Source organism: Tenebrio molitor, chromosome 7 (assembly GCF_963966145.1).
Source record: "Tenebrio molitor chromosome 7, icTenMoli1.1, whole genome shotgun sequence".
NCBI classification, from domain to species: domain Eukaryota; kingdom Metazoa; phylum Arthropoda; class Insecta; order Coleoptera; family Tenebrionidae; genus Tenebrio; species Tenebrio molitor.
This window is the reverse complement of record NC_091052.1, coordinates 9,173,214-9,289,232: the sequence shown is the minus strand read 5'-3', so window position 1 is coordinate 9,289,232 and position 116,019 is coordinate 9,173,214. Positions and strand designations below refer to the sequence as shown.

Here is a 116,019-nt window from a genome sequence, read left to right as displayed (position 1 = left end):
GGATAATAGATGGCGGTAAACGCCGTGTGTCCACATAGATATAACGTGCCTTCAAATAAATTTATATTTAGAGCAACCTATGGAAGTTCAATTGTTTGCAACATTTTTACAGCGTAGAAAATGACACAAGAATCGTCTGGTCTGACATTTAACGAAATAAAATTAGGTTAGAAAATATTTTTAATTTTTGTAGTGCATTCATCTCAGATTATTGAAATTCACATTAATAAATAATCCAAACATAAGTCCAATCACAAATTATTTGCTAACTAATGGCTTTTCGCCAATATACGGAAGATGATGTTTCAGCTTTCGAAATCTTTGAGGCATTGCTGCAAATTTTAGTTAATCTTCGGGAGAAAAATACCCCAAGTTCGAATAAGATCGCAAAATTTCAAAAGCACCAAAGTCAAGTAACTGTTAACATAAAGAGAACAAGTAAATGGGATGTTACACGGTTAGTTCATATTCTCCATTCGATTTCAGTAGGTATTTATATTGAATGAAAACTGAAACTGAACATGAAACTAAACAGACAGTCTGAAAGTACCCACCTTAAGCAAATTGACAAATAGTCGTATCAATTCATTTATTTCTTTAAACCATAAAAGAGAACATAACATTAACATTGCTGTGAACACTAATAAGAATTGTAAATTAAGTATTGCACATAACCTCACACAATAGGAGATAACAATATTATACATAATTTAGAGTAAGTGTTGAAAATGTGCACCCTGTTCTTGTAAACACAACCTAGTCCTTCGTCTAATTGCATTAGTTACATTTTCTAAAACAATAGGATTATTGTTAATTTCATTAATTTTCTGTGTTATCCTATTTCGTAGTTCTGCCAAATCATTTATGGGTGTTGTGTAAATTGAATTTTTGATGTGTGGCCACAAGAAGAAATCACAAGGAGTGAGATCGCATGATCTAGGGGGCCAGTTGTTTGGTGTATTACGGCTTATAATTCTGTTGTCGTAAAATTCGGCCAAAAAATCTATTGTAGCCCTTGTGGTATGAGCTGTAGCACCATCCTGCTGAAAGTAGCCATAAACTAACTCATCATCATGTAGCTGATTTAAAAATGGAGTCAAAATTTCATTTCTGTATCTTGCAGCATTGATATTTCCTAAAAAACATTGATTCATTATTTAATTATTAAAACATTATTACAATTGTTACCTTCAAAAAAGATTGGACCAATAATTCTGCGTTGGCTAATAGCAGCCCAAACGCCTACTTTCTGGGGGTACTGGGGTGTTTCAATGAAAAAATGTGGATTTTCTGAACTCCACATTCTTGTATTTTGAGAGTTGACATATCTACTAAGATGAAAGTAGGCTACATCAGTGTAAAAGGTTTTATCAAGGTGAACATCTAAAGTATTCAGAAACCATTGACAATATTCTAATCTTTGGGGGAGGTCAGCTGGATGTAATTCTTGCACAGATGTGAGACGGTAGGGAAATAGGTGAAGATCTTTTTTCACAATTGAATGACAGGTACCAACAGACACACCAAGTTGTTGTGACAAATGTTCAATTGAAGTGCCTGGGGCTTCTTCCATTGCTTGTCTCGCCTCTTCAATCACTTCTGGAGTTCTTTTTTTTGGCCTGCCGCTTCCAGGTTTTCGTCCCACAGATCCATTTTCTTGGAAATTCTTTAAGCATATGTTTAAAGTTTGTCGAAACTGCGTATATTCCACTGCAATGTCTGGGAATTCTTCTCCAAACTCTTCCATACATAACGCAAGGGAATACTGCCAAACTCCATCGATTTTCACACCGTTTCGAAAGTATGACATTACCATGAAGACTTTATGTTGTTCAGTGAAAGCCATTGTTCACAAAAATGTCGGAAAACAGTAAAACACTGACGCAGATTTCGTTTTAGTTCTGACACGAACTGATTTTTTGTACGCAAGACGAGGAATAAAACGAATAAATTCACAAACACAACTCAATCTCAAAACGGGAAAGAGAACGAATGTCAAATGTCAAAATTTTAATATGAAATTGGGACAAAACTTATTATGCAACCTGTGTAACTCCAGAGAATAATTGGTTGCCTACGAAATTATCTACACTGTTAACAGAATTAAAACGTTGTCAACGCCTACTCTAAATATAGTTATTTTTGAAGGCACGTTATAAGGGGAAGATACAGCCATTCCAAATAAAACCGAGCACCGTGGATGCGTAGATAAGCGCGTCCGGTTCAAATTCGGGAGGTTCGGGGTTCAAATCCCTGGCCGGCTGTAGTTGGATGAGGCTTTTTTTCAGAGGTTTTCCCTTATCTAGACCTGTGGACTCATACACAGGTAGCGAATGCTACTACAGTGACCGCTTCCTCTGAAAGCACTCGACTTTGACAGTGTCCCACCGGCGGGAGACTTCTCATAACGAGGGGTCTCTACCGACGGTCGGACCGGGGTTATATGGGCGCGACGATAAAGGTCATTCAAGTCCGAAAAGCTCTCAAGTCATAACTGAGTCCAGTGTTTTTTTTTTAGTGTTTTTTCCAAATAAACGTATTTCGTTGCTTGGGAAAACATATCAACGATTTCGGTACTATCCTCCATTTTTTTCTAGCACAGAATGTAATGTATTCTTGTCTTGTTTTGTTGAGAAAGGCAATTAAAGTAGGTTTATATTGTGTTTTGTTTTAGTCTCTAAGGTTTCTATGTACAACAAAAATAACAATTAATTAAAAATAAAACCTTTTCAAGAGTTCACACTCACAACAGGTTATGGGCCCAGTGAGCGCAGTTCGCGACGAGTAATAAGAGTCATAAGTAAATTAACGAACTTAAAAATACGCGTAATTTGTTCTAACAACGTTCGATGGCCGACGACAAGAATAAGGTCCCTCTCTTCGACGGATCGAATTTTTCGAATTGGAAATTCCGCATGGAGACTCTGCTTGATGAACTCGACCTCCTGGACATCCTGGAAACACCGATGAATGCATCAGTGGAAGCCGTTGATGCCTCAGATATCACGGCACAAGATAAAGTAAAAAAGAAGGAGCAACTAAAGAAAAGGGATAAGAAGTGCAAGTCCCAGATTGTCCAACGAGTGGCCGACAGTCACTTGGAATATGTAAAGGACAAGGAAACTGCATTTGAAATTTGGACGGAACTGACAAATACATTTGAACGTCAAGGTTTGGCAGGTCAGTTACTACTACGAAAAGAGCTTCTGTTGATGAAATATAGCCCCGCGAAGGAAACGTTGGAGGCTCATTTTCTCAAATTTGATCGAGTCATGCGTGATCTACGATCGACTGGTGCCAAGATGGAGGAACAAGACATCGTGTGCCATTTGCTCTTAACGATGCCTGGTGAATACGACTCCGTCGTCACGGCCCTGGAGACGCTCAGTTCAGAAAAACTCACCATGAGCTTTGTGAGGACTCGTCTGCGCGACGAGGACATGAAACGGGAAGGCAAGCAGCGGAAAAGCAAGAATGAAACGCAGCCACCTTTGGCTTTTGCCACACCGGAAGGAACGAAACAGAAATGGAAAAATGAACGAAGATGTCACAATTGTGGAAAATATGGTCATTATCGTTCAGAATGTAGACTAAATAAATCAAGAAGTGAACATCAACAAAAACAATTCAAAAGTAGGAATGCTAACGTAGCTACAAACAGTGCGTCAGATGAAGGCGAAAGTGAATTCTCAAATGAACACAGTTTCTCGGCTTACCTGAGTGGAAATGTGAAAAGCACGGTTTGGTGCCTTGACTCGGGAGCGTCCGAACATCTGGTAAAAAATGGCAACCATGTCAGTAATATACAGAAACTGGATCATCCTGTGTGCATTAAAATTGCCAAATCAGGTGTCACACTCAAAGCGGAAACATTTGGAGAATTTCGAGGCAAATCTGTTGTTGGAAATAAAGTCTACAATATTTATATTTCAAAAGTCCTTATCGTTCCAGGATTAGAAATCAATCTGTTATCAGTGCGGAAACTTGAGATGCAAGGACTTGCTGTTGTCTTTAAGCAAGGTTGCGGACGGATTCTCAAGGGAGACAAAATTATTGGTGTCGCACAATGCAAGAACAAACTGTACGAGCTCAAACTTCAGGAAAATGTTGAGGTGGCAAATCTCAGCAAGACTGACGGAAGTGGGAAACTTTGGCACCACAGGCTCGGGCATATAGGAAACAGCAAACTGCAAAAACTGTCACAGATTGTGGACGGGGTGACGATCTCTGCGAAGAATGCTGAAACTTCACCGTGTGACGTATGTGTAGGTGGAAAACAAACGAAACTCCCGCACAAGGAAAAACGACCACGAACAAATAGACCACTGGAACTTGTACACAGTGATCTACTTGGACCTGTCACTCCAGAATCCCACGACAAAAAGAAATACATCTTAACCTTCATTGATGACTTTACACATTTCACTGTCGCCTATCCCATAAGTTCAAAAACTGAAATCCCTCGTTTTTTTAGAAAATATGAAGCCATGGCCACAGCTCATTTCAACCTTAAAATATCACGCTTCAGGTCTGATAATGGTCGTGAGTACATGACGAACGCACTCATGGAGCACTTCGAAAAACAGGGTATCCAGATGGAATGCACGGTTCCTTACACACCGGAACAAAATGGGGTCGCAGAGAGGCTGAACAGGACTATAGTGGAGAAGGCGAGATGTATGCTGCTGTCCAGCAACTTGCCAAAATCGTTTTGGACGGAAGCAGTCACCACAGCGGCTTTTCTGATAAATCGCTCTCCAACTGTAGCACTCGAGAACTGCACTCCGGCGGAAAAATGGTTTGGCTTTAAACCTAACCTTAAAAAGGTACGAATTTTCGGCTGCTTGGTATACCAACATATTCCAAAACAGTTAAACCCGAGGAAATTTGACACTCGAACACGGAAATGCATTCTCCTAGGCTACGCACCAAACGGCTACAGGCTCTGGCTGTTGGAAGAACGAAAAGTCGTAGTCGGGCATGACGTCATCTTCGATGAGGCTACGTTTCCATCACCCTATGGTAACGCTAATACGGCGGATCGGGAGGAGGATACGGAAGAAGAAGATGCGGAAGAAGAGGACACCGAAGAAAAGAAACTCGAAAATGAAGAACCCGATGAAGATGAAGAGGAAAATTGGAATGATGCGACGGAGACTCCGGGAGCGAAGACTCAAAAATTCACACCGACGCAGACAAGCTTACCAAGACGCTCTAGTCGAACTAAAAGGAAGCCCGAGTACTTCGACGAGTACACTGTCATAGCCTTGAACGCCGAGGCCTATGTGGACGAGGCACCCCTGGACTATGAGGATATCAAGAACCTAGAAGACAGAAAAAAATGGTACCAAGCTGTGTTGGAGGAATTGCGCGCATTGGATATTAACGAAACGTGGACTTACACGAAATTGCCACCTGGAAAAACGGCTATCAACAACAAGTGGGTGTTTCGACTGAAAAAGGACGCCAACGGAGAACCACAAAGGTACAAGGCGAGGTTGGTGATAAAAGGTTGTTCACAAAAAAGGGGGATAGACTACGACGAAGTATACGCTCCTGTGGCAAGGTTGACAACCATAAGAACACTTCTCTCAGTAATCCACGAAAACAACCTACATGCGATGCAAATGGACGTGAAGAATGCCTTTCTTCACGGAAAACTGAAAGAAACAATCTACATGAAAGTTCCTGATGGAATCAACGGAAAAGACGGACTCGTGTGCAAGTTAAATCGCTCACTATATGGTCTTAAACAAGCACCTCGTGTTTGGAATGAACGGTTTGATACATTTGTTAAAGGGATTCACTTCAAACAATCCCCACATGACCGTTGCCTGTATATAAAGATACAAAACGGCACAAAAATCTACCTCCTGCTGTATGTAGATGACATAATTTTGGCTGGAGACGACAAAACGACGCTAGACCAGGTTACAGCCGCTCTCAAAAGAGAATTCTCCATGTCCGACCTCGGAGAATTGCGGAACTTTCTTGGAATAAGTATCACCCGGAACGACAACGAGATGGGACTCTCTCAATTCGGATATATTAAGAAATTGCTGACTCGATTTGGCATGCAAGATTGCAAGGGTGCAAAAACTCCGATGGATGCAAAAATTCAACCCGAGCAAGTTGAACCTGCAGATTGCATCGTTGATACAAAACCATATCGCGAATTAATAGGGTGTCTGATTCGCTTTCAAGCAAACGCAACCGACAAGCAGTGGGTTGAGGCGAAGCGTATGCTCCGATACCTGAAGGATACTCAACATTTTGGGCTGATTTACCGCAGGCAGACAGCTCCAGTCCTCGCAGCTTACGCAGACTCAGACTGGGCAGGATCCTTAGACAGAAAATTCACTACGGGATTTTTACTGCAAGTCCATGGAAACGTCGTCTGCTGGTCGACGAAGAAACAGAACACGGTGGCTCTCTCATCCACGGAAGCGGAGTATGTCACCTTGGCATGCGCTGCTGCTGAGCTTGTATGGCTTAGAAATCTCCTCCGGGACATGCACGTCACCTACGAGGATTCCACCATCATGTTCGAAGACAACCAATCCTACATACACTTGCTGAGCAAGTACGAGCACCGAAGGATGAAACACCTAGACGTCAAGTACCACTTTGTCCGGGATTTGGCAATGAGCAAAATCATCGATGTCAAGTATATACCATCGAATGAGCAGAGGGCGGATATCTTGACAAAAGGATTACCACGAACTTCTTTCGAAAAATTAAGATTGCTTATTGGAGTAAAAGAAACTCAAACTTAGATACATCCATAAGTTTCTTTTTTAAGGGTAAAATTACTTTTGTTTTCGCCACTCAACATTTTTTGTTGCTATTGTCGAAATGACCCATTGTAGGTAATTGTTGTAATATTAACGTAGAGATTATTTGCATTATATAGAGCTTTAATTGTGGGGGAGTGTTGAGAAAGGCAATTAAAGTAGGTTTATATTGTGTTTTGTTTTAGTCTCTAAGGTTTCTATGTACAACAAAAATAACAATTAATTAAAAATAAAACCTTTTCAAGAGTTCACACTCACAACATGTTTCCATACATCTGCACTTGAATAGGGAAGTACCTCGTATTCATCTAGTTGACTGATAATTGAGAAACGTCATCCTGACAAATTAATTGTGAATTATTTTTTGCTTTAAAGATGAAGACCTGTATTGTATGTTCCACTCCTTACAATTCTTCAAATAAAGAAATATCCTTTCATGGATATACAATATACCTAACTCATGGAAAACGCTAGGAATAATATATTTGTTAATTACATGCGTGCGACTGGAATACAAACAAAAGGTACGTCTTGTCCCCAGTACTTCACCTATTGCTGTATCTTCTCCTTATATATCTATGTGTGTCCAAAACATGAATAGGGAGCCCTCAGGGAGTTTGCGTTCTATATGTTTTACTTTATCTATGGAAGCGCCCGTTTTGTGGCGCCCTCATTGGCGTAAAACGGCTTTTTCTCGGAAATATTTTCATAATGCATTTTTAATGGAATGAATAGGCCAATTATAATACAACAGGTCGTGATTTGATTAATTTATTCTTCTAAATAAAAATATCTGTAACATTCGTTGATAGATCGGTTACTCGTCGATAGATGGCGCTCATAAATTCTTACGTGCATAGACAACACAGTAAACCTAGGTTTATTGTGTTGTCTATGCTTACGTGATTTGCCAAATCGTTGACAATCAGTTGCGCCAACCCAACGAAACAATATTTTGTTTTGCAAGTAATCATGGCATCTGAGCGGTATAGTTTTTCTTTGACCACCTTCAGGTAATTACAATTTTTCTTTTATTCAAACTAAAACCGTACTATTCTGAATCTCTAATTTAAATTTCGCAAATCGTACGTCAATTTTCGACTCTTATTGGCCTGTTTAACCTCACTTTTAGCCCCTCTGGGAAACTAGTGCAAATTGAATATGCCTTAGCGGCTGTAGCTGCAGGAGCCCCGTCAGTGGGTATCAAAGGTATCAAGTAACATAAACTACTAGGTGAGTTGTCTTAATTCTCTGTTTTGTAGCCTCCAATGGTGTTGTCATTGCAACTGAAAATAAACACAAGTCCATTCTGTATGATGAACACAGTGTACATAAAGTTGAAATGATAACCAAGCACATTGGTATGATATACTCAGGGATGGGTCCTGACTACAGATTGTTAGTCAAGCAAGCACGCAAAATGGCCCAGAAATATTTCCTGACCTACCGTGAACCTATTCCCACAGTCCAACTTGTGCAACGTGTGGCTGCTGTTATGCAAGAGTACACACAGTCAGGAGGTGTGCGCCCCTTTGGTGTCTCTCTACTGATCTGTGGATGGGACAGTGGAAGACCTTACTTATTCCAATGTGACCCATCAGGTGCATATTTTGCCTGGAAGGCCACAGCAATGGGTAAAAATTACATAAATGGCAAGACTTTCCTTGAAAAAAGGTACAAAACCACACATCTATGAATTTTTACCTATTTGAGAATGTTCACAGGTACAGTGAAGATTTAGAGCTAGATGATGCAGTACACACTGCAATCTTAACACTAAAAGAAAGTTTTGAGGGACAAATGACAGCAGATAATATTGAGGTTGGTATTTGTGATGAGTCAGGATTTAGAAGATTGGAGCCTTCACATGTTAAAGATTATTTAGCTAATATACCATAGATCTTCATTTTTGTACACATAAGTATTCTAACAAGAAAGATTTTTTAAAAGTGTTTGAAATTCACACCCATCTTGGCTTTTGCATAAATAAATACTTGAAAAACGTAATTTTGAGGTGTTTTTAAATTTTGCATTGTAACCTATTATTTTGACACTTTGACAGCATAAGTTGCATGTTGGCAACAATGTTATGAAACAAGTAAGCAGAGCAAGTAAGTGATTAAAGTGGCTCCTGAACGTAATTTCTTTTCTAAATTCTCAACAATTTTGTTTTCTTTACATCATGTAATTTTCTATAAGTTCATGTAAGTATTATGTTATTATTACAGCATAATTATACAACAGAGCGAACGGTTTAATTCTCAGGAACATATTTTTGCAAACATTAATCCAATTGAAACAATTCAGATTTATGGAGTTAAAAACATAAAGAATGTCGTAGGTAGTTGAGTCTTCCATGATTCGACAGCACAAATAAAACAATAACAATTTATCTATTCAAATCTCTCAACTCAAATTCCTCCTGACACTTACAGATTCTTGTTAGGCCGTATATTCCACTGGATAAGTGTATAACTAAAGTCACTAGAAACTATTGTATAACCACAAGAGGGTGCCCTCAATTTTTTATAAGTGCAGCAAATTTAATTTTTTAAATAAAATTATGCTTCTTCATAATAGATCCCAATCAACGCTCTTATTGGTTCCCGGGCAGCGCTCCGTATTAGTTCCTGGACACGTCTAGAGGGAGCTGAATTTACGTGTGAACCAATAATAACTGGAGTTTAAATTCCGCGAAATTTGAATGTCGTGTAAGGCGTGAAATTAATTAAAACCCGATGGTATATACGTTTACCAGACTATCTTTTTTAGACTAAGAATATTGTGCAATTTAAAAACTTCTTTTTAATTGGCATTTTCATTATGTATTTGATAGGTTTTTTTTAATATTCTGTGCTAACATACCAAAAAACTTTTTTTTGCTGCATTCGGTTGTCATAATCTTTATGTGAGTTGTTTTTGAAGGGAGGGGATAGTAAAAGAAACAGTGGTAATTTTATAATACATATTTATTTCCCATCTTTTGGACCCTATACAATTTATAGCTAAGTACGTTGTCAGGTAATACAATCTTTGTATGGAATGCTTCATCTGAAAAAGAGGGGCAAGATGGTGGGGTGGGTTATACAAATATCTGACTAGTATCAACAACAACTGACCGGAACGGTCAGTACCCATTATGTTGCTCGGTTGTACTTATATTTCTAGACCAACAATTTCAACACATGTTTACATTAAACTAAGTTTACGACGCCTACTTGATTCAATATTACAATAAAGATATGCATTCCCCGGTCGATTGACAGGACTACTAAGGCTAGGTACGGGGACTGTTGCGTCCCCACCGATTGCTTGCTGGGTACAATGTACATGCTACACAGCAGCAGCTGCTTTTACAGACTTAAAAACTACACCGATGGTTGTCATTCTTATAATGTAGTGTAGATCAGCTGTTAAAAGAATCATATTTTTTTTCTTCCTTATATAATATTACTTTGTAAATTCATTTGTTAAATATTATCAAATCTTTTTTATTACATTATTAATTGCTAAAAATTTAAGATGTCACTTGACAAGGGGCACAGATCATGATATGTTTAAGAAGTGGTGTTTATTAACCTATGACCTAAAGCAGAGAAGGCGATTGTGGCTAGTTTATATTACCGTTGATAAGTTTTATCACAAAATTCGGTTCCCTCCCACCGGCGGCGGTTCCGTCTGCGGGGAGCGGCCGCTGGTCGCGCGGAACTGACTAAACTCCACAATTTCAAGAACATATAATTTAAACACAGAACTCTGCAGTTAAAAAACACAGTTACAAGACGACATTTAAAGGTCGGATTGCATATAACAGGTATTATAATTTTATCAATTAATTAAGCTGATATGTTTTCTATAGTCCCAAAGATAGCTGGCTGCCCAGCCTGATCACCCTGATCCGCACCCACCCTACCGACGCTCATTGAGCTGCGACATGTCTTGCGACATGCATTGGACGGAAACAATACGCAGAACGGCGCTCCGCGATCCTCGATCCGGACTCGGGCCGAGCATCCGGAAACTACCGCTTCTATCTGCATTTCGCATCCAAGATGGCGGATCATCCGGACACGCGTCTCTTATATAATTGACTCACTATATTCCTCACCGGTTTTCGTTTCGTGATGATGCCGCATCTTGGACGCCCCTAACTGCCGGGGGCGACGCCCGGCCTAAATACACTTATAATGATAGTAATAGATATATCACATAAACGTCACACAAAAAGCACTACGACACTATATGAATATAATCTAGATAATAGAGAATTACCAATGTTTTCAACATTATACATTTCGACTGTTATCTCAGTGATTAGTAAGGTTGTACAAAACTATAAAATTATATAAAAATAATACATTACAACACTAGTAAAACAATATCTTATATAAACTACAACTTGTCTTAAATAAATACATTATTATGATAAGGGCCACCTAAACTAAACTTTGGTTAAACCAACAATCATGTACCCATATTAACACTTGTACGCTGCTATTTATTAATTCATTCGCAGATAATTTTTAGGTTAGAATTTCGCAATAATTGACTGGATCGACGTGATTGTGCAGATTTTTTTTTTTAATTCGACTGGTTCTGTTAAACAAATTCATACGAATGTTGTGCTCACGACGGTAATATAGGTACATCATGTTACACTCGAAGGTACAATAAAAACCAATGCTAAACTTAAATTCTACACAGTACATGTCGTACTTAAAAACTATAAAATTTGCTATTCCTGTATAACTGCATGCATTCTTTGATTGCAAGATAACAAATGCATCAATACTCTATTATTTCTATAATTTAAGCAAAAGCTCATCTATAATATAAAGTTGTTAAAAGTAATATTCTGAAAAAACAACAGAGCTCGCTACGACTCTCTGATAAATACCGTTAAGTATTAAAAATTGGGCAAATTGTATCGAATAAAAGATTATTTAATTATAGGACATAATTTATATAACTGTTGCTCACTTTCATGAGTGGTGTGGCAAAGCTTGTTCGCTGATATGTTTTATGTAATTTAATTAAATTTTTTTTTGGGATAATGTTTTTTGTAGCGTTACACACCAAACATGCAAAGTGCGCGTATTTCGTCATTGGTTTATTGCTATAACAAACGAAAAAAATATATTAAATAAATTTTCACCATAAGACTCTATAAATAGTATGTATATCAATACCACTATGTAATTATCTAAAGAAAGCTCGACAAAACAATACTGTTAGTGCGCACGCGCAGCACCTACGACGAGGTACACATCGCGACGACGCACTCTAATAATTTAATAATAAATCTAAAACTTAACTTTTAGGGCACCTTTGGTTTAGCTTATCTTCATATTATTTTTTATCATTCTCAATGAAATGAAGTTATTAAGCAATCTGATCAAACGACTTGATGCAGTTTACCTGTACTTATCACGTAAATACTGTCCTGCAATTCTAACAGTACAACTACAACAGTTAACAGAGATAGGTAAGCTTTGCTTTGAACAGCGATTTTACTTTGGCCAAGACCACTCTAGCAGTGTCCAGCCACGACCATCGCTCTCTGTCAAGTACTCAGCGGCATGTACGAATTAAGATTGTCCATTTTCTTCTCCTTTTGTTCCCTGCGAACACAGAAGAGACTGTCAGCGATGACGACCGGTGCGACGTCACACTTTCGCGGACCGAAGCAAGCCCGAGAGGCGAGGTCCCGCAAGGTGAACGTTCCGGACCTCCACCATTCCATTCGGTTTGTTTCGGTCCGCGGTACAGCAAGAGATTAGTAGAGTGCTAATGAAGTCTAAATCAGACGCGAGTAACGATTGTAATCTAAAGGCAAAGGCAAGTAAACCGACCTCTGCAGCCATTTTGCTTTTGGCGTATTCGATACGTATGGGGCCGCGATCGGAGGACAGTAGGAAGGAACCTTGCAGTGCTGCCATGACCTGTGCGGCGCAACGCACATCCTGGTATTCCATGAAGGCCACCGGGGATCCACCCTTGTTGTGCATGCGCAGGCGACAGAAGCCAGGGAAGCTGTGCAACAAGAACACCACAAGTGCTGCTCAGTGTCGGGGCACTACTGCTAACTACAGGATGTGCGAGGGTAGTACACATTCAGAGTGTGCGTTAGATAATAGAGCAGACCCTCACCACGTTAGTAAAAAAAGAAAATCAACAGAACATTTATTACACATGCGGCACCAAAAATCGGGGGAGGTGGAGACGGAGGTGCTCGCGTCGCGATCTCTCACATTACTATAGATCAATCAATTCTACTGCTGAGAAATACTCAGATGACATTTAATGAACGGGGACAAGATTACAGTGCAAGGTATAGTGAAAAAGAACAACATCCACGCTGCTAGTACTCATCATCGTCACCATTGGCGCTCAATCTATACTTACACAGTGGGCAACTGTACGATTTCCGCGCCAACAGCTCCTCCGCTACTGATTTGCGGTATTTGAATATGACAGTCCACTTAACAGATAATTCAACGTTATTACACTCACTATAACTTGCACTATGTTAATATGGTTGCTCTCTTTTAATTTATGATGGCATCAAATCTTGTTATTGACCTATCTCTTAATCATGTTAGTATGTTTGGTGTTTTTACAAACCTGGCGAATATTTCCTTTAATTCATGTTCGGACACAAACTGGCCCAGATTTGCGACGAAGAGTGTAGAGCAAGGCGGATTGCTTACTCCCAAACCAGGTTGTGAGGATGATGACCCCACGGGAGAAGCCAAGGCAGGACTTGGTAGAAAATGTGGCAAAGATGCTGCATGTACTGAAGTCAGAGCAGTAGGATGCGGCAAAGACATTGGAGGCTAGAAACAAAAAACAAAAAACACAATCAAAATCTTGACCAACACCTCGACCCTGGTTCAGAGACCGAATTCCAGACTATCAGAATTCACATCACAGTCACGCAAAACATACAATAACAAAAAGACAGATTCACAAAAACTGTTAGAGCAGTCGACAAGCATTATTCCGCAAAAATCTAACGAAAGCAAAGAAATCCAATTCGACTGGTCGCATCACTACTCCGACCGCTCTGTATCTATTTGGGGGATTTCTTTGCCGCATTAGATGAATCTGCTTTGTATCGGAAAAAATGTAGAATAAAACTAACGTGGTGATGGACTGGGGCGCCAGCTTGTTGCAGCTGAGAGTCCAGAGTTTTGTCTGTAGATAGTCAAAGATAGGAACGTACGGGGACCTGTGGGTGCAGTGCGGGATGAACGAGTGTTGCGTGTTGCAAAGCAGCCCCCGGCAATTCTGCAGCTGCCGAATAAGCCAACGGATGATGCCACAATTCTGGACCACCCGGGAAGAAGGGGGTTCCCAGATCTGAAAAATACACTAGTAAGAAAACAGAAATGATTAATAACCAAACAAAAAATTCACATCGAGGTGGCGAACTTCTGCGCGGGGCGCACCATCCCTCATCCAAAACGGACGACATCTCAACCCTGTGCGAAATTCGCCGTCTCGATTAAAAATAAAACTAGTTTAGTACACTCGAGTTTTAGTTCGTTTGTTGTTGAGTAAATGACAGTCGCACTTACTTACACAAGTATCTGGTACTTATTGTAATTGGATGTTATGACTTGTCGGGGTGTACGGTTTAATCAAGTTTTAAAATTAGTGTGGAGTTTAGTCGGCATTAGTACAGTGTGGAATAAAATGATTTATATCTAGTTACCTTTGCATTACCCTTGTAAAAATACGAAATGCCGCTCTACAAAAAAAAAAGACAGCATAACCTCAAAATATATATCCAAATTCCAAATGTGATTTATTGCGAAGGGATGATATGAATGCAAAGTTGAGATTGAAATTAAAAAGGAGCTAACAAAAGCAAGTCACAGCTAGTGTTGAAAGTGGCCACCAACGCTTGTTAATTGAATTTAGTAAGTTGTAACAATTCGTCGACCGCACCGCAAAACCACGTAACTAACAAAAATTTGAAAATAGGATTTTAGCGGCAAACGATTTGTTAAAACTGTTTGTGCATGTATGCAAAACCCTTTAATCAACTATTGTACAGTGTCAAGAAACCTAAAATTCAATAATGACAAACGAATAATATTTATTAAGACATTATTTCAGAAAATATACCTAAGGTTTTTTCCCTCTCGTGAAGGTTTTGCAAATACTTGGTTTTGCGGTGTCGGCGACGAATTGTCAATTCGATTGATGACATTTATTGACAGAACTCGGCACTTCGAAAAAAAAAGTCGAGCGGTGCAGGAAAATTTACATGTTCAAAAATTCCAAAGGTAACTAGATGTAAATCATTTTATTCCACACTGTATTTAGTCTGTGTGAAAAGTGACGCTAGGGGAGGGTAACTGTGAAACAATCGAATGTACTAAAACTAACTAACAGTTGAGGGGATGTGTTGTGGAAGCCGGCAAAGAAAACTAAATAACTAATTTATTATTTTCGAGTAGAGGAGGGCCAAGTTCTTATACTACAATAATAGCACAAATCAAATTTGGTACGTTTCGGTTTCGTGTGTGAAAAATCAAGACGATTAGTATCGTCCAAAATAAAACGAAAACGTGATTTCGTGTAAAATGAAAATATGTAAAGATGTGAGGTTGGATCGACGTGCACGAAGCTTCTGTTGTGTATTAATTTGTCAAAGCTGTGGACACATTCCGAACCGAATCGATATTTTCCCGTGGAAATGTTTATCCGGAAAATGTGCGAATTTCCGAAACGTACGAAACTCAATTAGGTAGAAGGAGTCGGACAGTTTGTACAACGTTTCCCTTTTGTACTTGTCAAGTTTTATCTACAAAAACCATAAATACGAGTTGCGTCGTCCACATCATACTCTTTGTGTATTTTTTCGTGGCTCGACCGGTGCCAGCCAACAACAAGACTTTCGCATTATTATCAGGATTGACAGGTTTAGCAAATTCCGTTTTGGATTATCGCCGTACACGCGTTTCCACTAGACCGGCATATTTACATATCATTGCGGAGGCCTTGCCATGGCCCGGTACTGTGTAAATTGTGTAAAATCAAAGATTAAACATGGTTACGCTGGCTGATAAATATTTACAAGCACGGAAGAGCATTGTTTATTAGTCACATCTCGTATTTATTTAGTAGACTACTGGGGTGAAGCCACGTGGAGGGAGGTGAGGAAGGGTGTGCGGTCGGGTAGCGCCGTCCCGCGTCTTCGGGGGCGGCCGGTGTACTTACGTCCGGTGAGGGGGTGCATCAAAGTTGGGTGCGTGTTGGCGGCGTTAGCAGCTTGCTGTTTGGGCTTGCTAACCTTCGTGTTACTTTTAGCAAACTCCAGTCGGATCGTCTGAGGCATGTCGGGGTCAAACCTTACGCCCTGCTGCAAAATTGCCCACAAAATGTGTGACCGTGATGTCAATATGCCGTTAATTGCTAGATGATGGCGGGGCCGCATCCCGGAACGAGGCCGGGATGCGCCCCCGCGCGCTACACAACAGTAAGTGCTATGCCCTAAATGCATTACTAAGATCGTCGACTACTGGAAAACGTTTTGCAAAATTAAGACCTGCATTATTTACGTGATAAGAGGACGAGTCGGCTGTTGAATATTTGAGGCGCACTCCTCCGAGACGATTTATCAATACTGCTGAGAATGAGAACCGAAAAACAAACGGAGGAATGTGCTAAAGGATATCATTAATTTATGAAATTAGAAACTCTTCTGCCAAATGAGATTGGATCTTGTTTATTGAGGTCTCTATTCTTGTCTCTAATCGATCGGAAACGGAGATATACCGACCATTCTGGTTCTTTCAATTTTTAAAAAGCAAATGTTAGAATAGAAGAGTGTTGTGTGGAGGTTATTGAAACCAAGCAACAAGTTGACTCTTTTTAATCGAAAATTTAACCAAAAACATCTGCTCCAGATTGAAAATCTTACTTTTGTTGTCAACGAACATTGATGAAAATTGTCACAAAACTGCCGTCTCATCACTCGAACACTAACAAAAAGTATAAAAACAAACTAAAGTCCATTCAAAAATCAAAAAACCACCACCTATTGCTTTAGACTGGTAAAATTTAAAAAACCCTAGGTAGATATTTTTTCATACTATGTTGGTAACTATAAATTATGACATTGAAGTTCGTTCATATTGTTTTATTAGCAGCACATTTCATTTATTTATTGATTCTTATTATTTTTACTTAAACATGCCCAGAAAAACAAAACATTTAATAAACACTTAACCTCAAAATTACAATTCTCACCAAATTTTACACTAAACAGCGTTGCCGATAGTAATTATCGAGGAAACTGCGACGTTGGTGTTTTTTTTTGTATGGACTTTGATTTAAATTTCAAAATGGTTGTCGAAGCATTAGTAATTAAGTTGGCAGTACGGCCATTTATAGTAATTTTAGAGTTTTTTAGTTTTCGTTTCAACTGTCAAAAAAAAACGTCAAGATCAAGAACATTTTAACTAATTCCTTATGATTTTCTCTTTTTATGTAGAAAAAACGTCTGGCAACATCAGAGAATTTGGTAATTCTTATCAACAATATTGTTATTTCTCCCCATGTCATTTAGATTTCCATAAACCAAACTAAAATATATTCACTTTTATACGTTGTCAAAATGTTTAGTTCCTTTTTTGCAACTAAATTTAAACAGATATATCTGCAGGGTTTACCAAGAACCTCACACCATAGATAAAATAAAATAATAATAATAATATCTAGTATTTTTATAATAAAATAATAATAATAGTATTTTTATTTTCTCTATGCCTCACACCAAATGAAAAAATTTCTATTCATCGATTTAGCAAAAATATTACTACTGCCGTTATCCCTTTGTCTAAAAATGACTGATACCAGTCATCACGTGACTTCCGGTAAACATACTGCAAATTTGACATTTAAGAAATTCCAAAAATGGGGTTTACGTTGAACATATCGAAAAAAGTTACAGGAAAAACTTGATTCCCATGAGACTTTATGCCCATGTGCAAATTTTCAGAACAAAATTTTTAAAAAATTGCGCCGAAGTGACCTTTTTAAATGCGATACACATTTCGAAAATTGGTTTAAATTTTTTTTACCATAACAACAAGGAGTTTCGGAGGTTTAAAACTTAAATTTGCTGAGTTTTGGAAACGCTACTTTACAATAAATCAAACGTCATGAATTTTACACGTTGGAATTGTAATTGTGCATTTTATTATTATGTATTATTAGATTATGGAGGAAATTTATAAAATAAACAAGAGCAACATTTTACATTCGTAAAGGAATGGGTAATTTACCAGCTTTATTGCCAAACGCGACGCCACTGGTGAGCGGATTTTTTGGTGAAATGGCAAAGAAACGTCAACGATGTGCTGTTGTTAACCTAGAAAACAACTTTTCTATTTCCGTAAAGTTTACAGATATTTACTGTAATTGTAACCAACAATTATTCCAAAATAAGTGGTAACAGGGTTTTACCATTGAAAAGAAACCTTTTTTATTGGAATGTTACTTTAGAAACGGGGTGAATAGGCAACCACTCAAACGACCGAACAAGTATAATTATCCGTACGAATCAAACCAAGACAAACGTTTCGATAAAACAAAAGATGCGGTAGCATTTGTGATTTGTTTTCACCTTGTACAATCTCCTTAGAACCAACCTTTTGCCGAAGTCTTTTCCATTTTTCGATATCACTCAACACAAATTCCATTTTTTGAATAAATAAAAAAAATGTTAAATTTGGTCACACCGTAGTCTTTAGACGATTGCCATGGTAAAATTTTTGCTAAATTAACGAACAAAAACTGTTTCTATATTATGGCGCAAACTTTTTGGTAAATACTGCATAACATTCTGTACCTTCAAGCTCTTCCTCAAAATGTTTACTTTTACTGATTTCATCGTGCATTTCCTTTTTTCCTAATATTGTGGATGTCATATTCAGCTTAATGCATTTATTCAAACGCGATTGAAGGAAAACTAATATCAATAAAAAGCGACTGAAATCTTTTATTGTATAAGGCTTCCAACTGGGAGCACAATCGACCTCCTCTCTACTCAATTTAGAAAATACGAATTCTCCTCTCCATCCGATACATTTAACTTTTAAATAACCGAATTTCGCACTGTTGCCAAATTGTTGTCGCTGACAACATTTGTCTATTTGCAAATTGGGTTGTGCGTCAAAGTCGCGGCGAAAAACTCGTAAAACCTTCCATTTTTTCGAGATGCAACCGCGGGGGTGTGATTTTTCATGATTTACCCACCGCGGCTAGGTCTATATCTCTGCAAAAAAAAAATGATTCGGGGAGTACGTAATCATTTAGCCTCGATATCAAGCAGGCGGCGAAACCGGCAATCAATTTTCGTTATTAACTTGATTCCCGGTAGTACACAACGGGAAGTAAGACTTTTTCTAATATGAACGAATGTAGTAAATAATTTAGGTCAGCACTTGCCGGGGAAACACATATATGTGGGATGAAGGTCCTCTCTGATAATGTTATGTTTGGGAATAGGATGAGTTGAGCGAGAGAGACAGTCGAGAGAAAGGAGTCAGATCTAACGCCGTGAAGCAGGTATATAATCTGCTGCGGGTGACACACGGTGCGGGTGCATGCGGCAAAAAGGGAGTATGTTACAGGGGAACGAACTTAACTGTTAAAACACAAATACATTTGTATAGAGAGACCCACCTGCAAGTCTTGCTTAGCTGCCTCCGCTCCTGCCCGAGTGTTAAAAGTCACAAATCCCACAGGCTGGAAACAGGACGGTTTATACACGAAATTATTAACACAGGACCCCATCTATTTTAATTACAGTTGTTGGGGCCACAGCGTACATACATCAACGTACTACGTGGACGCCGAGATTTTTTCAAACAAGCAACATTTCATATATAAATGAATGTGGAATCCTAGTAGGCGTTGAAAGTTTGCCGGCTCAGAACAAATTGGTTTTACTGGTTGCCTATTGCCTAGCTTATTTAATAAATATAAACGGGGTGGCAAATTTCAGAGCCATCTGCGATCCCACATTTTTTTATAGACAATTCTGTACTGGATGTGGGGGGTAAAGAATTGAAACAAGTGCCTGGAGAGCATAATTTTTGTGAAGCCGCTTCCGATAACACTATTTGAACAATAAATGAAAAATTAAAATTTCAACGGTAATAAAAATAGATGGTTCTCCTTATATCTCCTTGGACACTTACCGAAGCGGTTTTTCCATTTTTGCTTGTAACTTTCAGTAATGATCCCTCGTAACCCTAGGGAAGAGAAAAAGAGCAATTGAGTAAACGAAGCGCAATGTTTGCCATAAATGTGTTTAAATTGGTGTCGCTAAATTGGATTTTCTATCGGATAAATTAAATTCTGTCCTAATTAAAAATAATTGGACCAGAATGGATTACATAAACTACCTGTAACGGTGACTAAGTGAAACGGTCTATAAAATGAAATAAATTTACCTCATAAGCCCTGAATAATAAATACAACTCCCGAGGCTTGGCATCCATAGGTAGTCCGCTTACGAATAATGTCCGCACCTGGAAAAAAAAAACATTATTAACGACGGGAAGTCGAGAAAATTAATAAAAGCACCGTTGGTCGTCCAACAACCAAACTAATGTCTTCAAATTACCAGAAGGTGATTTATGTCGGGTGGATTTATCGGTAAAGAATTCTGAAATAATTTTGTACAGAGTTGGCTGTCGGGTTAAATGATGGGAAAAGTTGCGTCCGGTAAAAGACGAATCAAATTCCAGCTTGGTGAACAATAAATGTGATTAGTAAAAGAAAGCTGACGTTCCGTTGTTGTGTCGTCGACTTGTCTTATTTTGACTGTTAATGGTGTATTAATATTCCGGAGGTGTATTGTTTGAAGATGCAATTTAAATAATTAAGCGAGCTTTCCGTTGCAGTGGCCGACTGTTTTATAGACGTGCTCTGGCAGCGGAGCTTTCGAGTAGTCGTTGAGCTTTAGAAATGAGGATGAAAGAGAAACCTGTGTCACGTGAAACCAGGCGTTCTCTTGCAAAAGCTAAGGATGAACATTTCGAGTAAACAAATATCCTGTCTTTGTGATACTTGCGCCTACGCCCTTTTGTATACCCACTTGAACGTTTATTGGGGATGTTGCGTCACGTCAAACGTGATTCATATGTGTTAGATTACGCGACAGAGTCAACAGCTTGAAAAATTCAATAACCGGTATATTAGGGCTGGGAGATGAGCCCGTCCGGGCACTCTTATTAATTTGCTTATTCCTTCGGAAGGTATATGCGAGATTCCAGTTTATTGCTCCATTACGTCTTCGATCCGAATTAAATCCGTTCGGAGTAGGGAAATATCGACGTCTATTCTTTTCTCGAGTTGCTCTTATGATTTATCCTTTTCACGTTCGGTCTCCGAAGACTCTTTCTACGGCGAAAGTTCCGAAAACTATTACTCGAAAAATCTTTTTACATCCTCCGAGATCTTGTCGCGTCTAAACGATAGCGTCGAACCCGCTGAAGGGAATATTATACATCATTTAAGGGTTGATGTGTTTACTATCTGCTGTTTTCCCAACTTAATCAATTCTTTAATGTCGCTCGTAAAAAACGGAAAACCGCACCTTGTACAACAAATTACCTTCGCACAACGAGGGTACGTTTTCGGATCCTGATAATTTGACGTACAATCAGAAATACCTTGCTATAATTACTAGGCAGCTCCGTTGGGAATCTACTCCTAATTATTGTTTTGATCTCCAGTTTTAGAATATTACAGCTACCCACGTAGGAATCGTTGCAAAATGTGTAATCTGACAGGATGACTGTTCCTCTTTAGCAGACACAACAAATCCCTTTTCCCACACAACGAATGAAAGACAACTTGTCAAGCAATTGTTTCAGCGGAATTTTTTTCCAATTTTATAATAGGTACTTCACAAGTCATTAATCTTCCACATCTTCCCGTTTTTGTTTGTCTTTAATTCACTGTATTTACTATGAAAATTAAATTAGACTTGTTTTACTCTTTGTACATCTTTTTTCGATAAATCTCAGCTCCGAAAAATTCACTGTTTATTTTAAAATAAGGATTGTCCTTACTCTACTCTAAAGATAATTTACCACAATTAATAACAATGGATTTTCTTTACGTACTTCTTCACATACATATCTTAATTACGAAGATTTAACGCCTTCAATCACATTCGAAGCTATCAGATATTTTTGTAAATTTTTCTTTTAAACACATCTATTTTTCGTTGAAAAGTCTTCTCGACTGGGGCAATTTGGATCAACGAGAGCTTTGTGTGTCTTCAGATTCTTCCGATGTTTGATTTTTTGGAGACATGAAGTCTCTAGTTCTAGGATTGCGTTTAAGAAGTTCAAAACAGACCAGTTTTCATCTTTATCTCCATAGATTTTTGACATTTTTGCGACTTTTTCTTTTTTGCTTAAGACTTTCCTTCTCTGCAAGGATTTGAGGATTTGGAACAACAAGTGTCTTTAGATTCTTCCGCTTTTTTATTTTTAGGAGACATAAAGTATTTAGTTCTAGGACTGTGTTTAAAAAGTTCAAAATAGACCAGTTTTCATCTTTTCTTTTCCATCAATGTTTGATATTTTTGCAACTTTTTCTTTTAAAAACATATATTTTTCTCTGAAGTTTCTTCTTTGTAAAGATTTGGAACGACTAAAGAATGTCTTTAAATTCTTCCGGTTTTTGATTTTTGAGAGCTTTTCTAGTTCTGGTATTGTATTTAAGAAGTTCAAAACAGACCAGTTTTCATCATTTTTTACCATAGATTTTTGATATGTTTGTGACTTCTTCTTTTGAAAACATTTCTTTTTCGCTCAAATCTCTTCTCTGCGAAGATTTGCAACAACTGGACCCTCGAATGTCTTTAGATTCTTCCTCTTTTGAATTTTTAAAGACATGAAGTCTCTGGTTCTAGGATTGCCTTTAATAAGGAGTTTAAGAAGACCAGTTTTCATCTTTATTTCCACAGATTTCTGATGTTTTTGTGACTTTTTCTGGAACTTTGAATGTCTTTATATTCTTCCGCTTTTTGACTTTTTGAAGACATCATGTCTCTAGCTCTAGGACTGTGTTTAAGAATAAGAAGTCCAAATCAGTCCAGTTTTCATCTTTATCTCCATAGATTTTTGATATTTTTGCAACTTTTTCTTGTGAAAACATCGCTTATTGCTTAAGTCCTTTCTTCTCTATGACCATTTGGAACAACTAGAGATTTGAATGTCTTTTAGATTCTTCCGCTTTTTCTTCTAGGACTGTGTTTAAAAAGTTCAAAACAGACCAGTTTTCATGTTTTCTGTTCCATAAATGTTTGATAGTTTTGCAACTTTTTCTTTTAAAAACATCCTTTTTTTTTTCTCTGAAGTTTCTTCTTCTCTGCAAAGATTTGGAACGACTGAAAAATGTCTTTAGATTATTACGTTTTTTTTTAATTTTTGGGAGTTTTTCTAGTTCTGGTATTATGTTTAAGAAGTTCAAAACAGACCAGTTTTGATCTTTTTTTTTTCATAGATTTTCTATATTTTTGCGACTTTTTCTTTTGAAAACATCTCTTCTTCTCTAAAGTGTCTTCTTCTCTGCGAAAATTTGGAGCAACTAGACCTTAGAATGTCTTTAGATTCTTCCGCTTTTTAATTTTTAAAGGCATCAAGTCCCTTATTCTAGGATTGCCTTTAAGAAGTTTAAGAAGACTAGTGTTCATCTTTATTTCCATAGATTTCCGATACTTTTTTGACTTTTTCTTGTGAAAATATTGCTTTTTTACTTAAGTGTCTATTCTTCTCTGCAAAGATTTAGAATAACTGGAACTTTTAATGTCTTTAGATTTTTCCGTTTTGATTTTTTTGGAGACGTATCTCTAGCTCTAGGACCGTGTTTAAAAATTCAAAACAAACCAGTTATTCTTTTTTATCCAAAGATTTTATATATAGGTATTTGCAACTTTTTTTTTTAAATATCTTTTTCGCTACGTTTCTTCTCTGTGAAGATTTGGAACAACTGGAGCTTTGAATGTCTCTAGATTCATCCGATTTTTAATTTTTACAGGGAGAAAGTCTCTAGTTACAAGATTGTGTTTAAGAAGTTGAAGAAGACCAGATCTATAGAAAAGAGATTGCCGATGTTTTTTCGACTTTTTCTGGTGAAAAATATTGATTTTTTGCTTAAGTCTCTTCTTTGCAAAGATTTGAAACAACTGGAACTTCGAATGTCTTTAGATGCTTCCGCTTTTTAATTTTTAAAGGCATGAATCCTCTAATTCTAGGATTGACTTTAAGAAGTTTAAGAAGACTAGTGTTCATCTTTATTTCCATAGATTTCCGATGTGTTTTCGTGTTTTTCTTGTGAAAAATGCTTTGGAATTTTTATGTCTTTAGATTCTCCCGGTTTTTGGATTTTTTGGAGACAGCTCTAGGACCGTGTTTAAAAGTTCAAAACAAACCAGTTATCCTCTTTTTTCCAAGGATTTTTGATATAGGTATTTACAACATTTTTTTTAAATATCTTTTTCGCTACGTCTCTTCTTCTCTGTGAAGATTTGGAACAACTGGAGCTTTGAATATCTTTAGATCCTTCCGTTTTCAAATTTTTAAAGACATGAAGTCTCCAGGACTGCGTTCAAGAAGTTCAAAACAGACCAGTTTCCATCTTTCCACAGATTTTCATTTGATTACTTTTGATATTAACGTTTTTCCATTTTGTCTTGCGTGACAACAAAAAGAAAGTGCCAGCAGCGCTAGACTCGTTCCTTTGCCAGTTTTATTCTCAGCAACGGAATTAAAAAAATAGTCACAACAAAAACCGACCAATTCTTTTTATACCCGAGCGATCCCCATCAATGTTGCAAGTATTAAAGGAGTCGAACTGGAAGGATCACTTGAGTTGAAGACATCTCGTGACTGTCACGGTAATTTTTCTTTGAGGCATTTTTTTCGTCTTCTTTAAAATAAGCCATTTTTGTTGAGAAGCCTCTTAAGCAGTCCCGACGTATTCTGTTTACAAGAAAATCCCCATATTGCTGCACAGCGTTCATCTCCCCTTTTCCTCGAATTTAATCGCGGCGTGTTATTATGTTTGCTCCATGAACCGTGCGTAATGCACCTCGTCTAATGGAAAACTAAATAATAAAGTCAGGTTTGCCCAAACAGAGCAAATACAAAAGTTTGCCGCTTTTCCCATTAAAGATAACAGATTTGGACGGCTTACACAGTGCCACTAATTATCAATTGTGAGTAGCCTTACGTTCGCCGACTGGCACAAGACTTTACCAATTATTATAACTCGATATATATGCAAATCTGGAGTGTTATAGTCGGAATATGGATGCCGCTTACAAAAGCTCCGTTGACTAACATCCGGCTTAAATTAATTCCGCCGTATCATATCGATCAGGTGCATTTAGCCCACGATTTATTACCGATGGGCATTATCTTGACCGCGGGGGCGTTCCAGTCCCCCGACAAGTCTCCACTTTTATAAAAACATCAATTCACCGGAGGAAAATATGTCAGGCTACGTTCCGATACCGAGAGGACAGTGTGCACGCATGTCGTGCGAAACGCCACGTTCTGTCAAACGGTACCAACTGGGAGACGCCATGACGAAGGTAGAATTGGCGTGAAATGTTGGCAGACATTTATATTTAATGCTACCAGGCCCCTCAAGTCGATGGATAAATATTTAAGCAGCAGCAGCAGCAAGAAATGGGTCTCTTCTGACAGCCTCTATATTACGCTACCTTTACCTTATGCACTTGGAGCGCGTGCTCCAACTTCACGTAAAGGTTACCGGAGAATATTAGTAAATATTTAAAGATCCGTTTGGCAACCATCGACAATGAAACTTCGGATGGGAGTTCTCGTTGAACACGTCGTCGAGTCAAACTAATATTAACGTGACGTAGATCGCGCATCTGCTTTGTTACATTGCTGTAATTACGCTTTGGAGCTGTCGGGATCTGTGACATAATTTGCTACTCCGGACGGTTCTTCAACAACCTGAAACCGCATTCGGAGCTTCCGAGACGTGCCGTCATCCTCGTTCAATTATTTATCGCAAACATCAACTATTTTATTTAATTAACGTCGTCGAGCTCGTACTAATATTTTGCAAACAGCTTAACTCTCCTCGAGGGTTCATTAAGAATATTGCGGAGTACTTTGACCCCTTCACCACATCGCGAAACTCCGGAACTCCTGGCCTTTGACTAAATCCAACTTTTCGCCAAAGACAACATTTGCGTCTAGAACATCCTCAACATCACACCTAAGTGCTGAATATTAACTGATTCCTATTAAGGGAGTGTTTTCCATCGACTACTTTTATATTTTGCAGCTTTCATTTCAAATTTGTTCAGAACGTAAAAAAATCTACTTTTCTTCTTCTTCTTCTAACTTCTAAGTTCCTGAAGAAACTGAAGTTGTATAAATAATAATTATAAATATCTGAGTGTGGACCTTCTCCCACAAAAGCTCCGGCGCCATCGCAAGTTGTCTTTCTATTTTAATTTGAAAGCTCTCTCCTGAACCGTGGTACGTTTTCATAATTTCCAACTTTCTCAGCCAGGTCCGGCTTACAAAAGTTGCCACCAAAAAACGATTTATATTCTAGTGAGGTGACTGTGTGAAAGCTGGAGGAAGCAGCGCGTACATAGACACGTAAGGAGCTTATTTAGAATGACTCAAAACTGAGGCTTTATTACCAGTGAATACCTTCATTAATATAAAGGACTTGGATGAACTTGCGGTTGCGTTCCGGCTATACACGGTGGTCGGCCGGTGCCCCTTGAGTCTCTCCTTTACATTATGAGATATAACATTTGAAATATGCATGGCGGCGCTTTGCGATGTGAAAGCCCCCACGAATGCGGCGGCGGAATGGAGGGGCAGGAACGTTTACTCTGGAACGCTTAAAGTAATTATTGACTCCGGTGCGATATAAATTGATAATCAATTAACCGGAGTCATTAATTGCCTCACACGATTATCTGTACAGTCAGTCGAAGCACTAACGTCGTCTGGTGCAGTGCACCACAAACACATGTTTATTGGGCTTTTTTATTGCGGGTGCTTAAGCTGTCATGCCATATCCATCACTTTTCTAATATTATTTATACATGAGCTACTTCATTCAAGTGATGGTATTAAATTGCCTACAAAGCACTCATCTTGATTAATGCGATGCTCCAGTTTTGTGGTTATGTTGTCGTTATGGTGCTCCAGACGTTTTTAAAATACGCGATTTTTCCCTCAGACCGACGCCGAAACATCTCCGATTCTATTTCGGCACAAGACGGAGGAGGCTTTTATATAAAGGATCGCGATTAGGAAAAGTGTATAATATCGGAAATAAACGTTATTATTTTCGTATAAATTTCGTTCGGGGCTGAAGTGAATGTAAGACCGAGACTGAGGCAACCAATACAAATGGCGTATTCGGAATGGTAAATGACTAGCTCGGAGCTTTCTTAAAATATTGGTGGAATGAAGGAATACAGATAAGCAAATAATAAGTCCTCGTCGTGGATCACACGAGTTACACAAATATGCAGATGTGGCTGTGGCTCAAAAAGTAAAAGGAAGTCATCTGTCCAGGCGAAGAATGAAAAAGGGAGACAAGTTGAAAAAAATCGGCGTTACGACTAAAAGACTTTTTTGAGAAAAATATTTAATTGTAAATTAAACTTTCATGAAAATCAGCCTAGTAGCTCTGGAGATATTAACGTTTAGATGCGAAAAAATGTACTCTCTTTATTTATTAGTTTTTGCACTTTCTGTCCAGCACGATGATAAGATAGCGTGACGTTATATATCTTGTGTCACTTTTAGATAAATGAGTTATCCACCAGCGAAAGTCTCGTCGAAATCGGTTCAGGATTTAAGGCTACGGAGATGGACAAACATACGAAGAAACAGACATTCGCTTATTAAAAAAAATATTTTTAACGTTGTTAATATACATAGAGGAGGGCAAGTACTCTTGGGTTATTCACATTTAGTGAGAATAATGTGGGGTCCAAATGAGACCCATGTGGGATTCCGGACGTTTATACGAAATTGTCTCAAGAAAATCTGAAATTGATTTGTCGTGAAAAAAACAATTTATGATGCTGTTGGATTTATGTAATTTATGACGATTTTGGGTGAAGCTGTCAAGTTTACTAAAATCTGTACGAAGAGTGTGAAGCACCTGTTAGAAATAATTATCATAAATAATTCCAATATCATTGTTGGCTGTGATTTATATTTGTAACTATCGACGTGCCGCCTCTTCTAGATTTCTGCTAGAATATAAGTTTGACATTTGACGTTTCGCACTTGTCACTTCGCAGTTTTCATTATCATTTTTCGAAGTGTTATTTATGATATTATGAGTTAGTTAAAGGAGGGAACGGGTATTTTTCAAGACTATCTCGTCTAGGGTATTCGTTAGTCCAGTAAGAAGTGAAAACTTTGTACACACACTCTAGCTAAAAATTATTTATTCTCTGAAACAGGCTCTACTTACTGATATGTCTTATTTTCAAAATGGAACATTGAACAACGGTAAATGAAGTTACTCAATGTCAGATTGTAAAAATGCCTTAAAAAATATCCTAACGGTCAAATCCACGATATGTCTTTGGTTTCCACATTGCAGACATAATCAATAAATTTGTTCAAATTGGAAGTGTAAATAAATGAAAATGAATTAGAAAACCTCCAGTTTCTGATGAAGCTGTTGAGGATTTAAGGGAATGTTACAGCACAATCCACAAAATGTTTGCAATATGTGAAATTCGCAATATTAAGTGAAACGACAATTTAATGACATGAATTTAATTAAATTACACGTTACTGTTGTAATATTAACCGTGCAATGTCCCAGAACATTTTTGAAAATAAGCGAAGAAGAGTAATCAAGTATCTGGGGCGTGACACTGAACATTTTCAGTCTTTTCTTCTAGAACAATACAAAATGTTGTTATGCTTTTGTTGTTATTCAATAAAATTGGAATCAATTGAACAGACGAATTTTGTTACTGGTGGTTTACTTTTAATTATTTTTGAAGCCCCTTGTTTCTAGGCAACCAAGTAATCATATCAAGTTACCTTTAATAATGTAGGCAGAACAGAAACATTTATAACGAGTCTTTTTACAAATGAGCGTACACAAAATCGGCTTTGCGGTAATTAGTCCACGGGAAAATGTTTCGCGCTGGATCAAAATCGACCGAAATCTGTTGAATTTTTTGCTAAACGGTGACATTTTGGGCAAACCTTGCAGACGGATCGATCTGCGGCGCGCCATAAATTTTCAACTGGTCCGGAATTAATTTGGGCGTGGGGGGTGTGCACGGGCGCGTTATTTTCGCCGATGTTTTAGGGTCGTATTAATGATTACAAAGCGTCGATACGTCCACAACTGGGTCATGAAACAATGGATGGCGCAGGGAGGATGCATGAATTATGATCGCGGGGGGCAATAAGAGTACACAATTTTCGTGAGCAAATAAGCGAACAATCACACATTGTAACAGAGGGAAATGATTAGTCGGCGTTTCCATTCTCCACACACAATCAAAGCAGATGGTAAAACAATAGAGAGACGGCAATTGCAGTAACCGCACCACGGCGTGTGTTATCTCAGATCAGAAACCCCGTCTAGGCTATTACGTAGCCGAACCGCCACCCCAAACGCTCTGTGTACACTGCAATCGCGACGTACGTCGTGTTTGACTTGGCTGAAGTGCCCCTCCGCAAGAAAAATTAATCTTCCGGCCGGGAAAACCCGATCCGGCTTAGCGCCGCTTGCACCTGCGAAGGACAAAAATCGTCCTGTAAATTTCGCAACGACCGCTCCATTTTTATTACGGCGTCGAGAACGGCCGCCTTCCACCTCTGATCTACTCCGGACCATTAAAAAACTTTGAAGGGGCCTTCCGGACGACTCGAGAAATCTCATTTTGTCGGCACAACGAAATCATTTTCGAACGAGGGGAAAAAACAACAACCACCCGACCAGTTCCGCTGCAAACTGAGCACCATCATCGACGATTCACGACGTAGACGCCTCCTGATTGGTGATCCTGATTACGTACGTGCGAATAGATCCTGGCCTGATTAAAACATGTCTCTGATTATGTGATTTATGCAAGAGATGTAGTCGAGAGAAAACAGAAGCCGACTCTCGCCTCCGAGCTAACTAAATTAATAGTTCCGCTGAAGATATCCTTGATTTTGTTCGGCGGTAATTAATGCTAGTTAGCTCCACCAAGAACCGACGATTAATTCTTCCACAACATTTTTTCGAAATTGATTCGCGTCGATTCTTCCTGTTGGGGCACATTTTAATTTCATGGTCTCTCCGCTTGTAAACTCGTTGTTTATTGTCGTCTTCAGACACTTGTGTAAAATTGAACATTACGTGGAAATATAACCTGTTACGAGTATCGCTCTTTGCCAAGTTGTTTATTTTATTTAGAGGCGGCATTACCGCTTGCAATAGGGGTGGTATATCTGAAGAAAACCGGATCCTGACACCCCCAGGGGCAACGTTCCACAAATCCAATAAACCGAGTAAACTATTAAAACACCTTGAGACTTCAAGTGGCATTTCATAAATGATTTACCAATTGGTCGACGTTTTAATTGAATCTTCCAAATTCGGTCGAGAGAAAAACGTTATCGGAGAATGCGGACCAGAACAATGGGAACAAATCCTCGCACGGCTTCTCCCATTATTCCCGGTAATTAGTGATAGAGGAAAAGGAAACTTCCGGACAAACAAAGAGGACATCTGGATAAATTTCTAAAGAGATCCCGGCCGAATTCCGATCTTTTCAGGAAGCGCCAGTTCGGCTTTTATCTTCGGCTAGCAGTTTCCATTAGAGTTGTGCGCGTCGTGATCGTCACTCTGCTACAACTGAGCTTCCAAACCTCTGCGGGATTGTCTGATATTGCGGTTTGACTCTGAACCAAGTCGAGCGCGAGGACGATAGGATACGCCAAATTGAGGAGGCTCCCAGATACGCGGTTTACACTTTGTTTAATGCCGCAACTCCACCTGCAACAAGAACAAAACTCGACAACCTATCATAAACCGACACGCCGATCTTTATTAATAGAAAGATTTCGAAAATATTTACGTTCTGCAGGCCCGATTGCACACGTCAACGGTACTATCACGCTTTAATAAATCTATTTCGGTACTGACAGTATCTCCCCCCATCAAGAACGATAATCCCTAAATGCCCTAACAATTCTCTTATATTTACTAGTCCGACGAACTTTTCCTGGCTGGCGAAAATTCTAATTAATATGAAAATAATATTCCCGAGACGCTCCAAGATAGCCCATTAAATCCCCAAGAGATCCCCGGACTTAAGACAGTGAGGAGAGCCTCCCGGACCGGTTTTGAAACGCACTCAATTTTTCTTCATTAACTGCTGAAAATTCGCAGGTTCGACTCCTCCGGACTAGATCATTAATTACGTCAATTCAAATCGACAAGCTAACAAACACATAAAAAGTAGATTACCGACAATTGCCGCCGTGCCTACGCAATCCGGCGCCCATTAACTTAAATTGCCCAATTTGTTATGTTATTGATTTTATTGGTATTGTTTTTACAACCATCCAACTACATCCAACTTCTATTTGTCATGTACTAAGTTGGCCATCACATTTCGGATGAATTATGGGCCAGGTCGTGCCCACATTAATGAACTACAGCTTCCTTTCAGCCACCATAATTTATACGGTCGATTTGTGGTGGATCCCTCAAACGCAGTGTACATTTGCCGGAGTGGCAAGTACACATTATCATAAATAAAATAATAGGGTGGTCTACCCTTCGAATACACCATCTCGTCCGACTAATTAAAATCTAGCGGGAAAATTTGTTTTCGAGTTTCTCTCAACAATAATTCTTGCAACAAAAAATATCAAACAAATCGGCCTCCATAAGGGAGAGATAGTCTGCTTAGGGGAGGGTCTAAGACCCACGTTCGGGAAACTTCCCTTCCGGACCCTAAAATTCGTCTTAAGGATTTCAAGGGATAGTCCTGATAGTCAGTTTCGTGTTGATTAATTTTTTATCAACGAAATTCAAAGTTATGTTTAATATTTATGCAACCAACTTTACACCGGGATATTACCGGTTTGCTTTGACTTGACAAGGTTTCTCTCATTAATCGAGTTAGGTTGGAATTAAGGGTCCACGTCTCTCGAGTATTCCCCTTAATGATAAAAACTTATCCCCGTATTCAAATACTTGCCGTTGTCGCACTTAACGAAGAACAAACCTGAATGGAAACGTTTAAATGAGAGTTGGTCCGTATAATATAATTTTTTGCACAGATCTTCCCTTTTAATTTAATTCTAACAAGGCTCTTGGGGTTTCCTCCATTCAGAGCCTGTAATAGACACTGTTCCGTTTCCGAGTCGAGGTATAATGAGTTGGCGAAGACTGTTTATTCTTGGTGTCCAGTCGTCGAGACGCACGATTCGGTCCGCCTCCCTTATCCGTAATCTCCTTGGGCGTATTTTTCAAAATTCGGTCTTGGCTTAATTTCCGGTTCCATTCCAGGAGCGTGCCAATTTGTCCGTGTGGTGTGAGTGTTTGGCGGCGTAATTAACAATCACGCGAGGATTCTGCTTTTTCCGATAAAATATAAAATTCGATTGGTTCCGTGGGGTCGCCGGGTACGTTTAGATTCGTTGCATATGTGAACCGGAATATTGGGAAATGTCTGTTAGCATAATTGAGTTACGTGTTCTGTCGGGCATAGAATCATATGCCTGGCATAGAACGAATATTACTTGGCATTTTTCAATTTTACGGACGAATTTCAATTTCCAAAAAAAGTCATACCGCCGGATGCAAAAATTTAATTGACTGCAAGAACTCCAGGCCATTCCGGAATGAAGAGAAGTACAGGTACGAAACAATTACCTGGATATTCGCTCTCTTGTAATCTCCACAATAGAACGTGTTGATGAACTTTATTGCACGGCGATCACGTTTTGTGCTGTCGGAAACTCGCCCCGCCAACTTTCCAAAATAAGTGGATAGTGTTTCCCGCAATTTGTAAGCTTTTGTGATCTAAGCGACCTCTCGGACACGGTGCCAACACCGGACGGATTCCGACAAAATTTAGAATATCGCCTGGGAAGAGCCAGGAGAAGGTCGTTTGGTCCTTCGAGCAGTTGCGACCTCGACTCCGTCTCGGTCTTCAACCACTGTGCTTAGCACAAAAAGACTCACTTCTACTCTTAATGATACAGGGTGTCTCAAAATTCGTGAATTTCAAATTCAGAGCGTTGTAGGAGATTACTTCAGTAGTCCAAATTTGTAAATAAAAAAAAAATTGGGACTCCCGCCACAAAGATACATTGGTCTGAAGGTGCACTCTTTGAAGTGCGTTATCTTCAAATACAGGCTGAAAAGTTCAGTGTTTATTGTTATTTATGGTATAGATGATTGTGGAAAATAATAACGTAAAACAATTTTTTGAAAAATAGCTTTACTTTGGAGTAAAAAAATCTCAAATTTTTGAAATTTTTCTTAAAAATGGAACGGCAACGTAGCTAGAATAGTATTTTGTCACTGTGGATATGAAGGCTGCTATGTATTGACAAAATTAAAGTGCTTATATTTTCTTCAGGAAGAGATTTTTTTTTTGGTGTGAAAATAAAAAATCAAGTTCTGTAATCAAGACTTTTATTATTGCCAAAAAATATTCAGTAACAGTTCTAAATGCTGTCCATGCTTCTTCTTCAGTCAGATTACACTTATGAATGTCAACCCCAACAAAAATACCGTCCTTAGATGTATTTGTAAATTTAGAAATTTATTACAAAGATACAGCAAAAAGCACATAAACTGTTTATAACGAGTGTTCATTTAAATTTATCCTCAAAGCTGGTATTGAAGTCGATTGTGAACGCTCCACGGATTACAGATTACGGATCAGCCGTTTAAATCTAACCTCACTTTTTGCATTTTTTGTGTTTTTACTCAGCAGACGGACGAGTGGTACGTTCACAATCGACTCTTCAACGCCAACTTTGAGGATAAATTTAAATAAACACCCGTAATTGTAATTTCTTTCATGAAACCATATTTTAACGCTCAAATGAGATCAGTTCATGACATTCTTATTTATCAACCAGGTGTTCTACTGTTTTAACTTATTTCAAAAACATATCTATTTCTTCATTTATATTTTTAATAATTCTTTTAAAACTGATATCAGTTCATTTATGCCAAAGCAGTAGGTACGTGATAGACAAAAAATATTTACATACTAAACAATGATATTTGAAGGTCTTCAGATAACAGCTATAGTGAATCACATTGTACGTTTATGTCGGCCTATGTTATCTTTAACCACCTAGTTGGACCTTTTAGACCCAAATATTAACGTGGAGGTTTTATGTATTAGGATTTGACAGAGGATCATGGTCGAAAGATAGCTCTTTCATTTGAATTTGAACCGAGATTTTTTATTATTATGCTACTAAGAAAATCTTATTGTTGTTATATTTTTATCAATTTCATTTTCTTTTCCAACTCTTGACCACTATGAATCTACAAATTGATTCAGCAGCGCGGCCAAGTTTCCGCGCTTGGAATCCTGAGGAGCTTTCGGGCGGCGCTCGAAGCTCCGATCGGCGAGTAAGCCGTCAGAGCGATTCGGCGGGACGTCGGGATGCGACGTCCGCGCCTGCAGCTCGTTCGTGAAGGACCACGAGACGTCTCTTACAAATGAAGCTGCAAAATAGCGGTCGCGTTCGTCTTGAGATTTGCTATTCCAGTCACGGGACGGCGTTCCGTAAAGTGGCGCAACCATCCCTCTAGCTGTCGCCGTACAAGATCATAGTTTGTTTTCGGCGAATAACCAAACACGTTCCGTAATATGTCAGTCGACAGAATGCCAGACGGCCGTTGCGAGGACGACTCTCTTTTATTGCATATTTTTCAGTGAGTGTGCTCCACGCGTTGACAATAAAACCCCTCCGAATTCCAGGTGAGGAAGAACGCGTCTCCCGACAAGATTTATGGGGTCGGTGATCTCGCCGGAATTATGTCCGGACAACGCACTAAATCATTTTTTTACGTCTTAGGTGCGCGATCCCCCCTTTAATATTACGCGCGCGTGCGAGCTTTCAATTTCGTTATTCGTTGTTGTTCGTTTTGTTAAAGTTTTAATCGGCCAGCAGGAAAGTAAGCAATCTTGGCGGAGATACGCGACGGCCAATCGCTGCTGCGAGCTTAAGTTTATGCCCCCGATACGTGCCGAGCATTTCGCCGGAGTGATGAAACAAATGCGGCGCTCAACAGCGATCTAAAAGCTTTCAGTTAACCTAGTTACATCGGCGGCTTAAGATGTAGAAACGCTCTCATAATTGGGGACTCTTCGGAAGTGACAGCTTTCCCGACGGGAAAAATCCACCGGTTTTATTCTATTAGCGCCTGAACTCCGCCACCCAGAAAAGCCATTGTAATTTTTTATTAATGCACCTTCATATCCATCCGCGAGATAAGACGCACCACTCTCTCTCTCTCTTTAAAATAAAAAATGCATCTCACCCGTCGTTTACGTCAAATAATAAAAGATGAGCTCCGGAACGGTACCGTTATCGCAGGATGATCCGACGTATGAGGTTAAACACGTCAAATTTACGTCAAGTGCCAAACGTTAAATCCGATTATCTTCTAATACCATTACGAGGTATGGCGCCATATATAGCTGTACATCCCCCAAATGAAGCAATTTCGTTTGATTGATACCACTTTTTTCCTTCCTGCAGTCGAAGTGCATCGCACAAAAAATCCACAAATGAAATTCTAACTCCAACTTTAACGAACTGCGCTCTAGCTTAATGCCGTTCACTTAAGTTTTAATGCATTCTAACCAATTCAAACACTCACCCCGTTTTCTATAAACTCTCCAAAATAAAACGATCCATACGATAAAGTTCCTTAATGCTGTTGGTTAAAATTTCACCCTACATCGCCATAAACATTTTGTGTTTGTGCAACGCAAATGTCTTTTATTATTCGAACAACTCCATTAACTCTTGGTCGACACAACCAATCGCATCGCAACTTGGGGTTGTTTTTATTTGTATTGAGAAAAATAAGACTTTGACTGACTCCCGTCGAAAACTGGATTAATTAAATTTAAACAAGATCAGTTTCAGAAATTAGAGAAGACGAAGTGATTAATAATTTGTTTTTTCTTTTGAACTCGGTCGTGCAGGAGAAGAATTTACTTCGGCCAAACGACGTCGCCACCTTTCAGTTGCAGGAAGCTCGTGTCAATAGAGAAATCGCATTTGCCGTCTGAAATGTGAAAATCTTTTCATCCGCACCGACTGCTCATTAATTATGTTAATGGGTAGGTTTGTGTTTTTGCCATTCATCCGGTGAAAATATCCCGTAGTAACCCTTTCTAATAAGCAGAGAACGTAAAATTGTTGTTTGCTGAAGTTAATTTCGTGTAAAATAACTCGTTGAAAATCACATTCGCCATAACACACGAGTTTCCACAGCGGGGATTAAACCGAAGCTAAACTAAACGGCGACGCTCAAGTTCCACGTTATTGTTTTCTTCCTAGTTGACATTCTGGATGAACATCTGTCACACAAAACGAAGACGGGCATTTCCTTACTTTGAAATTATATAACAGATGTGGAATATTGCTTAAGGAAACCTTGCCAAGATGAAATACGAATTTTATGTAGCAGGGATCTGAATTCTTGCAGGAATTTTTTCTTATATTCGCAGGAAACGATTCCACCGGAGTTTGTCATTAATTGAACACCAGTAAACGGAACTAATAATTAATTCCGTAGGCAATTTCGGGGATGAAGCAAGGTAATTCGGTAGTTTGTGACGATGTAATCGCAGAACTATAATCTCTGTTCCGAATGTAGCTATTATACGTGCATGACATGTTGGAATTAATAATAGCCACGGTAATGCACTTTGTGGCACAGTTCAAATTATCTAAATGTACAAACAAATGGTTTTAAATTGGTATTTTATGTATTATGTACAACGTAATGTGCAAGATAACGTAGTGCGCAAGTAAAATAATAAAAACAGTCTGATCCGGAAGCGGAACACAGGAAATTAGCTCTAGAAACGAGACCGGATTCAGCTTATAACGTTTTTATTATAGACCCACTGCTGTTCCTGATAAAGATATAATCAATATTTCAATATTTCATAAGTACAATGGAATCGAAACGAGATTGGTCGAGTGACGTCTAAAAAGGACCTTGTCACAATTTTATTTATTCTTTTAATCTGCGCCCTCCTACTGAATATTCAATTCCACAGCAGGCAAAAACAAATTCACTAAATCACTTCCAGGCGTCAATAAAACAAACTTGTGATTAACCGGAGTAATCCGGGCAAACAGATATGCCACTCTCGCGCGCCAAAAATCTCGTGCGACCTGTGTAAACACCAAGAGCTGCATCGCTCGCAATATCCACAAAAAGCACGTACGTTGCACTTTCGACGTGCGCTTTCCCAAAGCACATACAGCTTTAGGCGTGAAATTCCTGTCCGATCGAAAATTGAAAATGTTCCGGGCGTCATTCGGGCTTATCTGTAAATAACAGGTTGGTGGAACAAGCGTGGACATTTGGGCTTAAGCTTGTTCAGGTTGAGGACTTGTTTGTATACGGCGGCTTTATCAAAATCGTAAAACACATAACGCGGAACGAGTCGCAAAGAATGGCCGATTTGTCCTGTGGAAGTTAATAAGATTAGAACCGTCCGTCGTCACACGTCGAACCGAGATTTTTCGTTCGGTTGTGGGGGGCGGCGCCAGTGATTAAATATTTTTTCGGGGTGAGTGTGACGAGGCGCAAATATGATGCGCAAACATTTGGGAGAGACACACTTTGGGGGCGTAATGAGCTTGCGAAAAAAAAGTTAATATTTCAGTTTCGTGTGCGGTTTTTGACATGAAGCTTTCACTCATGGAAAATATTTGTGGTGGGCTCCCACTTTAAAAATGTTTCTTTCTCGGTTTATTAGCGCGTTGAAATATTCCGGCGGCAGTGCTGACTCTACAGCAAATATGGACCGCGGCCGACCGGAACAACGAAAAAATTTTGTTACAGAAGTTTAACAATAAGAGTATTTCTAAAATAGAAAAATAAAATGTAAAAAAATATTAATGATTTCCTAAAAGATGATTTTAATATGAGTAGTTGATGATTTATTGGAAACGAATACTAAAAATAATTTTGTGTGTACACTCGGCTATCGCCTCGGCCCACAAACCGTGCTCGCACTTGCAAAATGACAGTGTCTGGCCTTGTGATACAAATAACTACTGAATAAAAAACCAAATATGATGTTTTCTAGGGTATTAGTTAATCAAATTTTTCGTATCCCACCTCCACCCGGCGGCACGGCAATTTTGCCGGAGTACATACACTATTACGGATAATACTATCAAGTAATAGTGCAGTGCTTATCAACATAATTACCGGCGTCTCGCCTCCGCATTTTGACTTTTTTGTGTTTTATGTTCTGTGTCAATGTTAAGGAATTTCCTCACGATATGACATGAGTATAATAATATACCTTTTTGAATTTCAACCACCAATGTGTTCTCTAAGTCCAAAATTTTTAAATTTTTAAGAAGAGATTGCGGTACTATTCCTGTTGCTGAAATTATATTTTATTATTCTTACAGAGAAACGTCTTCACATTTTCTCTACTCTACTCTCTATTCGATTATACAATAATAATAGTTTTGAATGCTTGTGAGTTCTGATTTAAAATCAAATTTAATTAATGTTAAATTAATTTTGAAAAATTGGTAATGAAAATGTCTAAATAAAATTCTATAGAATACTCTGGAATAAAATAGGGAGAGTTTGAAGGTTAGTGGATATTGTGGTTTTTCACATAAAGCTCTCGCTAGCGACGAACGTGGAGGATACCAGTCTGAAGTATGCTTTGTTGGTGAATTATTATCATTTTAAAGTACCGAAAGTTGTGCGAGCTTTCGTGTTCTGCCTCCTTAGCAAAGAGGACGATGAACTGACAGGACTAATTAATTAATTTATGAAAAGCTACACTTGTAGAAATGAATGCTTTAATTGTCAATATTATGGCGATAGGTATCTAAAAAATTATTATAATTAATAAGAATAATAACTGATCATTAATAGAAAATAAAAGTTGGTATTATTCATATCCCTTTATTTACACAGAATTTTGTCACATTTTCTGAAGCTCTACCCGAGCTTTGAATGTTTGGGTTAATTTTAATTGAATTAATGTAAATTTTGTTTAAATGATTTGAACCAAAATTTTACACTGAATATCAAAAAACAATCTGAAAAAAAAAGATTCTTGAGAAAATCTGAATTTTTTCAGGATAGTGTTTGAAGGAAGAGAGCAATTTAGTGTTTCACATGAAGCTTTAACTGGTGGAAAATATTTGTGGTTGGCCTCCAGTTGAAAAAAATTCCTCTTTCTTGCTTCATTATTGCTTTAAAACATACCGAAAGCTGCGGAGCTTTGGCGTGCTGCCTCCTCAGCAACCATGTTCGACTGACAGGACTAATAGGTTTTTGAAAAACTGCACTTGTAGAGTTGAAGCCTCGTCCTTTGAATTTTTTCGCCGGGTTGCATTTCGCAACGGAGCTTTTCAATTTGAAATTGAAATTTACATAGTTAACAGATCAGACGAAGCGTAAATCAGCTTTGCCCCGTATGATTGACATTCGTCGAGCGTTGTAACACTAAACCGATGCACATAAGCTCTCGTAATTCTCGTTAGGAACGTTTTAAAGGTAAAACGGATTGATGGTCTTAATCCGTGGAATACGTCGAGCCATACTCAACTAAAGTAATCGACAATAAACCAGCGAAGCGCAGCAAGTGCCATCTTATTTACCAAGATTCGTTCGTGCGTGATTGATCGGCGGAAAAATGTTAAAGTGGCGGGAATTTAATTTTGTAGATGGCGTTGCTCTCCTTTACCGCCGATTTTAATCTCCTTTTTTGTCACGTAATTTTTTATTATTTCGTTTCGTTATCGGGTGCAGAGCTTTCGAGCTTGCCGCCAAGGACGACAAAAAGGGGTGATGATCTTCAGCACGCAATAAGCTCCTTACCTTTTTTTTCTCGTTAGGGGCGAGCTTTCAGTTTTAATTTTTAATATTCAAAGCCTTTAATATTGCACAAGATGAATTGCTCCTGAGCTCTTCAAAGTAATTATGCGTATCGAATTTTCCGGACCTCAAGATTTTACGAAGCACTCTGTGTCGTAACAATAAAGAATTTATCAGCATCGGGTGCGTGCGGATGTTAAAAAACAAATCGGGTTTGTCATTGTTGTAACGTGTTCGACATCAATTTCCTCGAACGCATGGGAGGGTAAGGAAGAATCAATGGCGAAATTGGTTTTGGAGTTCCATGTCGCCAGGCAGTCATCTCTGAAACGAATTGTTCAGTTGCATGCTGAAACATATTTGCTATTTACTTTCATTGGCCTATAAGTCTTCGCATGAGTGCTTAAAGCAATCGAGGTAAAGTTTCTTTTTTGGCCTCCGTTGTTGGATGACTACGATTTAGTCTCACGGTCCGCTACGTTAACTCCACACACTGGAAATACGAAATTCTTTCCTGTGTCGGACCGGTTCGTATATAAGCAGCATTGTGGTCAGACAAACCAATCCTGCGAGGAATTTCAAAGGACTACCGTGCCATGAATTTTCACGTTCATCACCCGTGAAACGACCGGAGATACTCGTCCTGGATGCGCCCCCAAAAAAACACATCGCTTATTGAATTCATAAACAGACATAAAACCTCTGCCCCGAACCAATTCAGAGACGTTTTTATCACAAACTTTATACGAAAGCAAACTTCACAAATTCAAAACCGACTCCACATAATGCCCCAACTTCGCACCACCACAGAGACGCATTATTCGTGTATTCCCTCGTCGGCCCGACGAAAGAAGACGCTGCCGAGGACGTCGCCGGACTGCAGGAAATTGAATCGAGGTGTCGACAAAAATTCCTTCGATTTTCCAGATTTTCGATAATTACGAGACGTTTCAACGACGTACTCGGTCGGATGAAAACAACGAGAGCCTCTTGAGATGTGGAGGTGATGTTGCACGACGCGTCAGCCTCGGGCTGGCTAATAATTAGTGTCGCCCCTGCATTGTATTCTGGAACACACGGACTCCCAGGAGAGTGCAAAGGAGTGTATTGGAGTCGTTAGACCGTCTCCCTTCTCCTCTAATGAACTTGCTTACGAGGACGACGTGCTGAAGTGCGCTTCTCGCTTTCGAATGCGTCTTGTATACGTCCACCCCATGCATATTTCGGCGGCATCGACTTAATTACTTCCAAGCTCGAACTGTCGTGAAAGGACATTTTGCCGCTGTCTAATTTTTTTCGCCGTCACTCTTTACTCTTGGTATATTCTCTTCGTAATAAATTCATGACTCTAATCCAATAACGACTTTCCTGCATTCAATTTCCAACGTTTTAGTTGCCTGAGGAACGACACCTCTTCGAGCTTCTATAAGAGGCGATTCCGCTAATAATCGCATTTTGTGTAATGCTCTTCCGAGCTCTTTGACAAAGGTTTATTATATAGTTGGACGTTTCTCGTTCACACTTTCATGTCTTTTTCTCAATTTTCCTTTGACTTATCGCGCGGCTTTAATCTAGGCATTATATTAACAAGACCCCCTCCCCCTGTTTGCCTACTTGCCCTGGAGTTCCCGTCCAAATATTCAAATGGTGCTCGTAAATGTGTCCTCCGAGAGAAACCGAGAAGCTCTCTTGACCAGTGGACGGATTTCACAGTCGACTCCTTATTTATTGAAGCTTTCATTTGTGGATTTCTATTAGAGCTGGCTTTTTCTTGCATTTTATTGTCCCTTTTATTACTTTATTACCTTCCGCTAGTAAAATTTTTACTGCTCGACTTGGTAACGTCGCCGACATCCTGCAAGTTGATTCTAATTATTTTTTAGCAGTTATGACGAATTCCACATTCAAAAATTATCAAGTTCATCGAATATTTACGACGTAATCAAAAGTTTCTGCTCAGAAAGTTCTTTGTCCCCGCCTAATATTTGTTCTTGCTTCCTATAATTTCCCGGCGTATTTGTTCAATTCGTTTGGTTTCGTAGATTAAAATTCATTTTGCAGTGTATCTTTGTGATTTACTTGAATCAATACCGAAGTCGGTATACAGGAAACTTTGGGCAAACACGCGACATTGCTGCACTCCCGAGTAGACCAATTACGGTCTCTTCAGAGTTAATCCTTTGTACTGCTAACCTGTCTCAATGCACTTTGCTAAAAAAAATCTGGTGTGCGAGTTGAAGCTGGAAAAGCTCAACACGGCAATGAGTGAAAAGAAATCAATTCTCAAGTGTGAGAGCAAAGCAAATTGCAGGGAAGACGAAGAATGATGACAAAACTCATAAATCAATTACAAATGTCACCTCGTCATTGATCTTGAGCAGGTTTGTGCCGGATTTGCGAAAGGGGAGCTTTACAAAAGCTCCGGTGTCCTAGGAAAAATGCCTCCACGTCGCGCCGTATACGAGCAGCGTGCAGATCAAAAGAAATAGCTCGAGGATGACTCCGTTCAAGATTTCGTGTTCTTGTAAACAAAGTGGCTGAACTCTTTGTATGAATGAGCTAACACATTTTGGTCCAACAATTCCTAAGTAAAGTTAGTTCGGGTTTACCTTCTCTTCATTGCTCGCAGGAATTTTCACTTGGCTCTCACCTATTGTTCGTGCGGGATATAAATCGACTTCATGAAATATTTCCGCTCATTAGGCACTCGTAGGACGTTCTTTCACTAAAGTTCGGAACTCTGCCGGTTTATTTAATATTTTATTAGAAATTGTCTGTTTTGGAACGGCGCTGGATAGTTCGAACCGGGAGAAATCCTTCCTGGGCAATTACTTAACGTAATTGTGTAATGGCGACAGAGTATCGCAGGAAATAGATGGCCATTAAACCGAATTTACTCACAGGTCATTTACTTTATCTGCAAACGCAATTGAATAACTTCCACCTAATCTTCCTTACTTACGCGCGATTAATTTTACCGCTTTTTTTCATCTACAACTCCATCGCCCCCCGATCTTTCCGGGAATCGATCACAGATGAAACCCGAAGGGACAGCTCGCGTTCGACGTTTCGTCCTTAAAGACGACCATCTCCCGGCGCATTTCCTCGCCAGCTTGTGCATAATTGCTCGCACCGTACCTTCCATAATTAGTCATATTTTCCCTTTAGCGGTCGTGTCGTATATTCGGCAGGGATTCGAAGGGTTGCCAATAAGATCCTTGTAGTATAAGTTGGCTCGTCGCACGTGGTCTGAATGGCAACTATGCGCATACGTTTACGTCTCACGAGGAAAATCCTAATAACGGTTTCCCTGCCTCGGCCCTAATGCTTCGAACCGCTCACCATGTGCAATATTCCGGATGATTTCCCCCATAAAAAATGAATTGTGTCCCTTACGACATAATATCATGCGCACCTAAGTTGACAGATGTTAAGCGAAAAACCCGAAACGGCGATACACATACCCACGAAATTGCCCGTTTTATCTAAATGAGATGTTTTAATTACGTTTTAATTATTCTAATTGGCCCCCGAATCGGTCCGCTCTTACGGAATACAATTCCGCGCCAATTCTCTTCCGAGCGCGGACTTAACCTATTTTTGAAAAATCGCCGAATATTTTCGACCGCAAATCGTGGCGAGACGTAAATCACGATGATCTATTGCGAACAAAATCGCTTTGATCTCGCGTTCCTCGGATTATCGTTTTTAAGTTTCAATTATTGATCCAGACCGGTTCAATTAAGATAACTGGAACGCTCTTAACTCTTTGTTTATTCCTAGAGATTTACGACGGGACTCGGGGTCCTCGGACACTTATCTCGCAATTTCCATCCCCGAAGAAGCGAAGTAGTTTGCCGGTTAAGTCTTCCACTGCGTCACTCTTTTGAGTAATAATCGCATTTGTTGTAAACATCTCTTCGAAGTCTTCTGACAAAGGCGTTATTATCGGAAGCGTAGTTGGACGTCTCGCGTCACCTTATCTTTTGTATCCTGCTGCATCTAAGCCGCGCTTTTGTCAATTTTATTTTGGCTTATCTCAGCTTCTAACCTCTATTCAAACAGCTACAACAAACTGTCTTAAACGCGCCGTGTGATTTCACCAGATAATAGCCATTTACAGCTAATAAAAGCAACCTCCTGTTTAACTCCACTTCATTAAATCAAGTTTATTTACGTCTCTAGCCTCAATCTCCCGACGAAACAATCTAAAATTCTTCGCTGTTTATACGACCTAGAAGCCAACCAAATTACGAAAAAAAACTGATATTGTGCGCGCCTTGGAGACCACTTTGTTTCCCGAATCAGTTAAACCTGATAAATGATACATTCGCGTCGGGACTGTTTCAGGTCCTGCGACGTGAAATCGTCCTGAATTCCGCGAATCGAAAAACTCAGGAGAATTCGTGTAATTAGTCAATTCCGGGTAATAGCGACATCGCGTGCATCGATGTCCTCCGCACTTTATCGATCACAAAAACATTAAATATTTCATAATGGTAGACTTTGTACGACTGCGCCGGAACCACATTACGCAATTTGTCCAGATATGTTGCAACTAATATTAGATCGGAGATCTTTCGGAACGATTGTCCAGGTCGACGCTTTTGCGAAATTCAGGCTGAATAATTGCTCGGATTTAGAAATTAATCACATGTTAACAGAAAACGAGCAACGGAAACCGGATTTAGATCAGGGATGGAACAATATCGAGGTCTTTTGTGAGGCTATTAGGTGTGCTTCCGCCATGCATTCAAAGCACAGTTACAATCGATAGACTGGCATCCAAAACTGATAGCGTCTGGAGAGGACCAATTCCTGCTTGTTTCCCTGGATCGCGCAACGTGTGTGTACGAAAGGAGAATACTTCGATTTAATTAAAGTGTGCTTTTGCGCGAGCTTTCAATAAGCCCCGCCGCGATATCATGGGTTGATTGCGATTGAGATTAAAAACGAAACGTGATGGTGCAAATTTGAATAATAAGCCCACAAATCTTGTGCTTTTTTCGAAATGAACAGCAAGATTACGTTAACGTTCAATTTGTGGTGTTTAATCTTCTAGTGGGATGTTTACAAATCGTCGAGATTGGCTCGGCGTAATTTTGCATAATGCAGGAGTCAGAGCTGCAATGACTTGCTGAACGTTCAACAAGAAGAGGAATCGATGCTTTTAGTTGCATTTATTACTCATCAAATTATTTGAAAGCAGCAGAAGCTAATGCAATATACAAGAAAACGTCGGAGCAATAACTAACAATACGATACAAATTTAACAGAATAACAACGGTTTTAATTAATGAATGGCGGAACAGCGTCGCATATTAATATAATCTATTCAAATAGAGGCACAAACAAACCACCACAATTCGCTAAACTTTGATGTAGATAAATGGCCAACTGTTAGGTATGGGTTTAAGTGGTTACCTTATCGATAATGGAAATGAGGGTGGCTGCGCCAGTAGGTCTTACCTGAAACAAGAAAAACTCAAATTAGCACAAAATTGTCTAAAATGAAACGCCAATGTTTTCTTCTAGAAGAAATTATTTTATAATTAAGCGAAAAAAGTTTCCAAGTGGCTATCACGATTTCAACAATTCTGTTCGTTTCAAAAAGAGAAATGAAGAAGTTTCTTAATTATTGTAATTGTGTCTGTTGCCGGTACCAAAAAGGAAAAAATATGTTGCAATGGTAGAATTTTGAAAATCAACTATGGATTTTTCCGTTTCTTTGTTAACCTTTCCGCTTGAAAAAATTAGAAAGAGAACAATTTTTGACTTAATTCTGGTACCATTGATAATGGCGTGTGTATTGAAGGTACACACCAAATTTGAAGATTGTCGGTTAAATAGATCTTGGGATATTATGGCAACAATTTTGAAAAATCCAGTTTCGAGAAAAACGTGTTAAAAATTTTTTCTACGACTATTAAAAAATCTGTAATGTTTCACTACTTTTAGTCTTGAAGTGTATCGAGATGTTGACGTTAGAAACGTCATAAATTGCATAAAAAATCTCATGAGTATTATTTTGGGCACTTGTACAGAGTTATTATAAATGTTTCTAACATTGTACTTGGCTGTGCGATTAATTTTAGATGTGCCGCTTTATATACATACATTCCTACATGACAGTTGACAAATTTCCGGCGGTAAAAACTACTGCCACTTATCTGCGATACTAGTCTGTCTGTTACGAGGCGAGCGGCACATCCAAAATGTGTGTGGTTTTCTACGCCAACTACTATTTATAATAATCGTGTATAAATCATTAATTCGTATTCTACCCTTTTAATGTTTTTTTCACACCACAATTAATTTTGAGAATTGTGGGATGGAGCTTTGGAGACACATTTTCCAGACCGAATTCTTTAAGAAAAATTATTACAAAAAAGCTTTTAGTCTCTCATTTGCGCTTTGATTTATTCTCGCCACCAAGCGATCGATCACACCCTTTCCGGTCGATCAAGCAAACGAACGGACATTTTCTAAATGAACCAAGTTACAACACACAAATTGAGAAAGTTTAGATTAAAAAGTCGTTATGAAATTATATTTTTGGGACGGTACTCGTTAAATTTCGACAGCGGCAAAACAATTACTCGAGATTGGCTAAATTGGAAACAAAGCTTTCATAAACTTTGGGAGAATATCTTGGGTAAATTGTTTTTTCCGAAATTAAATATGCGATAAGGGAGCGGGTCTGAAATATATCCAGGGATGTTTGACGATTTTACATTTATCGTTGCGCAAAAAAATAATCAAAGCACAAATATTTCGCTAATCAGAATCATTTTCGACTTTCCACTCAAAACTATTCATGAATAGTTTGCAGTTCAACAAAGTTACTTCGTTCTTAAGAGTATATTTACTTGGACTCGTAATTTAAAACAAAGTTATCCAAAAACTTCGAGCTTCGTTTGGAGCTTTCCTCTTGGCATCAGATATGTTTTTAACGTGATTGGAGAATCGATCGTTGAAGGTGTCCGGAGCCAATTTTAGGTACAGGACCGGCCTCAATCCATCAATTAGACCACGCACTCGTCCGAAACTCCTGCGGCAAGTAAACAAGAGTCTGGTCTTGTTGAAAAGTGGTCCGCTAAGAGGAACCGAAGGAGTGCATCACTTTCAAATCCGGAGTCGATTTGTTTAGTTTAACGGCACCTCCGAGAGTCGGTCGCACTTTGATTAGTGAAGACCATAAAGCATTTCAGTATGTGGGGTGGCCGATTGGTGTCGTCTTCAGAGAGATGGTCTCCACGTGGTGGGCGCTTTGGATCGATAGTTGTGCAACTCCGCCGATATCTCGTCGTAATCACGATGTGGATTCCGGAAACCGCGAACAAATTATGAAGTAATCCAGTTAAACCCCATCAAGCATGGATTAATCTGCATCGACTGATTCTTGTAAACTGCCTTGCGCCCGCGTTCCACGGGGTGCGATAAATTGCGAGAGCGATTGGAAGCAATCAATGAGAGAGTGTTTTTATAGCTTCGCTGTCGGTTTAAACATTCCTCCGCTCATTGATCTTCACGACTCTATTGCTTCGCGATATAGACGTTTCCATTCTTTCATCTGCATAACATGTGCTTTTGGCCGCTACATAAAATGCCGGAAAAACAAGCGGCACGGGCGAACAACGTCCACAACGAACACGCCATTCTATTTGGAATTCTTCGAGACGGGCCCCGAGCCACTAAAATATTCACGCATCAAACCCCAATGAATCTCGCCCCCGAAATGCTCCGTCCCCAATCAAGAAATTTACAACTGCGCCACTATCGACCAACCGGACTCATTATTGCATAAATCAGGGCCGAAGGGTTTATTGATGGCACTTAATCTAAATTAATCCGCAAACATTCGCAACACCGCTCATGAAATATAAATAATACGTCGCCGCGGCCGTAAAAGAATGTCGGTGAATTTAAATGAACGCTTTGGGTAAACCGCGCGTCCAAATTTTTGACGGTTAATTTCCAACGACCCCCCGGATTCAATTCGGCCAAAATTGAGTTTCCAGCTATGGCATTACGCTTGCACCGCGCGGCTCCGGGATCAAAACGGGAACTTTCCGGGGGCCGTAAGTAATAATAAAGTTTGCGAATGTCCGAAAAGTTATTGTCTTTATTTCGGAAGTGGCGAGATATATCGTTTCATTAAAGTTAGGAAGTGGAGCATTACTGTGTGTGTGCATCTGGTCTGGCATCCATCCGAACGAATTAATTAAGTTTCTCTACTTAAGTTTGCAACGCTGCAGATGTGTTTGACTCGTCGTTTATTTTTCAAGAGGTGACGCCGTCCCCAGGTCGGGACCACCTCCTGCGGTGATACACCTGGGCAGGTGACGGCGAACGATCGATGGACGCGGCGCCAAGATGGCGCTCTTGTAGCGCGGCTTTCCTGCAAATAAAAGCGCAACACCTGTTTGTTCTTCGTCCCGCGACAACACCGACATTTGCTCGTCCCTCATCAAGCGGCCATGTTGCCGCAGCTTCAGCTTTTTGCATATGGCCGCTAAAAATAACCCATAATCGAGTCGAGTGTTTCGCATCAAACGGTGCACGATTCCAGAGTAAATAACGTTGAAGATGATTTACGACCTCAATGAAAATCAAAGTTTTTATCCGGAGATGCGTTCTTTGAGGCGCTCGGAAATTTATTATCTTGGCGGGAAAAGAAAACCTCCGCTGGAATTTCCATCGCGAGGTTTATTTTGGGTGACCCCGTCGAACAATTAGGTACCGCACAACGGTACCATTGATCCGAAAGTCATCGGCTTGTGGCAAATTACTCACACTTCCGCACACAAAAGCCGTATCGACCGGTTCCGACGCAGGGTGAGTAACGTCCGTAAACCGACCACCACACCGCAAATCGCGTAGACGACCACACCGCAACCCTTTTAAAAATACTAATTGTACGCCGGGAGAGCTTCAAAGCGCACAGAACGCCTCCGAAACCGATACGTTTGTCTTCCACGCGCATTATCGCAAATTTTCATTAACAATGTATTGTGTTTATTGGCACAACAACGCCCAGGTCGCCGTACCTGCTAATTGAATTAACGCTATTGCAGCTGCGGTTTTATCAGACATGCCAAACAAATTCCGACCAGATAATTCTGACCAACGAGTCGAATGCACAAACACATCCGACGCGCTCCGACAACCAAAAAAAAATTAATAATTTGCGGCTTGCTTGTCGAGGGCTTCGCGAAAAGACGACTCGAAACAACGCCTCCTTTTCCCCTTTGGGAGAAAACTCCATCAACTTCCAGACAATCAGAATACGAAATTCCACTCGTTCACTCCCTGAATGACTCTTGGTTTATTTATCCTCCCTTCTGTCAATTTGCCCTGTCATTACAACCATAAGAATATTTCATGCAAAACACAATCGACTGCAGGATTGCCAACGCCGAAACAAGGATTACGGCGGAGTCTAAAGGATCTCTACAGTAATTAGAGTAAAAGGAAACTTTTGTACTTTTACCGGCGGCCTGGAGTTACCATACGGGACAGCACCAGGATATCTCAACTTCCCTTAGATCAACTCTTCGGGCAATTTATACACGATAGCTGGGCTGGTGGAAGTTTATAAAGCAGTTTCTCATGTCCTTGGGCTGTTTGAATTAAGTGTACGAACATCACCATTATTTTCCTCATTCAATTAGCTCGGTGTTATGACGTCGCCGGTACCCACTTTTCCACTCAGGGGGTGACTTATTAAAAGATAATACGCCGAGGAAATGACATCAAAATATTACGACGCTTCCCAAAAATTTCATCCAATTAGACACAACTCTTCGTCCAAGAAACTCCAACTCGTGTTTGTAATTAAATCGGAATATAACAAAATTTTTCGCTGGTTTTAATGATGAAACTGGACCGGCTCGTTAGGGCATTCACCATTAAATTACCATAGAAACATATCTGACGTCAGTATGTGATTATTTGAGTGGAGGATCAAGAAAATACATCGTGGCCAAGTGATGTTCATTATCGTCAGTTAATCAGCTGCGAAGGGGTCCTAAATATAATATTTTATACCTGAACAGGATTAATCTTCGGCATCCGTTAACATTTGAACGCAGTAATTTAATTAGGGAACCGGGCTTACATCAATTCTGGTAATAATTCAAGAGTGGCACAGTAGGTACCGCCCTGTACACGACTCCGAACCAAATTAAACGCACACAATATCGTCCTGAAAACAAGGACTGTGCTATCGGAACAATCTGTTTGTTCTCTGCTATCGGATTACTCAGTCGGTAACGTAGATATTAATACGAAACAAACATTAGGAACTTTGCACATAACTCGATTAAGGATTTGATGAATTATCGGCCGTGGTTCCGCCCCGGTGCATCCATTTCTCGATTAACGAGACAGTGGCAGGAGTTAAAAGGATAATAACATCAGTGCCGCTGCTTACATACGTCATAAATTAATAACGTAATCGCAACAGACGGAACAAGATGGAGCGCCAATCAACTAGACAAATCTACTCCGAGGCGGGCAGACGTCGATGTTGATAAAACACGCCAATAATCGAATAACATAAAGAGCGAAAAGTTTTCCCTCTTCGTACAATTGCTCATTTCAAATTGTTACCTTCAAATTGGAAAGTAATGGAGCCGAAAGAGAAACAGGAACGAGTTGGAAAAAGACGAGGCGAGAAAGAACACGTCAGTTACGTTTGAAATGAAAACAACCCTTGCAAAATTACACTATCCCAAATATTTGCTTCTCATCACAAAAAGAACATATTTAACGAAACGCGAGCTTTGGTATGACCCAAGCGAGATATTTTACAGCGTAATTGACAACAATGGTGGTACCCTAATTCGAGTTTGGTGTATTGACAATGGCCATCAGAGCTTTGGTCGAGACGTGAAGTGCAATAGACTGTACCAATAATGGGTCCAATCAAGCAATCCTGAAGCTTCTTGTGTTTGCATTAGTTGTTTGCATTGTTAACCCAAGTCAATATCGGAATTATCATTCTGGATGATATTCAGGCATCAACTAAATTTAAAACTTCTGATTAGATAATCTGAATCAATGACGACTAGTCGTTGCATCACGACCACTCTACACCTTCCAAGAGAGTGACGTTTCATTTCTTGCAACAATACGCCAAGAGATTTACTTTCGATAAATTGTTAGATAAGTTTCCTCATTTTCCGTCTGCGAGCTTGTGATGGAAGTTCATATTCGATGCAATAACCGTTGTCTGTTTATTTGTGCGCTTGCATACACAATTCGAATAAATTAGAGAGACTGCGGAGAGTCGAGCACGTTTAGCAAGAGGGACAGACGACGAGGGTGCAATACGCCAAATTAAACGAGCCTTAGAGCTCGACTCGTGTATTCGGAGACGGCTTAAAAAGCAACTTCGCCACATTTACCGATGAACAGGAATTAGTCGAGCACAATGGCACGTCAAAAATCATTTAGCGGAGGTCCCGCAATGAAAACAAGCGAGTTGTGGAGAATCTCGCTAGCAAATCCGCCACCAAGTGGCGGCTGTTTATTAATACCTATCTGGGCGGAGGGAAACCGAGCGAGACAGACCGAATGAGTGTAATTAGTGAGTAATGAGCGAGTTCAGGAATTGTCTTACTCTGCATTCAGCTAATGCATTTAGAGACGTTACCGGAATCGGATAGCTACCTGTGGGGGTTTGTAATCCGGTTAGTTCCGGGAAGGATCTACTGGACGAGTATGATTTATTGTGCACTCGCGTCGATTTGCTCTAATGAAATTCGAGCAATCAGTGTGATTGCTTTAATTGCAATTTTGGCGAAGCAATAATCGGTCAGTGAAAACAAGAAGAAATTAAAATGCGTCGTCGATGGGTGCAATTCTGTCAGCTGGTATTTTGCCGCGTCCACAGAACACCGCACTTCTTTCATGTCTAATTTCCGACGAGGTCGAGGGTGGATACTTCATTAAACCGAGAGAGGATTTCGTAATTAATTGCCGAGTCCCGTCTAATGATATAAACAGTAAGAACAAAAGGCCTAACGAGATATTCCGAATGGAGAAAGAATGGAAATAAATCTAAAGTAACCTGACTGCGTTCACGATTACTCGCGAAAATGTTTCGGCCCTCCTAATGGCTTTCGTCGAAGATAAAGCGCGCCAAAAAATGACAATAAAAGCGCCTCCAACTTTTTCAATTTTATATTTTACTCCTGCCAGAAGTTGGCGATGTCGATAAGCGGGAATCGAGCACCGATACCATCGAAGACGCAACGAGACTTGCATTCCGAGCTAAAAAGTCGACGAAATGGTTGCGAAGCGTGCGTGGGTTCGTCCTCCCCCATCGATTCCTTGTAAATATGTTGTCGCGGAGAACGACGTTGCCGTGCGAAGAAAAATCAATATGACGCCACTTTTTCGACGAAAATTGTCGGCCAATCAATCAAAACGTCACATCGTATTAGTGTTTGTTTTTCTAATAGTGATATTTCTGCGGGATTGGATTAACCGCGCCGACCATTCCGGCGAATTTTTTGCGACGTAAGACCCCCCAGTTCCGCATTGAAATCTGCCAGATTTATCGCGTTTGTTTCGTGGGGAGCTGCACCGGAAAAAATAAAATTAGCGCTCAATCCCGGAATGGAATCCGGGCTTGTAATATTTCCCGATGCAAAAAGAACTAAAACGAAGTGTCTGCACGACCGTGCCGGAATAAAAAAAAGAGTATGCTTAAGACTCGAATGAGCCTTTCACCTGGGAGCGTGAGACGTGACGCGTGACGGTTGAAAACTGATTCACTGCCCAGCAATAATAATGTTTTCACTTTAATAAGACGGGGGAGGTGTATTGCATCCACCTTTCTGATTAAATTTGCCACCGGCCGGGGGCGTCCGCGTTTTAATATTCAAGATACGGCGTGACGTCAGCGGTGCATGTACGGTGCACTTAATGAAAAATGCATGCGGGTCGTGACGACCGAAATGGAATATATTTTGGAGGCAGAGTGGCGAGTTGTGTTGTTTTAATTATTTACACAACTAGTGAAATAAAAGCAATATTACAGGATTCGAGTGTGAAGATTGTAGATGACGAGGGCGTTAGCCCGAGTTCATCTGTAATCACACGAGTTTCCTGTAATATGCTTTAGCCCACGTGTTATGTACAAAATTTTATCTAAGACCGCCCCGAATAAAAAAAAAAAATAATCTTATTTATTTCCGCGAGTTTCATTTCACCACTCAGTGGAATAATGACTTACCTATCCCACTGAGTGGGGTAATGAAGCTCACTTGTCCCACTGAGTGGAGTAATGAAATGTGTCCGGTAATGAAGTTCCTTATTCCACTCAAATGAGTGGGATAAGTGTCATTTATCCCACGGGATTAGATAAATAACTATTAAACGTTGGGACGGCGTCGCTTCTGCCCGTTCAAGCCAACTGAAAGGTGTCCTAACCCCGATAGTGGCGACACTTGATTGACACATACCCGAAACTACCATTAACTTCTATTATATAATACATGTCCGGAAACCGGCGAGATGTAAATGTCACCGTTCCATATCCGTTTGCGCATAGGAAAATTGGATTAAATCATTTATGACGGTGCATCAACTTTTCATATTAATAATCGCAGACGGCAGTGCAGGTTTCACACTCCGGAACAGTTTCCACCGTTTTTATTTCGGAATCGGAGCGATCCGATTACAAACCTATTTATGCAAGCCTGTGAAAATGCAAGCGATAATTAATTAAATTTCCCATCCAATTTTGAGCTTGGCTTGGTTTCAATCGCTAATTTAACCATTTGGTCGTTTTGATTACAGCCAAAACAAAATATTAACGCCCGTGTGACGCGCGTTTTAAAAAGCTGATTCGAGATTGGCTCAGTAAATTACGTCGACGAGAATCTCCTTCAACTACTTCAATAAAGTACGTGGGAAATTAGATTGAGAATGCAAATGTTGTCTTACTATATTCAAACTAGGGTTGCCGACAATGCAAACGATATAATACACACCTCTGTGAGTAATTTTCTTGGCGTATCCAAGTTTTCTATCAAATGTATGAGCAATTTGTTGCCCAAGAACTAAATACAATGTTAAGGAAAGTTGTCTAATCCCGACGAAACTGCCTGCTTTGGACGGGAATAATCAACCCAAAGGGAGTACACATTGAGACTTAAGACTGACGTCTCAATTTCGTCCTTTCACCGCATTGTTTTTCGACGTTTCCTCTTCACCTTGTTCCTGCCCTCGAGCCACTCCGAATTATGTTGGGCCAAAAGAGGCAGCGGTTCCCTACCAAGACGGCTAACATACATTTTATAAAAACAACCTGATAAAAGCCACTTCATCTCTTTTGCATCGTCGCCGCCTCGCTGCACCCGCACACAAAATCGACCAAAAGCTCCGCTCCGACATGCTGCAAGCAACATCTTCCCTTGCTTAATTAAACCCCGAGAAAATTCCGAAACACGTCACGTGCGACCAATTACAAAACGCTCCCACTGTTTAACGAGAAAATTAGCCGACTATCATGCACGTCCGGCGAACGCTTCCTTATTTCCAAACTAAAAATCTCACATTGGTTTAAACACAGTGTGAGAACCGGCTCGGTGGTCGGTGAATTATGGTGGAGGTGCCGGTCCAGTCTCACCGTCGCCGCTCCAATAACAAGACGTCTCCGTCCCCTGCTGGAAATAATTTTACGAGGGCTAGGCGAACAGCCGTGTCTATCTGGATGCATCGCTAGATTTAATACCCGGAGCCGGCGATGCTTCACTTCCTGAGGACCAGGAGCCGCCCAATAAATCATCGCTCGCAGGACGCATACGGCGCAGATAATGCTGTAGCACTTTAATAATGCGACACGACCGATATTAACAGGACATGTGTCCGGACAGGTGATCGCTGGGTCGATGCTGGAAAAGGACGACAAAGGACGAGGCATAAATTTTTCAGATACCGCTCCCATTGTTTCCGGAGAATGCAATGATGTTTGTCCACTGAAATAAAATTAATGAGGTCCTACAGGACAATGGATAGACCAGACGGCGTGTACATGATAGGAACGGCACGATGCCGAATAGAGGCGTGCAGAATGGAGGGTGGCGCCTGCTGCTCCTGACACATCATTAAAGGCCGTTTTGTGACACTTTACTGCATACTGACCACTCGACGGCTTACATCTGAATCTACCAACGATTCGCCAACGAGAAATTAATTAAAATTCCGACCGCCCCACCACCAAAACATATTAATTCGAGCCAGGATTAAAGACAATGGACACCTTTTCTTACCGATGGCAATAATTGATCATCAACGTCACATTTTGCTAGACAAATTAATTTCACGTTTCTACTTCAAAATACCGTGCGATCGAAAATAAAAAAAATCGAGATGGCCATGATTAATACACTTCAGTTGGCAGCACGTAAAAATTTAATTCAAAGATGTCATTAATTACAATAGTAACTGTCATTCCGGGCTTTGAAAGCACTTACCAACAACTTGCCTTGATTATTTTGTTTCTCCATACCTGAAAAACAACGTGTTCAAAAACAGGCCTGGCACAATTCCCGAATTAATGCAAGTAATTACTGCAATAACTGCAATTTAATTGATGTCCCGACTGTGCGAAAGTCATTTGAAAACATGAAGCGAAGAAAGTAGTGTTATGTTTGGAAGCTGAAGGCAGACATTTCGAACATTTACTCTAGTTCGTAAATACGATTGGAGCTACTCATGATTCTTTTACAACCGACAGGTCACACATAATTCACACCTTTATGAAAATCAAGATTTCAACGTTCTCAAAATCACTAACCTAACTTTTAAGACTGACATCTGGTAATTGAAATTTTAACGAATTGCCAACTGAAATTATTGGTCACAGCCTACTCTAATTTTTTTCTCGATCTCATGGTACAGTCGATGGACAAATAAAACTGGGACAAAAATGACAATCACATAAGTCAAAATTTACAAATTTGCATCGTTTAATTACGGCTTTATTACAAATAGGTTAACTTTGGTATGACATATTATATAGACACTGACAAATATATTGACAATTCAATGGTCTGATTTACGTAGATTAAATTTTAAGTGTCCCAGTTTTATTTGTCCACCGACCGTACATAAATTGAAAGCTGTTCGGTTTAAACATCGTATAGATCTTCCATACGTCATCAAATGAAGATATGACGTATCAATTTTTCATATATCGGTGACGTCGAAGATGAAGCGTTTCGTTAAATGGCAATATAACTGTGTGAAACGTATAGATAAAACGATAGTCTCAACACTATCAAAGCGTCATATTCCAACTTTTCACGAATGTACAGCAATATCACTAAAACTGGAGAAAGCTGGAGCAACAATCCACTTACTTTTACAACTCTAGAATTCCAGTTGAAATTAAAATTTCCCTAAAGTGAATCAACTAGCATCAGGTTTTTGCACGATTTCATTAAATGTTGCTTCTTGCAACTAGACAGAGTTTCTGCAATCCGGTGAATTATTTTTCTGATGCCATTTAAATTGTAAATGAGACATCCTTTCTACTTTTACAACTTGTACATCACTCCATATTCTTTTATTACATTTGCCGTCGGAAAATAACGCCGTCACTCGTACCAATTTATTTTCCAGATTTTTTACTTTTGCTGCGTAGTCCCTTGTGTCTCCACGTGCTCTTGAAAATTACATGAAATTAAAATATTTTCAAGAACGCTCTCCACCTCTCCACCCTCTTGTGCACTTAACGTTTTTGCTTGCGACAAAACGCTCAAAAATAATCAGCGTTGTAACAGCGCGAACGACTTTAAGTTTTGAAAGTAAAATCACTAATATTATCGTTATGTGTTCTCTTGGCGGCAAGTTTTTCTTCGGGGCGAGCTTTGAGGGTGGCGTTTCGCCAGCTCAGCTGTCCACAACAGGAAGCTTTTAAACGGCAATTGCCCCGCTGCACAGTTTCGCTGTTTATCCTTGCGCCTGTTGGAAAGTTGGGAAGCTTCCCGTAATGAGCTTTTAAGAATTTCAGCGGCGGCATTGTAAAATTAGCGACGTTCGGCACTATTCCGCGTCGAATTTAATTCGGAAAAGTTGTCGAACGTGCGAGCTTTATTCGGATGTTGCATTCATATGTCCGTTTAAGGTGTGTTGTGTAACGGAAGCCATTAGCTTCGCGAAACTGCCATGAAAGAGGTTATACAATAACTTCGCCATCTTCCTTAAGACACGTTTTAGGCAGTTTCCTCCGAGGCGAACTTCTTAATTGTAATTTATGGGCCTGTAACGATTCAGTGGTAACCTAGTTAACGAATATTATACGTACACACATTTTGACGGAGCGGCGGTGGTTAATTGGATCGGTAACCCGAGACCACATGTGCTGACCGGGACATCATCAACTTAATTACTATTATTTTAATGACACCATATATATTCTCGACGTAATGGCGGCATTGACGACCGTGTGAAAATTTATTTTGCCATTTTACCACAGCCCTTGTTTGCAACTTCCGAAAAGTAAATCGGCCGGGCATGATTTTTTCTTTGTCCAGGGCCGGCGTATTACGGTTGTTTAATGCCCATCATTAACCGCCGTCTTTAATGCCTCGTAAAAGTGCTGTAAAACCCATCAAACATTAATATTATTAACGTTCGCTTATAAGGACGGATCCAATACTTTAATCCCGACCGAATCTCTATAAATACGGCGAACATATTTCCAAGACTTGTGATCTCATCGGCTAAAAATCGTCGTTGGCATCGTCGAATCGGAGAGCTTTTCAAAAAACACCGCAAGAAAACCCATCCATCATACATCCCGTACGGCAAGAAAATCACACAAACTTGCTAAATGCTGTTTGGAATAATGCCACTTTTAACTTTTCTCAATAGAAATTCATAATACCTTTTTGTCTCGTTCCGAGATCTCGAAACGAGTTAATTAAAATCAAACAAAGTCTAAGACGTGTTTGCAAATATTTGGACTTAATTAAATAAAAGTAAAAGGATCGTGTGAAAAAGGACCATTATTGGAACATGCTTCACCTTCAACAATCGCAACCCATTTCCAGCGTGTCAAGAATTTCAACTTAAAATTCGGCAACACCTCGTTTTTATTGACGAAATTGCGAAAAATTGTCGGAAGTGATTGCGTCGATGCCAGTTTCGAAACGATTTTCATAACCGACCGCAACATGTATCACAATTTGCAAAAACGCGTTAGCAAACCGGGAACGAACTAAACGTTGATGTGAATATTTAAGTTTGATTTGATTTGTTGAGCGGCGGCGGCAACAAAGTAACAGCAGGCAGGTAGATGCGCCGCCGTCGGAGATCGGTCTCAGCCCCCGCAATAAAGTAAAGTGAATAAAAGTTTCCGTCGGTTAAATGGACAAAAACGATTAAAGCTCCAAGTTTGAGTGGAATAATTTTCGTGGAGTTTTCCCCGGCGAAGGCAAACCGTAAGTCGTTTAAAAATTAAAATTATCCAAATACCCAGGTTGCCGCCGACCAATTCTCATAGCAACCGGAACATAAATATCAAATGCGTTTGAAACTTGAGCTAAAACTGTAAGTCAACATGAAAGCGGCCAGCGTTGGACCATGAAAAATTCATGTGTTTTTGTCCAGTTATTGCCTCGATCGAAGCGTGGAAGTGTTCGGGGGCGGCGGGGCCGCCCCTAATCGAATTAATTGTTTAGAAAAAGACACGACCAAAATAGGTGGTTGTTAGCATGGTAACGGCGTACCATGCAAACAAATGGACTGATGTAGTCCAATCAGTAATAATTTATAAAGCCATAACGATCGATAACCCACTAAGCGAAACGCTTCCAAATAAATTATACATACTTACAGTCTTCCATTATTTGTTTACAGATTCGCATTAATAAGTTAACTACCCGACGAGCCATTTCCAACGTGGCCAACATTAACGACGAAGAAGATAAACGAGCCGACTTGCCGCACGCAATCCCATTTAAGCACGATTCGAACAATAATGACGAATCGGATCGAAAGCCTCCATTTTGTCTACAATTCGACCGATTTCATTTTTAACGTGCACCGAGCTTTATCAAATTCGACCTCCCCTCCTGCACGCAACGACCAAACAACTCCCCTCCCGAAATGTGTGTTTTTATGGCCCTCCCAAGCTCGCGAGCTTTCCACGAGACTTCGTCATCTCCTATTATTGCGGAGATGCGAGCGATTCGTTATCGATGTCACTTATTGAAAGCTCGTGAGTGCTCTCACACGGAAACGTAAATGGTGTAAATTACTCCACAGGTGTGTTTAGGACCGCATGACACTTCTCCAACAATTTCTCCGAGTTGCATTAGTTGCAAGTTTCAATTGGTTCCCATGGAGTAAAGCTAATGTCAACTATAATAAAAAATTTAATGCGTTTACGACATTACTGCGTGATTCATCATTTTGATTAATTTACTGCCTTGCATAAATGGCTATCGTGCCTGGTGGCTCAAGGTTTGCCCATTGTTTATTATTGTTACGGTGGAATATTCATTCGCACAGTTCCACTAAATCTAGTCGTTTTTAATATGCACCACCATGCTGACGTGTTAACGATCTACCTGCAATTATGCTCCTCAAAGGGAACAAAGAATCGCACCAACACAATTTCAACCTTCCGTTATCTGCAAATTATTTTTTGTTCCAGCTATTGGATACTCGATCAGCGTAATTAGACGTTTGTTTAGTCCTTGATCCTTCAAATAGAATCGTCGACGAATATAATAGATGGTAACTTCAACAAGACCAATTCAAACTGTTCAACTCTAGACACGATTCCACCCCGACCTGATTTACTCCCTCGCTCTAGCTAGAGCAAAGACAAAATTCTAAATACCTGGTACGAGATCAAACGACTCCATGTCATGCAATAATACGCATATTTTTACAATTCTATATGCGCATATCTTTGAAATGTGAAAAATATCCGTGTCACGAGTAGACTCTTCAAACGTTACATCTAGCGATTAATTTGATCTTTTAACACCAATTAGTAACATAAATCCGGGCACGAGCAAACACGATTTCAAAGAATCGCTCCATCCAATTAACTGCTCACTACAAAAATGGAGGCAGATGTGACTTCACATGCGAAATAACCTCCCGGATGAACTGCTAGATCTTCAGCAATCAGCACAGTTTCAATACTATTCAGTCGATTATTTTTACTCAAATGGTTTGCTCTATTTTTTTTTGAAAATTCAGCGTCTGCAAGAAGTGAACGCATTTCGCCTTTAATATCTCTGGATTATTATTGTTTATATCGTAAACGTGAACATCGTGGAGCTATTTTTAACGGTAAACTGTTTGCAGCAGTTGGTCGATGGTAAAAATAATTAATCGAGGATCCAGATCGTGGGGCATTCGTGTTGACAATGTCCCCGCATATTCTTTATCGCTGTTTAAATAATTTACCAGTTAGTGGCACAGAATGACGTCGACACGACAGCCGGCAGGTTGTACGTTTGAACAAGATCAGATAAAAGAAATGATTAATAATTGATTTTTTTTTTGAGCCAGTAAACAGGCTAGAAACATTGAAGTAACAAGGTTGGCGGATTAGTCCCGCAACCAACTATTCTATTGAAATCCAATCGATAAAATATGTAAATTGTGACACAAGATCCTCGACAGACGGTCCGGAAGCAGGAGAGATCCTTGTTATATCCGGAATTCAAGAGTTTCCACCGAGTGAAACCTCAAAATTGGGAAGCACGTTCGCGCGGAGATAACAAAGCCGTCGGTAACCAGAAACTTTCGCAAATACCAACTTTCGCGTTTGATTTATTTGTTATTGTATTGTATTTCGTTATTTCGGGGTCGAACCCCTTCGTTCGGTTTCATCAGGGTGAAGAAAAAATGTTGATTGGAGTCGCGATTTTAGGAACGATTCGAGATTTGCGGGGGAGCATCGTGGAAATCGAATTCATCGAGTCAGACAGGAAAAGTAAGGCAAAGTGTCTGAATATATGGAAGCTTTAGTGTAAACATCAAATCCACAGGGAACTAGACGTTTCGCAGTCCCGGTATATCTAAAGTGTGTGCGCCTCACGAGATTCCTGAAATGCCAATCGCAAACCTTGAGACGTTTCCTCGCTGAAGGCTGAAGTCAATCACAGGTTAAAGCGCAGGATTCGCTTCCGGGGAAGATTTATTTATTCCGGGGCCGCTTCCAGGCGACCGAAATTAATTCCGTCGAGCGATTAAAATTTTCAACAATAAAAAAACGATAAAAACGCGAAAGTTTAACGGATTGGTAAAGTACGTGAGCAGTTAAGAAAATAAAACGAAACGTGGCCGCACAAAGTTTTTGCGAACAATGCGATTATCATAAAACTTATATTTGCATAAGTAATTGCAATTATTAATGCACAACTGGAACTAACTCGGTTTTTAATGCGTACAAATTGAGTTTAGAATGGTGATTGTTGTCGGTTTTATTTACCTAAGAGGGCAACCTTGAGCCCACGTACAAATGGCCTTGCTACAGTGAAAAAGAAACGAAAACAATTTTGTTTCCTCGACGAGTAGACAAACTGCAAAGATAAATATACAATGGCGAAGAATCGCCTCAAAAATTCAGACGGATTGCTTGATTAAAATCACAAATAGAGGTGGAATTAGTGAGGATCCCGGTTCCTCGAGCAATTTACCTTTTGTATTTAAGAGTCGTGCAGGAACGTTATCACATCATTTAACGGTAAAATCCGACCATGGCAACAAGACGTTATTTCCAACCAACCACCCACACCATTTATTCGATAATTTGTTCCGGCATCACGGTCCACTTTATCGCTGGAATTATTAAAATATTACACATTAAGGGACGTAAAATTTGAGTGCGCCCGATTTAATTACCCCCTAAATCACCGGCGCCGAGAGTTATTCCTGGTGCAAACTTTAAGGGTTGCAGGTGGGTTGATTGCGGGCGATTCGGGTCAGTGTTGATTATTCCACCTTGAACAATTAATTTATTGGTCGTGAAATCGGCGATAATGAGCACAAAAGCCGACCCGAGAAGATAGGGAGGGATGCACGTGAGCTAGGCGTGACACGAAATTGTTTTAAATTAACAACTAATTGCAACAATCATTTGCACTTGGAAGCGGATACGTGGAGCACACGCGGCGGAGTCTCGTGACACGAGTCATTAGCCATCAAGGATAGCGACGTCGTCCTTTCAATAAAGATAGCCGCTTTGTCATTACTCGGTGCGGCATCGAAAGAGAAAACCGGTCACATAATTATCGCTCGAGAGACATCGGGATAAATACTTGGAATGTTGGGGGCATCTTGTGACCGATAAATTGCTATCTGGAAAAAGTTTAAGTTTCATCCTTGTATAGGGGTGTTGAATTGCTTCGGAGCTTTAATCGCGGCGATCAACTCGCGCCAGTGCCGGCTTATGCCGGGATGTCGCAGTAAAAGCGTCTTACATCGAGCTTAAGATCCTGGAAGGATGACGGCCTTTTAAAAAGATTCCTACATGAACGAGTTTAAGGCTAATCCTGTTGATAAATGCCGAGCCGCTCCCTCCACCTCTTCGTTCAGGTGGCCGCGTTAATTTTTAATCGCAGCTTACAAAGCTCCCCGTTTAAAATCTTATTTTTCAGGTCGATAAATGGTAATAGGAGCGCCGAAAAAATGGCCGAAAGCGCCGTCGCGTCGTGTGCTGCAATTATATTTAATTAATCCGGCGCATTAACCTACAGTCCCATAATAAATGAGGTGCTATTAATAATATAAAATTTTGCGTGACTGTATAGAGCGCGGTAATAAAAGAGATGTAAACGATGATAAATCGCGCTCTACCCATTTTTTAATTTAAGCGAAAACCCTTACACATGCCCCGACAGAACGCAAAATGCACGCCGCTGAATAATTTTTGCATCTCGAAATATTTTATTACCCCCGGATTTCAGTCCGGACGCACAATTTATTAAAACGTCGCCTATTTTAAATTCAAATTAAAAGAAAAAACCCGACGATGACCGCTCCCGTTGACACTTGTCAGCGTCGAGGTGCAGGTCAAGAACTAGCTCTAACTCCTAAGTAGCTAAATTAAAACTCGCGAGCTTGAATTCCACCGTAGTAAAGGAGCGGGTTCGGTGCAATTAGCACTGCTGAAACAAGACCGAGTTAGCTTTATTGGCCGGAGAATTAGACTCGTCTCCTTTACACGCGCCTCTCCTCTGACATTTACAAATATATTTCATTCCTGAACGAGGATAACTTTTAAATTCCGTAGGTTTCTGGATCACTCCAAGAAATTAATTAGTGTTAATGAGAACGCCGGGCGGAAGTTGTTTGAATCGTGACGTCAGCTCGAACACTCTTGGGACGGCTCAAAAATACCGAAAAACCGCCCCCGATTGATGCCGCTCGTGGTCTACACCATCCCTTGCAAGTGTATTCATTATTGGGAAACCCCTACGCTACGCGTATTACATGGCACATTGACGTCCCCTTGTCGACCAGCAACGTTTTATTTTGGCAATGCTGCTGAAATCATTATCGAAATGGCCTATTGTGTTTGCTATTGTGATGTTTACACTATGTAAATGGATGTTTTATCATCAAACCGGCCTTTAATCGGCGTTGTTCGGCAAACCCTCGCGATTAAACCGTGTGGGATTTTCGTCGACAGACGAAAAGTTGCATTTGGGAAAATTAACGTTAACACCAATTAAAAGTTGCACATTACCGTTACTTTTTAACGACGTTCCGTTAAAACAAATTTATTATTTACTGGTGTCACTTGCGTGGTAATTATTACGAGGGAATCATAAAGTTCCCGTCCAATAACAAACTTTCTGTAAAACCAATAAAACTTTTGATTGGAGAGACTAGTTTTATACCGGGATCTAGGCGTCGACACGAACGGCTTACGTTATCTGTGCTTTGCCAGACTTATCATAACATATTTTAGCTGTTTTTAAGACCTTATTTCGGTTTTATTGAATGTTAAAAATTTATAGTTTTCTAGTCCCGATTTATGTGTCGATAATGACCGCCGTCGAGATTTTCGGACAAAAATTACGATTTTTTACACCGGATCCGGGGTTAATTTGCACCCCTTTACGACGTCACGGGGTTCTACCTCATCAAACTCGTGTTTCAATCATGCCGGTTCGTTACATATTTTACGGTGTAATAAATATTATAGTTGGATGGTGTGTCTCTGGTGGGCCGGACGGGAGCGGCTTCCTGCGATGGACCTCTGGGATATTACCCCATCTTTATTAAGGCGTCCAGGGGACGGCGATGCTGTTTTGCAGACACTAAAACATCGCCGATGTTGATGCCGTCCCCGAATGCAACACGTAAAAAGTGACGTATGGGCCCAGTAAAAGGTTTTACTGCCGCCCAAGCCTTCCGAAGTTAAAAGGGGTTTCACAGTATTGCAGTCACAGCCTACATAACAGTAAAGACGGCTCATCACTTCTCAAGCCAATTCCTACGACAATCTCGGATCTTTCACGCAAAAACTTAATCTCCTTCTCCATCAATTAAAGATATCAAAGATCCGAAACTTGAATAACTCCTTGAAAAATGTGTTTCGTCAAGAAGGAGATTTTCTGTACGAGAGATCCAGGGAAGTACAAGCGGATCCAGGACAGATACAAAAAGTTCCAGGAGGGATACGGGGAGATGTGGAGATACAAGGAGGTCCAGCATGGGAGATCCAGGAGGATATAGGAAGAGGCGGGAGGAGATACGAGGTACTCCATCCCAGTAAAAATGTGACATCTTCTTCTACACGTACAAAGGGCAAAAGAAATTGTTTAGTAATTTTTTAGCAGTGTAAAAAATGTCGGGAGATCTTTTTGATTAAAAGTAAAAACTTGATTGGACCAAATTAAGTAGGTCCGGAAGTTTTTCATAGAAAGTCTGAAAGTGGAGCACGTACGTCACATTGTTTGATAAAATGTCGTGAGAATTTTCAAAAAATTGTTCTCTAAATGCGTTCCACTTAATTTAACGGTACCCTCGAAAACGTTTGTAAATATAAATGTTACAAAACTCATTTCCTCTGACCCAATTCGAGACAAATAATTTCCGAGCAAGAAAAATGTGTTGATTACAGTTTAATTAAGACAACGGGTAAAAAGTAAACGCTTTGATCAGTTCCGATCAGTAGGTATTAAATGTAGGTAAATAAAAGTGTGAAAGTAATTATAAACGGACAATAATTACTAGTCGTTGTTTTATCAAGTGAAGGACTTAAATTACAACTAGTCCTGTGATTAAATTTTAATTAAATCGGAGGATTTAGTTACGGAACTACTCTAAGTGAATTTAAATATGGATACACGTTACATTGTAATCCCCATCACCCATGCACATAATCCAACAAGTAAACTTAAATTCTTTATGCTTAATAAAGTTTCGCAGGTTCAGTATTTAATGCGACGTCTAATACAGTTAACAGAACTATTTAGTAAACACACCATATAATTAATGAAAAGTAAGTTTAAGCAGTAGAAGAGCAGTAATAAAACGTACGGTCATTTAACAGTGTTATCTTATTATGGAGCTGGATAATGAAATTAGCCACAAAGCAGGAATATACTTTAATTAATAATATTAAATCCGGAGGAATGCCTCATGCAAACACAATATTGCATCCGAGTTAATTAAACGGTCACCTGGGCGGTCGCCCCATCAAGGACCACACAAAGCACCACTTTCCAGATGATGCAATTTTTCTTTATTTCCGCGCTGCACATGTCCTATATTGTTTAGTCCTGCGGTCCAAATAGGTCGTACGAGGTCGGTGCAGCACTGTGGCTTGAACCTCTCCATTAGTGGTGACGTCAGCGCTACCGCGCCCTGAAGGCGCACCCTGACGTCTCGACGCTCCCTCGCCTAAGGGGTGGTTTTCATAGTGAACTGGCACGCACAAGACAGTAATGCGAGGCCAATAGGTAGCGTTGCACGTTAACATTAATGCATTTCGTTGTGGAATTGGGACGGACTCCAGGAAATTGTTCGGCGGTAAACATGGCCCAAGATACACGACCATAAATATCACTTTTAGTCATATCGGTTATGTATGGATATGGGAGCAGCGAGCCGGCCCTTATTGAAACATACGAGCATAGGTGGATCAATTCGAATAGTGATTTCTTCGGACTTGGATACAAAAGGGGTACTTCGGATGGTTCAAGGACGAAACATGTCTGAGTGGACAATGGCGACGAGAGTAAATAAAAAAAGGACGTCGACCTGCAGGAAATCGATACAGAAAGTGGAACTATGCAGGTGTGGATGTTGCTAAATAAAATTTCTCGGCCTTAATTGTCAGTAAAGCGGAACATATGAAAAAAACAAGTGCGCAAAAGTGAAGACATTTTGGCAATTTACTTTCAGTTAGTCAGTTCAGTTAGATAACAAGAAACAGAAAAAAAGAGTGTGTGCTTAAGACCACACGACAGAAGTGAAAACTTCTTAATAATATATATTTTTGATCTGAAAACTTCTTTAGGCGCACCGCGACATTATTCCCGGGCACTGAATTGTTTCGCCGTCACGCGTCACGCCACACGCTCCGAGGTGAAAGGCTCATTCGAGTGAGTTTTCAAAAATGTGGTCAAATGTTATGCGTTTCTTGGAGAAATATGAAAGGATACATTTTATAATTATACAAAAATAAGAACTTTTATCGATTTCTTGCAGTGTACATTAGAGAAAAAAATATCAAATTTTTTAAATCTGCATCGCAACTGCTCGTACAGTTTATTTATTTATCCAAAGCGAAACAATACAGCGTGTTGATCTTATATTTTATTCAATTCTTTATTGTTCCCATTTATTATTCAGAACTCGATACGACAAAGTTCTTCGTGAAACATTCTCTCCCACTTAATGTTTTCAGTGTTATTTAAATTTTTGCCGGAGCCGTCGTTTCTGAAATATGTGACGTTTTCTTTCTATTGAATATTTTAATTCAGCCCCAACTTTCTTTATAACTTTTGATATTGATTGATTACGGCGCTTTCTTCAAACACACCCCCCGAAAAAAATGCAGAACATGGCGACCAAGAGCGAAGAAACGATGCGGATATTCCGTTTCATTTCACCACACACCGTCGACTTATTTAAGAATTGTGCGACCCGAAAACTCTCTAAAATAAAACACGCATATCATGTCGGTCTTTTTCCGCGTGGATGTTTTTCCTCAATTAGAGAACTTTCCACCCTCCCTAATCTGTTAATGGCGTTTTACACTCCCGAGCTCGGAAAATGTGTTTTTCATGGCTAATTAGAGGTTTATTGTTGACTACATATTAAATACAATATTAGTTCCTCCGGGCGCCTCTAAGACTTTTGCCTTCACCAGCGACCTAAACCTTGTGGCACTAGATCCCTCAGTCCGTTCTACCTCAAAAACCCACATAAATATTGCGCAGCTCCGCCACCTAATAAGGAACGAACTAAGTGTACTTCTAGCTAGTTTCAAGACTCAATGCATGCCCCCATGAACTGAATGCTGATTACGTTGTGCATAATAATCAGCCGCTATGCGTATTTGCAAACGCGCTTTGAATTTTCATCGAGTTCAAAAATGGATTGCTTCCGGTAGGACGTCGACACAATTCCACCCGTCGCAATTAGCCAAAGCGCATTAAAAAAGAAATTGCGCACTTAATTTTTTTTTTATTTATTCTGTGTCGGTCAGAAGTGTTAAGATTTTAAATTGGACAGATACCGTTTGGGCACGCGACGAAAATCCATTCCAGTCGTAAAATCCACATTACTGTGGTTTTATCACGTGATTGATGGGTCTTTAACATTACCATACTATTTTTCTTTTTCATATTTATATTTTTATCACAACATTTAAAAGTGAAACTAGTACGAGGCCGGCGATAGTCACCGCTTTATCACGGTGTAAGCGATAACAGTCTTAGAAATATTGCAGTAAAATGTTACTTTACATAAAATATTATATTACCCATAAATAGTTACTAAATAGTGCGGCGTAACGCGCACAGTTACTTTTACAATATGCCAAGAAGACACTTCACCAGATCATAAACAAACCATTTACTTTACCGTCGCAAATATGACTCTTTTCCTTTTATTATCCTACAGAATAGTGAATTACAACAAGCTCGTCTCCATTTAAATTCGTTTATGCCAAGAAAATGTGCATATATGCGCCATGAAAAATGATATTTCACACTTTTATCTACATAGTTATGTGGGTCGCATTTTAAAACTTTCAAACTTTAAGACTTCCCCATGTGGTCGCTCTAATGACCACCGCAGTGTTTCGTTTGTGGTTTTAGTTTCCACAAAACAACGCCGCCAACGCCCATCTCGTTCAGATTAAGCCATCCATAAAAAAAATACAGATAATTTCAAACAGCGTTTGCAAAGTTGCTGAAACGGTACTTTCGAAATTTCCTACACGAGAACGCATTCCGAAATTGCAACACACATCTTGATGCATTTTATGTTGTTTCATAAAATTGTGTACGAGCTAACACGCAACAAATTTGCCTAACAATGGAGATTTTAGCTAAATTGCAAAGCTATTAGTATAGCGTACATGTGACCTAAAAACAGATTTATGCGACAAAAGCTAAAAGGGAATTTGCAAAATTGGAAGATATATTTTTAGTGGCTCCACGAAAGTCCTGTGTTTGTACAAATGTTTATGCTTTCGTGGTGGTCTGGGGTGAGAAAAATGTTTGTAAATAGGACCTAAATGTCATTTTGTGTAAACCGAATAAGTTAAAAAAAAACTGTCTTTCTCGATCAAGTCTTGCTACCGAACAATTTTACTTTAACCGACGAACCGTAAAAGTGAATACCAAAAGCAAACAAGCAAAAAAGGACGTTTAATACAGTATTTCTTTATCATTCGTCAATAATTTCCTTCAACATTTTGATTAGATTCGCATTTTTACATTTTCTCATTGCTTATGGATTCCTGAAGCCAATTTATTCCGTCATTACCAACGTTTTCTTTGTTCATTTGAGATTTCTAAAATATTTCAAATTTCGTTTTGAAACGACGTGATACGAATCTAAGGTTTCCTCATCGAAAACACGCAAGATTTACCTTTTTTGTCTTAAGCGCAACTCGGAACGTAAAGGATCCTTACCTGCAACAAAAAACAATACTAAGTATTTTCTCATAAATACAGCAACAGTAAACAGAGACGCATTAAGATAACATTAATTCGTGATGGTTACAGATTATCCACCTTATTTTCGTCTCGGTCGGTAATTTGGATATCTAAAAATCTTGTCTAAACTAATGACAGCAATTTTTCAGTTTCGCTGTAAACTTGAACAATAACGTCCAGATTACATCATTCGAAAGAGCACTCAGCCTACTTACCCAACACCAGATTTCTACCATAACAAGTGAGATGGTTACTGTTCCGTACAAATCTCAAGTGTAACAGTAAATCGAATCCATTTATTTTTCGCTTGTTACGATTTATTGCTTTTTTGAACAGTTGTGGTATTGTGATCAGGAGAGATTGACGAAAACGTTATAATTCCACGGTGATAAGTTCTGAAAATCTGCGGTCTGTTCACCCAGCTTCCTGTGATTGTGAGATATCGCGGATACCGCAAGGAACTGTCGATGGACCACTCTTGTACACGCTACATTCTCCCGGTTCACACAACCCACATTAGGTTGTTTCAGTGAAAATGTCCGCTCTAGTCGGTGATAAATATAAAGAAAATGTGCTTGTTGATTGTGGTACGGTTGGTACCGGTTGCGCTCTTGACAATTTACAAAACAGCTACTTAATCCTGCGTCTATTTAAAGTGTGAGAAAGTTCAGTGGAGCAACGGCTGCTCTCCCGCGATATATTTTTTCCTGTTCGTCCGTTTGTTCGATTTGCGGTTTTCCAGAGTCTCCTTCTTCCGCATCAGATATCGACTTAAATCGAGAACGATGATGAAAAATGGCGTGAAATGTTTTTGAAGTGTGGCGGCGTATAAGAATGATGATGTATTAAAGTAGGTGGCGAGGCCATTCTAAGTCATTTAACCAATTGCTTCTTGATGATGCGATCGACGCTGGTTCCGGCGCCTTCCTGAGTCTGCACTCTTGGAATTGCCGTTACGGACTGGTCCTTCGGTCGCCGAGACGCTATTAAACGCCTCTAGGAAAAATATCGTCCGACATGATTTATATTATACGTCGTTATATTCGCGGGGGTTTATGCCTGTCGACGCGATTAAGAGAACTTGTTCGATAATAAATAAGAAAAGTCATTAAGTGGGGATAAATTTAATTCTCTACATAATTACGCCGGATTAATTAAAGATCTAATTAATGCCGCTCTCTACGTTCATTACTTATCGAATTAGCGTCTCGGCCGTCACATACGACTACCCCACAATCGAGGGTAGACTCGAAAAAAAATATTCAAGACGAACGAATATCAAAGAAGACAGAAAAGTTCAACGGCTCGAGCTTTGGTCATGCCTGGTGGTAATTTAATACAATTAAACCGCTTTTTGTAAGTGTGAGCAAATCACATTCGCCGTCATCGAGAAAGTAATTATTTTAAACACAGACCACCGACCACTTAATCCACTACCGTATAATTTTATACGGCCACAGATTCTGAAGTACCAAAAGTATTTTGTAACTTATGATGGCAACTATCACTTGCAGATTAATTCGGAAAATGCTTTGATGGCCTGTCTTTCAAATGGCGATAATTGGAAATATATTTTCCTACCCAATGAATGTTTGAAACAACTTTCATATACAAACACAACTAACTGAGTTCCATTGTTTGTTTCACAAACAATATGGGGAAACTGGACGTAATAACTGTGTCATATTATAAAGCTAATTGTGTGAACAATTCCGACACCAAACAATAGCTTAATATATTGTTAATAAATTGAAAAAAAAATGTGCGCTTCACTCTCTTTGAATATTTTCTATGACGAGGCGTGCACCCGAACAATGGCCACTATTAATTCCAATTAAATTTAAATGCGACGTACGTTTACACGAAACATCATTTAAAACATCTAACAGTGTGTTTCCATAAATAATGTAATTAATTACATCAGGTACGGTTTTAATTAATTTATATTTAATATGTTTACGGTACATACTCCAAATGTTGTATTTATTCGGAGATAATTGGTTAAAGTAAATAATGGCGGTCCGCACTTATGCTAATGCATCACGGAACAACAGACCACTTCGATAATAATTATTGGGCAGAAGTTAAACCGCCCCCGACAAATTGTTTCCACCAATCCGAACAAAATTAATACAAACATTCAGAATTGTCTAGCGATTACTTGTCTTTTGTGGTGTAAAAAAAAATTGTGTAATTAGGGAAAAATGACTGAATTAATAGGGAATAAATGTGTGAACGTCCGGCATTTTCAGTTGAAACGAGCACGTAACAAAGCCATTACGTGCATCACCAATAATTGCATTTGATATTTATTCGATGGTGGTGACCAAAATATCAGCGATATGTAGATACGAGTGAAAATTTTCCGGTTTGGCGTCATGTTTCTACATCCGTCCATGTTGATTGAGGGAGTCTCTGTATTGAAAGCGACGGCGCCGCCTCCGAGCTTATTTATATCGTCGAAGTCCCGTCGTGTAGCGCTGCAACGTCCGAGCTTAAAACGATACATCACAAAATATTACAAAGCTATCTTGGCGGAGCTTTGCTTAATGTTGTGTGAAGACGCAGGAGGACGGGAGGGGTGAATTTATGCACGGTAGTATAGGTCACCTGGTCTTCAGATAACAGGTGCACAGCCACTGGTCAGTGTTGATATAAACTGTGGGCTTGTCTACACGCGCGAACGCGTCCATCCGAGTTAATTACAGGAGCTTTCAGCCTGAACGGACGTCAAGCTCCTGTATGAACAACGTCGACTGCACACCTTCCAGCTGTTTGTTACCGAAATTCGACGATGAGCCGTGGGAATCTACGTACATACATTCGATCCGGTTAATTTTTAATTAAATTGGGATATTACGGAAAAATCCGGATGATAAATAGTCCGGACCGGTGTTCGCCGGATTCTGTTGATTTTCAGGAATAATGTAAAGAGGGGACCGGGGTTTAGCAAAATCATGAAATTTAACTGGACTCACACGACCGGAATTAAATGCCGAATGCACTTCGCCTAGGTTGCAACTGGAAAATTTTATTGGGCCACTGGAATTTGACCAATTAATAAAAACGAATGTCATTAAGGGTAATTGGAATAATGAGGAAGTTATCGAGGTAATAATTATGGCAGTTATCAGTGACGTAATTACCGTTTTATTTTTGTGGCGTTTGGAGACTAGGTGCCAGGAAATGGTAAAAGTGCAACGGAAAACTGTCACATCCTTAATCAGAGGTTAAATTTATTTCATGTAAATACTCGCTGGAGTCTCACAGTCGCCAGATAACTGTGGCTGAAGTAAAACGAATGTACGGTAGAAAAACAAAAGACAATTCATTGTGGAAGGACGAGCTTAATTTCGACCCCCAACAAATTTTGCTCCAAATTTCTTAATACGTACAGACATCCGTTGCAGAAAAAAATACTCCATATTTAGTTAAAAGATTGATTATTTATGCTTTTATAGAAATGTTAACGGAGCTATAAGACAATCAGTACAGCAGCAAACAATAATCCGGAAGACCAGAAGTAAGAAGTAAGTAAGAAGCAAGCTTTAGTAGACAATTTTTTACTCCCATTCCATGTAAATAAAAAAGAAGTTGATAAAATTTTAAGCAACGAATAAAGATCGCGAGGGGACCATAAGGAGAAATTTTCTCACATCAATGATGCAAAAATAAGAGGTGTTGGATCACAAATTAAGAAACTTCTCAAGGACGCCATCTTCAAAACCAAACTTAGTGAGACGAAAAGGCTTGGATGGCATTTGAAACTTATCCTGCGTTTTCGTCGGGAATAAAATGATGGGAGGAACTGATACAGGAAATTGTTTCCTCATATAAAACTTTTGCATACGAAAGAACCTATGAGTTTGCATTAAGATATAGAGGCATTATTGAGGAAAGTGGAGTGAAACTATGGTTGCTGATTTCTGCTGACCAGCTCATCAGAAAACTACAAAAGAGAAAAAAAACAACCAAATCACTCTGTTCGTTAAATAACAATCATAAGTGCATGGTATATAATTTGATGGATATTAAGAAAATATTTCTTGTGATCATAAAAACTAAAAAATATATTAGTGTTTACACGCTTTTTATTTTAAACCTCGATCCCTCAAAAACTGAATTTGGATTCAGGACACTCGAATTTATTTGATAAGTTAAAAAATGTAGATGTTTTTTGATGATCTTTAAAAGAAAGTTATCTTTGTTTCCACACTGTACATACAAAAGAAATCACGAGTAAAAATCTTCTCTAGGTATCTTTCTTTTTAGAAAGTACCTTTATACAGGGTGCCCCATAACTGCCTCCCCAGAGAAAAAAGGGAGTTTTTGTGTAAATATGATAATCTGAATTTTAAAGAAAAAAAAAGACCTATCTCAAGCGATAATAGAGAAAAGACATCTTAAACTTGACCAATCAGCGTTGAGCACCATCAAGGTAGGACGACCGCTATTTTGCAGAAAACGTCAAAATTCCAAGTAAACTTTTCGCTGATTGTTGCGACACCAATAATTATTTTTGCTGTCTAGCAACCTGTCCGATTTTTTTGTAATACCTGAGGACTAGCTTCTGGGATTGGTGTAACAGAAAACTTTATATGTAACTCGGTTATGTGATGAGCTACGGGAAAATTTATTTTTTCTTTAAACGTCCGTAAATTATGACATTATCCTGCTGCATTGATAATGCTAAAGTGTCACTTCATTGTCATGGCATCTAACGAGCTGACGAGCGGCAGATAAAGTTGTTATCTCCGCTGAGAGCGGCAGATAAAGTTATTATCTCCGCTGAGGGCGTCCGTGAAGTTATTATCTCCGCTGATGAGCGGCAGTAAAGTAAACTAGCTAAATCATTTGAAATTCCTACCTGGTTTCTTAACATGTCTTAAATAACAGTGTATGTTATTTGGAGCAAAAATGGTTTTATGTGCTTTGGCTGGTTTGTCTGCCTCACTGCGTTCGGCAGCCAATTTACGAGCCGCAGCACATAAAACTTCATTTTTGCTCCTCATAACATAATACGAGTATACTACGAGCCCTAACAACTAAATGTTCGGACAAATATACTAAAGACACAAAAAGTATTGCTGTAGTTAGTAGAAATTTAATAATGCATTACGAATTGATGTAGAGGATAAAGATAATATTTTTCTGTTACAAAAAGACAATTTTACTTGTGTATTACGTATACATCTCATATTTTAAAACAAAATGTTTAAATTTGACAAGTAAATGTTGGCAACTAAATGTTCGGACAAAATGCATATTTGTATTTTTTTTAGTAGGCTCTGGAAAAAAGTTGCTTATTTTGACAGTTAAAGTAACTGGTACCTCTTGCGTACGTAACAATTATAATATTTTTGATTTAATTTAAGTAAAAAATTGAGAGTTTTGAACTGTAATGGGTCGTGGATTTGCAACAAACGTTAAAATACGTGAAATTATCATTAAAAAATACTGCCAAGGACAAACTGTTCGAATTATGGCAAATGATTTGGACGTGTCCAAGTCTACAGTAGGTGATATTATAAAAAAATATGCCGAAACTGGAGAACTGAAGGTTAAAGGAAAAAGTCCAGGAAGACCGAGAATTGTTACCCAACGTTCTCAAAGAAATTTAATTAAGATTTGTAAAAAAAATCGAAGAAATACTTTGCGGGATATCACTGCCCAATGGAATGACGAGTCTGGCACTAATTTATCGCGAGAGTGTTGCCGCAAATGGATTCATAAGTCTGGACTAAGCTTTTACAAGGTACAAAAGTAAGCAAAATTTTGTGAGTACAAAATCATTTTTATTTAGGCCAAGGAAAAGCCACTACTGACGGAAAAACAAAAGAAGAACAGACTACTCTGGGCCCAATCAAAAGTAAAATGGACGGATGAAGACTGGAGTAAAGTTGTTTTTAGTGATAAATCAAAATTCGACGTCTCTGTGGGAGATTATTGAAAAAGAGTCATTCGTTCAAAAGAAGAAGCGTTTCATAAAGGCTGCCTAAAAAGAACTGTGAAGTTTCCGAAAAGTGTGATGATTTGGGGATGCATGTCTGCAAGAGGTTTGGGGAAATATCAATTTATTGAGGGTACGGTAAATGCAGAAAAATACCAAGAAATTTTACAAAATCGTTTATTACCGACTCTTCAGTTTTGTATCCTCAAGATGATTTTATTTTCCAACAAGATGGGGCAGCATGTCACACCGCGAAAACAACTAAAAAATGGTTCGGTGAACATAACATAAATGTTCTTTCATGGCCTTCAAATAGTCCGGACCTAAATGTCATCGAAACTCTTTGGCACAAAATGAAAAGCTATTTAAGAAATTACCCACAGAGAACAATTCAGGATTTAAAAAATCAAATTGAAAAAATATGGCCCAGTTTTACCCCAGAATTTTGTGGGGATCTAGTAAAAACTATGCCCGCCAGGATTCAGGCAGTCATAAAAGCAAAAGGGGACGTAACTGAATATTAAGTTTGTAAAACAGTATTTTGTCCGAACATTTAGTTGCCAAGTTTTTCTGTTTTAATTGTTTCATTTTGATTATTAGTTATTGTAATGTTTATTATATTTAATGATGTTTAGTATCTACTGTGGAATATTATTTTTCACATTAAACTCTACGGTATACTTAAAAAAAAGGAAGTTATTTCTTTCGAATTTTTACATTCTGCCTTCTTCACTAATAAAACAATGCTTGTCCGAACATTTAGTTGTTAGGGCTCGTATTAGTCATCTTCAGTGTCCGGACGAAATAGTACCGGACAAGTCGACCAGTACAACTTTGCGCAATACCCCACTCACATATAAACACGATTCAGCTGGTTTGTTTTCAATAACAGGGAACCAGCTGAATCGTGTTTATGTGCGAGCGAGGGATTACGCAAAGTTGTACTGGTCGACTTGTCCGGTACTATTTCGTCCGGACACTGGTCATCTTAAACTCTTTTTTGCTGTCGGCAAATGCCTGTTTTCTATGGGAAGGCAGTTTTGGGACAGGCTGTATAATGTGGAAGTAAAAATTTGTATAAAAAATGTTTGAATCCATAACAATAATTATTTGGACGAATAAAATATGTACAAGGTCGCCTCATGAAGAAGTGACGTTGAGTGGAATCGCATTTTGAAAAACGAAAAATTGTATTTGATACGATTCATTCACCTTGTCGTGCTCAGGTTGATCGTTTTTCTGAAATTTCGATCCCCTTCCAGGTTGGTCTCTTGTTAACCTTTTATAAACGGCTTGATAAACAGAAACGACAATATTTATAGGTTTCATTTCGTGGTGAAATATAAAAATGAACAAATATTTAGCGAGAACACGCGACCTCGCATGAGTAGCGAACAGTTCGAGTCCCTAGACCCTAACAATGCGTCACGTCCATAAAATTATTTCACGAAATTAAACCAGACAGACATTCGTATTACTTCTAAACAAGCTACTTGCGTAATCTATCTGAGAAGGGTTTTAGGCAGCGTCCCTGTGCTCTCCCACAAAACGTTGTCATATCAAGATTTTAAAGAATATATAAACGTTCCGGCCTAATAATGACGTTATAAATAATTTTCCTTTCAGTTTAACAATGTCTTGGAATGGAGGAGCATTTCCATGGAAAATGCAACGCTAAATCATTCATACGCGTTCCTCTTGTGCTCGGGAAAAATTCCCCCTTTAGGAACAGTATTTTCCAACATAGCACCCAATAGAGTCGGTATGTTTATTCAGCGTTTGGTGTAAAAGGGGATTTTTCTAAAGCCATTTTCGTACGCACCAGACTTTACCCTGTATCGCTTACAGCCTTGCTCCCCCACGCAATTTAAAACATTGAACCTATCAACTCTATTGAAAAGTTCTTTCGACCTGGACATCTCTCTCAAACACGACCGATTACCATAATTCACCGCGTTATCCGTATCACACGTCACGTACGTTTTAATTTCTGCACGGATCGAGCAATTTGCATCCATTCTTGCCCCGCTTCGTGCTGGAAATTGTCGCAAAGAGAGAAAAAAGCCGTTCCCTCGCAGACGACGTTTTGTATTATGGAGCCGTTGGTGTTCAAGGAAGTGGACAATTATCACAGGAAAAAACATCTGCGGAAGTGAAGCTTACGCCCGGTTAACTCCTTCACGTGCCTGTTCCGGTCGTGCTTCATAAACATCCTCATCCATTCGACTTAAATCCATAAATTTGATGGAGCGCTCGCTGAAATCCCGACACACACCTCTGACTCTTTTCCTGACACAAAAACGAAAACATTCCTTCCGCAAAAAACGTCACCAAAAATTCAAAAACCAGAAAGACAAATGGGTGTGCGTTTCAAAAGGAAAAATAACAACACAGAAATAGACAAATTATCCAGTCCTGGTTTAATTTTTTTATTGTATTGTAACGTATCTTCAAGGATAATGCTCTACGGAAGAGTTAATGGACTTTGGCCACTCAAGCTATTCTACTGGATAAAGAAAGGGTCTAAATGAGAGACTTGCGGTGGCCTCGAAGCGGTTGATCCTGAACCCGAGTGATTTCCAAGCACACCTCTTTAAATTTACGTCTGAAATAAAATGGTCGCTCCTCGGCCGCAATCATTAGTTTGCATTACATTCCACAACTCATTACGAAATCCTTTAATTAAACCGGCTCGTATAGCATTCGCCGTGAATTTGTGGCTCCCACTTCGCCGTTGACGAACTACGAAACCTTCTGCATATGCTACTTGAGTTACGTGAATACGACACCCTCGTTCAACCCCTCGACGTCGCACCAATCAAACTTCCCATACAACGTCCTAACAGCAAGAAGCCGGAATAATTTATCTTGAAGCTCCATCGAAAATCCCTCGCTCGGGAAACACACACCTTGAAAAATGTTAAGCCAACGGGATCGAATTTATGCAGTGGTTTTTTTTTGCACTTCCAGCATGCCGAGTTAATTACTTGTAAAATTTTTAAACACGAGGATCAGAATGAAAACATAAAATAATAACGTGGAAATCATGCCGGGAGCCAGACGAGAGTCAGGCTAATGGGATTTCGGGTCCGGCAGTATCCACCTGAATAATTAGATTTCGTCCTGGCGCCTCGTCCTATCGCGTAATAATCGCCGATTGCCGGAAATGGGGGTTTAACTCGGCGAATCAAAACGACAAATCCGTTTGTGTGTGGATCCTTTATTGTTTTATTGTGATACCGGCGAGTATTGTTTTGTGCGTCGGAAGTGCTCGGTAAACACACTCTGTCGATCTGCAATAATTATTGTAATTATTCCCGTTGTTGCCATTACAAATTGCTCCACCGCAATTATTCCGAATTTGGGGAGCGTCTCTGTCGAGGAAACTTTTCAAATTGCCTCGACTGGCCCAATTTGCAACCACAATTTTTAATACAATTAACAAAAAAATTTACTTCGCTACATTAAGCTCTCCTTCAACCTGCCCCAAAACAATTTACGATCCTCGGAAGTTTCTTACTTTCTTCCAGGATTTTCTCGTCTTGCATGTGCAAGAAATATCCTGATGTATCTACTTTTCAAAAATTGCCATCCAAAGCTTTTAGCGCAACAAAACGTACTTGATAGATTAGTTTACACGTTACTGCTAGATGCAGCTCCCTCGCTAGGATCCTCTAGTAGCCTCCAGCTACTTCAAAATATGTCTAGAGTGCCAAAGGCTTAAGAGGAAATTTTGAAAGCCTATTGTTCAAAGCAAAATCAATTTATGAAAACTTTCTACAAAGTCGTGTAGCTTCTCATCCAACAATTAACAGTAACGACTGTTTGCGGTATACGAAAAATTTTCATTTCTTGGGATCCACACATTGTATAACTCAAATGGTTTTGATCTCATAAAAAAACTACTAAATTGTAAAAAGAATATACTCGTATAAAAAGATATTAGCGCTGCGTTTCCTTTCAACTATGTAGTTCCTTTTAAGAAAGTTTTCAACTTGATGTACTTTAATTGAAAAAGATAAGTAATTAAAGTTAATTCGGTTTTAAATCTCTTCCTTACTCTGACAGTGATTGTAGTAAGTGTTGAACTTGATTATTTTCAAGCTTAAATTAATAAACAATTACATGCATACGGTTAGGTCGTAAGTAGAAGTGTTGAATTCTCTGATGGGCTGTGACCTTGGAAATATCTGCCGAAAGAAAACGTCGACTGCTTTCAAATTCAAATGCATACAAAATAGTCGAGAGAGAGAAATGAAACTAACGAATGACGATGTTTCCCGGTCGATTTGTAACGCCTACTTGAGACCGATTCGTCGTTTGCGCACATGTGACTCATAGCCCATGAGAAAATCCAAAACCTTTACTACTTGCTGCATTAGTTCTATTAGGCCTATATCCAAAAATCCATAGAGAAGGACTAATAATAATACATTATATAACAATAAGAAATCTTTGTGGCGCGCCCAGAATTTGAAGTTACACTTTCAGTTTTGGGACTGTCAACTCGTACTTATTTAAATGCAGCATGGTCCTCACATTCATCTGCTAAGACGAAGGTTTCCTAGAAGTCGGACGTGGTGGTCGCCTTTGAAAGCGAGAGCAAGTTTCCTTTGAAAGTGCTACAAACATTACCGAACAGACAAACTAATTCGTCGATTTGGGACGCATCACCCTAACTCGGGCGTGTCCCTCGCCTTAATTTTCAGTTCACGGCCAATTTCAATGATTCTTTGTTTAGACGCAATTAAAGTACGATAATTACCGACACAAAGGAATCCCTTCGAGTTGGGACGTCCAGGATAAGTATCTAATCTGCACCGCTGCCACCCTAAAATTAAACATTGATCTGTCGCCACTCCGTGGAACCGGAGATAAATATCTAATTGAGGGAAGTTTACTGAAAAACTGGCTTGTTTTCAGACTGCGTCCGTGCTCGCTCCAACTTCCACATCCACAATTCCAGTTTCCGTTTCGCTTTTCCACGCTCGAAGGTCTTCGAAAAACAATACAATTATCACGTAAAAAAGCGGAATGTACGAAATACACCGCGACCGTCTGATTACATCTCGGCTATATTATGCAACATCATTTGTGTTCCACTTTTTATTATGACACGATGCCCCACACCTAGTAATTTATGATATCGCAATCGTCCGGCAGGATATCCGAAACGTCGTCCTATGTAATGATTTAATGAATTTCGCAAATCATGTAAACAGCATTTATTGACTGGCCCCGATGAATAAACAAACTAATGAAGTTTGCAGTTGAACAGTTGCTGCAGGCGCCACCCTCCACCGCTGCATTATTGGTTGCCTGCCTCCAGGCGCGATTGTTTTTCCTCTTTACAGTTCCAAACGCCACTCACCGGATGGGGAGTAGTTAGCCCTCTAAATATTTCGGGGTTGCGCAGGGTACGGCGTGGAATGCTGCAGTGATTGGGGTTGGTCGGAAATGTACATTCCTCTCGCATAATAAACCTGTCACATCTAGTTTGTACAACATCAAAGGGGTACGACACTTTAAAATTGTTTACAGCCATTACAGCGCTGTTAACACCGTTCGACGAGCCGGATCCCGTCGCACCTTCTTCCTCGATTAATTCGATCGGGACTGAAGTTTTAATTCGGTTTTGTTTACTCGACCGCGATTTTTGAAAAATTCGCCGCCGAGAGCGCCGGGGCGTGCAAACGAGCGATAATGCCGGAGGAACTCGACGGGAATGTCGTTTAAAAACAATGATGTAAATTTAAATAGAATCCACCTCGTTCAATTTCCACAACAGCGCTGTTGTGCTGTGCACTAAGCCGGTGGTTTTCAATCAATTGTAAATGGGGCCCTTAAAGTAGAACAATTGTATGTGTAATGAAAACCTCGTTATTTCGTGTCATTTCATTTTTCCCCACAATGGAACGAAATAATCCCGTGTACGAAAATTTTACAAAAACGAGTTTGGCAAAATTCGTATTAATCTTTCCCAGAAATCTAATCTGCGCCGGGGTCGGTTTTGATTCCGTGACGACACTCGTTATTCTGTGCAAAGTCGGGCGAAAAAAACACACTATATTAAAGTCCATAATGACTACATAAAGCATGTTTCTGAAAACGGGGTGAATAAATTTTAATATAATGGAGATGGATGAATAATATAAAAATCGACCGGGGTCTTTCTTATCCGCGTTTTTGTATCCCCCGAATTTAAATTGATTACTGTTGTAGACGCCGCAGTTTTATTTTTTGCACGGGACACATTAGAATTTTAAAATTCAATTTCAATTTGCATCCCATTAATTAATCTAATGTCCCCCAATTAACCGCGCCGAGTCGCGGTGTCGATCTGAAATTTAAATAAGAATTACGACTGAGCCCAATTAACGTATCGAATGGCACGTGAGCTTTCCGAACTGAAATCCGCGCTTTATCAACAACTTTTCACCTCAGCTGTTCGTCGAAATTATTTAGCGACGCATTAGGTTAAAAAGGTGATTTTTTTATTAATGCATGCGGCGCTGGGCCCCACAGCGGAAGCCGCCCGACTCGCGAAAGATAAAAGCTTTATCCTTCCTGCATTGTATGAAGGATAATGCGAAGCACCATCTGCATTTGCCCGAATAATTAAGAGAAAAGATGAAATGTCTCTGCTGGCATCGGTTCCGCCTGAAAATCTCTAAGTGCCGGCTTAATAAATTGCGATTTCATCATTACGAATTATCCAAATGATCTGGTTAGCTGAATAAGTCCCGGGATGGATGAAGGAGATGTTTTTAATTGTTCTCCACCCGAAAGTGTAATCACCCGAAATGCGTAATTAATTCGAATCAACGATTCAGTACACCTAACAGGGTAATTATGTCGTTATTGCAGTGGCAAATATGCCTTTGTAGCTAATTAGTAATTTGCTCTATCGACCCGACACATTCAGATTGTTGCGTTTTTCGGCACAGATTCATTAATTCCACACATGTAACAACCCACAAATGTTCTAATACGGTTGATGCAGCAATTATTCCAGACAAAATACCACACGAAAGAGAGATGCTGAATTTTAAGTATCTTGTTTGTAGTCATATCAAGCTTGCAAATGTCTAAACAGAAAATAATGTGCAATCACATCACCAGAACAGGAAGGATTACCCTAATAAATCCACCACGGCACTACACGTAATTACGTACAACGAACAGTTGTGCTTATTATGGTTATGCGCCATTGCGTTGCGATTATTTCTCTGTATTAATGTCACGTCAAAAGCTTTCATATTAATTGGGGAAAATTACGGTAGCCTTTTCAAAGCCCACCATAACCGTATACTTTAATATTTGCCACAAATGCAGCTTATAGTTCGGTTGTTTCCGCTCATAATTCACTAAAGTAACTCTATCCGACAAGTTCTGAAAGTGTTTTACCTTGAAGCGAGTCTTATTAGACGTATAATATTTTTCACCGGCCCAAGATTTGTTGAAACTTTGTGAACTTAGCCGCAGTGTGGTCGCGGGGCAAGATCAAGTATCCAAAGCTCTCCGAGCGACTATTTCTTGCTTGCCGAGGACCTAAATTCGAATTAGAAAAACAGGAATGTGTTCTGCCAGTTTCACGAAGTTTCGATTGAACGCGAACGTGATCATTATCATATTTGGCTGTTTACAACCAATTCTGGCAAACTCGACGGGAGGTTAAAAATTTCTTGTCGACACGTGTGTCGCCGCCGCCGCCGCCACAATTAGGTCCCGGCTCGCATCCGCCAAAATCCTGTTGACTTATACGATTTAGGCGGGAAGAAGTTGCGTCCCATGAAATAATGATTGGATAAACCACCGGAAAGAACGGAACCTTTTGTGGAAAACCTTTTTAGGTTGTGAAGGAAGTTCCGGTCTAGCAATTTGCACCCTCTGCTCCACCGTATAAAGAAAACATACAAGCTGACAATCGAGAACGGCTCAATTTAATGGCGACCAGTGTAAATGGGACAGTTTGCGTCGTTCGTAGTGGCCCCTTTTGAATATTTTAAATCTGTCGTATGTTTGCCTTGCGGATGTATAATGCATAGACATCCCGTCTTGTCGCAAACTGGGTAACCTGATTACTCCGGGCCCGGAGTCTTCGAGCGAGTAACCGTCGTTGTTGCCGAGGCAACCGCTTCCAACATATCATGTTTAATCTGCGATTGTTACTCGCCTTCCAGTTTCGCCATCCACTTTATCAATACGTCCACGCACATTAGACGCTAATTCCGCAAACTTCCCAACTCCTAATTGTTCAGGTATCAGATGAATATATGGTTCGAACCGCCACGAACGATTTGTTTTCCGGAGAACACTGAACGCATAACAACTCCCTCAATTTGTATTCCCGAAAGCGTTCGCAAAGGGCTTCCAGTCAGGAGTTTCCAGCAAAGATTTCCCGTGGATTATATTAAGCAGGAAATCTGAATGGTTGATGAACGTGTTTTAAAAATGTCAACACAGCATTGTGCCAACCGAAAACAAAGGTTTAAATGAAACTGCAACGGACGATGGAATTTTTGGCGCTTCGCCGGATTCTAATCTACCGTTGAAAACCTAACTAAAACCGTTATTCATCTCGTTTATTAAACTATTTCTTTCTAATTCAACTTTAACAACCTCACATATATTTTTTGTCCAATTAAAATTCAAACAATCTCCGAATTTAACCACGAAACAAACGCTGTCACCCACTTGTTAAAATACGGTACTGAAGATGGAACAATAAAAGATTCGATATCTTAATTATTACTCGGTGAAGTGAAACCGATATCATCAGCAAAGTTAATGGGCTATTGTTGGTCGCGTTACCATAAATTAGACGTGGCATGAATCATTTACGAGGACTTTTTTCAAAAAAAAGTTTTTGTGGGCCGCTATAAATTAACAAAAAAATTACCACTACCGTTGCGACTTGAACTTCTCTCTAAAGTTTTATTGCAACGATAGTGTTCATAACATCGCCGATAAATTTTCTCCCGCGATGATGCGTTTCCGGGGGTAGTTCATATTTTCCTCGACACGTTGCCGCAACATTTTCCTTTTATCCACAACAAAACCAAACGAAAAAAGCGTCTGTTGAAAACATGACGTTCAAGGTCACATTTAATGAGCATTTAATGAGCGAATTAAAGTGTTTTTCAAATTGTTGTCGGAGATACCATGGCACAGGCGTGAGCGTCGGCTGAGTGTTGACGAACTAAACGTCCGTCAGATTTACGAAACATTATTCAGATTATCGGAACAAATTGGGAAAAAAATCGATAGAAACAAAATTTGCTGTCGAATTAATCTCGTGTTTAATCCGAATTCAACAAAATTAATTCATCCAACTCTGAACCTTTCGGGGTATTGGTTATAGAGACGATCGCTTTGTCTGTTGGATTTTGTAAAATAACTTCGATTTATTTTGAAATGAATTAATTACCTGTCGGATCCAGCTCGCATTAAAGGATTATTGCGACTGTAGTTGTTGTACCATGCGCCAAGTTAAATTGCAAGTTGGTGGCACTCGCGTCTCATTTACTTCGTATGTGACTGCAGTGTGCAAATTTTTGTTGAAAATTGTGGCGGCGCATGTACAAAAAACAAAATTAAAAGGAGAATTCGGGGGAAAGACGTATTTAAGTTGTAAATTTGTTGGGGAGTTTTTTTTATCCGGCCTCTTTGAAGTATTGCAATATTAATCGACACTTTGTGTAACTAGTTTCAAGTATTCATGAAAATATTCGTGCTCGCGACGTCTCTCGGAAATTCTTACAGGAGCCGGCTCCCCTTATAGCAATCCCTCTTCATGCATAGAGAAGCGGAGAGTGTCGTAATGGCGCAACTACTCTTCGAAAACTGATCATATTGCTTATGTATACGGTTCCCTGAAATTCGGTACGTTTCCGGTACGTTGTAGGGGTTCCGGACTGGCTGGACCACAAATTATTTGTCGGGCACGTTAGTCTCCGGAGTTTGTCGGCGACTTCCCCACACGTCTTATAAATGCCGATCCGGATTGTTTTTTATTGCCGCGAAAAAGGGGGCGATTCGAGGCAATTTAGCAGTGACTGTTTTAAAATAGCTATTGAAATTTTGAGTAAAACGAAAGCGGTGTTATACTGATTGTTTGAGAACTTTCCAAAGCTTTTAATTGAAACTTTTGTTCTATTGAATATTCGTATACAACGCTTCGGCTGCGGTTACCGCCCCGAATAAGGTTAGAGTTACATTCTCCTGCTTAAAATCTAATTTCAACTTGTATGTGCAGGCATTCAAAATTTTATTAGCCAAATTTTGCCTTTCCGTAGTTAATGTTACGGTGTCATTACGCCCGTTTACGTGATTTTATTACGATAAACGCAGACTTGGAGCTTACGCCGCCGTCAGAACAACTCAACACAACGATTCTCTCTCTCCCGAAACAAACTTCCCAAATAGACAAGATGTCAAATTTTAAGACAAACAGAAAACGACTCGAGACACAAAGAGTTCGTATTTAATGTCCTTTTTTGCTTATTACATTTTTCCCTTTAAATGAGGCGTCAACAGCTAAAAGAGAAATTAAAACGTCCGGACAATTTTCAGACGTCCGTTCCGTAATTATTCGGAACTATAAAAATTGTAATTACTAAAAGACTAAAAACTAATGCAAATTGAGCGTTGACGGTTTATGTTAATAATTCAACGTGCATGTTTTGGCACAGTCTGCAATTTCGGCGATAACATCAGCCTGCAAATAAAATTTGGTAGAACATTTTTGAACCAAATAAATTTCAATTCATTATCCCCGACCACCAGCTGCACCGACACGCAGCAAATAATTGCGTAAACAACAAAGGAAATACATTTGCACAATCGAAGGGTTTCGAATATGAATCAAGACGGTCAAATATATTGCTGACCCTCTTCGACCAGTACTAATAAATTCAGAACTTGCGTGAACGCTGTACAAAAGCACTCTGTCGGATTATAAAAATTAAAACGAAATTTGCAATTTGCGTGCAAAAAATATCACAAATTGTAGGAATTTTTTCTCTGTCCCTTGCCGTGTGACTCAGTTCAAATGGAAAGCGTAACTTGGAAGAGTAAAAACAATGCTGTTAAACAATCTGTGTCAGTGCAAATTAGTAAAAGTTCGCTTTCGCCTAGTGTTTAAATGGTAACAAGTTAATAATTTTTTCATCTTCTTGTTTCGATATAATTAAAGGAACTGCCAAAGAAAATAAAACGACAGGCACGTAATTGTACTTTCTTAGTTTTAAGAGGCGGCGTTGTGTGGCGGCACTTACCACACGAAAACCGTTTACACAATATGGTAAAAAAGCAACTGGGAATTGGACGAATCAAAAATTTAAACATCCTTTCGTTTATTATTAATTTGTAAAAAAAAGATATTCCAGCTCCAAGCTTTACTCGATGTTTTAATATTTTTCCCACACAAAGGTAATGTATTAACAAATGCGGAGCGGTACTTAATTATTCATTTTCATTTTGTTTACGTGATATCATTTGTAATCATCATAGAAACATAGAAACATTTCATTACGCTAAATGATACGTATTGTTGCTTAATGATCGTTTCTATCAAACACATAATTCCCCTTATTCTTTCCTCGTTACAATAAAATCTAAAAAACAAAATTATCCTGGGCTTTGAAAGTGGAGTTTTTTGTGTACTCCTCACAAAAAGGTCATAAATTATTAATTTACCAAAAGTAACCTGTTTGAAATCAAAGTTTTCGTCCACACCATTGGTATGACCTTCAAAAAATATTCAAAAGCGTTAATTTACGATTTAAGCGACCTCATATTTTTGTTATTTATTGGTAAATACTGCAATGGCGGTGGTGTTACTAATCCGGTTGTAATTTTTTCCGGGCCCAAAAATCGGTTGGTGTGCTGAAATTTCTCGTAGAAATTGCATTGACTATTGATCGTCAATTCTCGAAATAGGGAACGCGAAAAGTTTGATTAAATTCCACACTAATATAAACACGATAGGTGCAGATTAATTCTAATAAATTTATGGCCCAGTTCATATCGTGTTTCAATGCACAGTTGAGCTTTTGTCGAAAAATGGTGCAGGCTAAATTACCATTTCGTTTCGTGGAGTTCATTTCGAGGAATAAAAAGAACGATGGGCGCTATACGCTAGGGTCTGGTTCTCCAGAAACAAAATAAAATTCCTTTCAGTCGGACCGTTTCGTATTTCTTTTTCACCGTGATATTTGCATAATGTAACCTAAAAATTACACCGGAATATTTCATTAGGGCGGAGGTAACGGCATTAGTTCGAAAACGGAAAGCGTTAATGGGAAAGGTGAGAAAGAAACTCGAAACGTTTTAGAATTTGGAAAAGAGCACACGTTGGCCGTAATTGCAAAACATTTAACAAATAAAGAAGACAACGAAAATAAGTTTACATTAAGCTGATTAGATTTTCTGATATTTCAGATGTTTATTTTAGGAACAAAGCGTCGTTGTCGTCGATGTTACAATAGACATATCCCCGTTTCTAATTTCCTAAAGTAACATTCATTTCGCGACTTCATATCTATCAATAGGAGTCTGACGACAAAGTCGAACTAAATTGCGGAATGGCGTCGTTACTTAAAATATTCACTCCGGTTGGTTGTTATTGAATAGAAATTAGGAAAAGTCGGCCGGTCTTCAACCCCCGACTGGAAATTCGTGGGGGATTATGCATAACGCGGAATATAAAGGCGGAACACGAGAACTTGATATAAAAATTTCAAAATACGAAGACAGTAACTGATGGAACGGTTATATTAATATTTTATTAGATTGATGCGGTGACAAGCAAGATCCGTGCCTTTCGTTCCACCGGAAAAACACAATAATGTATCGGAGACTGGTCCATGCCGGTACAAAGACTGATGCGTGATGTGGAGGTTTTTCCCAACGATTTTTTTCCGACATCGAAAATACATACACACACGACATGCACGATTTGGCAATCCTACCGATAAATAAGGGATGACTTCTGATGTCACGTCAACACCGAACCCGAAAAAAACAACTCGCCTCTCATAAATATCAAAAATTGCTCACTTCTTCAATTGAAACGTGGAAAATTAGTTCCAATCGATACGTGAGCACTCGAAGAAACCGACAGGCTCTTGTGTACTCGTCCACTATGGCATTCTCGAAAGGTGGTCAATGTCGAGTTGGGGTCCGTTAACCCGGTCCTCTTGAATGCGAAGACTCTTAAGTTATCCGGAGGAAGCGGTAATTACTGAACCGTGTACATCCACACTTTGGATTGGTGGTAAATCAGAAGAATGTTTCAAATGTTCGTGCAAAATATTGCCCAGACTGTTTAGCATGCAACTTCGTAAAAATATTTCCAAGGTTTTGTATTTGCACAGTGAAGTTACGACTTAGGGCGGGCGTGCACTAGACCGTATCGTACGCAACGGACGCGGACCGATCGAATGAGTCATGCATTATTTTACGTAAGGTGCGTTCAACACATCGCATCGTTAGCATCAGAGAATGAAAGTAAATGCGATTGATTTGCCTGTTGCGTACGATGCGAGCCAGTGGACGCTTATTTTTAGCCCTCAGCATTTTATTATTCTTACGTAGAGGTGTTGGTGGTATTCTACAACAAATGTGTTGTAAATTATTAAACTAAGCCATTTCTAGTGTCATTTGTAGTAATTTTGAAAATGTACCCCGTGAGTAAATTACATTTTTTTCAATATCTTGACTGTTAAGAATACGTAGAAATGTAAATACAACGGTACAAATTTGTTCACAACTAATAATTGGTAGATAATAAAATTTAAGATGTCTCGCTAAGTTTTTATGTAAATTCAAAGATCAAATCCACCAAATGAATATTTCTAAATTTGTTGGAGAAAATTCCTTATATGGACTTACCTAACTATTACGACATAACAAACACTCTTCTCGAAATTTCATATTAGTCATATTTATCCCAAAAAAAATTTACAAACCTTCACGCAGAAATCGAATACATTTTCCGCACTCAGTATAATTTTATAAAATCAATACATCTTTCATTTAGCATACAACTTCCATTAAATAAATATTTCTAAAATCACGTACATATTTTCAAAAATGGAGTAAGAATACGGCTTATGCCGTACGCAGTTGGTGGATCGAATGACTCATTGTATGTAGTATATATTTTAATGAAGGTGAAGGTTTCAACACATCGTATCAGAAGAATGAAAGTGAATTTCTGTTGCGTACGATGCGGGCTAGTGGACGCTTACCTTTAGCGCGCCGCATTTTATTACCCTTAAATGGACGTGTTTGGTAGTATTTTACAACAAATCAACAAATGTGTTATAAATTATTAAACTAAACCATTTCTGGTTTCATTTGTAGCAATATAGAGATTTGTGTCGTGAGAAAACTTTCTTTCTATGTTTTGACTGTTAAGGATACACGTTATACAAATCTAGGCTGCAAATATGTACAACGGTAAAAATGTGTTCACAACTTAACAATTAATTGTTAACAAAATTCTAAAATGTTTAGTCAACGTTTTGCCTAAATTCAGCACATAATTAAATATGTACATCCAATGAATATTTCCAATTTGTTTGAAGAAAAATCCTTATATGGACTTAATTTTTAATACAGCACAAAGACTACTCTCTTAATTGATTATATTTTAATTTAATTAATTTTATAAACGTTCAAATACAAATTGAATTTTTTTAAATAGAGTGAGATTACGGCTTAAGGTGGGCCTCTACTAAACCGTATCGTACGCAACGGACACACCAAATTAATCGAGGCAACAGATTATTTCAACTAAAGGTGCGTTCAATAATTCATCTCATCATCGACATCACATAAATGAAATAGATTAATAAGATTTTTTTTATTTGTCTATTGTGTACAGTACGAGCTAGTGGACGCTTATCTTTAACTTTCACCATTTTTATCTGCGTCTAAAAAATCTAATCCAGAATGCTTTGAAAAATTCTCTCGTATAATATATCACTTTGGATAGGTGACAAACCACTCACCCTTGATCTTGCACCCGTTGTGAAAATAACTTTCTGTCATAAATGTCTTTTGTTCAGTCGAATAAACCATTTTGAAACGTTGGATGTCAGTTACTTTTGAAAAAAAAAATAGAACACAAAAATAAAAACAAGGAAACTTTCATAAAGTGGAGATTAATTGGAAGTTAAACTTGACAACAGTGACAGCTACAAAATTTCATGAGCTACAACATACGGAAAATAAACAAAATTTGTGGTCAACTACATATTTACTAATTCTCTGATTAAGACAGATCAAACAGCGTTTCTACATTTCAAATAGAAAACATTTCATTTTTTCGCACTCAATACGATTTTACGACATTAACATTTTTCATGTAATTCAAAACATAAATCCGTTCGATTAGAGACATAAAAAATCAAATAACACGATAATTGCCTGATTTATGAATATTGCACTACACAAATACACGTTTTCAATCAGAAAAAAATATTAAGTGCTTTTCATAAAAGCATCTTTTACGATTGGCACAGTGCGAGATGTGTCGACTTTTAACACACCAAAATGTTATCAGGAACTCCAAAGTTTGGGTAAGTAACAGATCCGAAGGCGAATAAGTTAAGAACGACGCCTGGAGCGCTTAATTTCCAATCAATAATTACATTCACTGACCGGAAATTGTGTTAAAACAGAAAAACAGTTTCGTTGTTCTTATTGTACGGTTGCAAAAATGAAACCTGATTGACCGATACTGTTCCGTTGCGACATGACTTTGACCTCTCGTCGATCCCGAAAAGCGCTTATCCTTTTGACAATTATCGGTCTAATTCCAGCCTCCGCCTGATTACGTCACATCTCTGGATAATTGTCCAGTCACATTAGAACCAGAAAAATACGATGACTAACACAGTGGGCAAGACGCAATCGAGATCGTGTGACAATTTGCATTTATGTAACGATCGACGGCCTCGGAAAATGATACCGGAAAGGGCGAGGCAACCTTTTGATATCTGTTGCATGGATGTGCATAATTGGTAAGTGTACCTCAACAGTCGAACACAAAGGGACGGTAGTTTGCTCGTTCCGGGCACACAATAAAAATTTCTTACGGCCTGATCCTACGAAAAAGAGATTTGAATCGCTGCTATCACACATATTCCCACATTATTTATAATTCTCGAGTATTTATAAAAAGTGAATGAGTGAGTCAGCTTTGGAAAATAACAACGAGGCGAAGAACTCGTCCGAATTTCGGGTAAAATTAGCCGGAATATCATTGTTATTGTTAGCAGGATTCGAAATTACGCGAGGATAAATATTATTCTAAGCTGCACGTTTTGAATATAGGTAAGCAATCAGTTTCGCGGTTGATTTCGTTTTACGATTAATAAAAAGAAAATCGCAAAATTATGAGTATTATAAAAATATGCTCGGAATAAATTTCGAAAAATGTTTACACGTCGGCTCTGCCACACATTCCGATCTAGCAACGAAATTCCTCCTGTATGTTTATCTGGTGCACTATATTTAACACCCATCATTTCACAAAATCGCGTTATTAACTGGATACGGTGGCGCAGATTTTTGCCACGACCGTCGGTCACATCCTGCACGCCGCAGGAATTTCGAAACAATGCCGCCTGCATTCCATAACTGGATGTGCAATGCGACGCTAAAACAGCTGGTGGTGTTTTTTCCAAGTCGAACCTGTAAGAAAACCTCGACCATTAGTTTCAATCTCTTCATTCTGTTCCCTTCACGGTGATGGACGCGGCTTAAAATTAGTCCATTAACTAAATGAAATTCGCATCCAATCCTCACTATTCGGCATATAACTACCGCATTAAGGCGACGACCACGTTTAATCTCTTTTGCCCGACCATGACGAACAGTTTCGCGATAAGACTCCATCATTAACCGTGACGAGTTGTAAACATTTAAGCAGATAACGTAAACAAAAGGTCTAGACCAGGACCACTCAATATCCTGCGCACAACACCTCCTTGCTCTTCGAGGAACATTCTTCGAAAGCAAACATTTATCGAGAGTAAAAATTAAATCGACGAGTGGCGGCAGTCCTTGCCGCTTGTGGAAGGAATTTTTGCGATATTACAGCAAAGGTGGTCTTTACTTCATTGAATATCGCCCCCGGCGCCATAAATTATTTCGTAGTCCTTGTTATTGTATGGATACCTGGATGAATAAGGGCAGAGCGTCTGAAATAATTTCAGCAGGGAGGTAGCCGACGAAATATGAATTCTATGGTAAGGAAGCTGTACGAGTTGCTCACGGCTTTATTAAAACCGTGTACAAGAAATCGTAACGATGATGTTTGGTGGAAGTGAGATTATTTAAAAAATCCCTCTAGATTTTTCGCTCAGATTGCTTTGATGTTAATAAATAGTTGGAGTTTTGTGACGAGACAAAAAAAGACCGTCGCAACTTAATAAGGAAAAACTTTGTCCTTAGATTTATACTCGGAAAATGTCTTTGTCTTATTATTATAACGGTCTGTTATAGAAGCTCGTTAATTTTGATCCAGACAAAAACGGCCTTTGTGTGGTGACATTTCTCATCGAGACCAGTTGATTTCGGATGTTAATTATGACTTAAATAATCAAACGTTTAACCGCTTCCCTTCAACTACTCATTTTAAATTTTCAGACGATGAAAGCTCAAAGCTCGGAACTGATAATTTACTTGTTTTCCATTTGATAATTCGTGTTCATGCTGACGTTGCTCTTGTTAATTTTTAACGTCTGAATAAATTGGGTCAGGACGGTAAACTGACGCAATTATGGTTGTACGTAGTAAGTAGTTAAAAATGTATTATTCATGCTTACTTACAGGCCGCCATTGTGTTGTCCTTTCACGTGACATTGTGGGCGGTGTTATAATAACATACCATCAAAAGATTTTTTGTTGCAACGTACCTGAAACAAAAATAAATTCATTATAGGACATTTCACAGCGCTATTTTTCAAAGCTTGTACTGTGGCAAGACCTTCAAGTACTACTCGTACCAAGTTGCTACATTTACAGACTTTTTGTACAACTTTTGCAACACTAACAGGTAGCACTATTTATAATTTTTAATTGCAAATAAACAAACAAGTACGCAATTCATTAGCACACTATAAAATCCGTCGTCAATCATTAAAGTAGTACGGCAATCTTGTAAGTCACACTCAATGAGCAAATGAGCGATACGCTTGACTTACATATCCAATTAAAAAGTGGATGTCAAAGTTAGGATGTATGACGAATGTACCGTCTCTAAGTACCTCTATAATTGGACACCACCGATCAAAAATGCACATGCACAGATCGTACAGCTGCAAGTTTTTGCAGAATGTGCAAATTAGATGAACTGAACTTCTATAAACAACTTCAAAATAAAAATGGTGAATCGCAGGAATGATTTTATATATTAAGGAAAATAAAATTGACGGCAGGTGGGCGGCTAAGAAACTTTTCAAATGGACTCCCTTAATTAAAAGATTCTTAAATATTAATAAATCTGAATCATATTAACGAGAAGCCTGTTGAGAAGCTTCAAGCTGAAATTGTGAGGAGGTCAAATTCGTTGTAAAAAATGTGTTGTGCTGAAAATCTTTGAAGCTTCTTGAAATTCTTAAGACAACACTATCTCGGTAATCGTTATTTATGGGTCTCGCTGTACTTGTCAGTAATAATAAGATTACGCAGGAACTGTACAAGTTACATAATAGAAACTTTCCAAGTTTGTTGGCAACAACTGAGTTTCTTTAGGCGAAAAATCGTTTACAGTTGTTAATTACATTCAAAGTGGCAATGAGTTGAAAATTATTATCCAACCAATGTAGAATACACATTCTAATTTTATAATTTATTGCACGTCGAGGGAGTAATCTGAATCTCCTAAATGGGGAAGTTGGAGGATCCAGAGGGTTGAACTCCGAATAACATATTAAAAACAAAACATTAACAATTAAACGTTGATCAGAGGGCACGAGGTCAACACGCCCTCGCAGGATGACAGATCATGCAGCAATTTACTTTCTATCCTTGAAAGTGGACAGTTGAACGAATACATCAACTGGTGCTTCCTTTCTGCGGACAACTTCCGGTCAAATCACAATGAATGTGTCCGCAACAATGAACCTCCCGTTACCCCAACGAACTATTGACGCAATCAATATGTTAGTAGACATAAGAACGCATCTCCAGGGATTCCCGGACCTGCTCATCCTTACCACTCATTAAAAAATAAAGCAACCACTCCTCCAGATGCGCACACATTTAAATTTAATAAAGAGATTTCGTCGCCGTCAGCTCAACACTTTTTTTTCTCCGAGGATGTAGGTAAGGGATTTTTCTGTTTATCCAGACGGTTTTAAAACAAACTCGTGTCACAGAATAAAGGACATTCTTTGACTTCCACCTTTCTTTGAACTTTCAATAGAATCTGCCGAAATGATCCGACAGGTGAAATGAAAGGCGCAGTTCTCAATTGCACATGACAAAATCCAGACAACTTTTGCCGGAAAACTTTTACAATCTGACAAAAACTGGATACTTATTAGAAATCGTTCGGCTTTCAGAATTTTCCCATTTGCCAAAGGATCGGCAAACGAGTGTAGGACTGTAGAAAACTTTTTCCGAAAGGCGGAAAAAATTAAAATAAGAAAATTTAAAAGGGATTTCAACACTCGTCACAGAACAACAAAAATCACAATCACAGATATGGCAAACTAACCTCTTATATGTACAATTCTGCTTGTTACTTAGATGCAAGAGATGCATTTTACCATTATCTCTTTGAATAAAATTTATATAACTCTGGTTTATTTGTTCTGTTTAGTTTGCCCGAGGCACAAATATAATCTGGTGCATCGGTTGCTACTGAAAAATACTTTAATTGGCTTTTGCAGCAGGGGAAATTTTTATGAAAAATTTCTCTTGAATAACCGGAGTAAAATTAGAAATCAGAAATAATTCAACAATACTATTTCGTTTTGGAGCAACTCTCCATTTATCCATTTTCCCTACCATCGTGTTCGTATAAATTCTACCAATTTCAGTCTAATTTTCGCCGTCAAATTGTTCTTGCAATGGTGAAGTACGAATTAAAAATTGAAATCTCTATCCGAAAATGTTTCATTGTGTTCATTGTTTGACACTGTTTGAAAACGCTTTAATCTTGAAGGGACATAACACGTAAAATGGGAAAATTTTATTTGAACCGACACCAGAAACGGTTTTGTTGGAAATTATTTAACCAAGAGCTTAGCAAACTTGACCCCTGTATGTGTATGAAAAAGTGGATTAATACGCGAGATCCGTCATCCCTCCGTAAGCCCTTCACTGGACAGGAACAATAATAAAAAATTCCATCCGGCCTGTACAAACAATGATGGCACACATGATCAACCAAGCGCTCAATTCGGTAGAGATCAACTTCCGTTAATGTCATTCATCGCTCATTCCTGTGCCGTTACCTTGACAACCTATCGGCCTATCTAATCCTCCTCTATATCTAACGAGCTAAACATATTAAACCGATATCGATATTCGATGAGTTAAGCAGGTGTATCGTCCTGGGACGCTAAAGCAGGATAACTGTCGCTCCCGTACAAACGGAATTATAACGATCGGTTGTGCTTTAAGCACACACCGGATCCTCCAGGACTCGACGCCCATATGCTCCACACAAATACAAATCTTGCGACGATTAACAATTTTAAATTTATCTTCATGTTCGACAAACGAGGAACGTGTTTATCGAAAGGCAATTCGTGACGCCAATACCCCTGTAAAAGATGGAATCCCAATACTTTTCCTGATCAGGCGAAACGCCACTTCATAATAAAATACACATACGTGTGAGAAATTCAATTTGAAGTTTGTCAGACACGTCAAAAAATGATTTTTTTTTTTCATTTCCGTGCGTCATTTGGAAAGTCGACTTCGGTTACATTTCGGAAAGCAATTTTTCCAGCGACAAAGGATCCGTTTTCGCATCATTATCAATCAGTTCTTCGCTTCACAAAAGAAGACAATAAGCTAATCAGCCCCGATACACATTTAAATGTGCAAAAATGAAACGAGAATAAATTCGATGAACCAGATATTGATTGTAACATGGTCTTCAGCAGTAACACCTGCATTGTATCATTAAAATTCCAGCCACAGCCACGATAAAACACTGAAAAGAGCCACTGGAACAACATTCTGACGTCGAGTCTGGTCCAACCGAGAAAAAGACAAATTAAGCTCTCATCAAGTGTTATTTTTTAATTTCTTTGTGCGACGGAAAAACATGCCTTACAAGAAAACTAAGCTCTGGGTTATTATTCCGTTCGCGTCTCTTAAGTGTGGTGTGTGTGATGAATTTTCTAAATGTAAGAAGATTCACGAATGGTTTTAGATATTTAGAAAAAATATTTCAAAAAGCAGACTGATATATCAGTTTATATTCCGTCACAGCATGCAAAAATTGGCAGTATTGGGCCGTAAATCATCGGTGTGCATTAAAATAGGAATTTTATAGGTTCAGCATCTGTACGTGGCAGAAAACACACGGATATAAATTTGGGGTCCTGATCTGAACATATGTGGAATTTTGCAATACATTCTGTGGTGATGCTTAAGCTTTTAAAAGATTTGGAACAAGTAGGAAAAGTGCAATCTGTCTTCTCAACGACGTAGAAAAATAAACGATCGATGTGTCCTCGGAACTCCTCCACCGAATTCCAAACAGTCCACATAATACATCACACGCCCCTAACACTTTAATAATCAAACCAAATATTTTCGACGTGAAAAAACACCACAACCCGTCCTCTCACAGCCGATTTTAATTAAAACGGACTATGTACAGGAAAATTTCGTCGCGCCGCGCACGTGTGTAGTTAGTCCTTGTGTTTGCACAGGAATCACTTTCCTTTCGTCCTTATCAAACACCGAAAATGGAAACACAACCCTTGATTTAATTCGGCGAGACCGAAACCTCCCACGTCTTTTAAAAAACCAAACACGCCAAGAATCCCGAGTTTTATTAATTTACTGGTCGCAGATGCAGCCACATAAATTACTGGAAAAATCGATTTCCTTTAAGCGACCACGACGTTTTTGATGAATTATTATTGTAATAATTAATGTTGACCCAACTAGAGCCGTCTTCGTAATACCCTCTAATTTTCTTTGCGCGATTTATTAATGATTACATTTTAATTAGTGCATCGCCACCTAAATAAATCACGAGGCGAGGCAAAAAGTCGGAGCAATCGAACAACGAGAGCTTCTGGGGTTCCCTTCTTTTACATAAGCTCTGCTGCGATACGATCGCCGACAATCATACTGTTCCTAATTACGTCTGCGGAGAGTTGAGGAGGAAAGAACGGTCTCCAACTGTTTACTGTAATCAGATGCACACGAAAATTACTGCGGCGAAGAGAAAAATGGGCAATTAACGGCAACCGCAATTGTGTCCCGTCTCGAACCAGTATTTACGTCTTTTACCAATTGGTACCGAGGAAATGTACACAACATGGATGTTTCAAAACTCGCGCACACTCGGGCGAAGTCGAGTGTTGTTAATCCCCGGAGCGGAGACGCTTTTACCGTGAAAAGTGCAAAAACCGCACCGGAGTCGATACCAAACCGTGTACTTCATTAGCTTCGACGAATTACGAAACGCTGCACATTGCTGCAAGAATTACGCAAACGTCGACAATGGTGCAGTTGTACGAAATTTTATTTCGGCGAATGCAATTTATTCTTTTTTCATCATTTTAACACGAACAGGATTGTCTGGTGTATTTGGCATATTCATAACTTGCCCACAGTCTATTTTGAAAACGTTAACATTTCCATTGTTTTACAAAAACACGTTACCAGGCTACAATGCAATCAATTGCAACATCGTTCTTGCATTAGTCACGTCATTCGCGTCGGTTTTTTTTGTCTATTCGGGCAAAATCGCACAATAAATTTCCATCATTTTTTATCGAAAAACTTGAAAGGATAATGAATTGTACAGTCCAATTTGGCGAGAATACCTGTCACGGTTTTATTGAGATGATCTCGATTACGATCCAATCGTTTTTTCGGCAATCGAACGGTCTCGGTTTTGTTTTTTGCTGTCAGGCCAGATGTCATCGAAAATGGTCTGAATTTGGCGTGCGATCCTTCATAACGAATTATTATATTCAGTCGGAGGCGGCGACAACTTATCGACATACCATCCAATGCAATTACTAATCATGCAAATGACAATCGAAAATACGGAGTGATTCATTCAACTGGTCGGTTCGCGGACTGAAAAAGCGTCGCAAAACAAACACGCTAACCCGAAGACGGAATCAATAACCAAGGGTTATTACCATAGAAACAATCGTCCCGTCGATGGTAAAAATTGTGGGTAAACGTGCGAGAGCAAATATGAATTTTAGTAAAAACACTTTTGTTTGGTCTGTAATCACCTTACACGGAAACGTGTTTACTTTCGAGTCTCGGCGGAAATTTATTAGGCGATTAATCAAAACGACCACTAAAAACCAAATACATGTTAATAGGAATCGGTGCAAGATGACCGACTTTCTGGAAATAGTTTCAACTTAGGTAAACCAACTCATTAGTCACAAGCGATTTTTTAACGTCAGCGCAAAGGCGTCGTTACGCCGCCGTCGATTTTTAAACCACGCGCATTTTTCAAGTCCGATGACTTTTAAGATGCAGCTATAATAAATGTAATACAGCTGCAAAACGCGAAACGTAACGGTTTCGTGTGAAAGCTCCGATTCCGGTACGACTTGACCAAGCTCGACTTTCGGCCGGTACGATTCGTGACCGATCGACGTGAACAAAACATTTCGACACGGCGGTACCGGTGGGAACCACTTCCGAGTCGCACGAACCGGAGCGTCTGGTACTCGACATCTTCGAGCGCTGACCCATCAGACCTCTTCCACAGATTGGCATCGTCCGATGCGGAACACGTGCACTTTTACGTGAGCGGGACATTCTCGGTCCAGTCCCATCTACGAAATTGTACTCAACGTAATATCCGTCTTGTGTGCCTCGGTGAAATTAAATGCCTCCAAACATGATATTACGGCAATACTTTAAGACGTCGCAAAGTTGGCTTATTTTATTTAATATGATGGCCGGGCCGAGATGTTTCCTGCTGAATTCTAATTTAATACAACTTACAGGTATTCGGATCCGGCAAAATGAGAAATGCGTCCGACAGAATCAACCTCCGGAAATCTCGGAAATGTCAAAGCGCGCAAGATTGCTTGCCTCTTTACTGAAAATGTAAAACGAAACAACATTCTTTCAAACGTCTAACTTTATTAAATTTCTTCTGCAATAATACGAGTATGATGCGGACTGTTCTCGAAAGCGTACCTGTCCAAAAAGAACCCGAAAAATCCTGGTTACGCTCAAAATAACGTCTATAAATTATGCAAGAATAATATGTGCTGTTGCCAAGACGACTAGAATCAACAAACACCTGAGCAACGTGATTTTATAGTTATTGTACGCCTATTTGTGGAGAAAAAACGAGATACCGCACGCCACTTCGTGCAACAATCCCAAAAAGAGCAATCTCGAACTATAACTCATTTATCCGAGCAAATAATTAAGTCGCACACTCGTTTCATCCCGCTGTTTGCGGCACGAGTGATAGTCGTTACGATTATTTCAATCGCCCAATTTTCAGGGGATGTATCAATCGTGAAAAGACCAAAGTAGGTGAACGTTTTGCGCATAAACAACATTCCAAGAAGCAATTCTGTGTGCAAACATAACTAGAACGCAAGGTCATGATTGTAAAGTAAAGCGTTCGAGAATTTGCATATTTCATAACCCGGTGGTTTCAGTTTATGTATGACACAACCGTAAGAGACATTGCACACGATTGAATTTTGAAAATTACTCCGCTTTGTATTGTGCTTTAAATTCCAAAATAAATTCAATTTGCGTCCGGAATTTATAACCCACCGAGATATAAAAGATCTCGAGGATATAACTCACACACAAAAAATACATTATCCGGAGAGATTTGTAAGTCGCTGTCGTGTTTTACAATTCTGGCATTTTTTGAAAATGCAGCGGGCAATACACTTAACTTGCCATTACAAATACATTAAGTGCACTTTACCCGAAATTAAAAATAAATATTTCAGGGTGAACTTATCCAGAACACGTTTATATTGAAAAATTGCATCAAACAAATTTCACTCGATCAATCATTTTGAAATTCATTCCACTGTGCATACTCTCATGAATAATCGACAAATGCACACAAGTACATTTCCATAACTAATTCCGATATTTTTAACAGAACGCCACCACAAAATAACATGCCGTGTTTGTCCAAGAAATCGGGTAAATAATAATTTTCACAAAATGTTTCGGACCGATTGATATTATCGAAATAATTTGAATGAGTCCAAGTGACCCACATTTTTTTCCGTCGAATAAGACTGCGTCGTTTTGATATTGATTAATATTTCAGTATTTTGATTTATGAAAGCACTTAATTCAAAGAACGTGGAACTGTGAACCGAGGCACGAACTTTAAATTAGCGAATTAATTTTTACCTGGGTCGTTATCATAGAAATTGAAAGCGCTCGAACAGAATGCACCATTATTTATGGTCGAATTATCGACTCTAGATCGATTCGAATTTAATAAACTGGCTCCTGTTCGTGATGCAAGTAATCGCCACCTGAAGAATTTCAACAGTCGATTACGAAACTATTTTATATGCATTTCCGCCGGATTAAATTGTTCATTAGTAAAATCATTGCTGCAAGTTCGCAACTGGATTTTAATTATTTATTTCATGTTTAAACGAGGACTGCGGGTATATCCTTGAATCACATTCACCGATCCTGCACAGCTTATTTAATTTTTACGAAGTCATTCAATTACTCCAACCTACAACCACAATAAAACCGATTCTGTATGCGACCAAGCACGTCAACTACGCCGTGGCAGAAAATTTTTGAAAATGCAATCCGGAACTGTCATGTCCTGAGAGCTAGAACAACACCCGCCAAACAAAGATGCTGAGGTGAAACTTTTATCGGCTTTTATATTGTTTTTTAAATTTATTGTCTCGTAAATGTACCCCTCGATTTAAATTATTGTCAGTTTTGAGACGAAAGTTCAAAGCGGGAGCGTCGACATGACAGTTTATTGGCTCCGGTTACCAAAACTACCGCTTAATTTGTGTGTGTCGCTCATAATAGTAGGTTTTTCTAAAAAGCCGTTCAAACATTATTAAAGCGTCGCCATTCGAGTGTTTGATAGCTCTGTGGTGAGTATAAATTGTGTATTTAAATAAGTTTTGAAGTCCTGTCGTTGGAGCTTTCGCCCGAATAGAACAAATCCTTCGGAAAGCGCGACGACAACAGTTAACTCGTTCGAAGCTGCCTCGAAACTTTTTTGATTTGGTAAGTTAATGTAGGATGAAAACTTCATAATATATAGGAACAAGGTTTATTTATACGAGAGCTACGCCACTCTTGCTCTTATAAGAAGTTAATCAAAGGCAGAAATTTGAAAAATGAAAAACCTGGACGCAAGTTTGAATTTTTCTCTTAGAATCAAAGCAAATAACGTCAGCGTTGGAAAATTAATGTTAATATTACTTCCTGTTTGCGGATATGGTGTACACGCAGTGTCCGCATAACTGTCTTGAATTTATTAAGCCGCCAGCGTCGCAACACTATCGCAACATATTTTTAACATAAGCTTGCGATAAAATTATCACCAACGTATACGCCGAATTAAAATCGTACACGTCAATAGGTGGAAATTTAGAATGTAGGTCGTACTCGTTTCTTTACTTTGCAACAACAAATTACAAAAACGACACTCGACGAGGCATGACTGTACAAGGTTCTCTTCGAGCAAGACTAGAAGAAAGTTAAAATCCAAAAAAAAATTTTTGTGCGATGCAATTACCAACTCGCCGACTCTGTACACATTTGACTTGTGTCCAGATTAAACAATTGTCATCCATCAACAGGTCGTCCAATTAAATTAACCTCACGTTACGTTGATGTATTGAAAATTCCAGTCATTATGACGACAACTGCAAGCCCGACAACAAAGATACACGAGATGGGTTCTGGGTTTAGTAGTTGCTTGATGGCAGAATGTGGTCGGCACGCTTCATTGTGGTGAACCCACGACTAAAATAACACAAATTAATCTGACAATATTGGCATGACCGCAGGGAACAAATCTAACGTCAGTCCGCCAATTTTTTGCACGAAATGTTAGAACGCTGTTCCAATAAATCTCGGTCGTGAGTGGGAATTTTTTGAAAAAGATTTGAAATTTGCTGGAGCGAATGGGACGGCAGAAGAATCCATTTAAAAAATATTACCTGAAAATGGGTGTAGGGAAAGGAACATTTTGGATATGAAATATAGCACAGATGGAAAGGAGCATAAATCAGGTGATTAGAATGAAAGGAAGTGTTTGAATTGATACGAATTTGTAAAGATTTTCCCAGAATATTCGTTTCTTGTGTTCTCGTGTTTAAATTCTGCTCGAGAGATCTGTACAATTTGCGTTCCTCTTTCATCCTGGTCCTAACAGGGAACTTCATTTATTAAGCTGCCTACACATAATAATGAATGACCCGTGAGTGACCCGCCGTTATGGGTTCATCAGTTAATTGCCCCCGCCTCTCTGTACGTAAGAAGAAGGAATCTGCGAAAATAGTCAATCAATTAGAACGGTGGGTACCGAGTTCCGTATCAATTATTGCGCTAATTAGAGGAGTGCCGATCTGGCAAACGGCAATTAAATTTTGTCAGTTTTCGTGTACACTTAAGTGATGACATTAATATAAGTGGGATCAGAAAAGACATGGCACTGGTCCAATGCGGGAAGGCAACGATCACTATAAATTCATATACAAATTTTCCAGTCGGAATTGATTACGGCCAAGTGATATTACGTGGGACGTCGTTGCTATTTTTAAAATCTAAACCATATAAAAATAATATTTCACGGGACATAAACGCGTCAAATTTATTTGGATTTCAGTCGACGCCGAATAAATCACGCGTGTGAAACGTCCCTAATTTCTATCGGAAATTGTAAAAATTTACACAACGAGTTTCGTTGACAATTATACAAAATCATGCAAAATGTGCTTCCTGTCCGTATCATGTGCCATAGATAGGAACCGGATGCAGGTACCCTTCCCATTGCATTAATAAAATACAACAGGTGTGGCAGGATATCGAACCGAGCCAGGACCGCACTCTGGATATTTTTACCTTGAGACCCATACGCGTATTTTATTAAAAAATGCCTGCGCCAATCAAACCGTTTTATTGGCGGAGGCATCGGAGCAAGCCGTAAACATTTCCCAAAAATATAGATATTGCAAAAATTTCAAATAACAATATTAATATTGCAAAGGGAATTCCTCCGCCGACTATTTTTAACGAAAAAATTTCTATCCGGATATGCTCGGGATTATTTTCGAACGATTTAACCTATTTTTACGCTTCATTCATAAAGCCTGCAGGATCCGTCTGTTCCTTTTTAAAATAGCGGACACGTAATTATGAGGGTATTAACTGTTGCATAATCGAAACAGGTGAAACCTATTTTATAAAATTATGCCGACACCAGATCGCGCTGGATTATTACCCGTTTACTGCGTGTTCACGTCAAAACTGAAAAATGAGCCTCTTCCATGACGCGCAATTCAAAATTAAAATCTTAAATCATAAAACCGTTAACTTGGAATCGCAGCACTAAAATTTTTACTGGAACATTATCGCGCAAATTTACACCGAAAAAATCACAGTTCCTGTTTGATAAATATTTCAATAACGAAAATCTATGAAAAATTTAATAAACAATAACCAAACGGAGCCATAATATTTTAATCAAAAGTACCAAATATGGTGCAATCGCGTTGCTCGGAAAGTCATTCATCGCAACGTAAAATCAAATATGTAATTGTAAACTAACTACTATGTAATAAAATTCCAATTTCTTTGCTTCGTTACCACTGTTGCTATCGATCTCGAATGTTGCTTTAACGATTCTTCATGGTCCAATAAATTTTTCAAAGACTAACAATTCCTGCAAACTACCTGTTACTGTAGTGCATTTAATTAAACCGCAATCGCCTTACGAAGTAAATAACTTTAGATGCCGGAATGTAAATTACAATTTCTGCAAAAAATAAAGCAAAAAAACTGAAAAAGTTTCCAACGAGGTGAATTATTAAAACCAACAAGATTTCGCATTTTTTATCTTATCCTTTCAAGACATCACCTGTCAAGTCGTCTATTTTATTTGCATCTGATTTAAGTATTACACGTTTTATGGAGTATCATTTTCACTTAAGTAAAATGAAAACAAAAATTTCTGCATTTCTAGTTCCCCTTTTTTTGAAAATTTAATTTTATGCGGTGCTGACACTTTCTCTGCGGATTTGAATTTAAATTAGCCATTTGGCTAAGTGTTTCTTGCTTAACGGTACCAAGTTGATCAGTTTAAAAAATCTCGCCGCGATTTTAAAAATTGAAAAAAATATTTAACAAACGCTTGTTGGCAATTCCAGCAGAACGAACAAAATATGTATTGCGTTTCGGTTTAAAATTATTTCTCTAATAAACCGAAATGTCAAGGGCATTTAATCTGTAACAGGTAATTTAATAATAACAATAACAATGAGTCTATTACAAAACCTTGATGTGTTTATAATTTATGGCACAAAATAACCGAACCCATCGAGTGACCCAGTTGAATACAGAAACCCAATCAGGCGATACAATTTTTGACATGCTCCAAATTTTAAATCGTTTCAGTTCACATATTTCACGGTTTTGCTTGAGATGTAGGAAAAGTCGGAGCTGTCGCTTGTATTTAACAATCGACAACAATATTGTTGACGCTGGCAAACAAACGGTTGCTTTAAGACGGGCGCCCACTAGTCTGGTACGCATCAGAAGTGGGATCGTGATAAAATAAACTGATATTTCATGCATCATCCCACATGTACTGGATCTCAATTACGTTAAAAATGTAGTTTATTTTCTACTTCATCGCCTCGAAATTCAAATACGAAAAAAATTAATTCGTTGCGGCGATGCGTACGATATGAGCTAGTGCACGCCTACCTTTATTGGCCACTTCAGACAAGTTTTTTTTTTTTAATTTCGTTGGGAACATTCACGTCCGCTCTTATATCTTTCTCGTTGCAATCTTGTACAGTCATGATGGGACCCGTGCACACATAAAAGTGAAAAGGTTTGCGGTCTTTTCACGACACGCTTTATAAACCATAGATATCCCTCGCCAAGTGGCAACTCCGATACATTTTTTAATCGAGTTCTGTCGACTTGAAAAATGGATTCAATTCTCTTTTCTGCAATCAGTATCCGAGCGTGAAAGACGGACTTATAACTTTCTATAAACTGTAATAAAGAAAAAAGATGACTTTTGAATTTTATTCTTATTAGTTCCGTCTCCGCGTAGTTTATGCAGTTTTTAGGAAAATTTTACCGTAGATTTCTCCGGGGGGCAATAAAAACCGGATCAGAAATTAACTAGAACAGTTCGCGTTGCTTCGTTAAGGGATGACAGTGGCGCCACGTGAATAGTTTATCTGAACCCGGAGCATCTGTCGGATATGTGGCAACAACCTGTCGTCTCACCTGGTCGCTGACAGCTGCCCCCGAGCACATGGTTCTTCGGCCCGACCAACTGGCGTTCGCCGTGCCAAAACTAGGGTTGGATGGCGGGTTTATCTTCTCCGTGGCGCGCTACAGCGGGACCTACTTTTTACGATTTTGACAAAAATAGAACAGTGGACTGCGCAAGATGGACACCACCGTAAAATGTTTATGGGTCGAATGTGCATACGTCTGGGTGTATCGTTTAAGGTTTGTAATTTCAGTCGGTTGAGTGTTCTTAGATCCGGATCCGGTGTGTATTATTATGTGCTCGTCCTCAAAGGGTCGACCAAGTTTCTCTATTAGTAAACATGGACTGAAATTAGATGTGCTGCGAACGTAATTGCAATAATACATAACGTCTATAACGGTAGGGAAGCTCTCGGCAATACATCACAAATCCTTATCGTCTCCCGGTACCCGGACTCTCTATAATTAATTTACGAATATCTAATCAGACGAAGTGTAGGCGAAGTTATTTTGTAATAACACCCACAACACCGACGTGACTTCGACTATGCACCGGTGTATTTACCGCCAAAACGCTCCCCAATCCTTCCAAGATTATTAAAACCTCCCCGTCTCTAACGAAAATTTACCCCATTGCATTAAGTTCGGTGCATATTCTAACACTATTATTTTACTGAAGGAACAGATGCAATCGCCCGCCATGAAATTACTCCTGCACTACTTGCAGGTGTTACCGATACCAACACCGAACACATGCATTGTTCAATGTTTTACACTTACTCGACAACGATAACAATTATTATAAATATTATTGTCTTATGGGCTTTGTAATTTAATCAAGTCGGGGAGCAGAGGCGGCTCGAAACAATAGGGCATTAAAATAAGAGAAATTGATTCCCAAATAAAAAGCTTTTTAATCCTGGAAAAAATATGTCGTGCAACAGTCAAATTGGGTTTTAGATAAAAAAAGAGCTTAATTCGGAACTGGGGTCGATGTTATCACGGCACACAAAACTTTTATATAAAATAAACATACAATTTTGCTCATACAGCATAACTTGAATATCACCAAAAAAATTCTGGAGCGTGTCGGGAAGTTTATTTGAAATCGAGACAAGAAACGGCGTTGTGAATCATGAAAATCAGTTCAAATTCAAATTTGTGCGTGGGAAATTCGAACGTACAGATTTTTTATCCTGTGGTTATTATGATGCAAATCCGATTTGAAAATATTTGTTTGCACGATATGCACCATAAACATTTTGATAATATTCACGAATGCATTTGTGTATAAAAATATGGGCGCGTAGATGGGATCGGTGCACGAATTTCGTTCGTTTTACGGTCGCCTTATCGTCCAACAATGGCCGAACTCCATTAATCATATTTTAATTTTCTTTATCGGGAAAAGAGCAACGTTACGCTTAATGACGACTTCGCCCGGAGTCAAAGGAAATTCGGTAAAAGCTTATTTAACACCGCCGGTGCAACCGAAACTGTTTACAAGAAGAAGTTTGCTCATCACTACGGCAGCTGTTTCAGTTCCCGGTTCTAGTCGCGTGTTTCTTATCATTCACATCGTTCCTCTCGTCCTTCCCCCTTTTTTCCCCTGTTCGCCTCGTGAATTACTTTCGTTTAGCATTGTCTGTTTCAATTAACGCCATCCGAAAAAATTCACTGCGAGGATCGAATTGCAGGGATCTGGAGCAGGTACGGCGGAGCTTTATGGGTTCTTGTAAAATTAATGGAGCACCTGTTCGCGAAGAGTGTAAATGTTATTGTTCGACTGCATAGACATTTTTTATTCTCCTCGTAACTGACTATAAATACAATACAGTTTAGTAAATTTAGTCTATAAAACGCAACCGCTCCGGCACGTGCTTCGATTAGTGCATTTGTCCAAGTCGTAGTAAAACAAATATCCCACTCGTGTATTGGAACCTACCCAAAATAAAATATAACAATGCACTTGCACCCAAATTTACGCGGATACAACCGAATTGACGTCGTCGAACGTTTTGCATTTGAGATGGGGAAAAATGTTCGTTTGAGCTTTATCCATTTCAATGCGAAATTTTACGAATGTCACATTAGTATGATATTGCTCATTCATTATTCACAAGCCAATTTTATTCCATCTGATGGAACCGTTACACGGATTCCATCTTTTTCCATCGGTCGAGCCGAAAGAAGATGGCGAGTAATAATTAAAGACCCTCAACGGCAAATTAAATTTTTCGCTTTATATAGAAAGTCCAATCAATTACGAAGAAAGTAAATTAATCCATAATCTGCATAATTTATATCGATGAAATGTGGTCGATGTACATGTGGTAAAAATTAGTTGCATTAGTCTAACCCACTTTGCTGTCACTTCCTTAAGGCGCAGACTTACACTCATTTCGAGCCGAATCGAGGTAAGAACTGTCTCCGTTCTTGTGTAAAATGGAAGGAGCAAAGCTGACACCGAGCAGATGGTTCCAGAAATGTAATTAAATTAGCCGGACGCGAGCTTTGATAAAAAGAGACAATACGGAAGCACTTAAGTCGCCTGTTTTAACGTTGTTTGCGCCAGGATCATAAACCAGCGAAAATTACTGAACGAGACTAGACTCACGTGACCTATTTCCACACTGGAAACTTCAACTTCCATTCGATCACTCTCAAATGCAACGACTGAGACTGTTTTAAAAATTATATAATTACGACCAGGGACGGTGAAAGTCGCAAATGATATACATAATGACGGAGTAGATTTTCACAGAGTACAGTTACGTTCAAAGAGAGTAGGACAATATTTTGCATGTTTGATGAAAACGCAATAAACATAGTTTACGAGGCCGCAATTAATGTGAATTTCCCATATTTAACACGCCAGCGGCGACTGAGAATTTTTCAAATTAAAGTGTCATTATTTAGCACAAGAAAAACTGCACCACCTCCTCTATCTGAATTACAAACATTCGCAATTAACCAGTAATTGACTTTGCTACCATTTAATTACATCGGAAACAGTTTTTGCCGGCTTGATTCCCTAGAATTATATCCTCTGGTAATTGCCAAGCTGGGTTCCTCCCAAAACCGATAAGAAACCTTGAAACGCAACTGTGTTATGAAACAAAATTTTTACTGTTACGTATGGACAAAGAGAACGTGTCTACTTCTGCGAAACGTTGCTTCTAGTTTCATTAGTAATCCACATTTCGTCCTTGCTGGACCACGCGTCTCTTACCACTTTTTACTCGTTCTTTCAGAAAGGCACACGTGCAATCTAGGAAATTTCCCGTTCGCTTCATAAATCTGTTATTGTTGTTGAACCAGTAAGGTCATAAATTGCAGCCAGATTGGATTTATTCCGAAAGTAATTTGACTGCAGGTCGGACTTTTACGTAATAAACATAAACGTAAACATTCCCCCGAATATTTCTATCGGTCATTTATCTCTTGAGAAGGCACCAAAGAAAAGTCGAGATAATTTGTAGCTTTTTGCGAACGTAAAATTCTCGTTTAGTGCCTTTTAAAATTTTCATTATAATGGGGTAGTGCACAGTATTAGGGACAGCGGCTCTATCCCGGCCGTTTTATGTCGAAAATATGACGTCTCCGTAAAATGACATTTTAAAATACACAACGGAAGATGAAAATGTTTATATCAGATCCAAAATTAGCTACATCATTGTATTCAGAAATTAGAGTCGCATGGGATGGTTCGTTTAAAACGACAATGTTGATGTCATTTCCGGCAGCACCTTCTATTATTGCGCACTGAAGCCGAACACTTGATAAAATTAGGTGAAACAAAAAAAAATTGCAAAGCTTACGTAACAGCGGAATTAAATTTAAATCAATTTGATATCGGATTTTTTCCATCGGTATTCAAATTAGGTAAATTGCAGGAATAAACGCGCAAAAAATGTATTGTTTGAACTTGTCGAAAAATGTACGCTCCTGTCGATACAGGCAGAAAATTGCATATAAAAATCCAATTAAAAACCTAGTTAAGTTTTATTAATAACTCCACCGAGGGTGGCTCGCCGGCAAAAACACGAAGATGCTAACAGCAGCTTTCAGTTGCCTAAAATTATAATTAAAAAAAATCTACCCCGAGGTAACACAAAATTGGGTCAAAGTCTGCGCGGCAGATTTGGCGACTTTTTGTTCGCAAACCTCGAAACAATTTCAAGCTCGCACTTTTCAACTGCGTTGGTCAAAAATTTCTAAAGTGCGTAAGTCTCGACTAGTGTGCGATTTATTGCTCGAGACAAGTATGTAAAGAAGTGACGGCATATGGAAACTGGTCTAGATATGGTCTGCTGGTTTCTTAGCATGTAACCATAAGAACACAATTTCAAAACTTGTCGACGGCTTGGAGGAATCCGCCTCGTGGATGCAAGCGGTATGGTCGATTTAGCTCTTCGTCAAATTTCTTTTGTCTCTGGTGGCTTCATTTTTGCCGCGCTCATCTCGACCGTAAAGGATGACAAACTACCCGCAACAATTTTTCTATTACCATTGTTTTCCTCCAAGAACGCGATCATTAAGTTAGTGACCTCGTCACAGTAAACGCTTCTTGCACTCGCAGAAAAATACCCAGTTTGTTGTTGTTTATGTACGAGATCTAGCTGGTTTATTTTTCAGCATATCCTGTCCATGTTTGTTCTGCTTTTGCAATAACCTCGCCTCGATCCCCAAATCAGGACTCCTTTCCTCCACTCGAATTCAATTAATCCTAATTAATTTTTCACGGGTAACTGTATCCTTACTGCTTTGTTTGCTTCTTCATGCACTGCTAAATCATCACACTTTCTAATCAAAACTTTCGTAATCTGCACGCCATCTAAAAAACGACACAAAGCATTCAGAGCAGAGATTTTTTCTTGTTTCGTTGATTTTCTTTTCCCAGACAACCCAGAAAGATCGTGTTTAATTACAGGTGTTTGTCGAATTTACGACTCCTATTTTAAGCGGTGAAGAAAGATTTGAACGGCATCTTAATGGGCATTTTTCCATCGTCCTAAATATGCGAATAAATCAATCGACTTGCGGTTTTTGTCAGCATGTGGTTTCGTTAATTTACAGTTTCACGTAAATCCGGTGTCCTATATTTTTAATTAGATGTGTGACAACCGAAAGTTGTTTGATAAACCAGAAATCACAATGAAAACATCGGCCCAGCTCTTAAAAATGATGTTCGATAATTGAACACGAAAGCGACGCCGAATTCCAATTAACAGATTAACTAATAAAGCAAAGTTCGAACGGTGTAACTTGTACAAAACGAATTAATTTCAATTAAGCTGATAATTAATATCTTCAAACCGAGGCGTCTACCTGTTATTCAGATGGCTCTTGACTAATAATAATTATCCGATACTGCAGCTAAAGGAAATTTTAACAGACTGTTAATGTTTCCTTTGAGTGAGAAACAAAACACAACAAACTTTCAAATGAACAAAATACACACAAAGAAAACAAAGACCGTTTATTATAATCTTAGATGGCAAAAACTGACAATTTAAAATTACAGAAACAGTTATTCGAAAACATTTAATTAATGGACATAATTAGGTAGGCTCAAGAGATTTCACCAAGAAAAGAACATCTGCGGAAAAAATTAGGAAGATCGTATTTCATAGATTGTATAAATAAAAAATTAACTAAGAGGCGCCCATAAATTCATAGATTCCATTTCCGATAAAACCAAGTTGAATTTCAAAATTTTCAAAATTTCACGAAGCAGAAGTGATCTGAAACAAGGACATGGCTTCAAAGAAAGATCGAAACCGAAAGTGGTTGCGGTTCGGTGTCGGATCTACATTAAAGCAGTAGGTGTGTTCGCTGAGATACCACCGAATGCCATCAAGATCATGTCGTGTGTTGAACATGTCATTTGTCTTGTTACTTGCCGGGATTTAGAAGTGAACGTGATAGACGTCGAAAATTTCTTAGATATGGTACTTGAAATTCCACGTCCTGTTCGTGTAACATCAGTAAAACCTTCAATCGTAATAATAGCTACTCTTCTCTTGGAGTGACAGCAAAGGAGATGTAAAAAGAATTGAACCAGTACTTGAGTCGAAACGACACTAATCATTATAGTTCCAAACAGCTGCTGGATTTGAAAACGTCGAGAATAATGGAATTGCTTCCTAAAAAGATGAACAGACGTAGATAGCGCTGTAAAACAATCTCTCAGAATTTTACAACTCTTATTGATTATATCACAACTACAACTGGAATGTAAGTTAATGGGATATAATGCAAAAATGAAACTCAGTAAGGCCCAGTTATTAAATTATTTATTAATTAGTCGCTGGAACTGCTAAACTTAGTTATAATTTATAGTTATGTAATTCTAGTCCGATTACTTCTGGTTAACACGTTATATCAACGTATATCGGACGTTGCGTGAGGTAAGTTCAGACCAGTCTTTAACCCAATTTTTTTCCTCATGACCTAAAGGTATATTCTCGGATTAATAGAAGCAAGTAGCGCTGTTCCGTTTTGGACTATTAAAAAAATGATCTCACACCATGAGAGATTAATCAGCATTGATATACGACCCAACAGACCTACAATTAACGTTTGTTAAGGTAAGTTCAGAGGCGTCGTTTATTGGAACGTGGCAAAACGTCCGATTTTCGTGATTCTCTTCTGCATCACGATATGTTCGGGTGACACAAACTGATGGTGATTACATTCGCAGCTGTCATATGACCGCAACAGCGGCTCGAGATGAACTTACTATAATTTAGAGGAAGCAAGTTATTTTGATAACTTTGCCAGAGAAATGCAACCCAAACAGGTGTTGCTTCTGGTCCGTTTGAAATAAATTTGTTGGATGGAGTGTCAGAAAAAGTCGTTCTCTTTTTCGCTTAAGTGTAACAGCGGTTCATTCTTCACTTTCACGGTGTTAACAATCCACATTTACGCTTTGATCAAATCGAGCGAAAAATGCATCCTGGAAACTTTCTCTCCAGAAATTGGAGTGAAGAGTCGTACGTGGCGGGTCGCGGTTTATTCCAGGTCTGGACGAATTAAAATGAGAAATTAATTGGGGGTGTAAGCAGGTAAATTGAGATTGAAAACTCGGCTTACTGAAAAGTTGGCTAAGTTTGAAAGTTTCCAGGCTGAACCACGTGACTCTCATAATTTTCATATCAGCGCCGGTTGTTATAGAACGGACGTATATTCGAATTTGATCGAACGTAATCTAGCTGCCATCTACGGAGGTGCCATTATCGTTATCGGCACTGATGAAGCAAAACGCTCCCATCAGAACTCCCGAGGAAATTATTTATTGTCGTCGTCTGATTTCATTACTGCTTTGAAATATGAATGGTGCCGTCTGATGTGGCAATTTGATCTGGAGGAAAATTTCGTCTTGACAAGTGGAGAATTTCTATTCTATTGTAGATTGGAATTTGTGAATTTGGTCGGAGCTTTGCAATAAATTAATCACGGTAGAAACTAGAAACTGTGACGCGAAGAAACGAAAGAATTTTCTTGTGCGATTGAGGTTTTTCTTCGGTCGGTTAATTGGTTGGAAGGGAGGGACTTGTTGCGATTGTTGGGAAAGTCATTTCTTTTTGGGGTTGGTGTATAATGGAATTGATTCATCGAGTGAAAAAGTAATGGAAAGAACGTGGCAGGAGAACAATAGGGCACGAAGAAGCATGAGAGTCACGCCCACCCGGCATCTGATTGCGATGTTGTGTGTGTATTATTTATGCCGGCACGCATCATCGGACCTTGATCGGTCGGAGGAAGAATCGGCCAAGAGGTGAACGAGTCTCGGTTACGCAAGAGAGGGTGGGGCGGGCGCCACCACCTGCATGCTGCATCGCGTGCGACGTGCAGTCTGCTAGGAAGCATTGGCCGCGGGCCAAAGAGGCGATCCCGACGGAATGGTGGCTGCGCCGAAGACACTCACCTCCTCCTCACCGTTGTTCGTGTTGACGGAATCCATGCTTTGACTGAGTGCGACGCCAAGAGGAGCTTCCATGTCCTGGTCTGAGGCGGCTAGAGGGCTGCTCGACTCGGAGTCGTGTCGGGCCCTCTTGAGGGACGGCGGAGTGGCGGCAGGCGTAGGGGACAGGTCGTCTCCCAGAGGATGCCGGCCTCTCTTCGTGGTGTTGAAGGCGGTCTCCACGATTCACGCTAGTAAGTCCCGGGGGCGGCGACGTGCACGTCGAACTGCCGTCGGTCCGGGAAGCACATGCACTGAGAACAACGGAACACGGTCGTAGAGAGCGAACACCGACTACTGCGGCACAACTTTGTTGTTGTGTTTGCTGAGGAGGTCTGAGTTGCGGTTCCGTTCCGGTACCGCTGGCGGTCGCTGCTAGACTGTGGCGCGGTGTCGTGGCGAGCCGAGCCGGAGGATCAGGTGGGGGTGGGGCACTCAGGTGAGTAGGTGTTGCAGTGCTGTAATCGCGGTGGCGGCGCCAGGGGTGGTGTCGCAGCCAGTGCTTGCCTCAGACTGCCACCCGCACCGCCCGACAGGTAGGCAGCTGGCACCGCGCGCGCACCTTGATACTCATGCGCCATGAACCGACGCCGCCGACGCCGCCGTCGTCGCCGCCGGACACCAACACGTACCTGCCGCACACGGTGACACATATACTTACGCGAGGGCACCAGGTGCGGCCACCGGCCCTCCAACTCCGTCACCACCCTCTCAAGACCTTCACGAGACGCGATAACTTCTCAACTTCAACGCTTCAAAGGGAAACTTCACAAAATTACAAACTATTCTTTACCACCTTCAACCACCGACTTAAATCTCACAATGCCGCAAATTCTCTGTTTACAACTGGAAATTAATTTCAATCTCAAAGAGAAACTTCAAAATTTGTCTATTTTTATTACCGTTCTATAAATTTTCGACTTTTGTTTGAATTTGATATTCGTAATTACCTGAAAACTTGGCAACAATCACTCATCACAATGTAACTAAGTTTAAAATCCAACAATTTCTATTACCTATTCTAAAAAATTGTGCATTTTGCTAAATCACAAAAAACTAACGTGAATTACGAGAAAACGAATCCTACGCAATGCCAAAACATTTAGTAACAATCTCATGTTTTCAAAGAATTCTAGGTTAATTTTTTCCCAAATGACTCGTTCATATCTCTGTTGACATCACGAAACAGGTGATTTTCAACTGAGTTATGATCCATGATCAAACGTTTTTGAATTTTTCAAAAAATATGAATATCTAATTTAGGAAGATTAACCTAAATATTTTATCCAAAGGTTAAAAGATTAATACGCCTCATGTACGATAGATTTTTTAATATGTAGTACAAAATCGCATCGGTCTGTTAGTCTTGATGTAATCGCAAACTAAAATGTTTGATTTGATTTTGAAATACATATCTGACTTCTTACCACATCACCATAAAATTGAAAAATTAGCCTGGCACATGCCTTTTAGCATATTTTGGAAAAGAAACATTTTATTTTTAAAATAACATGTCACATTTTTAAAATATACAAAGTAACTCTGCAAGGTTTTTATTTGTTAATCAATTTTCTCCAATTATAAGAACCCATGAGTATTTTGAACATTTGAACTTGAACTTGAACGCAATGATCTAATAAGAACAACAGAGTTTTTCCTTCCAAAATTTGTCCGATTACACATAAAATAAATGAAGACTTCTCGTTGGCTAAGGTCCAGTGTCGTTTTTTTCTTATTTTAACACATCTGGATTTATTAATTTAACTTATTGTAACAAAGGTCCATTTTAATTTTTGTCACCTCTTTCCGACAATAATCATGAATAACGTGTTTGAAAAGTAATTGTGTGACACATCTTTTATTCGCTCGACGAAATAATTTTTCGCCGAGCGTTACAAATTCGAAATTCTTTGGTGTTTCAAGGTTCGGTTTGATGTTATTTTGGTGGTAACCGGAACACGTAAATGTCGATGGTATTTAATAATTAATCGTAAAATTACGAAAACATCTTAACGTGGCACGGTGTTTGTTGATTTTGTGAACAATTCGATTACAGAATTCAGTTTACTTAAATAATTTCAACAGAAACGGAGTAGAAAATGTAACACCCAAACAACTCGAACTGGTGAAATTTATTTTTGCGTTCGTTAATTAGCATTGTAAAAATTATTGCACCACTAATCCATTGTTCTTTATCTTTATGTACCTCTTTACGTATAAAAATATGATTTTATTAATTCTCCTATTCTTTCTCGTGGTTACGCTAATTTGCGTGGGTAT

At 39.2% G+C, this 116,019-nt stretch overlaps 3 protein-coding genes across 9 annotated transcripts; 1 reads left to right on the top strand and 2 right to left on the bottom strand.

Annotated features, from left to right (window-relative positions):
• Positions 1–575: 575 nt before the first annotated feature.
• On the bottom strand, positions 576–1,973 carry LOC138135663 (uncharacterized). Its single transcript, XM_069054459.1, has 2 exons — positions 1,189–1,973; positions 576–1,135 (listed from the first exon to the last, which is right to left on the bottom strand). The coding sequence occupies exons 1-2, from the start codon at positions 1,844–1,846 to the stop codon at positions 711–713; spliced, it is 1,083 nt and encodes a 360-aa protein (XP_068910560.1). The 5' UTR covers positions 1,847–1,973; the 3' UTR covers positions 576–710.
• Positions 1,974–7,650: 5,677 nt separating this feature from the next.
• On the top strand, positions 7,651–8,801 carry Prosalpha2 (proteasome alpha2 subunit). The gene is made up of 4 exons (XM_069053973.1): positions 7,651–7,807; positions 7,927–8,003; positions 8,057–8,468; positions 8,519–8,801. The coding sequence occupies exons 1-4, from the start codon at positions 7,767–7,769 to the stop codon at positions 8,691–8,693; spliced, it is 705 nt and encodes a 234-aa protein (XP_068910074.1). The 5' UTR covers positions 7,651–7,766; the 3' UTR covers positions 8,694–8,801.
• A 944-nt stretch (positions 8,802–9,745) lies between these two features.
• On the bottom strand, positions 9,746–114,272 carry cpo (couch potato). 7 transcript variants are annotated; one of them, XM_069053097.1, is made up of 11 exons: positions 113,704–114,272; positions 92,934–93,019; positions 69,070–69,112; positions 20,270–20,347; positions 20,015–20,068; positions 19,497–19,559; positions 16,026–16,167; positions 14,020–14,168; positions 13,419–13,630; positions 12,647–12,827; positions 9,746–12,415 (listed from the first exon to the last, which is right to left on the bottom strand). In XM_069053097.1, the coding sequence occupies exons 4-11, from the start codon at positions 20,315–20,317 to the stop codon at positions 12,383–12,385; spliced, it is 882 nt and encodes a 293-aa protein (XP_068909198.1). In that variant the 5' UTR covers positions 20,318–20,347; positions 69,070–69,112; positions 92,934–93,019; positions 113,704–114,272; the 3' UTR covers positions 9,746–12,382. The 7 variants fall into 7 exon arrangements, with proteins under 7 accessions (XP_068909198.1, XP_068909194.1, XP_068909196.1 ...); XM_069053093.1 differs by lacking the exons at positions 69,070–69,112; positions 92,934–93,019 and having other exon boundaries at positions 113,704–114,271; XM_069053095.1 differs by lacking the exons at positions 69,070–69,112; positions 92,934–93,019 and having other exon boundaries at positions 16,026–16,164; positions 113,704–114,271.
• Between the last annotated feature and the right edge of the window lie 1,747 nt (positions 114,273–116,019).

What these genes read in the sequence shown, in the direction of transcription:
- LOC138135663 (XM_069054459.1), bottom strand. Translation starts at nt 1,846, where the DNA reads ATGGCTTTCACTGAACAACATAAAGTCTTCATGGTAATGTCATACTTT. An exon ending in TGGTCCAATCTTTTTTGAAG is followed by an intron (nt 1,136 to 1,188) that starts GTAACAATTGTA and finishes AATGTTTTTTAG; the next exon opens with GAAATATCAATGCTGCAAGA.
- Prosalpha2 (XM_069053973.1), top strand. Translation starts at nt 7,767, where the DNA reads ATGGCATCTGAGCGGTATAGTTTTTCTTTGACCACCTTCAG. An exon ending in TTTTCTTTGACCACCTTCAG is followed by an intron (nt 7,808 to 7,926) that starts GTAATTACAATT and finishes CCTCACTTTTAG; the next exon opens with CCCCTCTGGGAAACTAGTGC. An exon ending in CCCGTCAGTGGGTATCAAAG is followed by an intron (nt 8,004 to 8,056) that starts GTATCAAGTAAC and finishes TCTGTTTTGTAG; the next exon opens with CCTCCAATGGTGTTGTCATT.
- cpo (XM_069053093.1), bottom strand. Translation starts at nt 113,775, where the DNA reads ATGGAAGCTCCTCTTGGCGTCGCACTCAGTCAAAGCATGGATTCCGTC. An exon ending in CGAACAACGGTGAGGAGGAG is followed by an intron (nt 20,348 to 113,703) that starts GTGAGTGTCTTC and finishes TTTTTTTTCCAG; the next exon opens with GTGCGGACATTATTCGTAAG. An exon ending in AAAATGGAAAAACCGCTTCG is followed by an intron (nt 19,560 to 20,014) that starts GTAAGTGTCCAA and finishes TCCTGTTTCCAG; the next exon opens with CCTGTGGGATTTGTGACTTT.